At 37.7% G+C, this 144,179-nt stretch overlaps 6 protein-coding genes across 10 annotated transcripts in view; 2 read left to right on the top strand and 4 right to left on the bottom strand.

Annotated features, from left to right (window-relative positions):
• The window catches only part of grifin (galectin-related inter-fiber protein), a 4,854-nt gene extending 2,274 nt beyond the window's left edge, over positions 1 to 2,580 (top strand). The window contains exons 2-4 of the mRNA XM_067428979.1: positions 289 to 368; positions 2,090 to 2,252; positions 2,363 to 2,580. Coding sequence (XP_067285080.1) covers positions 289 to 368; positions 2,090 to 2,252; positions 2,363 to 2,527 — 408 coding nt within the window. The 3' untranslated portion in view covers positions 2,528 to 2,580. The remainder of the gene's footprint in view (positions 1 to 288; positions 369 to 2,089; positions 2,253 to 2,362) is intronic.
• A 3,367-nt stretch (positions 2,581 to 5,947) lies between these two features.
• On the top strand, positions 5,948 to 8,341 carry LOC137053868 (neuropeptide FF receptor 2). Its single transcript, XM_067428978.1, has 2 exons — positions 5,948 to 6,067; positions 6,824 to 8,341. Exon 2 carries the CDS (start codon positions 6,943 to 6,945, stop codon positions 8,230 to 8,232), a length of 1,290 nt encoding a protein of 429 aa, XP_067285079.1. The 5' UTR covers positions 5,948 to 6,067; positions 6,824 to 6,942; the 3' UTR covers positions 8,233 to 8,341.
• A 22,487-nt stretch (positions 8,342 to 30,828) lies between these two features.
• On the bottom strand, positions 30,829 to 38,629 carry chst12a (carbohydrate (chondroitin 4) sulfotransferase 12a). Of its 3 annotated transcripts, XM_067420165.1 has the most exons (3): positions 37,453 to 37,542; positions 36,043 to 36,089; positions 30,829 to 35,853 (listed from the first exon to the last, which is right to left on the bottom strand). In XM_067420165.1, exon 3 carries the CDS (start codon positions 35,797 to 35,799, stop codon positions 34,726 to 34,728), a length of 1,074 nt encoding a protein of 357 aa, XP_067276266.1. In that variant the 5' UTR covers positions 35,800 to 35,853; positions 36,043 to 36,089; positions 37,453 to 37,542; the 3' UTR covers positions 30,829 to 34,725. The 3 variants fall into 3 exon arrangements, with proteins under 3 accessions (XP_067276266.1, XP_067276256.1, XP_067276247.1); XM_067420155.1 differs by lacking the exon at positions 37,453 to 37,542 and adding an exon at positions 38,612 to 38,629 and having other exon boundaries at positions 30,829 to 36,089; XM_067420146.1 differs by having other exon boundaries at positions 30,829 to 36,089; positions 37,453 to 37,569.
• A 2,434-nt stretch (positions 38,630 to 41,063) lies between these two features.
• eif3ba (eukaryotic translation initiation factor 3, subunit Ba) lies at positions 41,064 to 54,449 on the bottom strand. Its single transcript, XM_067420136.1, has 19 exons — positions 54,212 to 54,449; positions 53,632 to 53,824; positions 53,352 to 53,471; positions 47,889 to 47,946; positions 46,905 to 47,033; positions 46,632 to 46,789; positions 45,330 to 45,461; positions 45,161 to 45,227; positions 45,032 to 45,078; positions 44,570 to 44,780; positions 44,412 to 44,484; positions 44,203 to 44,325; positions 44,032 to 44,110; positions 43,808 to 43,946; positions 42,941 to 43,066; positions 42,772 to 42,849; positions 42,583 to 42,691; positions 41,627 to 41,739; positions 41,064 to 41,545 (listed from the first exon to the last, which is right to left on the bottom strand). The coding sequence occupies exons 1-18, from the start codon at positions 54,312 to 54,314 to the stop codon at positions 41,639 to 41,641; spliced, it is 2,046 nt and encodes a 681-aa protein (XP_067276237.1). The 5' UTR covers positions 54,315 to 54,449; the 3' UTR covers positions 41,064 to 41,545; positions 41,627 to 41,638.
• A 3,092-nt stretch (positions 54,450 to 57,541) lies between these two features.
• gna12a (guanine nucleotide binding protein (G protein) alpha 12a) lies at positions 57,542 to 103,990 on the bottom strand. The gene is made up of 4 exons (XM_067420122.1): positions 102,748 to 103,990; positions 86,236 to 86,451; positions 60,961 to 61,011; positions 57,542 to 60,201 (listed from the first exon to the last, which is right to left on the bottom strand). Exons 1-4 carry the CDS (start codon positions 103,066 to 103,068, stop codon positions 59,632 to 59,634), a joined length of 1,158 nt encoding a protein of 385 aa, XP_067276223.1. The 5' UTR covers positions 103,069 to 103,990; the 3' UTR covers positions 57,542 to 59,631.
• Positions 103,991 to 134,165: 30,175 nt separating this feature from the next.
• The window catches only part of card11 (caspase recruitment domain family, member 11), a 34,814-nt gene continuing 24,800 nt past the window's right edge, over positions 134,166 to 144,179 (bottom strand). The window contains exons 9-24 of one of the 3 annotated variants that reach the window (XM_067420096.1): positions 144,086 to 144,179; positions 143,935 to 143,986; positions 143,679 to 143,785; positions 143,490 to 143,593; positions 143,248 to 143,300; positions 143,012 to 143,147; positions 142,654 to 142,852; positions 142,439 to 142,565; positions 141,866 to 142,106; positions 141,621 to 141,705; positions 139,879 to 139,974; positions 139,650 to 139,770; positions 139,051 to 139,233; positions 137,960 to 138,084; positions 136,047 to 136,162; positions 134,166 to 135,914 (exon numbers count right to left, since the gene is read on the bottom strand). The exon at positions 144,086 to 144,179 is cut by the window's right edge and continues 56 nt beyond it. In XM_067420096.1, coding sequence (XP_067276197.1) covers positions 135,710 to 135,914; positions 136,047 to 136,162; positions 137,960 to 138,084; positions 139,051 to 139,233; positions 139,650 to 139,770; positions 139,879 to 139,974; positions 141,621 to 141,705; positions 141,866 to 142,106; positions 142,439 to 142,565; positions 142,654 to 142,852; positions 143,012 to 143,147; positions 143,248 to 143,300; positions 143,490 to 143,593; positions 143,679 to 143,785; positions 143,935 to 143,986; positions 144,086 to 144,179 — 2,044 coding nt within the window. In that variant the 3' untranslated portion in view covers positions 134,166 to 135,709. Of the gene's footprint in view, positions 135,915 to 136,046; positions 136,163 to 137,959; positions 138,085 to 139,050; positions 139,234 to 139,649; positions 139,771 to 139,878; positions 139,975 to 141,620; positions 141,706 to 141,865; positions 142,107 to 142,438; positions 142,566 to 142,653; positions 143,148 to 143,247; positions 143,301 to 143,489; positions 143,594 to 143,678; positions 143,786 to 143,934; positions 143,987 to 144,085 lie in introns of all 3 variants that reach the window. The other 2 variants (XM_067420107.1, XM_067420085.1) reach the window with 2 other exon arrangements.

Below are 144,179 nucleotides of genomic sequence, written 5' to 3'. Positions count from 1 at the left end.
GTCTGGCATTTAAGGCTAGCTCATCAAGGTTTTACTAAGCAAACTAGAAACTTCCAGGCAGGTGTGTAGAGGCAAGTTACAGCTAAACTGTGCAGGACAGTGGGCCTCGGGAACAGGTTTGACTCCCCTGATCCACAGTCCTACAGTATCCTGGAATTATATCAACCACCCTGTTTTCTTATCAGTATCGTCATGAACATCCGCCTTTGAAAAACCCTAAATAGTTGAACCCCACTCTGTAGTATTCAGTGAAAGTGATGAGGCTTGTTATTTTCTGTTTCTAATAAGTTTGAGGCGTCCTGTCCAGGTGGACTATGTCCAGGATGGAGTGTTATCCTGAAAGGAGAGACTCCAGCAAAGGCCGACAAGTGAGTTGTTATTGACAAATGGAAAATGATTTGTCTTTAAAAAAAGGAAAATAAAAAACTTTCTTAAAAAAATACAGTGTTGGGCTCTTCAGAATGTACCATGAGATAAAGAAGAGATAGTCCATCACCCTATTCAAAACATCTGTTATGTGACAATGAAAATATCATAGTAATATTCTTTTTTGCTCTCTTTGAAACAGAATCATCCACTCAAAAAATGATTGTATGATGCTGTTCACTTTATTTAAGCAATTCATCTTGATTTTAACACCATTATATCAGGTTTCTAGTTCAAATGTAATAGCTTCATGTTATATTGACTTTACTCAAACTGTTACCCTTTGGCATAACTTGATGTTTTTATTTTCAAATATGTTTCAATCAAGTAACCCAAACAAACAGGACTTTCACTTCCCTAATCATGATCTGCCAAGTAAATGTATAAAATAAAGAGCTATTTTATGCATTTTTAACAAGATGAGAAAATGGAGAGACTTTTTAATGTTCTTTTATGTTGGTATTTAAAAGTGTGTGTTATGTTAGTGTTTTTGGAGGTTACCATTGTGGTGAAGTGTAGAGTATGTGCTTGGGCTGAAGACCTGCTAGTAACAATTAAAGTTCTTTTAATAATATAAAACAACTACTTTGGGCATGCCATGGATGTAACAAAACCATCTTCTGGCTAGCCAATACGTTTTGTGAAATGTTTTCGTGTTACATTTGTGAACTGAATTACTTGTTACTGTATTTATTTTACATTTATATTAGAATAATTGAACTTCATATATTTGGACAGAATTAAGAATGTTAACCTGATTCAACTAAATGGCAATGAATTAACCTTATGTAAAAAAATAAAAAATAAAAAAAACTTTAATTTACTGAAATAAACAATTTTAATTAAAGTCAACATAACCCAGTATACGTGGAACCTCTTGACATGTAAAGGTTAAGTAAATCCAATGTATCATTTTTTTGAGTGCCCAGAAGATCTCAAATAACTCATATTGGTGAATGACTCATTCATCATGGTGTATTTAAAGAATAACTAAATTCAGGGATAACTCTTTTGCCAGGTAAACCATTTCATAATTGAAGAGTAGTCATAACAACTATTACATTTTTTTGTAGACAAACATTTGTGTTTGCTTGAAAAAGCCGGAATGTTTGAAGGAGTTTTATCAGCTTTAACAGGCAACAGTGAAACAAAATCAACAAAACATTGAAAATCCTTTTTTGGATGCAAGTAAAAATACAATAAAATGATTCTGTGTGAAACTCTGCAAGAAAATATATAGTTAAACAAATATAAAGATGTAGTTAATTAAGCCTAATATCAGTTTTACATGTGAATCCTAACATTTGCACACATTTTAAAACTCTGAAAAGAAGGACAAGATGCTGGAACAAGATGGAGCATGCTGGTGCTAGAATATGTCAAAACAATCATATATAATTGGTCTTTAGAATGCCAGGCACAACAGTTTTATCGTGGGATCAATACATTTCTTTATATAGACAAACACAGGCTACAATGTAATCTGGGTCCAACGTGATTTTCTTCCATCATTCGGCGTTAAAATTCCCTTGTAGGACAGTTTTGGAGAAATTCTTAAACACAAGTGTCTTCTTAATACAATGATAGCCCTTCAAGCAGCTGTCTCAGGTTTGGCCAAAATGATTTGTTCAGTATAGCATATGGGTCTCTCTCTGTCCTCCAGGTTTGAGATCAATTTCCTGTGTGAACATGATGACAAAATAGCCTTCCATTTCAACCCCCGCTTCACTGAGTCAGATATAATCTGCAACTCATACATGGCCAACCACTGGGGGCAGGAGGAGAGGTGCAGCAACTTCCCCTTCGGACAAGAGGAGCCTTTTCAGGTGATAAAGCATCATTAGAAGATTTTTATTGATAAAGTGTCACAAGCAGCAGGACCTGTTTGATTATGAGTGAGTGATTTAATCAGCATCGACTCCCTGTCTCTCAACAGATTGAAATTTACTCCGACAATGATAACTTCCATGTTTACATTGACGAAATCAAGGTGATGCAGTATAAACACCATGTGGAAGAGCTGAAGACCATCACAAAAGTACAAGTGGTGAATGATGTCAGTATCTCCTCTTTAGAGATCACCAAAAAACACTTTTACTGAGGGTGGGCAGTAAAGCCAAGCAGACAATTCATTTAGAGTGAGCTTTTTCTTTGTTACCCGTTTTCTTTTCTTTTCTTTTTTTCTTTTCTTTTTTTTTTGTTGCATTTCTGTTTACACACCTTTCATTGCTCTTGGGTTCATCTGCCTAAAAAGGTGTGATTAATGGCATATGCCGTAGCTGTATACATATTCATATGAATCTGTGAATAAATGAGGTTAAAAGATTAATGAAAGATTGTTCTGGAGTGTTCTGGGTGACTTCCTGTTTTCATCAATCACAAAAAAGGATTCTTCAGATTTATCTGGGCCTCCTTATGAGAAAATGTCCTATTAAATCAATTCTAAAAATATGCTCACATCTCATTGAATAACAACACAAACATCAATAGTCATCAGTAGTCTTTTTTTCTTTGCACAGAAGCATTTACTTCAGAAGAGAAATATACAACGATACTACATTGCCTACATTACAATCACACTGACATAAAACTCTTCAACCAGTTTTCCACTAGAAAACAAACATATGAATCAAAATACATACTGTACTTTATACTGTACAGTTCAAAAATGATTTAATCAATGATAACAAAATGTGTTCCCACTTTTGGGCCGATAAAGTTGTGGTCAGAATTATTAGCCACCTTGGTAAATATAAACATAGAAGCCTGTAAAAATAAATCTGCTTGGTTAATACTTTTGATCTTCCATTCAAAAAATATTTTTTCTCCAAAACACATTGGTCATTATTATTATAATTACTACTATTATTATTAGTATTATTATTATTATTTATTTATTTATTTTTTCAAACTCCTTTTGCCAAGATAACAGCTTTGAGTCTTGTTCTATAATGTCTGATGAGTTTGGAGAAAACCTGACCAGAGATCATTCCAGAAGTGTATATTGTTGTTACAAAAGATTTCTATTTTTAAAACATTTGCTTCTTTTTTTATTTTTTTGCTTTTTATTCATCAAAGTATTATAAAAATATTACAGGTTATGAAAAAATATTAAGCAAGATTTATTAAGATTTTCCAACTCTGAAATTGAATCCTCATATTAGAATGATTTCTGAAGGATCATGATCACTGAAGACTGGAGGAATGATGCTGAAAATTCAGCTTTGCATCACCGAAATAAATGATCATTTAAAGTATAATAAATTGAAAACCAATTATTTTAAATTGTAATAGAATATCACAATATCAAATTCTTTCTGTATTTTTCATCAAATAAATGCAGGCTTGATGAGCAGAAGAAACTTCTTTCAAAAACAACACACACACACACACACACACACACACACACACACACACACACACACGTTGAAGTCTGTGTGTGGCTCAAGCATGATCAATTGTTGGATATTGTCACATATGAAGGCATATCAACACAATTAAAAGTGTGTCATAAGAGTTAGCAATAAACCGTTAAAAGATCATTAACTGGTATCACATTTATATATATATATATATATATATATATATATATATATATATATATATATATATATATATATATATATATATATGTATGTATGTATGTATGTATATATGTATATATTACTTCCCTTCCTTTGAAATCAGATAACTGTGATTTTGTGTTGCATTGCATCAATAGGAAGAGATTTATAGTAATTTCAATTAAGTTCTAAGTGCCCAACCAAAGGGTGAGAAAATAATGGTGAGAAATTTTAGGAAATCAACATCAATATATGAAGTCAGCTTATGTGACGCTTTCCCAAAGTATTTAGTTGTATTTTCAATAACATTGAAGATGACTGGAAAATGAGTGAATGCAACTAAGAAAGAACGATGACTGCAGAAGTGGAGGAAATGAGGGAAAAGTCTATTAAGAATTGCAAAATGTTACTCAAACCAGTCAAGTAATGTTTACTTGGGTTTTCTAAGTACCAAAGGCATAGCATGCAAATAGTTCAGATTACTAAATTGTTTTAAGTTTTTCTTTAGTAGATTCAGCTATTCATTTTTACAGTGTGCATGACATCAAAGATTGCTGAGAGTGCCAGTCTGTAGCCTGACAGCCACAGACTAAATATAGTATAAAGTGCTTTAAGTGCCTTACATCATAAGCGTATCCTATTATATAATGCTGTTTATAACATGAAAAGTCATTTAAAGCTTATAATAGGCTGTTTTAATGACAGGTGTGACAACTTTCCCCATACTTTGTGACAAAGTAAATGTCTATGTCTTGGCCTATAGCTAAGATTTTAGACTGTGTCTCTATTTTATTTTTATTTTTTTTATTTTATTTTTTTACTGAAGTGTGTTCAGTAGCTGTGATTGCACTGTGCTTGATGGCACAGCATTCTGTTACTTAAGAACTGTCATGGTTTGTTTTATGGGCATTTTTCCACTCATGCTCATTGAGTTTGAACCAGTGAATCACACACGTGCTGATCAATACCAATAATACCGTCGCTCTGGACAAGCTATACGCTATTGACTCAAGCTTTATTGATCAAATTGCTTGGTGTGCTTGTTTGTTTGTTTTAAGTACTTTTTGAGCTATAACATTATCATAATTTTTGTTGTTGGTGTTATTATTAATATTATTTATTTGAATTACACAAATGGTCGTGTGATCTTGTGACGGGTGTCTACAAAATCTCTTACTCGGGTTTCTGCTACAATAATGATGTTTCGTAAAAGTGGTATTTTTTGTACTTTTTATTAGCAAAGCTTTGGTGAGTGGAGCCAATGAAAAAAAATTTTTTTTTCAATTTCTAACACACTAAAATGACATGCACAGCACAATTATTTAAACTAAAAAAGAGCAAAACCTCTACTCAAGTCTCCTAAAGTCTAAACACATTTTTTAGCTTTTCACACATTTCAAAATGTGACATTTCATCACATCAATTCAAAATGGCACTTTTTAAATGCAAAGAACACGGTTCTCTGCATAAGACACAACAATCTGACATAAAGCCACATGTTTGCCATTTAAAAACACTGCCATTGAAAATTATACTACATGAGCTAATTGGCCAAAACATGTGCTGCCTGGCCAAACACCTCATTGGTTAATGGTTAACACTTCCATCAGGATGGAAGCACTATGAAAAGACCACAGGTCTCATTGAATTAATTTACTTGCCTCTTTTTTTTTTATATATATATATATATATATATATATATATATATATATATATATATATATATATATATATATATATATAGTGTGTGTGTGTGTGTGTGTGTGTGTGTGTGTGTGTGTGTGTGTGTGTGTGTGTGTGTGTGTGTGTGTGTGTGTGTGTGTGTGTGTGTGTGTGTGTGTGTGTGTGTGTGTGTGTGTGTGTGTGTGTGTTTACGCGCAGAGCGATGAGGTGAATGAGAAAAACTGCTCTCATCACATCAGGGACACGCATCGCCTCCGCCAGCAGAGAGTCGTGTGAGCCACATCCGCAGACACTCATTTCTTCCCATCAACAGGAGGTGAAGGAGAAGCGCATTGAACACAGTCCGTCCTCTGACTGCACATAACCCTCTCGCACCTGCTACTGCACACATATCGGTATGTACTCATTTCTCTAAGGACTTTTATCCCGCGTAAATTTGATGCAGTTTATATTTTAGAATAAATAATTGCTCTTATTGCACGACAGAAGCAAATCAGGAAAAAGTGACTAATGCGTAATGTGGAAAGTCGCTAGACAGTACTTAAAAACAACTGTAGGCTATTTACGCCACAGTGCGTATTACTTGCAATACATTATATTTAAGCTGCTTGTAAAGATTTACTGTTGCTCCAGATCCTTCATTCCCTAAAGTCTGCGTAATTCACCATTTCATTTTGAATAATTTTGAAGAAAAGAAAAATATGAAGCAATTTTAAAAGACAGACTGTTACTTATTATTACTAGCCTGTGTTGAGAGTTATATGTTTAATTATTTCCGAAGTACAATTAGACAATGCTTGTTTTCTCTAGTCTAGTGGTTTTGTTGGTATAGCAAATGCCGAGCTCACAACTGTCTGGAATGAGAATTATTTTGCAAGATTGTGTCCTGAAGGGACATCACACAATATCGCACGTTATTTATTCAGCTTAATCAGATTTATTGTAACGGCGACTTATTGTGATTTGAATAATTCACGATTTAATCTTGCAAGACAAAAGAGAATACTGAAAAGAAAAAGAAAATATAATATTAAAATGAAATGATATCTGTCATTGGTCGGACAGTAGATAAGTTTAGTAAATGCAATTGCTTGGATTTCTTGTTAGCTTGTAATTGAATTTTCATCCTAATGTGTGTGATGTTTCCATAGAGCGCGGTTGGCAGAAATGATGGATTTCATTACCTTACTCGTTTTGGCTGAAGATGCAGATGCCTTAAGCTTTAGTACTCGACATATCTCCTGAACCTTTAAGGGAAACAAAGGGAATTATGAATTTCACTGCAGGCTTGCTGAAAAAGGAGCCTCTGCTCTTAAACACCTTGCTGGCCTTAAATGCCTCTTTCCACGGTGCCGAGGACTTCATGAGCGATCATTTCCTCCATCAAAGTGGAGAGCTAGAGAGACTGTTGCTGCTGACGATCAAAGAGCCCACTACTATTGCTCTCACGGTGATGTATTCATTATCATTTGTGGTGGGATTCATTGGAAATCTTATGGCCATTCGAATGCTTACCTGTCAGAAGAGTAAGAGGATGCAGAGCATCAGTGCCACGCGGAGTTTACTCATCAACTTGGCAGTGTGTGATCTGATGGTGGTTTGCATCTGCATGCCCATCACCCTCGGACACACCATATACACTGCATGGGTGTACGGAGACCTTCTGTGCCGGGCCGTTCCCTTCATCCAGGCCGTGTCCGTGTCAGCCAGCGTCCTCAGCTTGACAGTCATCAGCGTCAACAGATACTACAGCGTTCACAGCCCGCTGAATTCCCTCTCATACTTCACCCAGAAGAAGATCTACATCACCATTGTGTGCGTGTGGGTCTTGTCCTCAGCTATATGTGCGCCTTTGCTCTTCATGATCAAGCTGGACAAGATCCACTTGATCGACATCGCCGTGCCAATCTGTAGAGAGCTGTGGCCGCAGGCTAGACTCAAGCAGGTCTACAACGTGCTCCTTTTCGTGGCTCTCTACTGCATCCCCGTGACCTTTAACCTCACCATCAGCTTCCTGACGGGCCGGAAGCTCTGGAGGGCTTCCCAACATTTCGCTGACTTCGATCCGCACAGCCAGGCCATACACGCCTCGCGTCTGAAGATGCGCAAGAAGATCGCCAAGGTGGTGGTCACTTTGGTCCTCCTGTTCGCCGGCTCCTGGCTCCCGCTTTACGTGGCAGACATCCTCATTGACCACGAGGTTCATCCCCCTCACTGGGTTCTGCAGACTCGCCCTTTCGCACAGTGGTTGGGCCTCACGAACTCCAGCCTCAATCCAATCTGCTATTGTTTCTTGGGCGATTTGTACCGTTCTGCTAGAGCCGTCAGGTCCAAGTATCATCAGAGGATGCTCTCTGTCATTAGATCCTCCAGCTCTTTTAAACTGTCCAGTTTGCTCTCTCTCAAAACGGAGAAATCTGTCCGGCGACAAGGTGCCGTGAGCCAGGTGTCAGTGGAGACTCTTTCTGATTGGTGTTCCAACAACAGCCAAATGGTGTCTCTCCAAAGCTTATCAGAGAAGATAATGTCTACAAGCAATCTTGAATTATCGAACTTGTAGTCAGGCCACACATTACCTGAAAGGACACAGGGCTAAAGGGATAGTTGATCTAAAAACTTATTTTGTGTTTCACAAGGGAAAATAAATTCATACACGTTTCGTAACAACATGAGGGTGAGTAAATAATGACAGAAATCTTTTTCTTTCTTTCTTTTTTTTGTGGGGGGGGGATAGGGGGGTTGGTGGACTAGCTCTTTAAGTATTGCTCATTTGCCTTGCTATACTGTCAAAAAGCATTTGATTCTGATAATTTTATGCAACATCAGCATAGTTTGTGTTCATAACAAACCATCCACAGTTAAGGCATCATCACATGCATGGTGATACATACAGTGTGACTTCCTGTAAATAAAGGGCACTGCTTTGTAGACATTACTGATTGTACATAAATGCTGAATTAAGGCCAATCATTTGCATACAAAATAATAATAATAACAATAAGCTATTCAGACAAAACGAACATTCACAAATTGCACATGCAGTTAAAGCATCCATTTTGTTTTACAGATGTGTTCCAAACTAATTTAACTCACATTTCGTTCAATTTTATTGGACATTATAGGGCTCTTATATGGCTTAAAATCATGATTTCTTGTCTGACTTACCGAATTACTGAATATTTTTTTCCATCATGTATCACTGTGTAATCAAAATATTACAATTTTATTTTCTTTCGGTAATATTTCATTTATTTTATTTATAAAAGCCCTAAACCGTAATTTTCCTTAGTCTACAAAATGTAATTGTTTAAAAATAACTTTTATAGGTATAAAGATTTGTCCATAAATCTTGCATCAATTATGTTACTGCACCCTATTTTTCTTTAAATTGATTTAATTATCTCCCAACTATGTACAATACAGTAAATGATGGCCCTTTCCCTCACTGATAAGTTTTGAAGCACTGAGGTATGTGTGCCCTTTCTGAGAAAATATTTCTAAAATAATTTCTTACGCCAAGAGTTATTTTGTAAAACGTCAAAATTGTTACCACAATATTAAAAGGAAAACAGAATGTATCACTGATCACACAGAGGTTGTTTAAAAGTCTTTTAATAATGATTACATTACTCTTAGCATTTATGCTAGCAAGTGGAGTTTTTGGCTAAAAAGTTTAAAATGGTCAATTGTGTTAGTGTCAAACTCTGTAACCAAGGTAACAATGTTGCCAGTATAAAACAGGGTTGACAATAACAGCGTTGACAAACAATACTATAAAGATATCTGGTTGGGGTTTTTTTGTGCTAAAAGTGAAGAAAAAAAATTGACGTAACGTGTTTGGCACGCACTTAATTATTAAAACTGAACATGTTTTCCATAAGATACAGGGAAGATTTTCTATTAGTGTACTTTTTGAAATGCAAAACATATCTCTAGTTCTAGAATCACTCATAAGCAATTAAAAGAAAGAAAGAAAATACACTAGGCAAGCATTCAATACAAAAATCATCAACGCTTATTAAAGTTTAGCTTCTTGAAAACAAGTATGCATTGCACTGCAAAGACTTTAAAGAGCTATGACTTCGTGAATCTCAAGACCAGAATATTTTTCTAAGTGACAGTGAATAGCAGAGAAAGCATCCAGACCAGGCAGTCATTCTTTGCAGCCTACTCTTTTATTTTTTTATGGTTTGAACCATGGCAAATATAAACATTTGGATTACTGTTTGAGTGACTTCCCTTCTTCTCTATGACAGACAGGTGTCAGAAATGGAAAGTTAAGCTAGCCTGACATTGTCATACTCAATTCTAGTCTGATTTTGGGGCGTGTGTCAAACGAACTAGGAAAGAAAATGCCTCTGCACTCAATTGGACAGAAATCAGAGCAACGGAGTAAGTGACATATGATGAGCGACACATAGTAGTTGGAAGTTGTTGATGTGAACTCTAATAGTAGTTAGAAAAAATAAAGTCAACACATAGTGAATTTTCCAGATTTTAATTACTTGCATTGTCTTTAGAACAATATAAACACAAATAATTTAATTGTTTAAAATATATATATAATATCATGTTTAAAATATTTTCTCATACAATGTAAATGTGTCTTTTAATATATACTATACCTGGCATATAGGCCTGTCATCGTATTGGGGTCCTTAAATTTGTTTTAAATGATGGTGGTGATACAAAACAAATGTGGTAATTGTACAGTGTATGAGTGTATTACACTGATTTCTCATACTTTCTCTTTAAACATACAACCGTGTACATTTGCATTAATTAAAATTTGTAATTTTAAGGGTGCATAAATAAAATGGTCAGAGAGAATGTATAGATCCTGAAAGCCTTGTGGAGATTCATAACAATTAGCTTGAATTAAATGTACTGTGCTTGATCGTGCATAATCGTTTGTATTTGCCTTTTTTTAATAGAAACCAACACGAGTAGAATCAGAGATGGTTCACTATAGTAAAGGTGCCCTCAGATCTTTTGATCTGAACTGATCCACACACCGAAGAAGAGAATATAATGAAGCCATAGCCTCTTCGTTTCTGTTATCATGAGACTTTTACAAAAGCAAAAGATGGACTAAACAGAATTCACAAAAGTCTGAATGACAGTAGGAACACTACAATAACAAGAGTTTACAGGAAGCCATATAGACACTTTATATCCCCATTCAAGTATTCATGAACCCTCGTCTCAGCAAGAGCTCCATCTTTGCCTTCCACAGTCATATGATCACAGACGCTAGGATCACCCTTCATATTCATGCTAAATCTGATCCAACTGTCACATCACTCAATATGCAGAATAGGGCTTGATTAGCCTATAATACGCACTACACAGTAATGCTATTTCACTTTAGTAAGAACGAGTGCCTACTGAGAGCAGATTTTGGAAGCTGATGAATAGTAATTCTGTTCAGGAGAGCTCAGTAGCACGTCTTTCACTGGAACAGGGTGTAAATTCATAGAAAGTACAAAGAGCACTTTTTGAATAAAATAAAAAAACATCCAGAATCAGTGAATATCTGGAAGATATCATACTCCTAGATGCGATGACATCTAATATACTTTTTGACACATTCTACATTTTTTATTTGCATTAAATATTCCAAATAAAATTGTTGCTTAAATTAATTTTGACAAATTAAGTGCCTTGTTATTTGATTACAAATTACACAACAAAAATGTTTGCACACCAATTCCAAATCTCCACTGAGATCCACATTCATGAACGTCATGAAGAAATGCCAAACATGGGGTAAGACATTTTTTCTCCTGATATGAGGACACAGTCTCATCTCAGCACTTTTCATGAATTTGTCATTTCATCTCAATATAAACATTGCAACAACAAAAAAAGACAGTGGGGAAGGTTTGGTCTGTAACCTGTAGTTGGTCTGATTGGTCATTTTGAATGTCTTGCAATAGGTTTTCAATCACATGGTTAAGGAAGAGATAAAAGAAGATTGTAAATGTTGCTCTCTCTCTCTCTCTCTCTCTCTCTCTCTCTCTCTCTCTCTCTCTCTCTCTCTCTCCCTCCCTCTCCATCCCTCAGTTAACATTCTATTCATGCTGGGTATAATCAATAGTATAAGTTTTTATCATCTCATACTATCTATCTATTTTGTAACTATTTAAAATGTAACATTAACCAGATTTTGTCATCCAATTATTTAATTTACAACTAGGTTTGATTTGGTATTGACTTTGAAGTGTTACCTATTGCAATACAATATAGTCAAAATGTACATTTTTAAATTTACAATTTAGCAAAATTTACAGTTTTCTACAATCTTGATGATAACATTTATTTAGTCACATTTTTACAAACACATGCACAAATAAAAATTATACATAAAAATTGATTATACTTTTTAACCTAAATTCCTCATCTTGCGCTGCTCTGGATTTTTAGAGTGATTACGTAATCATGCCGGAAAGGTCACGCTAGACGAAGGCAGAAGTAGGGGAGAGCAGGTCCAAACCTAAAGCTTTTGGACTTTCTCAGTTTGCATAAGTCCACTTGGGGCTTAGAGTAGCCTATTTATTTTCCCCGCATTTTCATCCAATTATGTGGTTTTGTTTCATTAATGTATACTATTTTCTTGATTCACCCCAAAATAATGGAAATTAAATGTGACTACATGCCCCATAGGTGGGGTATATTGTAACATTGTAACATGACCAAATTACATCTTAAAATGTTACCTGATATAATCAAAACAAAAAACAAAACAATCCAAGACAGACTAAAATATTTTGTCAATAAAATGCAATTATTCACTTTTTTAAAAATATAAAAAATATGCACACTTGATTTTGACAACAAACACATCGCTAAATACAGCTATAGGCCTACAGCATAGCTGAAAACAAAATAGTAATCAATAATAATTTCTGAACAATGACTCTCAGTCATTATTCACTTTTTTTCTCATGTTTTTTTCATAAAAGTATTGAATGCAATAGCGTAGTTCTAAAGGAAGCTCATTTGTAACTCCTTGCAACAACCTATGGTTACAATGCACCCCATCTGCAGATTTAAACCGCAGCTCATGTCTTCTGCTGGTTAAACTGTTAAATAACATACACGATAAATAATCATATCAGATTCTTATTTAAAAGTAACACAAAAATCAGAGATGGAAAATAAACTTAAGAAATTTAATTTGTTATGGGTAAATAAGTAAAATCTTTCAAAGATGTTTTGATTTTGGCACATTTTTCTCTAAATTATGTTGATATAGCAGTCCTAAGTTTCATCATCCTGGTATGCGTGGAACGTTTTAAATCATGCGTGTTACAACTAGCAAAATAAAAGTAAGACAACAATGCCGGATGATTTTTAAAGTTGGATATGGAGGTTTTTTTTTGTGGCGCTTGCTATTTGTCTTCGCATGTTCGCTTGGGGGTTCTGCTTGCGTCTAGCGCAGAGGTCTTCAACCCTGCTCCTGGGGACCCACTGTCCTGCAGAGTTTAGCTCAAACCCTAATCAAAGACAGGTGAAGCTAATCAAGTTAGTCAGGATCACTTGTTGAAAATACACAGGCAGTGTTGAAGCAGGTTAGAAAATAAACTTTGCAGGACAGTGGGTCCCCAGGAGCAGGATGGAGACTTCTAGTCTAGTGTAAACCTTTCCGACGTGTTTAAGCAATCTGTGGCACGCCACAGAGCAGTGCAAGATGAGCAATTCAGTTTAAAAAGTATATACACTTTCAATATTTTTTTGAAAATGGCAGATGTTTTCTTTTTAACTGAAGAAAGAAAGACAGGAACATCTTGGATGAGATGGGGGTGAGTAAAATATCAGGAAATTGTCATTTTGATGTAAACTATACTTTAATGAAATGCATTGACTACTGGAGATCAGGTTTGATCATCAAGTTCATAAAAATAAAAATAAACAATACTGAGACATTCAGAAACACCTCACTCAAATTGTTATGATGATAATATAATTTGTATATATAGGAAAGAATTAAAAATGAAAAAGAAACAAAATATATGTGGCAGATATTTCTTATGTGATCTATAATAATCACGACAGCTATGCTAAAAATATCAGATATTAGAAAAGTCTGTGCTGTTATTGTTGTGTAAGACTGCAATGGCCAATTACACGGCATATCTTCTAGTCTTCTGTGCTTTCCAACCTATAGCCTGTGTTGCGTTTGTTTTTCTCTTCAATTATGCAGTCAACTAATTCCCTTTACCCAATCTTGGCATGGCTCAAATAAAACGCAATCAGGCAGTTCAACTTCGTTCTCTGCACCTTTTATATCTAATAACATTTTGGGGTCACATCTGCTTCAAGTACAAATATATCTATTTATGTTCTTGAGGGTGCTTGTATTTGTTTAAATGAATTGTGTTGAAACAAGGTTCACATTTTGAAAGCATGCACACACACAAAAAATATATATAATAATAAAAAATAAAATAAAAACGTTTTTATAAGTTTGACTCTTATGTCAGTGTAATGAGAGTTAGTTGAAATGCAGTTGAAAAGTCACTTATAGCAGAATGTCTAAATTGGACCAATGTTAATGTGGATTCATCAAAATGTCATTGTTTTGAAGAAATAAAGTCAAGTTTGTAGATTGATGGGGAAACATAATACATTTTTCCCGGGTTTTTGGATGCAAAGACAGTTCAAAAGAACAGCATATATTTGAAATAGAAATCTTAAAGAAAGCTGGCTTTGGTAGTATCCTCAAATATCTTAAACCTCAAAAATACATTTATGAAATAGTTACTATTATTTTGATGCTTTCAGATGTAGTTCTGCAAATGGCGGAAGAGTTTCAAAACCATTATGTACTTTAAGTAAAAAACATCAAGTATTTACAAATGTATGGAACAAAGCCATGCCATGTCATCATTATGAGTATAAGGGAAAGACAGAAGAAGAGTGTCTCAAATGCTTCTATTCCTAACCCTTCTAATCACAGTGATCATCATTATCATGCAAACGACTGATCTGACCTTCAACAGTCAGTTTAATGAGAACAGTGATGAATTTTCTTCCTTCATAGTGTAAAAGTTACTTCAATTATTCATTTTAACCCTGGATTCACTTCCATTAACCCCAGCAATGTGAGTCAAAGAATGACTGAACAGATCATTTTAAACCTTTGGATATTATTAAGAAGTTGATTTGCCCGCCTCTTCAATATCTGAGCTGGGGATATCTATATCTATCCACCGGGGGAACTCTGAGCTGTTCCCAGGCCAGCCGGAAGACATAATCCCTCCACCGTGTCCTAGGTCTTCCCCGGGGCTTCCTCCCGTTGGGACTTGTCTGGAACACCTCCCTGGGAAGGCGTCTGAAATAGATGCCCGAGCCACCTCAGCTGGCTCCTCTCGATGTGGAGGAGCAACAGCTCTACTTTGAGCTCCTCCCAAGTGACCGAGCTTCTCACCCTATCTTTAAGGGAGCGCTTAGCTACCCTGCAGAGAAGGCTCATTTCAGCTGCCTGTATCTGAGATCTTGTCACAGTTCATGACCATAGGTGAGAGTAGGAACGTAGCTTGACCGGTAAATCAAGAGCTTTGCCTTACAGCTCAGCTCCTTCTTCAACACTGACAGAAGGATCGGTGCAGCATCTGCAGTAATGCGGGCGATGTACTGATCTGTAATCTCCCGTTCCATCCTTCCCTCACTCGTGAAAAAGACCCCAAAATACTTGAACTCCTCCACTTGAGGCAGAAACTCTACACCAACCTGAAGTGGGCAAGCTACCCTTTTCCGACTGAGAAACATGGCCTCGGACTTAGAGGTGCTGATTCTCATCCCAGCCGCTTTACACTTGGCTGCAAACAGTCCCAGTGCATGCTGAAGGCCCTGGTTTTAGGTTGCTAACATGACATCATCTGCGAAGAGTAGCGGCGAAATCGGTTAGTCCCCAAATCGGACACGCTCCGGCCCTTGGTTGCGTCTTGAAATTCTGTCCATAAAAATTATGAACAGAACCGGAGACAAAGAGCAGCCCTATCGGAGACCAACATGCACTGGGAACAAATTTGACTTACTGCTGGCAATGCAGACCAAGCTCTGATCTGGTCGAAATGGGACCGAACAGACCCCATACTCCCAGAGCACCCTCCACAGGGTGCCACTAGGAACACAGTCGAATGCCTTCTCCAAATACACAAAACACACGTGGACTGGTTGGGCAAACTCCCATGAACCCTCCAGCACCCTGAAAAGGATACAGCGCTAGTCCAGTGTTCCACGACTAGGATAAAAACCACATTGTTCCCCCGTGAATCCAAGGTTCCACTATTGGCCAGTACCCTGGCATAGAATTTCCCGGGGAGGCTGAGAAGTGGTTTTTTTTTTTTTTTTTTCTGTAGTTGGAACACACTCTCCGGTCCCCCTTCTTAAAAAGAGGGACCACCACCCCGGTCTGCCAGTCCATAGGTACTGTCCCCAACCGCCACGCAATGCTGCAGAAGCGTGTCAGCCAAGACAACCCCACAACATCCAGAGACTTAAGGTACTCAGGGCGAATCTCATCCACCCCCAGAGCCATGCCCCTGAGGAGCTGTTTAACTACCTCGATGACTTCAGCCCGGGTGATGGACAAGTCCCCCTCCGAGCCCTCAGCCACTGCTTCCTCAAAGGAAGACGTGACGGTGGGATTGAGGAGATCCTCAAAGTATTCCTTCCACCATCCAACAATATCCCCAGTTGAGGTCAACAGCTGCCCATCTCCACTGTTGACAGTATTGCTTCAAGGACCATTGCATCCCCCTCCTGAGGCGTCAAACGGTTTGTCACAATTTCTTCGAGGCTAACTGATAGTCTTTCTCCTTGGCCTCACCAAACTCCTCCCAGGCCCGAGTTTTTGCCTCCACAATTACCCGGGCTGCAGTCCGCTTGGCCTACAGACCCACAAGCCAGCCAGGCCTGATATGACTCCTTCTTCAGCTTGACAGCATTCCTTACTTCCGGTGTCCACCACCAGGTTCGGGGATTGCCGTCTCGACAAGCACCGGAGACCTTACGGCCACAGCTGTGAGTGGTCACGTCAACAATGGAGGTGGAGAACATGGTCCCTTTGGACTCAATATCTGCAGACTCCCTCGGGATCTGGTCGAAGCTCTGCCGGAGGTGGGAGTTGAAGATCTCTCTGACAGGGGTTCAGCCAAATTTTCCCAACAGACCCTCACAGTACGTTTGGGTCTGCCTAGTATGACCAGCTTCCTCCCCCGCCATCGGATCCAACACACCATCAGGTAGTGATCGGTTGACAGCTCCGCCCCTCTTTTCACCAAGAGAATGTCCAAGAGGCCAGATGAGACGACCACAAAGTCGATCATCGACCTTTGGCCTTGGGTGTCCTGGTGCCATGTGCACTGATGGACACCCTTATGCTTGAACATGGTGTTCGTTATGGACAAGCCATGGTTAGTACAGAAGTCCAATAACAGAACATCGCTTGGGTTCAGATAAGGGGGCCTGTTCCTCCCAATCATGCCCCTCCAGGTGTCTCTGTCACTGCCCATGTGGGCGTTGCAGTCCCCCAGTAGAATGATGGAGTCTCCAGTCTGAGCACTTTCCAGCACCCCTCCCAGAGAACCCAAGAGGGCCGGGTACTCTGCCCTGCCGTTCGGCCTGTAGGTACATACAACAGTGACAGACCTATCTCCGATTCAAAGGCGCAGGGAAGTGACCACTCTCGTTCACCGGGGTGAACTCCAACACATGGCAGCTGAGCTGGGGGGCTATAAGCAAACCCACTCCAGCCAGCCGCCTCGCACCATGGGCAACTCCAGAGCGGTAGAGAGTCCAACCTCTCTCTCTCACCTAAGTGTGGTTCCAGAGCCCAAGCTCAGACTCCTTCCCCGCCAGCAAAGTGATATTCCATGTCCCCAAAGCCAGTTTCCGTGTCAAGAGATCGGGTCTTCGGGGGCCTCGCCTTTGACTGTCACCTGATCCACTATGCACCGGCCCCTTATGATCCCTCCTGCAGGTGGTGAGCCCATGGGAGGGTTGCCCCACATCGCTCATTCAGGCTGAGCCCGGCCGGGCCCAATGGGGAAAGGCCCAGCCAACAGGCGCTCACATACGAGCCCCAAGCCTGGGCCTGGCTCCAGGGTGGGGCCCCGGCTGCGCCATGCCGGGCGACGTCTCAGTCACTGATGTTGAATTAAACGTAGTGGGCTTCTGAATTGCTCTTAGTCTGACCCATCACCAAGGACCTGTTTGCCTTGGAAGTCCCTACCAGGGGCATATAGTCCTGGACAGCATAGCTCCTAGGATAATTCAGGTACTCAAACCCCTCTGCCACGATAAGGAGGAAATTTGAGCTAAACAGACCAAAACCATTTTATTTCAAAATGTTGTGCTTGGTAAGATTTTTTTTTTTGTTGTTAACACTTTATTTCAATAGTACACGTTAGACATTCTATTAACTATAAGTACACTGTCTTCTTCTTCTTCTTCTTCTTTCGGCTTTTCCCTTCAGGGGTCGCCACAGCGAATCATCTGCCTCCATCTAGTCCTATCCTCTTTTCTCAGACCGACTACCTTAATGTCCTCCTTCACTACATCCATAAACCTCCTCTTTGGTCTTCCTCTTGAACTCCTGCCTGGCAGCTCTAACTTGAGCATCCTTTTACCAGTATATTCACTCTCCCTCCTCTGAACATGTCCAAACCATCTCAACCTGTTTTGCATCTGTGAATTGATGCAATTTAATTCACAGAAATTCAATTTGGCCAACTGAAAAATTAAGAGTTCGGTTGCAAAACGCGATAAACAGCATTTTTTGACATTTGGATTTTATTACTGGAAATCACTGTTTAGATGTACCTTAATCTGTGTGAATTGCTGCCATTAATAAGATTTAAAAAATTACATTTTAAGCCTACTACAAAATTATTTTTTTCACAAAACGCGATATCCGCCAGCCCAGTTTCTTTACAAAGTGCAATATAATGGTCAGGATGCTGCGCAAGTTCAGGATGTCACGCGAGGAGAGAGTCTCCGCCGGTGAAGTGCTCCGAGTTTGCTCAGTGGTTTAACGATTATAGCAAAACAAAAAACATATTTTTAAAAAGAAGATTTAATAGGCTAACTAAAAAACGTTCACCATTTAATTATTTATACTGTAGGCAAGCTGTCAGTCACGTAGGCTACATCACTGATCAACAGTTGTCTGTTAGTCAGAGAATCAAAGCTTCAGATTCAAGCTGGATTTCGATGACGGATTGGAGCCGGTCAGGAAGGCATCTAAAGAAAATCATCAAAGGGAGAAGACCAAACGGACAAGGCATTCAGGGGAGGGAAAACATCCAAAGATTAATTGTGGTCATTGTGCGACTGCGAGTAACTTTGGTCTGTGTCAACACACACACACACACACACACACAAAAACAGTGACTTTTCTTAATGGTATTACAGTAGAATATAGACTAAGCTGGATATATAGCCAAAAAAATGGTATGTTGTGTATGTTCTGGCCAAAAATAACTCGGATTCTTATTATTATTACTCAATCTTTGTATATACTATTCCATATATTTATGATGTATTGTTTTTTAACCAATTTAAGATGTTTGACAATGTTAAGATAAATATGTTGTATTTTGGCATGGTTTTTGACTTAAAATTAAATATAAAATATCCTGGATTTGAAGAATATTGTGTCCCTGGCATTCACTGAGCTCAAGTAATAGTTTAATGTACAAAAAATTGTGAATGAACTTGACTGTTGATGTCTTAAATAATAATGTCAAATAACCAACATTTCTCAAAATGGATATATCTCGTACTCAATAAATATCTCCACTCAAATATCTCAACTCAAACATACATTTATGAAATAGTTACTATTATTTTGAAGCTTTCAGATGTACTTCTGCAAATGGCGGAAGAGTTTCAAAACCATTATGTACTTTAAGTAAAAAACATCAAGTATTTACAAATGGAACAAAGCCATGCCATGTCATCATTATGAGTATAAGGGAAAGACAGAAGAAGATTGTCTCAAATGCTTCTATTCCTAACCCTTCTAATCACAGTGATCATCATTATCATGCAAACGACTGATCTGACCTTCAACAGTCAGTTCAATGAGAACAGTGATGAATTTTTTTCCTTCACAGTGTACAAGTTACTTTTATGACTCATTTTAACCCTGGTTTCACTTCCATTAACCCCAGCAATGTGAGTCAGTGAATAAATCAAGCATTCTGCATTAGTTCAGGCAGGCTACGTAGTCAAGCTCTACTCTCCGATGCCCGCCGATATCAGCTGCTGATCCAATTCCTATTCCCTCAATTTGCACCTCTCAAACAGCTCAGCTTATGTTCAGTCTGCCTGATTGGCTGCTTCTTCTGCATGCTGCTTGGCAATCCACCTCCTCCCCAGCTCCTCCTTAAATTGTGTTTAACACAATCAATGCCATTTTGTTGCAATTTATGCATGCTCTGTTCTCAATGGGAATTTACGCTGCCCTCCCCTAGAAGTATTTATTTTTTATTTAGTTATATCATTAGCTCAAGCGACATTCCTTATGCTAGCTTCACATAGATCGATTTGCTCTTTACAGTTGAATTCAGTTATATTGACTTCCTGAAATGCTCTTTGGGAAATTCCTGAAATGCTCTTCCTGAAATTCCTCTTGCTGTCTCTTTAATTAAAATATGCCAATAAAAAAGTTGACTAAAAGTTTATCTATGGTGTTTTTGACTTTAGTGGACCTGACTGAAATGTAGTCACATATCTAACTCCATCTGCAATCCCTTTAATACCATTAATTTATGATAGATACCTGTTTATGATCTCATCAGCAGTGGGTGAGTCCAGGATAATACTGTACACGCGTGCTGATCCACCCATAATAACTAGTTCCCTCAAAACCTTCTCAAGGTCATCTAAGCCTTAAGGTAAAGCCACGGCTTAGCCTAGCTCCAAATGAACAACGTAGGAGCCATTAGTTATGTTCTAAGTAAGCACTTTCAGGACATGATTTATGTCAATGGTTTAGTATCAGATTCATCAGTGACATCTGAGGTCATATACAGCTTTCTAATGGAAATGCTCAAGAAGTGGACCCTTTGCTTTGATCCATTGGATATGGTGCATCAGCGTATGCCCACAAATTCTCTCAAGATGTCAAAGGGAAAACCAGAGGGAATATAAATATAAGGATTTGATGCTGCAGGATATTAAGTAAAGATTGTGCTTTCAGTATATCAGGATACAGCCAGGTGACAGATTACTTCATCATCAGGATGCAGAGTTCCCCTGCATCTCCAGCCTAAATCACATCTAAAGTGATAAATCATAAGTATGTAGTTTAAGTGCTACTGTATCAGATTTTTAGATCTTTAGATAGGCCTAAGCTCTTTATGATAACAGATAAATTAACCTCTGTGCAGGGTTGTGTGTCACAACTGGACTATGTGCACAATCCATTTAGAGATGAGCCCTTTAGGTCTTGCCTTTCTATGGGTCAGTGACAAATGACAGTGTCAGTATTGGAAGGGGGGTAATAGTCTTTTAAAAGTCTATTTTAAAAAATGTGTCTGGAAAATAGAGATGCAATATTAATATTCGTGTTGGTATAAATTCATGCCATTTTCTAGAAAAGATTGAACTGAATGACTAAAAATATAATGAGCCGTAAATAGTAAAAAGTTAATATCATATTTTCCGTAAACTTTGAATGCATGCGAGTGTACACATTTCTTTTACAAATGTTTTAAAATGTATTTTGCAAGGTAAACATGTTTGTTTGTTTGTTTGTTTGTTTGTTTGTTTGTTTTATTTATATAAAAAATATATCTCAGGCTTAAAGCAGCACTTGGCTACTTTTGCTCTCGGGTCCCCCTACAGTTGGGAAAAAATAATGTCCTCAACTACTGTCGTAAGATCTGTCATCCTACAACAGGGGATGCCATCGCGCGTGCATTTGTTGATATGACAACCCTGATAGCCCTGAACTAGTGATGAGCGGGTCGTCTCATAACCTGCGGACCCCGTATGTCTATTTAATGGTCGCAGGTGCGGGCGGGTTGTAAAAATATATACAGTGGTGCGGGGCGGGCCAAATAACTTCATAAAAGCGTCCCCGCGGGTTGGTGCAGCACTAACAGTTCCCCTGAACACTGCAAGAGGAGTTCACATGCAGGTGTTCTTCTGGCGGCGCGTGTGAAATGTCTTCATCCCAGGTACAGTCAGTGGCATATGTTTCAGCATGTCATATGAATATAATTTCATGGGTTTTATTTTTTTCAAACGCCAAATAATCACGATGCTCACGTTTACAAGCCAGCGTCATTATAGTAGTCTATTGGTTACCGTTTTACAGAATCTATATGATACTTCAGTTCAATGTTTGAGTGGTAGCTCACCGTAACAAGCAGGACAGCATCGGTCGGGCACGCCTCCTTCAGCTCACGCTGACGAGCAAACCCTGGTCACATGTTGATCCTCGTCCTGCCTTTAATCACATCACTTTTTCATTTCCTCTTATTGCTTTCCTCCAACAAAACCTTTTCTTTCTTATTTGTCTGTGCTGCTTCGGACATGACTACATAATGCGACGAACAAAGTTGGGCTCGCACGTCCAAATTTAAGGAGGTGTGGGTGTTGGTGGAAGTGACGTATATGCCGTAAAGCAGTCGAATTTTGTAGTTCTTTATTTTCTCGGGTTACTACCCGAAACTCGAAGTTTAAAAGCACGATTAAAAACGATACAGACCCCATCAAGCTATGGCAGACGTGTCATTCAACCTATTGTAAGTCGATGTATCATCACAAGAGTCTTAAAAATATATTATGAAGGTTGAAAAGTTACCTAGTGCTGATTTAACAAATGTCAGAATACACAGTGCGTCAGTGCGTATGGTGCTGCTTAGCCGCATATGAGTCACGCTTACCCCTGTCCACCACCAAAAGTGCCAGGACTGGGCACGTGAGCATCAGAAATGGAGCAATAGCAGAAGGTGTCCTGGTCTGATGAATCATGTTTTCTTTTACGTGGATGGCTGGGTGCGTGTGCGTCACTTACCTAGGGAACACATGGCACCAGGATGCACTATGAAACGATGGCAAGCCAGCAGAGGCAGTGTGATGCTTTGGGCAATGTTCTGCAATGTGACCTTGGGTCCTGCCATCCATGTGGATGTTACTTTGACATGTATTACCTACCTAAGCCTTTTTGCAGACAATGTACAACCTTTCATGGAAAGTGGCTGGTGGCTTTGTCCTCTTTCAGCAGGATAATGCGACTTGCCACAAAGCAAAAATGGTTCAGAAATGGTTTGAGGAGCACAACAACCATGTGTGGTCCTGCTGTTTCGCAGCTTGCCTTGAAAATGAAAACAATCTTGCTGTTGTTGCTCTGTACACACACTAAACACTGTGAATTCTGTAATGTTTTTTTTTTAATGTATTTTAATGTATTTTTTTCATGGATGCTTAGAATGTATACATTTTTTATATAATAGAATTATATGGACTCCTTATATTTTGTTATTTGGTGTCCTTTTGGAATCTCCAATGATCCTTGAAGTTGGCAGAAAATACAGTTTTGTGAGAATCACCCTTCAATCTATTGAATTGTATTGTTTACTTTTTTAATATAGCAAATTATAACAAAATGAATGTGTTTAATTAAATAAATGGCATATGCTTATTTTACCAGTGTTATTAAAACATTTAAAAATATACAGATATAAAGAGATCAAGGCCAAAAACGAGTGCACGTCATTGACCCCCTTTGCTGTTGACACAATTTCAGCATTTTTTAGAAAGCTGATGTACTGCCAGGCAGGCCATAAGCCCAGCCTGTCATCTTTTTTAAAAACATGTTTACAGGACACTTATGTCCTGTGGAGACAGCAAGATGACAACAAGTCCATCCCTACAATGCTATCACCTCCTCTGCAGAGGGACAGATGCTTTGACTTTAGTGACATGGCAGATGTGTGATAGCTTGCTTTAACCCTCTGTCTACAGTCATATCGCCTCAGCTGTGATAGCGTTCCATCAAGAGGGGAGAGAGAGCGGATGAGTACTGCATCTAAACATCTGCAATCATCTCCCTGGGTTATTTCCCGGGGACACGTCAGCTGGACTTTCAAAAAACAAATTACTAAAAGCAAGGTCAACTAAGAGCACTATTCCAGGCACCTCGAAGTAAGGAACATCCACAGACATTGATGGAAATATACCTGCCTTATTCCTCAGAAATTAAATGTTTTCGAAATTGATGATAAAATTAGGGGCATATACTTTTTTACCTTGGACTCCACAAAACCACGGAAAAGACTTTGAGTAAAGCATTTAGCCAACCTTGTAATCAAATGATTTATTAGACCAGCATGTGATTCTTGTGTACAAAACCATATATGGTGGCCTTATAAATCATATGATTGCAAGGTTGGCTAAATGCTTTACTCACATTTTTTTCCACAGAAAGCATAAGTGAGCAGATAGAAGGTTGTATGGAAAGCTTGATGTCTGGGTAGTGGAAAACGGGGCACAACCTAACGCTTTTTGACTTTCTCAGTTTGTGTAAATCCACTTGGGGTTTAAAGTTTTTTTTTTTTTCTCACATTCATTTCACATGTCTAGTACAGTTATGTGGTTTTGTTTCATTAATACAGTGTATAGTTTTTTTTCTTGATTTACCCCAAAAGAATGGAAGTGAAATGTGACATTGGTGGGACATGTTGTAACATAAGGGGGCACATTGTAACATGACCAAATGGCAGCTTAAAATGTTACTGAATAAAAAATCCAAGACGAACTAAAATATTTTGTCAATAAAATACAATTATCACTTTTTTTTATTGGTGTTCTTTAATTATTAAAAATATATATTTATTTTTACAATAAACAACACAAAACTCAACGATAAAGCTCAAACTGCCAAATAATAATTTATCATTTCTAAACATTGACTCTCAGTTAAAGTTCACTCCTAAATAGAATTCCTAAAAATATTGAATATAATAGCATAGTTCAAACAGGGGCTTATTGTAATGCAGTGTTACAACCTATTGTTACAATGCACCCCATCTGCGCAACTGGGATTTAAACCACGGCTCTTGTCTTCTGCTGGTTAGATCAGCATTAAAGAACCATCTAAACTGTTAATAACAGATATAAGATTAAAATAATATCAGATTTGTCTCATTTTAAATCAACAAAAAAACAAAGATGAAAACATTTACTTTTGCTACCGTAAATATGTTCAGTGATATCTTCCAAAGAGTTTTAATTTTAGTGCATTTTTTTTTCTCTATACAGTGTTGACATGACAACTCGTAAATACACTAATTTTCGTCATCCTGGTATGTGTGGAAAAATTAAACCGTGTGTTACAGCTAACCCTGCGTTGTGCCCCGCGCTCCCCTTTACCTTTACCGCGGTTTATCTCAAATCTGACGATGCATCTGATGGTTTCTGTCAATAGATAGCCTCCACATAGTGGGAAATGCTGGAATATTGCTGTTAGTTGACCTTGTTGTTAGTGTAAAAAAAAAAAAAAATTTGAAAGTCCAGCTGACGTGTCCCCGGGAAATAACCCAGGGAGATGATTGCAGATGTTTAGATACAGATACTCATCCGCTCTCTCCCCTCTTTTGATGGAACGCTATCACAGCCGGGTGTTATAGCGCACAAGTGCAAATGAGACCTGAACAGCACACATTGCTATCTTTTTAAACTAAACTCATTTAAAGGGTTTAATTAATCCAAAATGAAATTTGTCATTAATGACTCGCCCTAATGTCATTCCACACTCCGTTCATCTTCAGAACACAGTTTAATATATTTTATATATAGTCTGAGAGCTTTTCTGTTCCTTCAATGAAAGTGAATGCACACTATACTTTGCCTTGCCGCTCATCATTCAACACTGTCCATGTCCAGAAAGGTAATAAAAACATCATCAAAGTAGTCCATATGTGACATAAGTTAGTTAGTTAGAATCTCTTGAAGTGTTGGAAATACATTTTGGTCCAAAAATGACAAAAACTACGACTTTATTCAGCATTGTCTTCTCTTCCAGGGTTTGTTTTCACTCTTCATGATTCATGATTCGGATCGCCAATGTCACGTGATTTCAGAAGTTTGACACGCGATCTTTAGTTTTTCCCAGTCATAGTTTTTGTTATTTTTGGACCAAAATGTATTTTCAATGCTTCAAAAGATTCTAATTAACCAACTCTTATGGGTGTGGAACGACATTAGAGTGAGTCATTAATGACATCAATTGAATTTTTGGGTAAACCAACCCTTAAAGCCTTGCAATTTAAACATTCACAAGCCAGAAGATGCAAATGAGAATTCTCTCGCGCGCTGTGAGAAGATTTGTGCGCTTATCCGAAGCGTGACCACATCTCAGACAGTGGCTGCGTTCGGAATTGCATACTTCCCTACTATATAGTATGGAAAAAGCAGTAGGCGAGCGAAAAGTATGTCCGAATCCTTAGTATTCATAAAAGAGTAGGCGAGAACTACCAGGTGTTTGGACTATTTCTCGCGAGATTCGGACGTACGTGTACTTAAGTTGCGTCTGAATATGCCTACTAACCTACTATATAGTAGGCGAAAACAGTACGTGAAAGGAGTAGTATGTTCGAAACCTCAATAATCATAAAATAGTAGGCGAGAAATCCCCGGATGGCCTACTGTGCTCCGCCCAGATTGTGAAGCACTCATCGTCGGATCCTTTTCTATCCCTGCCTTCCCATAAGGCCACAGGAAAGGATACGTCAGGAAAGGATACGTGGAGGAAAGTGATGCGGGTGTTTTCAAACTTGAGTATTACAAACTAAAATCACGATTCTGTGTTCAAATCACATTTGTTGAGCTTCTGTAGAGTAAACTTTTGAATTGTTGAAGGTGTAAAGTTGTCTAAATAGTTGTGATTGTGCTGTAAAAACACGTTTTATTGTGTATATAGCTAACAGGGGAGCTTCAGTACACATACGTCTCCAAAGTTGATTACATATACATCTTAAAGATAAAGATACTTACTAAATGTTTATTTAACATCGGACAGGAATTTTTGATAAGTATTGCAGATGAGCACATCACAACATAAAATAGACATCTGATACATCTGAATAGATCAGAATGGTGTGTGTGATATAATGCGGAGTTCACTGTTGTCAACTCGGCTTACTTTACATGAACCTGAGCAATGTAAATAAACAAATTTACATTAACTAAACATAAGTTATCAATTTAATTTGTCCATTAGTACTGTTGATAAACTGAGGAACATTAACACATCAGCAACTACATTTAAATGTAGTATTGAACATAATTCGCATAGGTAACGGTAATCTTGTCTGATGTTACAGGGACAGAAGAGCTCGTGTGTGTGGGGGGGGGGTGTATTTGGTGGAGAGCGGCTGATGAAGGAATGCTGTCATCAAAGACTTTGAGTCAGTACACTACAGAAATGAATAAAACATCTATTTAAATCTTAAGTTGTATTTTATTTCAAACAGAGTTATTTCAGCACTTCTGATTCTTCATTGCTTTGCATTTGCTGCAGAGCTTTTGTGGTGGAGCAGGGCCTGCAAGACACGGGTGTCATGTGTGGGGAAAACCTGAAACAAAAATATAAAGTAAGATCATTTAGTTACTTCTAATACAGAAATCAAATGACAATGTGCTGTTTAAATGAGTGCTTTTGTATTATGTTTGTGCATTTTTGTAGGATCTGAGATGTCAGCAGATGGGTGTGAGCACTGAGGATCCTGGAGTCTCCATCACTTCACCTGACCTAGTGCCTCATCTGGGCCAGATATTGCTGTGGTCTCTTCATTTTCAGTAAACCCAGAGCCAGTGGGACATCAAGAAAAAGAAAATTTCAAATTACTACTACATTAATAACCCAGTATAAATACAGATTCATCTTCCCAGTGCTGAAGTTCGCCTTTAAGTGAGCTTATACGGTTGAGAAAGACAAAGCATTTGTAGGCCTAAAGTCATTTTGGAGCAATGCATTGAAAGAGACAGCAGCTTAATATTACTTCTGTCTGTGTTTTTCATGTTAATCAAACGGCAAAAGGCAAGTAAATCATTTACTGTGTTTGACTGAATAGCTTTTGTAAGTTTAATAATGATTAATCTTTAATTTATACGGTTAAATATGCAATGTTATTTTACATTTGATTAATTTAGTTTTCACAGAAATTGAAGAAAATTAATAATGTTAGACATATAGCCTAACTTGAAAAAATGTTTCGCATAATTATTTGTATCTTTGCTCTATTGTATGTATGTTGCTTGTACGGACCTGTGAAACTTTGAAAAAAGTTTGAGTACCATGTGATGAGATTGGACAAAGGGTTTGACGGGAGGGATTTCTGCCTGAATGACTCTCAAATCTTGTGATTTAATCAAGAATGAGTTCCTTCTAGGGGTTGAATCTGTAACAGGCACACTTTTTTGAATGTTGTTCCCTTCTACGTGATGTTGATAGTCTGCAAGTTGTATTTATATGAACGTAAAACTGTGATACAAACCAAACCAAAATTGGGCTCATTTCTATTGCATACAAATATAATATGAATATATTATATTTGAATAATAACAAATATTTATACTTTTATCCTGATTTGAATTATTTATATTTATATACACATGTATGTATATGTGTATATGTGTGTGTATATATATATATATATATATATATATATATATATATATATATATATATATATATATATATATATATATATATATATATTTATATACACATGTATGTATGTGTATATGTGTGTGTATATATATATATATATATATATATATATATATATATATATATATATATATATATATATACAAATAAGTTGTATGTTTTTTTCCCTTGTTTAAAAGTAAGAACAAACATTGAAAAAATATTACTTTGTGATTCATGCATGAAAGGGTTAAACTTATAACCTTTTCAGCCGATCTAATTCGATAAGAGGGCAGTGCGCCGGTTGACACCACTGATTTCATTGTGAAGGAAAAACATGACTGAGCAGACTTTATATGCGCTCAGTCCACGCGACCTATTGGCAGACCATTTTCATTAGCATTTCTCATTAGAGTGGTGTTAAAAAGGATTACAGTGACATGCACAAACAGCACTGGACCATCACAAACTGTAGAACGTGTCTACATTCATTAAAGAAAAAAAGAAAATCCTTAGTTCAAAGACAAAAAGTTAGAGGCAGGAAATCAATTGGCAGTTCTGATTCAATTAGTAGCACAAAATACCTGAGTATCATTTTGAACAAATGAATGTCACTTTTCAAACCCCTTGGCAGACATCTCCTCTTCTGTTCAATCTGTGGGTCTGTTTGATAATGGTGAGTGAAATAGCTATAACCGGTCTTGGACTCAGGATAATTTTTGCCATTTCAAATCTCAAATCATTTAATTTCCTATTAATTTCAAATGTGCTTTTGTGCGTCTGTAGTGAATAATTAGTCATATTCCCCACAGGCCAAAGCTGCATAGACTCAGAAACTGCTCTAGAGGCTTATAATTAGTAGGGTAAATATATATTTTTAGATTATAAAATAGTGTGTTAACATTTTAATTCATCTTTTTGGAATAGCCTGCGGATGAAAATGATGAATGCTGCATATTGCATTAACCTTTTATTGCAAATATCTTTAGGGTCTATACAAAGATAAAGCTACCCATTTAGCTCTGCGTAAAAATCCTCTATTGTGTCTGCTGACAGTAACATTTATGTGCCATTCTTAATATAGTAAATCCTTACACTATACTGTTTCAAAACACGGCAAATATGGTGCTCATGCACCTTTATGATCCTGAGTGGATTTTTTTTTTTAGAGTGAAGACAGCTAGACTAACTAACATCAGCTGTATAATTCATAACATGTTCAAAAGTTAAGAGTGATGTTTATGCGCATACATAAAAAATGTATCACATTTGTGTTGGAATTAAAATCTGCCTTGTCTGAGTGTTTCTTGTAGCCATGAAGGATGATGTAAAGGAAATCACAGTCCATCTGTGTGGCCCTCATGATCACACTGTTCCACACTGATCTTTCTATGGTCAGAGGAAGACAGATTCCTGTCTGCTTCAGTGCATTGGTTATACCTACAGCACACAAAAGAACACAAATACCAAAGTGAGTCCTAACAGCTGTAACACTCCTGTAAAATAGCAGTAGCCTATTATCCAACAAGACACTAGCCAGTTTCCCGGAGGTAGTGGGCAATCTTAAAAAAAAAAAAAATCTGGACACTGTGTTGATCAAGAATAGTCCGTTAATTATTATTATTAATAATATTATATTAATAATATTATATCACTGGCACGTGCATAGAGCTAAATGATATATAAATAACCTCCCTCGAACTTGTATGCGAGCGTACATTTTGGGGTAATAATTACTCATAGTCACAGACTGTTTTATCAAATTAGGTGCTATAAATAAATACTGCTAAAGGATGGGTTTTATCTTGCTCTAGCCCGCAGATCCGGCAATCCATTCACGCTACCGGAGGTGCGATTATCTCTCCGCGAGCCATAAGATTGCTGTCGACCGAACATGCGTAGTGAACTTGTGTACTTCTGTGCCATCTAGTGGTTATGAAGCCTCAACTCGCCAATAGTCTGTAGTAGGAGCATATGTTGTGTATTTTTGTTAGGGATGCACTCATGCACAATATCTACAAGCCTACAGGATCTTTTTTTCCCTTATTATTTTTTTAATTATTTGTAGGCTGATACTGGATATTTAATTGCATATTTTATATTTAAATCAGGCTACCCTCTCCAGTCATCTAACACTCACATAAAGTTAATATTTAAACACACACATACACAAATGTAATCTCTAGCAAATATCAAAAGAAACGTTTCATACTGTACATTATAATGTGAAGGCTAAATTCGTTTGTAGCATTTAAAAGGATCATTTAATTTTGGACATTTTATCAAATGTATTCTGCTTATAATGTTTTGAATTTGAACATGTCATTTGTTGTAGAACAATTTGGGATACAACTGACAGTTTATCAATATACACACTTTAATCAGGCTGAACTTCAGCAGAGCTCTTTTACTGAATAAATGTAGTTATTTAAATGAACAGCACTTCTGTGAAACAAATAAAGGGCAGATGACAGCTTTACAGTGTTTGCACCATGCACTGATCTTTATTGATTTTTTTCTTTTTCTTTTGAAACTGAAGCTTTAAATAATATCATAAATAAAAGAAAAGCTATGTACATTGGCCAACAGGGAAAAAGCAAACCAAACCAAATGTAAAAAAAACATTTTAGGCTGACTACCTGATTTAATGTAACAAATGTTTCCCTTTTGCACTCAACATGATCTCCTGAAAAAATATTTCATGCAACTCAGAAATTCCTATGACCAAAACGTACATCAGATTCAAATAAAACCTATTTTTTCATTAATATTGGCATGAAAATCACTGAACATAACATTTTTTCTTTGTACAATGTGGCACCAACTGTATACAAAACACAGATCCTCATTTTAAAACAGAAATCAACAGCATAGGCAACCGCACACGTGCTTTAAAAACTTTTTTCCATTGTAACAGAACTTGTGATTTATGAAATAAGAGCATTTGGAACTCGTTTGACAAATCTCTACAGCACCGGCAGAATTGTGGCTAAAAATCGTTTCCATTTTTCCATGATGCAAAACATATTATAAGCACTACATTTTTTTTTTTAAAGTAGGAGCTTGATAGAAGCTTGTTAAGCAAGCCAGAGACTCGCATACAAAAATACCTTTTTTTATGTAAACTTTTCTCCAAAGGCACTGCTACCAAATGGGCCCAACAGTGCGGCGTTCCAGAACTGTGGCTTCCCCTGAAGGCTGGCTGGACTGGGGCGTCCCGTTCCCTTTGGCCCATCACTTCCATAACAATTCTGCTACACTTGTGCTCCACAGTTTTAAATCCTATTACTACTATAATATACAGTCTAATCCACTTTCTTCCATTCTCTCATCTGCCTTTAAGATTGGTTTTATACATGTGATCGGATGTGCAAAATGTGACACAAAAACATGACGTAAAGTATATTTCCTATACTTTCTTAGTAAAGAAAATATTTTAAAAATAATCATAATAAACCTTAAATGCTAATTTTGCACATGCCCACGTTCAAATAACGACGGAAGAATGTCACAAAATGACATTTGTGCTTCAACTCCCTAAAGCAATTATAAAAAATAAACAGAAATAAATACCCTGTGCCTTCAATTCTATTTCTAAACAATATGCAAACAAGGCCATTATTTTACCAGAGCAAGAAATGAATAGTTTGCTACAATATTCTTGAGTGATGCATATTTATGAAGGACTGCAAGGCACACATGCTGACATCTATAGCATGCGGCAGATCAGACACTGCTACACACTAACAGAAGAAAAGGATCAAAGGCGAGATTTCCTTGACAAGAACAGGCCGTAATCTGAATACTCCAGCCTCTGTTACAAAGACATATCTTCTGATGTCAGTTACTCCATTAACTTGCTTCACTGCAGAACACTGGCACGTTTGTACAATAAAAGTACTTTAAAAGGTTGCAACAACATGTGTGAAAAAAAGAAAAGAAAACATTGCCATGGAAGCAAAAAAACTGAGGTTTGGGTGTTAAAAAAAAGATTGAACAGGCAAATAAATGCACCAGCTTAAAAGAAAAAAACTGCTGTAAGAGCAGCAGACACCTTTATGATTTTAAAAAGTGTCAAATATTTGCTTGCATTTCAAAATGTTATCTAGCTTTTTTCCAAGGACAAAAGCGCCTTCACTTTTCACATTTAATTGTAAAAGGTTACAAAAATATTCTAAAATACTCTAATATGTGCACTTGCTAAAATGTACAGTATTTTTTTATTTCTTGTGATATTTTAGTTTGGTGGTTACTAATAACGGATACATCTACATACAACTAAAAACTGAGGGAAAATTGTCCCTTGTTGAAATTATAACAGCCATTTTGACCAACAAATATAAGAAAAATACTGATGAGGTGACAAGTTTGTTTTTAAAACACTGTTTGATATATTAACAAAGAAAATTGTGCAGCTTTCACTGAGTAGGTAACCATCTAACTGTCTCTCTCCAAATTGTCCATGAGGTCCATACAAATACAAACAGTAACACATTTAGGGGGTTACGAGGAAATGGACTGAGGAAATTTAACCTGTGTGCAAGGAACGAGTATTCACAACAGTACTACTTTCAATGCCCACAAGCTCCACAAAGACCTAAAGTCTTTTTCACATGACTCGCACCAACGTCCCCCCAATGCACTGAAGCGTATACATGGTGTAAAGCATGAAGCTACAGCGTTAGCTTTAAAAAATTAACAGCGTTAAACGTCATACATCACTGATCTTTTTGAAGTGCAGCCAGGGACATGCTTTCTTAATGTGTCAAGAAGTACGTCCTGATGTGAACTACAAGAACTCTCCTGAACATGAACAGACACAAACTCTTCACTAGTGACTAACATTAGCTTTGATGTCAAAGGCAGCAGAAAAAGAACAGAAAAAAAAAAAACGCACTGGTAAATCATCAAAAATAAACTACAATAAAAAGGTAATAAAACTAATATAAACTGGAAAAAAATAAATAAAAAAATGCAACAACACATTTATTTGTACGCACGTGTCATGTCGGCGAAAAATAAAGATACTGTGGCCAGGAAGTCATCATGAAGATATCATTTCCACAACTTAATTCATGGCCACAATTTAACAATTCATCCACTTGTTTTAATTCAATCATGGCAATGTTATACTAATTCGTTCCATTTTTTTAAAATGTATTTAACCTGTTAACTGTCACCTCCACTTTTTGAGCATAGGTATAAAAATGGTTGTAGTTTATGCACGCTTTTTAAAGGAGGACACAGAGCAGGTTACTGCAGACATGAAGGCACTTTGTTTTAAATTAAACTGTAAAAAAGTTATAGAAGTTTGTTTACAGTAAATCCAACATACTGAACTATATTAAGAAATATTTTGGGCTCTAAACGTGCAAGAAAATCAAAGCCATAATTCCTAACCAGATTTGAAGTTGATATCACAAAAACCGAGCCCGCTAAAAGGATTTGAATGACCATTTTCATTGTAATGCAATGCAATTCGAATGATACCTAATTTATGATTGATAAAATATAAGAAAAGGACAACAAAAATGTTCAAATGTCCTGTTAAAATATGTTCATTTTTTGCATTGAAATGGTCAAAAACCACTAAAACAATGCCACATATTTTGTTGACTTGATCTGCAATGTTAACCAGTAACACCGGCTGTCATTGCGTCACCTCTCAATGGTGTCATATCCCCCTACCCTTAACTGTTGGAAGAAACCATTAAAACAGTGCACTTCCTGAAAAATGTGGCAGTTGTAGCGCCAAAGCCAACGTTTTCTGATAGCACAGCAAGCCAGTTGTTTGTTTTGCGCATTTGTGACGGACAACAATGATTCCTTATCATTTTCAGAAGCTTCTGTTGCTAAAGATAACCCAATAAAGGGAAAACGTTTGTGGAGGTGAACACGACAACACCCATAATTCCATGCTCCATCACTGCGTCATCAAGCTATGTCTTGGTTATCGTTTTAAATAAGCGACCTCTAGCAGTGAAACTTTTAACGGGTTAAAACATTGCTAAGACTAGACTTAAACAAGGGAACAAATTAGTACAAAGTGGCCACAATTGAACTAAAATAAGCAAACTTATTTGCAAAACATGGGAACAAATTTTGAATCTATGGTCACAATATCTTGTTTTTGTTTCCAGCACAATGTGCATGGCTCTATACTTTTGAATCTAGAAAGATGCTTTTTAAAAGCAGATGGTCCAATTGCACTATCTACCTGCAGGACTAAACAAACATTGATCCTTTGGACGCGAGCCATGTGAAAGAGACTTTTAAACAGCATCATGTGAAAAAGCTGCGTAGCAGGAACTCCTATCACCGTACTTATTGTGCTGTTAAAATATTTTCAGCACCCCAGTAAAGTTGATGATGGACACATCATTCATGTAAGAGCTTCTCCGGTTTGGAATATCCAAAGAGTTTAAAGTCGGCTTCATAGAGCCTGTACAGCTCTTTTCTGGACTCCAGTGGTATGCTGGCGAACCAATCCTGCTCCCAACTGCTGACCGTTCGGTTCCGATGACTTTGCGGGAACTCGACGACATTGTCTACGCGGAGAATCCGCAACAAATGCTCAGCATCATCATCCAAGGTCTCCAGCTTCCCCACAAAATCATAATTTATCTGGCAGGGATGGCACAGACGGTAAATTTGTCTCCAGTGCTCGTTAAAATTCATCTCTTTCTCTGTGTTAGGATCCAGTAAATACTGAACGAAATTTGAGAAAGACGGGCGAATCCCAGCAGCAAAAGCATCCACGACTGACGCCGGGGGATCGGAGTAATTGCTGTATTTTTTCAGCATGACAATAGCAAATCTCTTGTAGAAGTCCTCATTCTCTTGTTCGAATTTGTTGCGATAGGCAGAGATCAGTCGCACAAAAGGATCCCTGACAAACAAAAACTTGGTGTATTTCTTAAGCTTGATTTTCATGAGGTGCCGTGAGAACTTTCCATAGCGCTTCCAGAACTTGTTGAAGGTGAAGTGCAGGCTACTGTTATGGATGAGCTCCTGAGGAACATCTAGAGGGTCTTGGTAGGGCACGCCATCCAATAACAAGCTTTCGCTCAACACGATCATGATGCGCTTCCAGTTTGTGCAGGCCACCTTGGGAACGTAACAGTAAATAATCCCATGCCTGTCGTCCACAATGAGGTGATCCAACTCTTTATTGGGTATGTCATCAAAAGTCCTGTTCTTTCCAGGGAACTCTAAAAAACTCCTGTTACTGCACACATCTTGGATCAGCTGTTTTCTACTCTCTTGCCTCTGTTTTTTCTCAGGATCAATTGGCGTCAAATGGATCTTCCACTCTCGTCTCGGGACAAATTTCTCATCTGACTTCTCAGAGGACTGATTGTGAGGGTCACCAGGTGGCGGTTCTCCTCTCACCTGTTCTGTGGGGTCTGCGGTTCCTTCTAAAAACTGGTTGACAAAAGCATCTATGTCCATTAAGAACGAGCTCTCTTTATCTTCTTCTATTTTCTTTTCAGGGTCACGGCGGCCCTGTGGAGAGAGACGGGATGGATGGGGCCCGGAGATGGTTGTGTGCAGATAAAAATTAGAGGCCCCCACATCATCCCAGTATATGATTATAAGGAGGATCATGAAGACGGCACCCACGATCATAAAAATGCGGAATAGTCTCGACTTTCCCATTTTGGTTGATTTTGACTGAGAAAGTGCCATTCTCACCTCAACTCCATTACATAATCGACAGCCCAGACCGCATGCATCATACTCTGAAGTAGAGGAAAACAAATCAGAAAAGGGAAGTCAAACTAGCATCCAAACTACTTGGTTTAGTGTTTTGCAACATTGTGATTATCATTATGCAATAAAAAAAGCAACATTTCATATTTCCTTTACATGACACAACATTTAAATTTCTTTCTGTTTGGTTGGTCGTGATTGAGTGTTGTGTGATTATCAGTCATTAAGCGCATGATGATGCCATTAACCATTTATATACAGTCGGCAAGTGTATGACGCATAGTGTTTAATAATCTGGTCAGATCTAAAAAATTGTGTAGTATAGTTCAGCCTTAACCAGTCCATAGAAAAAAGTAACTTTAACAAATAATTCATATTGTACTTTGCAGTGTTTGCCTCTTTTTTCTTATTGGATACTTTAAGATAAATCCTGTCAGGGATTATTTAAGCATATTAACCGACTGATTTTACAGTATCACTTACATAACGCCGAGGGTGTTGTATTTCAAACAGATTTATTTAGTAAATAATGTAATGTAACCCCCCCCCGTGCCACAGGGGTCTCATATCACTTTGAATCAGTTTACAGGCTACTAATAATACATTAAATATTAATATGATTATTATCTTCCTTGCGGGAAGTGCAGAGAACATTGTTATATAGGAAACATCAGTAAATAATGTATTGTTGGAACAAAACCGTTCATTTCCTCTGGAACATTTGGCGTGTGACAAACCAAGAGGCTGATAATAATGAACAGCTATTGGCTCGTTTCGTGAATGGCGTCATAGCACAACACAAAATGATGTCGGCTACAAACGAAATATGCGGGTATAGTAATAAACAAATGTTTACGAGCTGACTACACATGTGGATTTTTCGATGTAAGATAATTTTTTAGATTTAAATTCAGGTCAATTATTATTCGGCAAACTCAAAATACACTGAACATACATTTGCCATGCTCTCGTGTCCATTTCAAAGGCAAAGGCGACCCCTCACATTCTGCTGGACACAATGCAGCTCTTTGACACCATCTCTTACTGTGGGAGGAAGCTGCAAACATTCGAGCTTATCCGTGAAAACTCCTCGTTAGCCATTCATGCATCGATACTTTCTACTATGCAGCGGATTCCGGTTCAATTGAATAATAACGTGTCGATTGTTATTTCATTGGAAAAAAATATGAATTCAAATCTAGAGCAAGTGCAAAGACGTGCCTACACCACTTTTTCCATAGGAAGTCATGAAGCTACTCATGTCTGGGATTTTGTAGATCGGTTGTGATTCGAGCACACGGCATTAAAACAATACCATGTTTGGGATGATATGGTAGAAATTAACGTGTGACGTGTCTAAATGATAAACGGCTATAACGACAACGGTCTCACCTCATCGCTGCAATCTGAATTTCTCGGCAGGCAGACGGCGTCACCGTCAGCTGAGGAGGGATGTGCGCGCGGGGTGTTGACACAGCAGCGCTTCAGTGCTCCGCACAGATATCGCGAGATTTCTAAGTGAACGCAAGGTTCTGCTGAAACAGTTTTGCCAGCAGGCTCTTTCGCTTTCTATGCCTCAGTAACCAGCCTTCCCAAAACTTTACAAAAGCGTACCGTTCATAGAGGGAAAAGACCGAAAGCGTCAGAGAGTATTACCTACAAAAGTTCCGCCAAAATGCAACAGTTGCAAACGATTCCACAATAAAACTTTGGTGTCTTATTGCACCATAAAAAAGATGTTCTCTAAGTCCCCCCGTAAAAAACAATTTTATCTTTTAAAAGGATCTTCAAAATTACTTATTAGGTTTTCCTGTGAAACTTTTTTTTTGTGAATTTTTTTTCCACCGAAATGACCGAATTCAAACCACGACTCGCGACTTAGCGTTCCAAGCAAAGTCACAACCTGAGATTTATTTAAAAAAGACAAGTAAAATGTAAAATAAACTTTAAATGATAAAAGTAGATTCGAATAAAGAGACAGTTTGTTGGTTTGGTCTAATGCTGCATTCCAAGGCAGGTTTTGAACTAGTTAGGCTACAACTTCAAAACACCACAATTGTGGGAGAGTCAAGCTAGATGTAAACAAAGCATATGCTTTTGCTCATTTACAATATTTTTTTATCACCACAGGTGCTTCCTTGCTTATTTGAGGAAAACGGAGGAGAAAAAAATAGTGCATAACACTCTCGCTCACAGCAAGGAGTTTTCAACTGGCTAAAAAACGCTTTGCTGGACACGGCCTTAATTCTGCACAACAGCAAGTGGAAATACTGCTTAATTCTGCCTTTTTTTCTACACTAGACGATGTCTTGAACACTGGGTTTTAATGAGCCTGCCGCACTAGCAACTGGAAGTAAACGTCTACGGCTACGGCTTCTCCACCTGCAATTGATTGGAATGTTATTTTTGTACATGGCCCACCCTATAGGTGGATAAGCGCGGACTGGAAGTGCGTGCCCTTCAAATGTCAAGTCAAGAGAGTGAACATCACAGATCAAGAAAGGAATATTATTTCACCATTTGATATTCACCGGCCTGCCGACAGTCTTACGTTTTGGTAGCCCATCTGGAAAACACATAGCCTGGGACGTTGGGCTTTGCACTAGTCACGTGAAAATGCCTTCTGAAGCAAACACACTGCTTCACTCCTGTAGTGAACCACCTGACTGCTTTGACAGCCCAATCAGTGTTGACAGGTTTGAAACCTGCCGGCTGTATTTCTTATGTGCTTTTACACATGATACTGCCATGCTAAAAAATATATAAATAAATAAAACAAAAAACAAACACTTTTACTGAAATTCTATTGCATTTAATGGTTTTCATGGGAATTGTATTGGTTGTAATGGAAATTATTGTGGTCTCTGCGGGTCTCTTCTGATATGTGTTGGGTTCTATTGGTGGGGGCATCACATCCTAATGGAACATGTCCCACACACAAAGAAAAAAAAATCAGTAGTGGTTTAAATTGTAAAAGCTATTGTATGCCATATACATATATCATTTGGCCATCACTACATAATCAAAACAATCTATAACATTGCAATAGCCTACTATTACATATAAAAAAACATGTTTTACTCACATACGTGTGCTACACCACTCCTGGCGGATCCAATTTAGAAAGCACAGCACTGTTTTAATCTAAATATATCTGTAAATCTAGCATTGATCTGAGACTTGTTTACCAACGATTCTGCAATGAAGCAAACACATGTATAGCGTCTTCCCCACATCAGCTGAAACTTCATTAAAAATAAATTTCAACCACACATTCATAATATTTGAGCCGAAGTTCTTCTACAACCAGGAACAGTTCAATATCTTGCAATCTTTATCGGCATTTTTATTGCTGCCGGCTTGCATCCAAACAGCTCCACAAGTCGGTGGGTAGGGCCAGTGAATTAGACGTGCTTATTATTCGGTAGAGGCGGTGTTTCGCCACACAATGACGTCAAGGCGCACACACAATCTTTTTTTGGGCCTGATGTCTATCAAAGCTTTTCTTTGACTAACAAAGATGTTTTTAGCGCTGAAACTTACAGGATATTCTTATATTACCATGACCTTTTATAGATCAAAAGGTTTTTTTTTTAATTTATCACCCCTTTAATAGAACCATTAAAAAAGTAAAGTAATAACAATGGAGAGGAAAAACTAGGTTGAATGACAACCTGAATGCCAAATAATACTGAACTGATTATTTATTTTATATTAAAGGGTTAGTTCACCCACAAATGAAAAATATCATTATTTACCCTCACGTCGTTCAACCTTTGTTCATCTTTGGAACACAAATGAAATATTTTGTTGAAATCCGGTGGCTCAGAAAGGCCTCCATTGACACCAATGTAATTTCTTCTCTCAAGACCCATAAAAGGCACTAAAAACGTTAAAAAAATTCATTTTACTTTAGTAGCTCTACAATAATTTTATGAAGCGATTTCAAAACAGAGCTTCCTGAAACCTTGGAGCTTAATGATTCAGCATATATATATCGATTCACATTGACAAAGTCACGTGATTACAGCAGTTTGACACACGATCAAATCATTAATTCTGATTCATTCATTAACTGATTCATTAATCTCTGAGGCTTCAGGAAGCTGTTTTGAAATCGGCCATCTATTTATTAATCATTTAATCATTCTTTTTTTGTGTGTGTGTGTGTGTGTGTGTGTGGGGGGGGGGGGGGGGTGGCCACAAAAACTATTTTCGTCGCTTCATAAAATGATTGTAGAGCCACTGTAGTGAGATGGATTTTTAAACTTCTTTAGTGCGTTTATGGGTCTGGAGAGAGGAAATGACATTGGTGTCAATGGAGGCCTTTCTGAGCCATCAGATTTCAACAAAAATATATTCATTTGTGTTCTGAAGATGAACGGAGATCTTACGGGTGTCGAACGACATGAGGGTAAGTAATTAATGACCGAATTCTCATTTTTGGGTGAACTAACCCATTTCCCAAAACCCCAGATATTGTTACTGCACAAAAACATTGTTACCATCCAAAATACAAGCTCAGTTAAAAATGTAGAACAAGCAAGTTTCATCATGCGTTTTTACTTTAAAGGGTTACTTCAGTGATTAGCATATGGCTTTGTAGAAACCCTGGAGAATATTCGAATGATTGTGCTCCCAAGCTAAAGCAGCTGCTAAATCACATTATATTGAACAGACGCGTTCAGTTTTTAATTGTAGTGTGTGTTCTCTAACTGAACTGATTTTATGAAAATGAACGCGTTCGCGGTGGGAAAGTGAAAGGGATTCAGTAATCCAGTAGGTGGCTTTAGGAGTGGCCTCGTAGGGCAGCGGAACATTCTGGTAATTGTTCTCTTTCATCCCCATGAGACAAAAATACATTTTTTTGTCTTCTCATTCTAGAAAGCACCAAATTAAAAAATAATTTCACATTTCTACTACATTAATGACCCAGTTTAAATACAGCTTTATCTTCCCAGTGCTGAACTACTCTTAGTTCAACAGAGAAAAACATCAAAGACTTCAATTTCAGTTAAACTTTATTCCCATGTGCATTTAATATCAGGTAATCTGAATGGAGGAGGATACAGACCACTGTAGTGCCATTTTCGCACACTAGAGTACAAGTTTGCCTTGTGGAAAATCTCTTGGAAAATCTTTTTGAAAAACAAAAAGTTTTCCTTTGGTGAGATGACGTAAAAACTGTTTATGGCATTTTTTGCCATGGTGACACCCTTTTGATGCGGTAGATCAACCAAAGGCAAGAACAAGAACACGTTACGATCAGCAGATCCACCAAGAGCAAGCCTGGATGATGTTGGCAGGGCAGCTTCTCCCAGAGCTGGATGATTTTGTTAAAAAGCAGCGGCAACAGTGGCACCAAATTCTCCTTCTGCAGCGACCAGTATTAAAAGGCACTTGACTGATGACAACAAGGAATATTCGTATTGGGGGGGAGGGAACTCTCAATTTGCTAGTCCACTCCTTCACTAAAAAACGCAAACTGGAAATAAGAAAACAATATAATTATGACTGTGCCATGGTATTACAAAGGCCATATCGAATATCACTGCAGATAGAGTACCTGCTGTTGGAATTACAGATCTCCGATGGGAATAATTTCTTCATTGATGAAAAACTCAATGGTCTCTTCCTCCCAATCATCGATGTTGCTGTCTAGCTCATCAGTGTCCACACCTAAAAAAGATCAGAAAATCCAATGAAGACTAGTGTTTAACAAAAACTCAACCTCTAGGTAAGGCTGTCATAATAATTGCATCTCTGTTGACAATTAACTGTCACAGACTGAGCCTGGTTTCTCTCAAGGTTTTATTTGTTGTCCATTCTGTCAGTCACCTGACGTAATTTGAACTTCCACTAGCAATTTCCATCATATTTTTTGCACATTTTGGGATATTTCATAAATAAATTAAAAAAAAAAACACAAAAAAACAAACAATTATAAAATATATAGAATGCAGAGAATCATGCCAATTTATATTAATGCAGTAGTTATAATCCATTTATTTACCCTTTTTGAATTTCCTACTTAAACTGTCATAAACCTTAAATGCTTCAGAGCAAAGAAATGTGTTCTCTTTATAAAGACGACACTTGGATTAGTGCTGAAGTGAAATCGTACTGAAGTGAAATCAGCAGATTAATGCTGAAGTGAATATGTTTTAAAGTGAACTTGGAAAAAAAAAAAAACTATGTATTTATTATGAAAATAATACAAATTCAAAATGAAATGTATATTTTCCAAAACACATTTTACTCGGAGAAAATCAAAGCCATAAATCTAATCTAAAAAAAATCAAATTAGATTTTAGTAAGAATTTGTTTGTGCGCAGAACCCAAGACGCAACCCAAAAAAACTATCGGTATGGATTTTTGCATGGAAAATGATCAATCGATCGACCTCTACCAGCGAATGTTTGAATTTATTTATATGCAATACTAAAGGCTACTGCCCCGCCCAGCACATTGTTAGCCCTGGGTCGACGGTGGAAAATAGCTGTTCTCTGCATTAGTTTTTACCTCCTCTGAGTTCAAGGCGGAGAGGTCTCTGCTCCTGGTACATGTCACTGGCTCTCTCACGGTATTTGCGATACTCCTCCATCATGGCACGCCTCTTATCCACCAGTTCCTGTAAAGCACAAGGCACAAATTTGATACACATGTAAATACTTTAAACCCTAGAAGAAAAAACAAAAATCAATCTTATACCTTTGATGCTTTAGACTGACTGAGACGATCTTTCTGCTCAAAGATCTTGGAGTATTTCTTCAAGTCCTTCTTTATGAGCTGTGGGTTTCAAAAAGCGAGGTGGGATTAGAGTTCACTCTGAAGGGAGTTGACAGAGTAATGAGACTGACCCAGTATCTGACCCCCTCACCTTTATTTCCTCTTGAGTCAGGAGAGAGGGTGGACGGGGCCTCCACAGCAGCTGGCAGAAGCGCTCCTTGTTAGTCTTCTGCAGCAGACGGCCCTGGAATGTCCACAGCCAGAAGGCGTTGTCCACCTAAAGAAAAAACATTTTATGCAAAAAAACATTTCCAACCCAAACGCATCAGATGCTGATGTAGAACTTCCGACAAAGGTGTGAACACTATAGAATAGGGCTCTCACTTTTTATTCGATATTTGAATATGCGGTCGAACATGACATGAAATATCTGAGGTCGAACTATAAATAAACTATCCGGTTTTTAGTTTCCGGTAAGTGCCATGTAGTGCAATTGTTTTTACAGTCTATAGGTGCGTTTAATCGGTTTAAAAGTCCAATCCAAATAAAAATGCTCCACATAAACACCTCAATTGGACGTTGGTTGTAGAGGTTCGAAATTATTCGAATACATTGCTTGATATTTGATATTCGTTGGATACGATTTTTTCCAAAAATGACAGCCCTACTAGAACACATCAAATTTTAAAATAATCAATTTGTTGACAGATAAGCTGCATTAGTAGAGAACAGCAGTATGTTTGCCAACAAGGCTGAGAGGACATTAACATTATTAGCACCTATTAGAATGTGACAAAAACCAAAACAAGTGTTTAAATGTCATGACTTACAGTCCATTTACATTAGTCTAATTCAAATGTTTGTGGTTAGTCAAGTTCGTCTCATGCTCACCATGGCTGCATTTATTTGATCAAATAAAAGTGTACAATCATTTAAAAACTTTTTAAAAAAGTGTACAATAAATAATATTACAATAAGGTTTAATAAGGCTATTTGTATTTGAATCAGATAAAATTACCTTGTGACTCCACCAGGAGACAGATGTCACAACATATCGTCCAGTGGGGTCCCATTCCACATCTGAGGCCATGTAATGCTCTGCGATGTTCATCATGGTGCAGTCTGACGTATCCACAAAAGCAAGAGCTCCATTCATGCTACAGGACGAAGCGTGAAATTATACAAATGACCCACTCTATAAGTAAATACATACAAAAGCAACACATTGTTTTGAGTACAGACCTCCTCAACCCAGCCAAGACCAAAAACTGTCCCTGTGGACTCCAGAAGATGCTGTTAGCCTGTTGCTTGTCAAACATTTCTGAAACAATACATTTTTGGATTAATATTTAGTTCATGTACATATCTTAAAAACTATTTGTCAAGATAAATGCATTTAAAACATGGACTCACTTATTAAGTCAATTTTGCCATTGTTCTTCACATGGTAAAATGATACACTGATTCTGGGAGATTCACCATGTAGCACAGCAAACTTGCTGCCATTTGGTTCCCAAGCAAAAGCAATGATGCTCTCTGTAAGATAGGTAGATAAATCAGAGCCAAGACTAGGTAGAAAAGACGGTCAGAAACGAGAAACAGCTACATAATTCTCTCCTTACCTTTCATCTCCACCACATCCACAGGAACCTGCTTCTCTCTCATTCGGAAGATCTCAAAGTTGGTGACAACGCCCTGAAGTACAAAAAGATTTTAGAAAATCCATGAAAAGGAAACATTTTGGTTTAACCTGCTAGAACAAATTCAAGGCAGCTCATACCTGCGTTCCTTTGGGTGTTCTGTCCACCTTCACGCAGAGATAGTCTCCATTTTTCTGCCAGTGAAGTTTACAGTCCACAACATTAAATAGGTTGCGGACTCTGATCTCATTCCGTGAAGGAAGCTGCATGAGTGTGACCCTTGCTGGGATGTCCTTATCCTCAGGAACCCAGAATGCAATGATGTTATCACCAGGTGACCAGGAGAAATCCCTATGGATTACATTTTTCATTAAAATACATATATTTTTAAAACACACACAATCAATCAGATAAATAATAGTGTAATTAGTCATTTTTATTTTTTAAATAATTAAAACATTTAGGGATAGTGTTTTTTGTTGTTATTGTTATAAAATAACTGCAAACATGGTGAGCTTAGGAGAATCTTTTCAGAAGTTATTTTAACCCCAAACATTTTAACGGTAGAGTATTTATGTTTTCAAATGTTTTAAGTTACTCACTTAATTCCGTTTATCTTCAAACTTTTCTTGTCCAAAAGACCCATTGACTACAAAAGGAGAAAGGTTGATTTGTTAAACAAATAAACCTGATGATTTTCCAACCTTGCATCTCTGACACAAGATACTTACAGGAGTCTCATAGATGCTCAGTGTGTCCTGTGTCATCCGGGCAAAGAACTTCCCATCTGGACTCCACCTGAGCAGAACGAGTTTTAAAGTAAGTAATTACGTATTATCCCGTTCAACTACAGTCAAATTAGTAACATGCGCCATGAAAATCAACTCAAACCATACTTACTTGAAAATTGGCCAGTGGGCAGAGCTTTCACAGTGAAAGCCTCTTTTCTTCTGTCCTGTGAGAACATCCCAGATAATAATGGCCTGTGGGTCATCTTTAGTGTCCATTAGAGGGCTGAAAGTGACAACATATCTGCAAACAAAAATTACATTTTAAAAAAGTGTTTCTAATAGCATGACAAAGAAAATCTGATCTCACAATGTAATGCATAACTCATTGAAAAATAATGTCTTTAATAATAAATGAAGCAGTGATTGAATGATTCAACTGTAATTATTTGGATATCGCCATAAACTGAATCATTAACAAGTAGTTTGTTTCCAGGTGTTAGCTCCAAAAGATAATACTTTTCCATTCTTGTGAATTGAGTACACATGATGTATAATATGCATTCATTTAATCTCAAATTGTGTTTATTTTATATACAAGAACTAGGGGTGTAACAATATTCAAACCAAATCGAAAAATCGCGACACACCACCAAGGTTGGAACCGCGATACTCTCATGTCAAACCGAACGTGTCAAGCCCCCTGCTGCCCCAGCCCAGCTCTCACGTCACCTTATGCCACAAAAAAATATTTGTTCCGAAGATGAACGGAAGTCTTACAGTTGTGGAACAACATTAGTGTGAGTCATTAATGACATCAATTTCATTTTTGGGTGAACTAACCCTTTAATCACCCTGACGCGTGGTGACAATCTGATAGCATTTAGTTTAGCCCACATCTTCCCCTCCCCCTTATTGACAGAAATGAGGGATGTTTCAGCCAGGACTTTTTACTCTGCCGAGTCGAAGTACTCTCAGAAGTGCAATTCCTCCATACATTATAGTTCTCCTTTTTAATCCGCTTAGAAAAGCACCACGTATTAATTGATGTCACCATACTTGATCGTTCAACTATTCGTGTAACTGTATTTAAATAGGGAAAACATGGAGGTGTTTGGTCGCTTCTAACTTGATCTCTGTTTGGTACCATAGTGAATGAACTGGGCTTAGTGGGCTAAGCTAAATGCTATCAGAAAGTCACCGCGCATTAGAGCGATTAAGTGCACGCACTCAGATGAGAGATGTATGTAATAACTAGTCTTAGTTAAAGAAATATGAAAAAGTGGTGAATATCCCTTTAACAGTTCATGAAGTATTGAGTATCTGCCATGGTAACTGTTCTTTCCATAACCCCAAAATGTCACTATTTTCACTTTGTTATTTTGCTTATTTCTAAATTAGTGTGGTGGCTACTTTACTTTTGAATCATTACACCCTTAATAATAAACAATTTTTACAAGAGTATATGGCATACCTCTCACAGGGAGAGAAATCAATGAGCTGGACCCCCTGGTGACTGAACCTCTGGATCTGCTTAAACTTCTCACCACCCCACAAAGCAATGCCTCGCTGATGGAATGTGGCCAGGTAGGTGCCTTTCGGAGACCAGCGCACGTATGTCTCGGTCCAGCGCTACAAGAAAAGTGTAACAGAAAGATACTGTATACAGTATGCACAGCCACATGGTTATATTTTAAAGATGAATGGACTAACGCACCTAAAAAATAAATGAACTATTTCAACTTACTGCTCTCTCCTCCACTTCAATAGGCTCCTTGACATCATTGGCAAATATGCCTGTTCTTTCACCAGAGTCATAGATTACGCTGTACTGATCACGACAGTCAGAATCCTCCAACCAGTGACGCAGATTTCCCTGAGATCAAAACACCAAATGTTAAACAAAAAGCATATCAGATTTAAGCATGCATGATAGGCAGGGTTGGATTTTACATAATCAGAAAAGTTATTAAAGGGTTACTTCAGCGATTAGCATACGGCTTTGTATCAGTAGAAACCCTGGAGTATATTCAAATGATTGTGCTTTCCCCAATCATATCCCCCTGAGACAAGAGATTTATGCATTTAATTTCTGGAAAAAATCCTCCTATGACGCAAATGGACGATATTTGCATCATAGGAGGAATGTTTGGCCAAAGGCTAAAGACTACAGCCAGCAGAGGGCGCCATTTCCGCATGTTTTGAACCCACGCATGGGGGATGGAGATCACACTCAGAGCACAGCTCGCAGCTACAGGCACTCATTTAAACGGCGCTATGGTGAGCAATGCACGTCTTAACTTCTCAAAATAAATTCTATGAAAGTTAAGTTTGCAAAGGCATGAACTGAAACGTGCCAGACTGAACTCGCGTTGTGAATGTATGCCGCGAGTGTAGTCTGACTCCTGCAGTTAGTGCTCAGTGCTGTGGTACTCGCGCGACTCGATCATTATATTGAACAGACACGTTCAGTTTTTAATTGTAGTGTCTTCTCTAACTCAGACACAGTAATCCAGTATGTGGCTTTGGGAATGGCCTCACAGGGCAGCGAAGCATTCTGGGAATTGTAGTCTTTCTTCCCCATGAGACAAAAATACATTTGCTGTCTTTTCTCAGTCTAGAAGGCACCAAATTCAAAAATAATTTTACATTTCTACTACATTGATGACCCAGTTTAAATACAGATTCATCTTCCCAGCGCTGAAGTACGCCTTTAAGAATAACTACTCACAAAGTCTTTAAAGGGCTGCTTCTCGGGAGCCTCCCACTCATCACAGATTGACATGTACCTACAGAAAACAAGACATTTTAGATTAGAGCTTGACCGTCAAATACATCTCCAATGATAATATCCATCAATATTTTGCATTTGCTTATGTCAGAAGCAGTGCTTTTATTCAGGAATTTTAAATAAATATAAATTAAAATGTAGTAAAGGACGGTTCACACCAGGAATGTTATGTAAAAAACTATAATAACCATATTATCATCCACATGCGAAATCAAGGAGCGCACTTCCATGCACAGTCTTAATGCGTTTAGGCTTAATAAGATGACAATGCATGTGGTCATAAGAACCCTTTAGCCTCTTTTTGCTTTATAAAAATAACAGACATTGACAGCTAGATTTTTGCCCCATACCCTGATATCCACTGGCAAGTAAACACATTAACCTGCAATCTTTCAGCTTATTGAAGTGCACGTGAGATATGTGGCAGGAGAGTCCTTACAGTGGATTTATGCGGAGGAAATATATCGTAAACTCTGAGTCTGACTCTTTCTTGACCCAAAAATCCTACTCTTGTGTAGCCGAAGGAGAAGTGGTACAGTCAAGCTGCTGCATCTGTAACTGCATGAGAGGACAATAGTCCATTTGTTCCCGTTTACATGTTGCATAACTCTTTCATTTTATTAGGCTTTATTTAACATCACAAACCATTACATCTTGACAACAATGACAAGAAATACCATGATTTATTTAAAATAATCCTGTAAACAAGATTACAGGTTTGCATGTAACCCGGGACATCATGTTATTTTAATTAGGGTAGGGCCATCGCAGCAGAGATCACGATGTCGAGCCTGCATCACGATTTCCTCATTCCTCCTCCCCAAAAACAATTAAGTTATTCCCGATCACAATACAAATTACATTCAAAACAGTTAAATAAAAAATGTAAACACTAAAGATTTTTTTTGTGTGCAAAAAAGCAACAAACGAATTAAGCAACTAGATGATAAACCAATGATATTTAAATGGCAGTCCGCATCGGACAGAATGGTAACACCCCTTTTCTGTTCCCGAAGTGAGCAGAGCGTCAAAACAGCAGACAAATACATTGTTTGTGGTGATATCTCAGCACTATATATCTTATAGTAGACTTATTTAAAGCCAAGCACGCTTCATTCAAGCCTTTTCAGCTCTGTGCGTGTTCTCTTTTTCCAGACGCACACCACATTAACGGAGTTTAGTGTTAAATGCCACCCCTAGATGTCATCGATTCATCGCGTTGTTTCACTGTAGACATAATAGTTTGCACAACCCCACAAAAATTATGCTGTGTGGGGAGACAACCAATAAAACACAGACCTGCAACAAACGTATTACAGACACATGAATATTAAAATATGAGTTGAGGAGGGTACCTTAAAGGGTTACTTCAGCGATTAGCATATGGCTTTGTATCAGTAGAAACCCTGGAGAATATTCAAATTATTGTGCTTTCCCCCCTCATATCTCCCTGAGACGAGAGATTTATGCATTTTATTTCTGGAAAAATTCCTCCTATGATGCAAAATGACGATTTTTGCATCATAGGAGGAATGCTTGCCCAAAGGCTAAAGACTACAGCCAGCAGAGGGAGCCATTTCCGCATGTTTTGAATCTGCGCATGGGGGATGGGAGATTACACTCAGCTGGCAGGGAGAGCTCAGCTTGCAGACAGGATCATTTAAACAGAGCTGTGGTGAGCAATGTAAGTCTTTTAACTTCTCAAATTCATTTCTATGAAAGTTAAGCTTGCAAAGGCATGAACTGAAACGCGTGCCAGACTGAACTGGCGTTGTGAATGTATGCCGCGAATGTAGTCGCGATTACCTCAGCTCTCATCACTCGTGCAGTTAGTGCTCAGTGCTGTGATACTCGCGCGGTGACTCACTCATTATATTGAACAGACACGTTCAGTTTTTAATTGTAGTGTCTTCTCTAACTCAGACACAGTAATGAAGTTGGTGGTGTTGGGAATGGCCTCACAGGGCAGCGAAGCATTCTGGGAATTGTAGTCTTTCATCCCCATGGGACAAAAACACATTTTCTGTCTTTTCTCAGTCTAGAAGACACCAAATTCAAAAATAATTTCACATTTCTACTGCATTGATGACCCAGTTTAACTACAGATTCATCTTCCCAGCGCTGAAGTACCCCTTTAAGCATTTTAAAATCTAACCTATATATAACAACAAACTGCCAAAACGAGAGACAAACACAGAGGAACTTACAATAAGGAATATTTACAATACATTTAAGAACACTAGTCTCTGAACAAATGACACACATAAGTTTAACACAGAAATAATAAATCAGTTACTTTTTTGCTCAATAGTCTGTTTATTATCTTACATCATTGTATTTCGTGTAGCAGAATAATCTATGGTGTCATCGCTGCCGTGATCCGACGTACGGTTGTATGCGTGTCCTTTACATTTAATTTGAAGAAAACTTGATGAAATGTGCCCATGCACGCTGCTAGTTAGGGCTGGGCGATAAAACGATAACGATAATTATCACGATATAATTTTCCTCGATAAAACGATAACAACAGGTCGATAAATTCTCGATATAATGCTTACGCGCTATGCGTAATGCTGCGCATGCGTATTGCAGACCGGGCGTCTGGGTGCTGCACGTGGTGATGTTTACAGTCTGTAGCTGACAGGCTTGGAGGATCGGAGATAAGTGGAGCGATAAAAATGAGCAATAGTGAAGAAAATGCAGCGCTCACGACCAGCTCGGAGGACACAGATATCGCTGACAAGTTAGTTCGCTCAACTTCAGTGGTTTGGAGATATTTTAGCGATCCCATCCGACATAAAACAGAGCGACGTGCGTGGACTGCTTATCATAGGTTCACGTTCACCACACAGAATTTAATTATTAAATTATCGTGTTTCTTCAAAGTCCTTCCATATAACATTGAGCCCAACACAGCGGTGAATCTACATTAACTACATTCACACACCGGCTTATTACCTTGTTAGCTGTAGTGGGTGACTTATTTACAACAGGCTAACGTTATCAAACAACTATAATCACTAAAACATCGGACTTGTACATCGCTATCATAATTGTTTGTCTTTGGTGATGTATTAATGACTCCGCATCGCCTGTATCAAAAGAGAAATAATGTCATCTGGTGTTTAAAATTAATAAAATAGACTAGACAGCCCTTACTGGAGATCCACAAATACTGAACTTTTCTCTCTCCCGACCAGCCCACTGTCGGTGAGGTGTGTGTGTGTGTGTGTGTGTGTGTGTGTCGGTGAGATGCACGGTGGACCAATCCACTGTGAGGCAAGAGAAGGGGCCTCAAAATGTTTCTTAAAACGCTTTGTTTTGACCGTTTGCGGTTTTAGTGTTTTACTTACACAATTAAATATATATAATACAATATTGAGCGTTTTTGTTCTATTTCAGCTGCGAAAATCGTTCACAGCAGAACCGCAACGCGTCTCACAACAACGTGTGTAAATGAACGATTCATTGTTTGAATGAATCGTTTGAATGAACGACTCAATGACTCGCTCATTAAGACGGCCACCTGCTGCCACCTACTGGTGGTTTAATTTGATCTTTCCAACATACTTTCCAACATGTCTTATTTGTCTATTCTACAAATCTCAAAACATTATTTAATGCTGTTGTAATTTTTCAGTGTAAATTATTTAATTTGATTGGTAACAACAATATAGTGTTTTATTTTAATTTAATGTATTGATCAAAATTACAAATATAAAATGAAACATGAAGCTTAGCCTATATTTAAAAAGATTAAGGGAACATGCCCTTTATAAAAGGTGAAAATATCACAAATTTCAAATGATTCAATAAAAATAAAAACCACAAATATGCAGATTTAAATATGTCAAAGCTGATTGAACACTGGTGAGAATATTGCTTCAGAATAAATTATATTTACCACACACACACACACACACACACACACACACACACACACACACACACACACACACACTTTTCCAGACAAGTTAATTTTTTACTTGGACAAGCTTGAACGATTTACTTGTTCGAAGGACAAGCACATGAACATGCTTAATGTCAAGCCCTGTATAATGATATATTATTGATATATAGTGTTGAGTAAAAAAATGCTGACCACAGTTAAGATTTTAATAAATAAATCTACCTCAGTTTAAATAAATTGTTCACTTGTTTGGGAAGTGTTTGTCATGTTTTGACAATAAAGGATAGTTTAAAACCACAGCTAACTGTTTCACTCAGGAGCAAAAATATGCCTTTAAACTTTAACATTTTACATTTATCGTGATATTTATCAATATCGACTGATATGCTAAATTATATCGTGATAATTTTTTTGGCCCATATCGCCCAGCCCTACTGCTAGTTCATGTTTAGAGCACAAGAGAATATGAAATAGGTCCATAAAAAACACGTAAAGGGTTACTTCAGCGATTAGCATTAAGCTTTGTATCAGTAGAAACCAGGGACTAGTTGAATGATCGTGCTTTCCCCCTCTCATATCCCCCTGAGACGAGAGAATTATGTATTTTATTTGTTTGTTTTCAATCAGCGTTCGCAACTGCACAGTCCCGCTGCTGACGCGTTATCTGGTGCGCGCGAGCGCCGTTTATAGTCTGAGGGAGACTGCGCAGTCATGAATGCAAAAAAAAATAAAATAAAATAAGACAATGGTGATTAAAGTCGTACTTTTTGTTATTTTTTGTATACCAACATTTATTTTTGATGCTTGATTTTTGATAGAGATTCTAACTAACCCACAGATGTCACATATGGAAAAAGACCAGACAGAAAGCTCTCAGACTAAATAAAATATCTTAAAACTGTGTTCCGCAGATGAACGGAGGTCTTACGGGTGTGAAACAACATTAGGGTGAGTCATTAATGATCCTTTTTGGGTTATCAAATCAAATCAAGTGTCCTCTGTTGGAGTACAGTTGCCTACATGGTGCTGTCACAAAAAAAAAACTAGGGTCCTAGAAATGCAGTCCCGAAACTATGGCGGTCCTAAAAGTGCAGACTGCGGCATTGCAGGCAGATAACACCGCATGCGGCACTCTTAATGTAAACTCGCTGATTCTGTTTATTACAAGCACAAGCTGCAGTTTTGTTGACTACCACTTTAAATGCATGATGGATTCTGATTGGCTGTTAATGATTTATTGCTCAAACTGGAGGAAAAAAAATTTCCAACAATATTCTTCTTCTATGCCGTTATCCTTATAATTCTGGTTTCAACTCATTTAAACCAAATTCCAAAACTATATTTAGCATTATAGTTATCCTTGGTGTGAATGAGTCTTACTAGCTTGAAATTAAATCATTTGACAAATATCAGCCATCATATTTACTGGTTGAACTATTTTATATTGTTACAAATGCTGTTACAATAATGTTACAATAAGCATGACAACATACTTATCAAAGTCTGTGAACAGATTGACACGGAAAGTGTGCTGCTTGTCCAGCTTGTAGCCATCAGCGTTCTTGACTGCTTCAAGAGCGTGGCTTGGTGCAGAATACTCCAGGAAAATGTACCTGGGAAGGTGAAGCACATTAAATTAGCATAATAGGTTACAAAAGTATAGTATCCTTTAACATTAATAGACGTGTAATATCAGTATTAAAATTCGCCAAATTACAACGATGCATCCCTACTTCCCATATTATAACGTTACCCAGGCAATCAATAACGTACCCCTTAGTCTTTCCGTCTGCGTCTGGATAGAATTCATTGGTGATTTTACCAAACTTTGAGAATATCTTGTGAATTACGTTCCTGAGTTTCTCCAGGCGATCTGGTCCAACTTGAGGAACATTATCAACCACAATGACAGAGTCGATGCCGTCAGCCTCCTGAGGTTTATCCTTGAGAACATCCCCCAGAAGCTCTAAATACGGAGAAACCACACAATGAAGATCCGATCAACACCTTAACCATGCTATGGGTAAACAGATGTTACAGCACTACAGTGCACTTTCTGAATACAAGAGCAAACAGCTGCTGATTCAATGCTGTGACGCGCGCCCATTTCCCAAAAGCTGATGCTAAGGTGCTTTGTCCTGCTCGCGCACATGCAGAACGTTAACAATAACGCTTTAAAAGCAATTAAAAGCGCGTACTCTAAAACAGGGTAGTTGAGCAGCATCAACGGTTATTAAACAATGAATCCGAAGGGTGTTTGTGTTAGATTCAGGTTGACATGTTCAGTGTTAGGGGTTAGTGTGCGACTTTTATACTGTTAGCAGGCGGGCTACATAGGGTAGGCCTCTCTTACCCTGATCACTGATGTCATCCACGAAATCCTCCGGATCACTGAACGAAGGCTCTTCTCCGTCGTCATACTCCATTTCGTCCTCCATATTCTCCGTATCTCGCATTTAGAAGTCGATACCTGTCAGTCTGGGCAGGTGAAAAGTCGGTGGTAAATTTCACAGCAGTAATCCGGAGAATTTTCTCACTCGGCCATGTGCAAAGCAACCGGCGCCAACCACTGCGAGCGAGAGAAGGACCGTACCACGTGTGCGGAGAGAGGGTGAAGCCTCTTAGTGATCGTTTAGTATTCATGTACAACAAAAAAATATGATTTACGATTATATTTTAATTCAAAACATCAGCATATGTCGTTATAAGTTATACATGCAGTTAAAATTTGCTAAATATATATTTTACTACGAAATGTGACATACTTGACCCCTTTTAGGACAAACATGGTCTTTCCCTATGCGTATCACTCTGAACTTCCTGTTCATGTGACAAGTACCTCCTGTCTACGTACTTCACTACCATAGTATGCAAAATCCTAATAGGATATTCTCTTCAAAGAGATAAGCAAATGAAAATACCACGTGTGTCATAAAAGCATGCCACATTTCATAGTAAAATATACAAATTTTAACCACAGTGATAAATTATAAGGACATGGATGGATGGATGGATGGATGGATGGATGGTAGGCCTAAATGAGTGATATATATGGATGTATGGTACATATAATTTTTCCAGTGACCATAACATTTTAATTAAATGTTGAAAACTACTCAATATTTTTGTGGAAAGGAAACCTTGGTTCATTTTACTTTACACCTTGAAAGAAGTTCATTAGGCTTTATTTTAAATATAAATTTTAATATAAATAAATGTCTTCACTGTCACTTTTGATTTATTTAATGCATCCTTGCGAAATAAAAGTATTAATTTCTTTATAAATAAAATAATGATCAAATGAAAGGCAAACTATTATTTTCCGTGCAAAAACAATGAAAATGATGTTGGACAAAATGTTAAATCTTTAAAGAAAAAAAACTGAATTCCCTTGTTTATTTTTCCTCTTGCAATATTGAATATCATGTTACAAAGAGATTTATAGTGCAAGGTGGGGTCGTTTAAAAAAATAAACATTCTTTGAGCATAACCAATAGGGGGCGCTCTTGTTGCGAGGAGTTTGCTGTTCGCATTGGTTTCTTCAGTTGAGATATTCCCAAATCATGCAAGAGTCAGATGATTTGTTCTGTCTGGACAAACTCTGGCCATCTGCACAATGATTGGTGTCCTTCTAGAAAAGTTTTTGCAGTTGTGATTAGATTACTAACAGTAAAATTCCCGTAGGCACATCTTTTCCAGCCAATGTCAGAGCTGACATTTTCTCTCACTCCTTAATTCTGGGAAAAATCACCCTTGGATGTGTATTTGAAAGCCCAACACAGGCCTAGCAGGCAGATTAAAATAAAGGGCAGACTGAAATATTGTTAAATAGTCTGGCAATGACTGCTGGCCTTAATATCAGCATTCAATTTTGAAGTGCAATGAAAGGCAGCCTGGAGGAAATGTAAGTATAACACAAGTCATGAGTTTTACCTCACACAAATAAGCCATGGTCAGCCCAGAAAAGGCACTTTGTCTGCTTAGACATTATCTTCTTCCTTGAGCAGGGGATTTATCAATGTGTAAATGGGGAATATTTGTTTAGATGCATATTTTTATATGTGTCTTGACAAATAAAGACTAGCACTTAACTATTCAATTCAATTTTCTGTTTGTTTATTTAAAATAAAAAATAATAAAATAAAGTGTATGTGTACTGTACTATGTGTATTGCGCTCAATTAACTGAGACTTGTTACAGCATTTGCAGGCTGTTGCCCTTGTTTGTTTAGTTTCTTATATTGCTCCTATTGCTCTCAATTGTAAGTCGTTTTTGATAAAAGCGTCTGCTAAAGGATTAAGTGTAAAATGTAAATGTCTTACCATAGGACCTCTTTGTTCATAGTCAAACATTAGATCCCTCACAGGAAAGGAAAAGTTCTCAGCAACTCTTATATGACAATAAAGCCGAAAATAGCTGGTTACAAAGACGGGTGGCGTAAAAAAAAAAAAAAAGATGCATCTAAACTTAAAGTTAAAATGGTACTTACTGAGCACAGACCCCAGTTGGGGGTAACACTTCCTCTGGCACTTAACTCTTGCATAACCTGTTTATTTGTTTCTGTTTGAACTTGCTCCCAAAGCCATGTGCAGGAAATGCACACAGTTCGGTTTTTCATATGGGAAAACAGCAGATTTAAACTTAACACACAACTAGGACATGAAGAGAGCTAACAAAACAAATACCAATAAGATGCAGAGACAACAATAAATTACCCGAAATAATTGGCCTATTGGCCCATATAAGTGGTTCTCAAACAATGGGTTGTGACCTAAAAATAAGTTGTATTCTGATCATTAATAAGCATAAAAATGTAAATAATGAAATGCAACTTTCTATGACCCCGACATAAGATATTTTAAACAGGGTGTTGCTGACATCAAAAGTTGACTGTCCGATCAAACTATGGTATTTGGAGATAAATTCATCCGTCATGGTAATTTAAGAGCATTTTTTATTTATTTTTGTCTGATAAATTACTCTGGGGTTGCGATGGGTCATGTTTAATGTAAAATCTGGGTGGTGAAGCAAAAACATTTGAGAACTGCTGGCTATTCAATAACTCACAATATACACACTTTACTTTTACAGGGGGGAAATATTTTTAAAGAAAAAAACCCTTTAAAAATGCTATAGTACTATGTAAAGTACCTTTACATCGGTTAACAGTACCTTACCATATGTGATGAAAAACTGTAAATATTAAGACTGCAATTTTACTTTTTAATTAGAATTTTTTTAATAAAATAATTTTGCTAATACAGACTGAATTACCATATAATAATGTATAATAAAACATTAAAATAATATTCTCAGACATTATGTTCATTTCAGTAATGCTCACTATGTTTTTGTTTTTTTTTCTGTTAAAATGTTAATCACATTATTTTTGTTTCAGAGTGTTTGTGTGAGATGGCAAGTGTTGGCCATGTTTTGTGGAGAGGCCATGAACTCTATTGTACAGCCTGTGTTATCATGGTGGTGGCTATCAATACATTTAAGATTAAAAAAATTAAGATTGGTATACAGGCAGTAATATGCACTAATATACAGGCACTAATATGCCATCCTGTAATACCTGAAACATTGCAAATGTTTTTTTTTTCCATGAATACATAAATATAACAGGATATTTGTTACAGTGAATGCAATATGCTGTGAAGAACAAGCCAAAAAGCATAACTCAACAGTTGTATTGTATTTATACATTTCTTATATACAAAACACTCATAATGCAGTTAATCTGGAATTTCACACTTTTTACAATCACTGGATATGTTAAACATTATGAAAGTGGAAAAAAGTACAGTAAAACACTGAAAGGAGTGTTGAAGTAGACATCATATTAACAGTGACACTCATGAGATCCTAAGAGGGACAAAACAGAGCAGCAAATGTGATGTAAATACCCTAGTTAAATCATCTTCAGTAGATTGAAATCACAACTGGAAATAGTTTCTCTGATTATAATTTATATCAAATTAAGTACTCTCCATTATGCTTCTCTTGATTGCATTATATGTGTCTGTGTTCCTTTTCTGCTATTTATCTTTCAAACTCTCCCAATGGATTTATGGCCTTAAAAGAGGAAACAAGGATGAGAACAGCCTTGAATTAAAGAATCCATTCCGCTCCTTTATGTGCACAAGAGCCAGAGATCTTCCAGTAAATGAATGTGTTTTGCTCCCACCGGGAAGAACTGTCAGGGACAAAGGTTCAGGGTGTGTCCAATTTCTCAAATCAAATCCCTTCCTGCCAACTTTCAGTTAGCCAACATGGCACTGCAGTGATTACAAGGAAGGATAGGATTTAAATGCATTAAGGGCACAGAGAAACATTGTTAAATGCTTTTTAATAGAAAAGAGCCAACGTGACCACTGCAGTATAAACAGAATTCAAGAAAACGGCTTGATGCTCTTGTTAAAACTTGAAAACTATTTGATAACACATCTCAAGATCTCCCTTGACACAACACAAAACAATGGCAAAACAAAGCTCTTGACAAGTGGACACCTGCACTGAAATTGAAACCGCTCACCCTCCAACAAAACTTTGAGTCAGCGACTACCTCTGATGTCAGTAACAGATGTCTGGAAAACAGATAAAATTGTGCCGCCACCAACAACAAACTCTCCTCAGCATTAGCAGAGATCTTTGGGAAGTCACACGTCACACCCCGTCCATGGAGTAGTTAGAAAGAATAGATCGTCCAGGATAGCAACATGGGACTCGTGCAGGCACATAAGCTAAAGCTAAAAGCACACAGCTGTTCACAGCTGCCATTCAATAAGACCTGGAGAATAAAGCTCAGTCCCTGGCTGAAATCAGGGAAGAATCTTTACATCTGCAGTATAACCGAACAGCATCAGGTTGTCTCCCTCTGTAATCTCCTTGTAGATTCATGAACTACACAGGTTATATACATTTGGAGAGGCTTAACATCATATGAATACTCATAAAGTACATATGCTGTGCAATAATGACATCTAAAGAATACCATTAATGCATTATTCATCTTAAGTTAGTGGTGTTAGGCATAACCAGTGATTTGACCCTACTCTATATTTCAAAGCTTGTAGCTTACCGTGAAGAGACAAAAGAGCAGACACAGTTAACATGTACAAAAGCCACCATTCACTCTATGTACAAAAACCCTGCTTAGTTGTTAATGAGAATTTTGCATGTCATCTATAAACTCACAAGTATAGATAAAGCAAAATGTGATTTAAATGTTAGATTATATCAAAAATAAACCTGTCAAATGACATGATATGAACTACTTGTACCAAGCAGGATGTTCAGTGCAGGTTTGCTATTTATTTTTAGGATGTTATTTGGGAGATTAGCCAGTGTGAAGTTATTGTGCATTGTATGAGTTTATCCTTGAGAAAAGAGGCGGAATTACTCTAAAATGACTGACTACCAAACTTCATCATTTTCTTTGCATTGACAAACTGTAATTCCCACAAATGTTCTTGGTTTTTTCACCATCTAAGGTGTCTTCAAACTTCCTGTTTCACAGGAAGATATTAAAATGAGTGATGACAGATTCAGGACATTTTGTGGTATTAATGTCATGACTCATTATAAAGGTCTATATAATGGAGTACTTGATCACCTAACACGAGATGCAAAGTACATTTTGCACCATGTTTTTTTCCTGCCCAGTTAAGGTAAAAATGTTCAAATGAAGTCCAGATGGTTCTTCCTTCTGGGATAGGATGGAAAATAGCACTCAAACAATGACAAAAACAGATCAAACTACTGTAAATGTCACTGCAACATTATGTCCTTGAGGTTCTCCTGAAGAATTGTATCTTTGACGGCATGAAAGACAAAGCGAATGTTCTCAGTGTCAATGGCAGTGGTGAAGTGGTGGAAAAGTGGCTTGCTGCGATTGCGACGTTTGCGGTTGAAGCACTGGACGAGATAGGCCTGCACGTCCTCCAGTCGGTGAGGGTCTCCTCGGAAGTCGGAAAAGTGCTTGCAAATGCTGACTTTGCGTACCTTGTCCACCAGAAGGTCCATCTTGTTGAGGAAGAGGATTATGGACACATTGGAAAAGAGCTTGTTGTTGACTATGGTCTCAAAGATGTTCATGGACTCCACCAGGCGGTTAGTGCGACGGTCTTCCATCAGCACCTGGTCATACTCGCTGGAGGACACCATGAAGAGGATGGAGGTGATGCCGTCAAAGCATTGAAACCATTTCTGTCTTTGAGAGCGCTGTCCACCAACATCTACCATCTTAAAAGGGATCTTCTTAATGATAAAATCATGCTCCACAATTCCCTTGGTGGCCTTCCTCGCCAACAGGATGTCCTGTCGGCTTGGTAGATAGCTCTGTAAGAACAGGTTGAGCAAATATAAGTATATATATCACACACACACACACACACACACACACACACACACACACACACACACACACACACACACACACACACACACACACACACACACACACACACACACACACATACATACAATATTTTTTTTACAATTTGCTTGATCTAAATTTATTTGCAATATTTTTATTAAGAAGGATTATTATTTGCACAGGTCTATTAAATGTTCACATTCTAACAGTATCTTCTAACAGTATCTTCTTGTGCAACTTGAAAACTATACTTTATGCAAACCTAAACATTAGCAATGTTAGTGATAACCAGGCAATCTTTTGTCACCAATACACAATACTTAATGAAAACTGCCACACTGGAAGACAAAATGATCTTTGAAGCAGTTTTCAAAGGGCCCACATCCCAGCCAAACTATAACATGTATCTGTTTTGTATTTGGCCTTGGTTTCCATGCTCACACAAAAGACTTCCAGGCCTTTTTTATCACTCATCTGAGACACACTTTGTGTTCTTGGCAACCTTGGCCAATATCTCAAAGAGGCCATTTTACATTTTCAGTGTCTCAAGTCTTCAATGCCACCACCTCTGCTGGGAATCATTGCCATAAAAAACACTATTTTGGACTATCTTTCCAGATGACTATCTTTGTTTACATAACAGATATATCATTTTGAAAGCACTGCATGGTCATGTACAATTAAGAACTGGCACTATTAAATGCTGCGTTATCATGACTCACCAGTTGGCCAATCCGATCCAAGTTGTCCAGGAAATATTTCACTGATTCACTCTGTAAAAAAAGACCACAAAAATAATAGTGTTTTACTCTGTGCACAGAAAAAGAGCATTTTAGCTTATTCCCATTTATACAAATAAAACTAAATACAAACTAAATATTATAATAATAACATTAATTACATCAGTTCAGCAATGACTAATAAGGTCACTTTAATTAATTTAAGGATTCATACCTGGAGGTACCATTAAAAAATAGGGCAAGTAATATTTATTTTAAAATAATAATAAAAAAAAAAAATAAAAAAAAATAAAAAAAAAAATATATATATATATATTATATATATATATATATATATATATATATATATATATATATATATATATATATATATATATATATATAGTTAGAAATGATGCATTAAATGGACAAAAAGTGACAGTAAATACATCTACTTTTCTTTTAAATGAAATAGGAAACCCTGACAAAAATGATCTCATTAATGTATAGTGTGGCGTAAAGCAGGGCGGGACTGAGAGCAGTGGGAGTGGAGCAAGGCCAGTGGTGCGAATGTTAATGAGTGACACCTCCATGGAACACCGGTCCCGTGCCCAAGGATGAGATCCAGAAGGATAAAGGAAGAAATCACAACAAGGTCTGGGACATTTATGGTGATGCATTGCTATCTTTACAAGCAAAAGTCGGCCGCATACTTTGTTTTGTTGTCTGCTTATTTTGTGATTAAAATTTATGTTTATAGTTTGCTAATTTCCACCTCCTTCATCCCTGAACATGAACTGTTACATATATATTTCTGAAGAATCAGGTGACACTAAAGACGAGTGATGTTTGCTCAAAATTGAGCTTAGCCATCACAGGAATGAATTGCTGTGACAAGGTGAACGAGTGAGAGATGTGGGAGGAGCAAGCAAGACCGGTGCATGATTGATAATAAGGATCCCCTGCAAAGCACAGCGGTCACTCGTCATTCACTGGTGTCGCTCGTCCTTATATGCCTCCGAGCTCCCTCATGAGAGGACTCGGAATCCCTTACCGGTCTCACTTGCTCATCCAATGCCTCTTGCTCATCCACCTCACCACAATTACATTAAAAACAATTTTTAAATTAGAAAACAGTTATTTGAAATTGCAATTATACTTCACAATATTACTGTTTTTACTGTATTAAATAAAAGCAGACTTAGTGAGAATTAAATACTTTTTTCCCCAAAATATTTAAAGGATTACTTGAGCAATTAGCATATGGCTTTGTATCAGTAGAAACCCGGGAGTATATTTAAAGGGGTACTTCAGCGCTGGGAAGATGAATCTGTATTTAAACTGGGTCATTAATGTAGTAGAAATGTGAAATTATTTTTTAATTTGGTGCTTTCTAGACTGAGAAAAGACAGAAAATGTATTTTTTGTCTCATGGGGATGAAAGACTACAATTCCCAGAATGCTTCGCTGCCCTGTGAGGCCATTCACAAAGCCACCGCTATTGGATTACAGAGACTGAGTTCCTACAATTAAATACTGAACGTGTCTGTTCAATATAACGATCGAGTTGCCGCGTGAGTTTCACAGCAGACTCAGATTACATTTAACGTCATAAATGAGTTGATGAGTTCTCGTGATGAGAGCTGAGGTAATCGCGACCACATTCGCGGCATACATTCACAACGCGAGTTCAGTTGGGGGGGGGGGGGGTTCACACTCACAGCTGGGGATTCATGTAAATGGAGTGGTGGCGCAAAGTGAGAGTTTCAACTTCTCAAATGAATTCCTATAAAAGTTAAGCTTCTAAAGGCATGAACTGAAAACACGCCAGACTGAGCACGCACTGTGAATGTATGCTGCAGTCGCGCTTACCTCAGTTGTTATCACGAAGGCTCATTCAGCTCATTCATCACGATTAATGTAATCTGACTCCTGCTGCGTTTGTGCCATGACACACCCTCTCTCTCTCTCTCTCTCTCTCTCTCTCTCTCTAAATCACATTATATTGAACAGACACGTTCAGTTTTTAATTATAGTGTCTGTTCTCTAACTGAACTGATTTTATGAAAATGAACGCGATGAGCAATTGATACAGTGATCTTGTAATGATGGCTTTGGGAGTGGATTCGTAAGGCAGCGTAGCAAGTGCATTCTGGGAATTGTAGTCTTTTTCATCCTCATGAGACAAAAATAAATTTTCTTTCTTTTCTCAGTCTAAAAGGCACCAAATTCAAAATGTATTTCACATTTCTACTACATTAATGACCCAGTTTAAATACTCATCTTCCCAGCGCTGAAGTACCCCTTTAAAAACAAAATCTTACTGACCCCAAATAAGTGTAGATATTCTATTTCTACTTAAGCAGGACAATAAAAGTATATATAAAACACATTCTGAGTTCTTATTCTCACATAGTGCTTTTTGCAAAACTCTCGTTTAACATTTTATTAAAACAAATATGGCAACACAAGCCCAAAAGCTGTTCTAATTCAGGAATGGAAAGTCTAAAAGTAACAGGATGTTCCTATCTTTGTCTGAGAACTATTCGGGACACTCATACCACACAGCGCCGGTCAGCAGAACTTCAGTCAACTCTAAAACACAGCTAATGCCCATAATCTCCTGTTACTTCATAAAGTGCTGTAGGGAGTCAGATGAAAAATCATTCTCAAATGTTGGACCAACATTTGGTTGAGTGCACATTAACACATTTTACAGTCATGACTGCATTACATTAGGGTCGGTTTACATTTGAGAACGTTGGCTGTAATTAATGGATCCTATCGTTTCCAAATGAACAGGCACAGGAATGACTGCAGGCTTTTTATCTTGAAGTCAGCTCATACTTTCACTCCTATACTACAGGAGAATCAGGCCAGAGGTCAGAGCCCAATCCATAAATAAAGCTGACTAATGAGATGTCTAAAGCTCAGGGTGATCAGAGTAAGTACGGCATGTTCACACTGGTCTCTTCTTCCCAGAATCAATTATGTCTGCTCTTTTCATAAGCCACAATCTACTGATAACTGCATTTATTGCCCAATATCTGGAGACTTTTCCCAGCAAACACATGTTCTTTCTTAATGGAATGGACTCTCTAGAATGAAGAAATAGAGAGAGATGAACTAAATTGCTGTGTTGAGCATTATTTCCTGACAAAGTTGTTTTCACGCAGGCTTTTGGATTGCAGACACTGCGGCCTTGGCGTTTCAGTGAACATTGTCTGGAAAAGCAAATTGTGTCCTCTAGTTTGTGTGGGTCTCACAAAGGGCCCTAGCCTGGCCCATGTTCCCAACAGGAAACAGCTGTGTGTGAAAACAGGGGATTAGTAGAACAGCGCTGGCCCTCTATTACAGACTAAAGCCACACACACAGACACACACACACACACACACACACACACACACACACATTTTATGGGGACTTTTTCCATAGACATAATGATTATTATACTGTTACAAACTGTAAATTCTCTCCCCTAAAACAACCTATCACAGAAAACCTTCTGCATTTTTACTTTTTCGAAAAACATCACTTACAAACTCTCTCCTTAGAATATGCACACACAATAAAACATATAAATAAAATATTATAAAAACTTGTAATAATTATTTTAGATGGGCAATGTATAAAACACTTTTTATCATATATTTTTAATATTAATACAAATTTTTTTTAGTTGCATGACTTTTTAAATAAAAAGTCCAGAAGCAGCCCAAAATGAAAACTGAACAAAATATTTCTGTTAACTGAAATAATTGAAACAACATAATTAAAATAAACTGAAACTAAAATCTAGTCATGACTCACAGGATATTATAACATTTTAAACCTTTACAACCTATCTGAAAATTAACCAATAAAAGCAAGCAATAAAACAAGAATATATAAATATAAAATAAATACTGTGAAAAACTAGCCTGACGTGGTCATACTCAATTCTAGTCAGAATATGAGTCTGAAACTGCTCCATTGGGCTGTGATTATGGGGCGTGTTTCAACCGAACCAGGAAAGACATCAATTGGATAAACCTACAACCAATCAGAGCAACGAAGCGACGCATTACGTTAGTTGTCAAATGTCAACATGGTTCAACTGCACTGTGTTGCCAAGTCCGCGTTTTTTTCACGCAGGTTGTTTTCTATGTCCGCGGGTTGAAGCGACTGTTATGTGATATATAGACCCATGAGTGAGAATTTTAGCAGGCATCCTTGCCAAAATAACACACATTTTACCCCCCAAATGCCATTTTTCCCCCTGAGAACCCCCCGAGAAGCTATTGTTTAGGGCTAGTAGTTGTCGGTTTTTGTTGTAAAAACTTGGCAACCCTGTCCGCACGCGAGCTGAAATCAGGCTGGAATAAACGATCTTTGTCGGTTTTGTAAAAAAATTAAATAATTGAATGATACACAGAGTACTTACTCAACATGATCATCATTTCTGAGGGAAATTGTGAAGGTGATGCAGATACAAACAAGCTCTCAGTTCAGGATTCGAAAAAATATAATCCAAGCTTTGATGACGTGATGATTATGTTACTGTTGATCATCTGTCCGTCATCATCTAAAGCCCGCCCTGATGATTTTATTGGTCCGAACAGTTTCTGTTCGGGGATAATTAATCCTCTATGGAGCAAAGCCAGACCGAACTGCAGACCTAAAAAAATTGTGGGCGGGGCCAAGTTGGGATGGCACCCAGGCTAGTGAAAAACTAAAATGAATCTAAAAAACACTTGAAAATCAGTCAGAATGAAAACAAACAAAAAAAAGTTACTTTTCTATAATAACTGTAATATAATATTATCGACAAAACAAAGTACCATTATATAATAGTATAGAAATATTATGATAAATTCATCCCTATGTATAGTCAGAAGCTGATGCTAAAGCTAACCCTTCTCTGAGCTCTCTGATTGGTCTCTGTTCTGTACAATAGTATATTCTGCAGGTCATTGGCCAATAAATCTCGAGGTCTCCCTCCTCCCTCGATCTGAACTCGGCGCACACATGACGGCCTGTGGAGAGTGTGGGAAAGATCTGCGCTGAGACCTTGCAGGCCACAGCCACAACTTTAGCACAATGTAGAAAAGTGTGCCCATGGGTATTTGTGCAGTGAGTAAGGGGAAGCATGATTGAGCATGGCCATGTTCATAGGCTTTAACCCCTCCCTTTCCAGTCTTCTTCAAATAAACAGCAGCTCTGCAGAAATGAGATCAAATTAAAGGCATCCCTCATGACCCTCGACTTAAATACAGACGCTAATCGCCAAGAAACTAAGGAAAATGCCTTGAGAGAAAACAACTTTGGAACATGAAATAAAACTTGCCCTAATAAATATTTCCTTAGTCTCTGTTTCGATCGAATGGCATCTTGGGATAGAGCATATATGAGCACAAAGATGAGTGAGATAAATGCTTTCCTAGAGCTTCAGCTTGTACAGGGCTTCTTTTCACCTCACACTTTGTTATATCTGTCAGTAAAACCTTCCTCGGCAGTGAGTGGCGATCCTGTTAAAGTGATGTTTAACTGCCAGATCCAGCAGCTGCGCTTTGTTGGTGGATAACCGTTCCACAGTGACTGACAACAGACATATCACCAAATGTTTTCATTTTTCTCTCTGTAGGAAACGTATTGTGCCTAGAAAAGTGAAATGCAGCTGTATGTTCCTATTTTACCCCAAGAAACATAGAAAGGAAAGGCTGAAAGAAATAGTTTTAAAAAAAAAAACCATCCTCATGTCATTCTAAACCTGTAGGACTTTTTTTTTTTGAAGAAGAAATTTGGAAGAATGTCAAAAATGAATGGAATGAAATCTTTTTAAAGATTTTCAACAAATAATTTATTTAACAGATATAATAAGTTAAATTTTACTCTGTTCATCACACAAAGAAGAAAAAGTACATGATGAAAATGTCAAAAAAGGTTTTGTTATCATTAGTTAAAGGTGCAATATGTAGTATTTTTTCAGTAAAATATCCAAAAACCACTAGGCCAGTGTTATATATTTTGTTCAGTTGAGTTCTTGCAATATCTCAAATGTTTCCAACTATTTGTAAATTGTGAGAAAACTGCTATTTTAACTAATGAACCAGGACATCTTAGTCGTCTGTCAATTGCGTCATAGAGGATATGGTCCGGGCGACTGTGTCCTGTCAAAATAAAAGTCCCGCTGCTCGCAACCTGTGTGTTGCTGAACTCCAGCTGCCTTGCTCAGCTCCTCAACAATCGGTCCTGCTCTGCTTCACACTACAGTAACATTAATAATCACATTCATGAACATGATTTCTGCCTGAGTCCTAGCCCGATTCTTTTCCATCGGCTGTGAGGTGAAGACCACATGTCCGAGGATTCTGAGCTCAAACTTGGAGTCATCTAACTACGCCTTTATTTTGAATAGGCGCCCTCTAGCGGACGGAAAAGTTACATAGTGTAGCTTTAACTACATTAGTAAACATGCATTTATGAATATTAGTTACTTTCAGTTTTAACATTTACTAATGCATTATTAAAAACAAAAGTTATATCTTTTGTTCAAGTCAACTAACTTGCAATAGATAGTAGAGTCAGTTAGTGTTAGTAGAATAAGTTGATATGTAGATGCAAAGTAACTTATCGTCAGTAGGATGTATGTTGGGGAGCATCAAAATTAAGTGTCAGCTGATATTAAGCACAGTTTACTTATACTGGCAGTTGACGTATGGTAGTGTGTCTAAAGTGTAAAAAACTGTCTAAAGTGACTAGTGTATTGCTCATTGTTAGTTAATGTTAGTTCATGCATTAACCTCGCAGTAACGAATGAGACCTTATTGTAAAGTGTCACCAGATATCAAGGCCATAGCAAAACTTCTTGAATAATTTCTGTTCATTTCAGTGAGAATAGCAAGCCTCTTCTGTAGTGACGATGTCTGCCCTCCCCTCCGTAATAACAGACTATGTCAATAATCCTCACGCAAAACAAACAGAGTTTGATTTCCCGGTCCTTGGAGTGCGATTGCCTGTTTGGTTTGGATGCGAGAAGAGAACTCATATTAATCCCCCACATGGAGCTCCTTCACCTCCAGAACTTCACAGAACCTCGGGCCGCTCCCACACTGTTGATCTAGCTGTAACCGTACACCTTGCCTTTAATCTTTGCGGATAGATTCCTATTATGATTTTTCAGTTTGGACGAGACCAGAAGAAGGAAAATGGATGACTGTCAAGGAACTCTGAAAACAATTCGAAGACGTACATTATGCCAGAGGCATGTTAACAATAACAGGAGCTGAGTGCCTAGAAACAAAAGACTAGAGTTGTGTACCTTAACGCTGATTATATATGTACACTCCTGTTCAAAATTTAAGGGATAGTAAGAAATGAATGACTTTAGGGTTTAACAAGGATGCATTTAATTTATCAAAAGCATAAAAGCTCTTCTTTTGAACTTTCTTTTCATCAAAGAATACTGAAATAAAATGCCTCACAGTTAAAAAAAACAAAAAAACAAAGCAAAAATGTTTTCAACATTGATAATAATAATAATAAATAATAATAATAATAGATTTTATTTATAATGCACTTTTCATTCCGAAGAATCTCAAAGTGCAACAAGGGGGGGGGGGGGATAACAACAAAAAATGAATAACAAGTAAAAATATAGAATACTACAAACAATCAACCAACACAGAAAACAAACAGAAAACAGAGCTGATGGTGAACAGAAACAGAGCTGATGGTGAACAGAAAACAGCTGATGGTGGAAGTCTCTGTTAGCTCCGCAGCACACTGTGGTCCACTCCATGTTTCAGATTTCTCCCAGCGGCAGTGTCCCAATGACATCGCCGAGGCAGGACAGCTGAAGACCAGATGATGGGTCTTCATGACGATTCAAACGATGGGGATCGCCGCAGCACCATGCAGGAGGCAGAACATTTTTTCGGGCACTTCTGTGGACACACCGGGGTCGGCGCAGAAGTCCAAGCCGCTCCACGGCCGCAATGCAGGACGGAACAGCGGCGCAGCCGAGAAGCGGAACATCCCAACATCATGCCGGACGCCGATTACGATGGCCCAGATGACGCTAGCCCGGTGCAAACTTCAGCCACCATGCAGCTTAAGCCCAAGGGAGACCACCAGTGAGCAGTCGCGACGAGAAACATCAAAAGTCCTCCAAACCAGAACCAACCAACCGCAGCAATTCAAACGTAAACATTAGAAGCGGTGGAAAACGGCGAAACGAGGAACAACGTCCTCTCAGTGGCTGCCAGCAATCAGCAACAGCCCCAATTGTAGCTCTGACTGTTAGACTAGTCACAAACATAAGGAAATAAAATAAAATCTAAATCTAATAGTACATTAACATGATCATTTGTGGGTGGAGAAGCGGCGAACAGACGACGCCAGCGTCCTCTCCCCCACGTTGCCTAGCAACTCCAAAGTTACACTCAAATAATAATAAGAAATGATTTCTGATGGATCATGTGACACTGAAGACTGGAGTAATCAGCATTTGAAAATGTCAGTTATTTTAAATTGTAATAATATTTAACAATATTAGTTTTTACTTTTTGTTTTTATTAAATAAACGCACCCTTGGTGAGGATGAGTGACTTCTTTCTTTAAAAAATGTTTACCCTAATATATTTTGAAAGGTAGTGTATTTTAACCACAATAAAATTTGCATGATCAACAGCACTATAAAAAAAAAAAAAAGAAATATATTTATATATATATATATATATATATATATATATATATATATATATATATATATATATATATACACTGTAAAAAAAATTGTTGATTTTTGTTGGTTTAACTTAAAAAAGTAAGTAACCTGGTTGCCTTAAAATTTTGTGTTTATTGAACTTAAAAATTTGAGTTGATACAATGAAGGAAATTTGTTCAATAAATAGAAACTCAAAATATTTTGGTATCTGAACCACATAAAAAATGTGATAAATTATGAAAATAGCACTGTTTGGCATGTTTCACTGCATCATCAGAAATAAAACACACACAATAACCCAATATGCTTACAAAATCTTTTAATAATATTTTAATAAAGGTTGTCGAATCTCAAAAAATGTTCATTGTATTAACTCAAAGTTTTAATTTCAATGAACTCAAAATTTTAAGGCAACCAGGTAACTTTTTTTCTAAATAATTTTTTACAGTGTATATATATATATATATATATATATATATATATATATATATATATATATATATATGTTTTAGTTCAAATTAGCTTTAGGTGCACACACTGAATTAAGTGAATTGGAATTGATGAGTCTATCATGTCTATCCATAAATGTCTGAAAGAGATCCAGAGCTCTAATATATATCTTTATAGTAGTGACACATTGCTGCTCGATCAATACAGAAAATGGACAAAATGTCAAACACATGGGCAGACTACCTGAGAAATCTGTCCACAAGTTTCTGTCATCTCACATTAGTAGTAGTGGATGGTAGCTACTTCTGAAAAAGATGACAGAAATGTCACTTCCAAGCAGAAGATCTGCACACCCCATCAATCAAGACCATTGTTTTGTTTCAAATCAGTAATAGAAGAAAAGGAGGCAACTGTCCTTGACCAACAAGATAATGTGGTGTAAGCTAGCGCCACAACAAAAAAAACTACACACATGCATGCGCACCCTTCAAGTAGCAAGTCAAGAGAGTGAACAAAGCAGATCAATTAAGGAATGTTATTTCACTATTTAAGATTTACCAACCTGCTGACAGGCTTACATTTTGGTAGCCTGTAAGGAAAACACATAGCCCCGGGACGTTGGGCTTTGCGAGTCCTGACCCATACATGCCTGAGTCTGACCCCGAATTGCAATGAACCAACAAATAAAGTATTCTCCAGCCTGTGACAGTGTGTTAAGTATGTTTTGTTAGAAACTTACACATAATCAATACGATCCGTAACAATGCAATACTATCACATATAAAAAACATGTTTTACTCACATAAGTGTGTTGCACCATTCCTGGTGGATCCATTATAGAAGGCACAGTATTGTGTTTTAATCTCAATATGTCTGCAAATCCAGCTCAACCTGAGACTTGTTTACAAACGATTCCGCAGTGAAATGAAGCAAATACACAAATGTCTTCCCATGTGAGCTGGACCTTCATTAAAAATAAAGTTCAACCACACATTCCTAATATTAGGATCCAAAGGAAGCTTATGCAGCGACTGTGTTCTTCAACGGCATGTTTATTGCTGCTGGCTAGCGCGATCCAAACATCTCCGTGCGTCGGTGGGTGGGGCTACTGAATTAGACGTGCTTATTATTCTGTTTCATCACACGATGACCTCAAGTTGAGGCACATTCTGAGATCGATCATTTTCTGGGCCTGGTGTCTATAAAAGCTAACTAAGTCTAAGTTAAGTTTCCTAACAAGGAAGTTTTCAGTTCTGAAATCTACAGGATATTCTTATATTACAATGACCTTTTATATATCAAAAACTCAAGGGAAAGTTGATTTCTCAATTCATCACCCCTTCAAGGATGTATTCATATTAGGCACAGTTGCCTTGTAACGTGCCCTCACGCGACAGATACTCATATCACTGACAACATTAGTCAGGATATTGTCATTTAAAAGTTTTGTTGCAGCCCTCAACTGATGTTGATGTTGACATGTCGTGTTTTGGCCTGAATCTCCGTTCTCCACCTATCTACCAATCACAAAGTCAGTAGTGTTTGGGCATCCGGGTTGCCAGATCGGCTCTAGTTACCACAGCTGCAGCTACAAACGTTCCTGCTGGATCCTGCAGCCTATCTGGCAACCTCGAGTCAGGGGGCGGGGGAGAGGGGAAAGTGATTGCCGTTCCAGTTTTGGCCACAATCTTACATACACTTCCTTTAAATTAATTGAAACTGTTCAAGTAATAGATTATGTTTGTTGTCGTAATGACGACAGTAGCACATTCAAAATTAGTAGCTGTCCAAAGCTCCAGCGTGGTTAGTTATCCCACTTCATGTGTTCCACACCTGATCCCAAATGAACTATGCTCCGGCCCCCTCTTCAAAGTGGGCCTGGGACGCTTCAGTGAACCACGACTGGGCTTGGTATGGAGCAGTCACACTAGTCAAACAAACCAGACTTTGGGGGCCAAATACATTTAGTGTCAGTACACCCTAAAATATTACTATATAAATCACAGACATACAAAAACAGCAGTGATTTACTAACATTTGTTTACTATAATGCCACTACAGTTAAAATATATAAAATATATTTTAAAATATATGACTATAGGATTTTTATGATTATAAATTCTAGTAGATTCATTAAAAAATTACATTTTATGTAAAACAACCAATATTTAATCAAAAGGACACAATTATTGTACTGTGCTTCTCAGATAATGACTTTCAATTTACAACATTTATTTAACATTATAAATGATTATCATATGTATTGTAAAATGTAAGTTATCATCAGGAAGTGTCATCATTTCCTCAGGTCAATTTAAGTGGCCTTAGCAGCAGACACAGTCTGTCAAGTTGTCTGTAATGTGAGAATGTGTAAAAAGTGTGAGACTAAGAGCCAAGCCGCTGTGTTTGTTCCTCCCACGGCACTCTATGGCTCTGTGGGTACGTCCCACTTTTTTTCTCCTGTGTCTCACCTCAATCAGTTCAGCTCCTATCTTATCCATTCGCCTAATGGCAGCCCTTCAGGGAGACTGACCCTAGACAGGCCTGGAAACAAACCACTGGCGGTGGAATAAAAACAGTGTGGGAGATTTAAAAAAAAAAAATAGTCAAGAAAAACAGTGTGGGTGTGTGATGTTTTCAACAACAGCCAAACATCCAAGGACACGGCTACATGTAAAGTCAGTTTTTCCTCTTTCAGTATGGTGCTCCCCTTGAGTCTGTTTTCAATAAGAACAGCCCACTCGCCATCTGTTTCACAGGGGCTCAAAACTTAATATCTATTGCTAATCCTCACACTTTTCTCATGGACATGAAAATGGTATTAGATTGTGTCCTAAGCTTTATTGAACGTGCAGATAGGAGTAATATAAAACTGTTCAATGTCTCTGTGAGCCCATCATTCCCAGAGGACCTTTCAGAGAGCAATGGTAATCTTGGAATCTAAAGTTAGTGCACTTTGTATAACATATAAATGAACTGTATGTATAATGTACAGCACAGTTCAAATGTGTGGGGTTGGAGTGATTTTTCTAATGTTTGGCTGAATGTTCTCACTAAGGCTGCATTCAGTGTCACATGATCCTTCAGAAATCCTTCTAATATGATGATTGTCTATATATATATATATATATATATATATATATACACTGAAAACCACCTGCAGACAAATGCACAAACCTTGTGTTTCCATTATGAGGAGTGAAATAACCTTGATAGGCCACTTAAGTGTATAATCTCCAGCCTAGGAATGTCAAGGCAATGGAAGTGTTTGTCATGATCATATCAAATCTCAGCAATGCCTGTGGAGTACTTTGACTAAGTTGTACTATAATGGCCTAGATAGGGCAGACAGACAGATAGGACACTGGAGGAGCACGCTAAAATGAGCTTGCATTTATCGCTCCTGACAGTCTGTCTACAGATAGCACATGACAGATGACAGGGCAGTCGAAGAAATATGGCTGAATGCACTACTGACACCTCTCAGAGTCCATTATGCCTCCTGAGAAATGAGGGGTTATAGGGATGTTAGCGAGGACATGACGGCCAGAAAAGAGAGGGGATGTGGGAATGGAATCTGAGGACATTATGTTTAATGCTGTTTGAGATGTTGGATTGCAGGTCAAGGTCTATCAATTATATTTTTTTGACAAAACTTAACTGCTTGTTTCGCAGTATTTTTTATTTTTAACTCTTTGCAGTGCCAGCATTTTTTATTTATTTAAATGCTTAAAACTGGAACAAAAAGCTAAGAAAATTGCAGTTTTGTCAAAGACAATGGCTGTAGCCGAAACCTAAACCCTTCAGCAATATTCTTTACGTTAGCCACACTAATACAGTTCACTTGAAGGAGTGAATGAAAACAAGTGAGTGAATTCGGACAGCCGTTGAGCATACATTGGCTGTACACTCATTGTTGCGGTGCAATGTGGGATACAATAAGTGCACTCGATAACGTCCACTGGTTTTGGACACCACCACAAATGGCTTCAAAAAATGCCTTTTTTAAGGGTTTAGGCTTTCATATTCAGCGTATGTCTGGATTGGATTCAGAACCATGATTAAAACATAGAGACAGTAGATTGAGTCCATTATCACCCCCGAAGCTTCAAAGTCCTGTAACTCGTTCTGGGTCGACATTACATTCAGTAGCATTATGCAGTTTTGATTTATATGCTGTTTAATATTGACGATCACATTATTTTACATATGCATATCTGCTTTTATGTGACATTGCTTGTTTTTGCATTTTGTTAGGAATTAGAGTAGTAAAGTGTTCCGGTGATGATCTTTAGCGTGCAGCTCAAACAGCAATGCACAACTAATAATGACTATGATTGGGACTGTCATATTACATAGGATTAGAGCAATATTGTAATAAAAAATGTGATTTTTGTTTGTTCATTTGCCTGTTTTATCACATTGCTCCAGGAAGAGCGCATCCACAACATGAATCACATGTTCTGACTCGCAAGTAACTTAGTTTAAGTAAATTAGAATGAGAATTTTTACATTGTCCCAATGCAAAAGAAAAAGAATCCTTTATGCAAAATATAATAAATTACTTTTTCCTTTGATTTGAGGATAAAATATTACCCACACATTTCATTTGTAAAACATAAATCTGCAAGGAATTCTAAAAATATTCTGTTAGTCTCCAAAGAACAAAACTGAGATGCATCAAAGATTAGCATCAAAACCATTTCCTCCAAAAATACAGTATGTGTTTGGAAAAGTGTTACATAACAGATATCCAAATATAGTGAAATATACATGTCTATTTTCATCTCATTTCCGGATGCCCTAAACGAAGGAAGTATTATAATTGCTTTAAATCTATTTTTATAGATTAGCAATGTGAAACAATTCAGTAGATGAACATGAACAACTGAAGTTTGAAAGTAGTAATAATGTCATGAAGTCATTAAGTAGCAAAGCTATTTATCTAATGTCTACATCTGCCTCATTATGGGCTTTTTCTTGCTCTCTGTAAATAAATTAACAAAATACTGAGGAATTATTAAAATGTTTTCTGGAAGAGATCTCGGCAAATATCTCGGCCAAAACCCACAAAACATCTGGTCAGTATGCCTTCATCAATCTTGCCACTACCGATTAACTGCAGTAATTAACCGTAACCCTCTCTGAACCATGAATGACATTGTGTCTGGGTTTCCTCCATTTATTTCAAACTGGACCCTGCTATGAATGTCCCAGTACAGTGTCTATATCCCAGCTATGTGAATAAGTCTGGCTGTGTTCCGGGGTGGAGAGCGTTACCAGTTGACTGCCGGTCAACTGAACAACAATAAGGCATTATTTACCCTGGCCACAGCCAAAGGAGTGGTGGGACTCGGTGAGAAAAGTTCTCCCACAGCTCAGCACTAATAGTATAGCTTATTTCATACACTCTTATGAGGATTTGCTTTAATTACAGAGTGAGTAAAAACCAGGCAACTATTGAGTAAGCACACTCTGTTCCAGCGGCCACAAACGCTCAGCCGTAATCGCAGCCACATCCGCTGGAAGGAGAAGCCAGATTGATTCAACAAGAAGAAAGGATTGACAAAAGCGCAAAGTCTAGGGAGGTGCCGATACAAATTAAGATGTCGCAAGACAAAAATGGAAGATATCCACAATGAGATCTATATGAAACGTGCAACTTCACTGATACAAAATTATTTAAAAGAATAATACATAAAAATTGAATGGTCGTTCCAAACATATTTTTTGTATAATGCTGACAGTGAACTTTTTTATACTTACTATTAAGGCTTGTTCATGACAAGATGAATGTTCAGTGCAAAAAACAAATTTGCTGCGATACACATTTTACTTTGATTAAACATCTGTTAATGTCCATTCAGGAAGATCATTTTGCATGCCATCAATGCAATGGATTTTTTTTTTTTTTTTTTTATGGAGAGGTCTAATTTCTTTTCTATTGCACTGCAAATAAAACAGGCCAACCAGTAAGATTTGCGTTTTTGGTCACATGCCTAGAGCTGCATCTATTACATAAAAATACAATTTGATGGCACTAACAAATATTATTTTCCTGAGTGAAAGGCTTGAAAAGAAAGATGTTCAATCCATTTGTATTGCTTTCATTCTTAAGTAAGTATAAATATTGTTGCAAAGCAGTTTTAGAGAGAATATTATGGAAGCTTGTTTCCACCACAAAATAAAAAATTAAAAAGGTTGTGATTTTTTTATCTGACTTGTTTTCTTGCAATCGCGAGTTTACACCTTTCAATTCAAAATTCCATGGTATAAAGTCGCAACTGCCAGAAAAAGTTAGAATTGTACACAGTATATCTCGGGGGTATATCTTGCAATATATCTCGCAATTGTGAGTTCACAACACAATCCGGAGAATTCTGGATTCGGGCAAAAAATTCCAAGCCCGGAGCCCTCCCCCGGACAGCACGCCAAATACGCATAATCTTTACTCTATTTAATTTGATGTAAGCGTGAACTCGTGAAATGATGTTCGATGATACAATAACATTGAAACACAATTTCAGTTGATCTTGTTAAAAAAAATTCCATTGTATTTCCACTGAAATACAATACATACGATAATCATATTTAGTTTATACATTAGAGTTACGTATTAACTAAGTTTAATAGTGCAAAATATAAAAGTAACTAAGCCCCATTACATTGCAATTAAGCTAAGCTGTAACTTCCACACAACTGATGCAACTTGGTTTACAGGAGAGGTTTAGCATACTGTTATTTTCAAATAAGCAAATCAAGATTGAGAAGTCTATAAAATACTCTTTTAGTTATTCACAGAAGAAGAAAAAAATGTTTCAAAATGGGTTAGGAACAATACGTGAGAGAATTAATTTATTTGTCATTATGAGTGAACCATTCCTTTAACAAATCTGCAGATAAACAAATAATAGCTTTTTGTCATTGTGTTTGTGTTGTGCCGAGTGTGTTATTGGGGAGGTGGACTAGTCTCTGGAGATCTACGCTGCAGCTTCTCAGGAATGTGAGCTGTTCTGCTTATCTCCAGCTCTTATGAGGATGGCTTATGTTCTGCTATAAGCCATCGCTCCTACCCCGCTTAGTAAACAAATACACCCTTCCTCTGTATGGATTCACTTTATATATTTTGGATTGGCCCTCTAAGACCATCAAACAATTCAAATGCTCTCCACATTTACAGAGTGGAAACAGAAAAATAGAGCGAGGCAGGCCCAGGCCTGGTGAGACCTCCAGGAGGCATCATAAACTATTAAAGATCATCCTTAAAATTGTTGTTTCTGGGAAACTATACGCACAGCATGGTCGCTCGACCTGCTGCCAGGAATCTCATTAAAACATCTTGTACAGAAAAACTGGGGTAACAGGAAGCTTACCAGCACCCATCTTATTTTCAGCCGTGAGGAATTTAAGACACATCCCAGCAACATCAATCTCCCTGAGGAATGTTGAATGCCGCCCAGCTCTTGGGCAGCGGCGGGGGTATCTTTCTTGGGTCACGAACTGCAGTATTCTTATGTGGGGCGGGTGTGTGAAACATGAAAAATGTCTTCATTTTTGCTCTTTGTGTACATGAGAGTACAAGCTCACTAATTGAATGGTATATAACAATGTCTTGTGTGGTTATATGTGCTGAAGTTTGCAGGACAAGCCCCACTGATCTTTGGGATGGTTCTGTGTGTAAATGACACAGCCCCCCCTCTCTTGCACAAAGAGACATCATTATTCCTCCTGCAGATTCTTTCACTGGCAAAAGCCCAGCGAGCTTCCCTTCGTGGCTTTTCACAGATGAAATATGACTGAGCCTTCGCTTAAGGAACTAACATTTAAGAAACATAGATCTTGTCCTCTGACAAAGCTCTCATATATGTGCTTTAAAATGCATTGAAATCCATTTTTTAGATCCTGACCATCACGGGGCAAAAAATGATCAATCAAATGTCTACTTCATGCCCTGAGGGTGAAAATAAACAACAATAGACTATAAGAGATGATCATACCATGTCAAGGTTTTAAAAAAAAAGTAATGTGACGTACTGTATAATATAGGGCTGGGAATCTTTAGGCACCTCACGATTCAATCTGATTCCGATTCTGGGAGTCACGATCCACTTCCAAAACAATTATTTTATTTTTAATATGTAATCCGACTGCATTCCAAACAACAAATTATGCCTTCCTTAGAGCATTTATCTCCTTAGCGTGTTTTCTGCATTGCAGAAATCATAGGGCCCTCCACTCCACAAGCATTGTACAATATTTTTTCCATTTGAGAGAAACTCGGTTATCATAACTTATACACAGAAAAAGTTATTCGAGACAACCCGTCAAAATAAAATTCTAAATCGTATAGTTTGTTGTAATTTGCTTAAAGGGGGGGGGGGGGGTGAAATGCTGTTTCATGCATACTGAGCTTTTTACACTGTTAAACACTTGGATTCCCATCCTAAACATAGTCAAAGTCACACCGCTTTGCGCATATGTCATTCTTTAGCTCCGCCCACACTATACGCCTCCAGGCGCTCGGTTTTTTCCGGAAAGACTCGGTACAGCCCATATTTCTTTTACAAATATAATAAAACTAAGGAATTTTCGGAGATATGAAGGATGCAGTACTACTCTATAGGTACTCAAGATTGACATGAGATTCACTGAAAAAAATGACTTTGTGGTATTGTAAAATCTATTACATTAATTCATGTAATTTATACATTGTAAAATCAAGATTAAGTTGGAACTATATATCTTATGTAAAATTTACACAATTTATTAATGTAATAAATTAACTGAGAAGAAAGAGTAAATTTTACCATATATTTACAAATAGTATTTAATGTTTTATAGTCACAGCACATTCACCTAAAAATACTAAGTAAATTTTAATCTGAAAAGCAAAGTGTGTTTGAATCTGCCCGTCCGTTTTTGTTGTTGCTCAAAAAGATCCCGGTTCAGTGGCAGAGACGGTCGGTTTGGGATGTTGCTTTTACATGGCTGACTTATTCTCGGTAAGTTCTGACCTTTCTATTTTAGATTTGTTATAACGATGTACTTCGTTTTGATGGTTTGATTATTGCATAGACGTTACGGTTTAAAATTGACTAAAAGTGAGTTTTAATCACAATAATGGTAGCTAAAGCTAAAGCATTATCCACTTCTATAAAGTTGAGACTGGTGTTTAGTCAAAGATAGAGGGGATTAAATGTAGTTAGCCACGTTCTTGTAGAAAAAGTCACCCTGTCTGGTTAACTTCAAAATAATTTAATTTTAGCTGGCCGTGATTAAGTGCTGGCTGCCTGTGTGTGTGTCCTCTAGCTAATGTTAGCATTTTTTAAAAGTGTCTAAGTTGTTTTTATATCCACTGAAAATTTCACAGCAATTATTTTATCAAAGCATAAGTTAGTCTGCACTCTGCACTAAAGAAGGAAAGTTTGGATGGCAGGTGAACTCTGATACCAAATAAGCATTGATGTATAACGTTAGCAACAAGTGCATGAATGTCAGCAATTCTATTTTAGTGAGCTAACGACATGAAGGTCCGGTCACCTTTTTAATGAAAATAAAATGTAATGTTATAAATGTAATTCTATTTCTTAAATGGTATTGTGTTCTTTCTTTCTTACAAACTGTATGCAGGAGGACAGTCGCAGTGTTGCTGCTGAACATATCCTTAAGATGGTCGTCCATGGAGCTGATCGAGAGGATCCAGTCGATGAATGAGCATTAAGGAAAAGTGACCATTCTGTTTCAGCTGGACTATGCATGTGCTCGTCATTAAAGGGTTAAGTTAGTTCAGTTCAGTCAAAAATGAAATGTCTGTCATGAACTCCTCCCCCTAATGTCGTTCCACACCCGTAAGACCTCCGTTCATCTTAACACACAGTTTAAGATATTTTATATTTAGTCCGAGAGCGTATGCAAGTGTATGCACACTATACTGTCCATGTCCAGAAAGGGAATAAAAACATCATCACAGTAGTCCATATGAGACATCAGTGGGTTAATTAGAGTCTCTTGAAGCATCCAAAATACATTTGGGTCCAAAAATAACAAAAACTACAACTTTATTCAGCATTGGCTTCTCTTCACCGTTTGAATCTTTATTTGAGGATTGAACACAAACACGGAAGAGAAGACAATGCTGAATAAAGTCGTAGTTTTTGTTATTTTTGGACTCAAATGTGATAAATTTCATATTTGGCTGAACTAACCCTTTAATGTTAGTTATGCCACTGTTGGCTGCTGATGTTTAGTTGAACCATACATGGTTAATTCTACAGTTATTGTAAATTATAATGAATGTACCTTAACTACTTAATCAGTTGATGTGAACATTACTGATTTAATGGTTACATTTTGACATAATAAACTGTTCAACTTCATTGTATTTATGTGTGATTTAATTTGTGATAAATTTATTTGATGCAGAGAACATTATTACATTTATTTGGTTTAAAATAGCAACATTTACATAATAATAGTGAGTAATATAAATTAATTCAACTAAGTAATTCAAAATGTCAAATGGACAAACATTATAAAATCTACTTAATTACTTCATAAGAGTAAATCATACAGATTTATAAAATGTTCACAATAGTTATGCTCCTTTTAAAATAAAATTTACTTGATTACTTTTAATAAATACAACATGCTAAGTTAAATATAATTAAGTAACATTTACTTAATGTCTTTGCAAATGTTACATTTATAGTTAAGTACATTTTACTTGATATTGGCAAGTAAGTTGTACTTGATATCCCAGCAGTAAATTTTACTTAGAAAAACTGAGTGCAAATTGTTACAAAGATTTTATCAAGTAAATCTTACAAGTTGTTTTTATCAGTGTTGACTGAAACTGAGTGTTTCACCCCCCCTTTAACTGTAATGAAAATAGTGTGACATAAAGCAAAAAAAAAAAAAAGATTTCTTAATAGCTAAATTCTCTTTATGCAAAATAGAATGTCCTATTGTTCTTTTAATAATGAGAAAAAAATATGATTCAAAATACTAAGCATGCTCTTGTTGTAACTCTATTGCTTTATTTTCAGTTTTAAACCAGATAGCTTGATTTGGAATGAATTAAGCTTTCTTATAAATCATAAAAATATTTGAGCCGTTTTATGAAGATTACTCAACTTCACTACACTTTACGTGATATACAAGCGACCCACCCTTTTTTGTGCAAATGTGAAGATTATGGTGAGTTTGTCAGGAAGGAATTTATGATGGCTGTGACTCAACAGCTGTGAAGCTGCATTGCTCAGACAGATCTGCTGGTCTGGGCCATGAGATCTAGTGTGGTTTCTTGGTGGGGCAGCAGCATCAGCCTTCAACAAAGCAGCAATACAGACATCCTGTCCATGAACTCTCCGCAGCCTTCAAGCAAAGCAATGTTTGTGTCCAATCACAGTATGACCAGAGCAGCCTTCCCGCTAACGGCGAGTCTTGGGATTTTGGCAGCCTTACTTACAATGGATCCATTCCATTTACTTTTGGGGTTTTTGTATGTTAATGTGCTAGTCTCACACACATTAAAGACAGTTTTCCTTTCAATTTTCCTCATATAAATGCTAGTAGAAGGAAATTACATATAAGTACAAATCACATCACTCAACCATTAAACTCAAATCACACAAATTTACCAAGATCCATTCAGCCAACTCAACAAAACCCCTTAACATGTATTACATCCAATGGTCATAAGGAATTCTGACATTAATTTAGGGTTGCATTCTGACAAAAAGTCTTATGCTTGTTTCTCATAGTCAATGCCAATACTTTCCCCTTAAGAGATCCTCTAATAGACTACAACCGAGAGCTGAAGGGCCGCCCTTTCACCATTACAATCCTCCCAAGAGCCAAAGGAACAGAGTGGAGACTGGCGAGATCCAGGCCAAGTTCCTCACAAAGAGATGCATGAACTCCACAAATATGTCAGACCTGGTGACTCAAGACCAGACCAGACTCAAGTTCTCCAGCATGATTTCAGATGATCCAAAGAGCTTCTGGAACTTCCATTGAGGAAGTGTATGCTTCGCCATGAGATCGCTTATTCAAAACAAAGGTGTAGCTTGATGACACCTAGATTTTTATTATGCCGCAGGCGAGCGCTTCCACTTCTTCTTCTTATGTGTATGCGGGGCAACTGTTTTATCATATTAGTTACATTTGTGTGTGTTGAAAGTTATGTTGTAATGCTACTCTGTGCGTTCGCTCGGCAACTATTATGAGACACTTGATAAGACACTGCAGTAAGTCAGATTGATATTAGGCATGGTAAAACACGGTACTCGTGGTAAATCAAGAAAACGAGATTTATACAATAAGACTAACTGTGCTGAGCTATATAACAATCATTTGTTTTATTTCGATGAATGCATCCAAATAGCTGCTCACCTATCTAATAAAACCTAGACCACACACAATATGAAAATATACACAAAAATTGGCGTTACCATAGGTAAGATGTCATTGATAGGCGAAGCACGGACACAGTCTGTGTCCTGGTTAAAATTGCTTATTTCTCTGGATTTAAACATTCTTAGAAACATTTGGGATAATGAAAGACCATAAGTCAAGAAAATACACAATTGCTCTAGTGATTTTTTGGATATTTTTTGCCTTTAACATGACTGAAAGATTTACAAATTTACTGAGATATTTCTTCATTTCCTATTATAACATTTCTTTGGTATTAAATATTCAAAATCCAGAATCTTCATGGAATAATTTCGATTCTGAATCAATTAGATTTAATAAGGTCTCTGAATTTTGGACCCTGTTTGGAGATGATTTGTGAGATCTAGAGAGAGAGTTTCTGTTCTCAATAGCATGTCATCTACACAAGCACTCTGTAAATGTTCCATAGTAGGACTGGCAGAAAAGAGACTTTCTGTAAGGGGGGGGGGGGGGGGGGGGGGGGGGGGGGGGGCATTTTCACAGGCACACTTTTGTTTGGGGGGTAGAAACTACGACTTGTAGAACAGGGTTATTGCTGAGTTTCTGGTCAATAGGGAGCATGAGTTACTCAGTCGGACAGGCTGAGCCCTGTAAAATCCTCCCACTCATAGGATTCTGAATGAACTCACAAACAAACAGGCCTTCACAGCATATAGAGAACAAAAGAGACTGAGGGAGGAAGGGGCATCAAACCTTTGGCCTAGACTGTCAGTTCAGTATAACCCTTATAGGGTCAAAAGACTTGTGTCACAGATCGAAATGGAAAAACAGCTGGGTCAAACTGTACAGACGTCATGCATGTTTTATAAAGGCAATAATATACCAATAATGGCTTTAAAATGACAGAAGCGCCTAAAAAGGTTCAATGTTAACACATTCTTGGTTCTTCTCCCTAAATTTCCTCATCTGACTCTATTCATAATCATTATCACTTTGATGGACTGTGTTTCAATTTCTCTGTCATGGTGTATCAATTTATCTTTCATTAAACTGCTGTGTTGTTGGTTCTTAGCTTTTATTTTTATTTTGTTCTCACAATGGGAAAAAGACAATGCTTGAGATCATTATGCGATGAAGAAAAAAAAACAGTGCTCCTCTTTATCTGCTCCCATAAAACTTATAATATATCATTTTCTTTACTTCTAATCCATAATAGCATACTATAGTATCATTCTGGCCATCATCAGTTCCAAAATATAAAGACATCTTTCTCGCTTAAGAATTTATTATTCAAATCATTGCAGCATTTTGCTTATCTACTATAATTAAATCTTATAGGTTATATCAGCATTATATATGTCAACATTAAACTTGGTCAAAAAAAAAAAAATCATTAATTAAAGCAAAGCCTTATTCAAAATGTTGACAATTTTCTAATGTCGCAATTCAAGTTTGACAAAATCACTGTGACTAATTGGGAAGTATAGCAAATTTAAAATCAATTTGAGGATTATACTGAATATCTTAAAGGTGCAGTGTGTGAATTTTAGCGGAATCTAGCTGTGAGGTTGTAAATTTGTAATCACCCACCGCTTACCCCTCTCTTTCATAGCACAAATAGAAGCTACGGTGGCCAACACAGGACAAAAATGTTGTCAACGGAGAGAGCAGAGACTGATTATCACTCTGTAGAGAAGTTTGTCCATTTAAGGCTACTGTAGAAACATGACGGCGTGAAATGGTGATTTCACTGGAAACCTGCGGTGTACATACACTGTAAAAAATTATTTAGAAAAAAAGTTACCTGGTTGCCTTAAAATTTTGAGTTCATTGAAATAAAAATTTTGAGTTAATACAATGATTTTTTTTTTGAGATTTGACAACCTTTATTAAAAAAAAATATTATATATATTTGTAAGCATATTGGGTAATTGTGTTTTATTTCTGATGTTGCAGTGAAACATGCCAAATAATGCTATTTTCATGATTTATCAATTTTTTTATGTGGTTCAGATACAAAAATATTTTGAGTTTCTCTTTATTAAACACATTTCCTTCATTGTACCAACTCAAATTTTTAATTTCAATTTATTCAATTTTAATTTCAACAATTAATTTCAATTTTAATTTCATTTAAGGCAACCAGGTTACTTACTTTTTTTAAGTTAAACCAACAAAAACCAACAAAATGTTTTTACAGTGTACTGTAGATAGAAATGGCTCATTCTAAGGTAATAAAAAATATGTTTTATATATATTCTGGATCTGGTACATTATGTAAGGTCTTTATACACCACTGAAAATATAGTTATGTATATTGCATTTCTGTCAATAGAGCCTCTTAAATACTACACACTTCACCTTTAAACTTTTATCCCAAAAAAACCCCAAGTAAATAGTATTGAGCATGTCCTTAATAAGGACCATCTGGGTTTCATCACAGTAGCAAAGGCAGATGATGTAAACCCACTTTTAAAGAAGAAACAAGGGGTTTTGGTGGTGGAGCTCTCTCCACAGATGAGCTCATCACATCAGAACCAAAGACAAAACCTTATTTAGCAGATTACAGCCATCTGTTTTCTTTGCCTTTGAAATGATCATGATCACAGCAAAAGATCAAGAGGCACTTCATCAAAATAATCTGAGATGTTCAGACACTTTATGCTCCCAATTTCTGTGAAAAAGTCGATTATGTGAGCAGTGAGAAGTAAACCATCTCATTGTGCCCTTTCCTCGCAGGTTTCCCTATCCATCCTACATCCTGCACCACTGACCTAGATCATCAGGACTCTCAGCAAAGTTTAAAAATGTATAAAGATCCAGAAGTGCTGTGACAGAGACGCGCATGTGAGTGGCATCGCTCCAGTGCGCAGTCAGAGCGATTAAAGTTTGAGAGACTCCTGTGCACAGCTTCTGAACTCATTAAAGTCCTGTGGCAACATACATGCTGAGATGAGATACACATAAATAAGTCACGCTTCCTCTGCTTTTCTCCACTCAGCAGGTTTAATTAAGGTCTCCCTGTGTCTTGCTTTAATGGCTAGGCCAACGATTTCCATCTAAATTACACTAAAATATTACTGTATTTCCCGTAACCTCCAGACTATTAAATGGTTGAGACTGTGGTTTTGATTCCCAGAGAAGACAAATATTAGTAAAATGTATACCTTGAAAAGTCAGAAAGTATATTATTTAATAAAATATATTGTTTTATTATATGAATATACAACACTGTTTAAAAGTTTGGGGTTGGTTAGATTTTTTAATGTTTTGAAAAGGAATGTCTTATGACTTATTTGATTGAAAAAAGGGGTAAATATTACTGTAAAATAAAAATGTGGAAACCATGGTACAAAAAATGAAGGATGCTTTGATGAATAGAAAGTTCAAAAGAACAGCATTTATTTGAAAAGGAAATATTTTAATATTAAAAGTGACCAGCTTTACTGTAACTTTTTGAACAATTTAATGCATGCTTGCTTAATAAATGGTAAAGCTGAATGAATAGTATTTTTTTCTAAATAATTTTCTCCTAAATAATCTAGCTAAATAATATCTCTGTATGTCATAGGTTAGTCAGATTGAAGCTCCTCTATAGCAGACTACTCATGAACTATCACCACTTTCCCACTTTTGGCCAGTTTTATGAGAACACACTTCCTGTGAAGAGTATGAGTATCCAGATGGCACAGGTTGTCAGGAAATGTATTATGATTACACTCACCAGCTGAAACTCGCTCCGTCGCCCGTAGGCTTCCTGGATGCCACTGTCATTCCAGAGTGCCTGCAGGGCAGGGACGTATAGCTGAAAGGTGCAGGGTTCGACGGGCATGCCTGCTTTGTTCTCGAAAGACATCACAAACATGCCATGCTTCTTGTTCTCCGAGTTCTGCCAGGTAACGCCAAGTTTGTCTCGGGCATCCACCAGTACCCGCATCCCCTTTGAGGAAAAAAAGACAGAAGGAGAGAGAGATGAATGCCATGTTTGTATGCCAAGGATGCATAACAACAGCAGGGTGTGTTCTCTGAAGCTGAGCTTCCATAACAGTAAGCTGGATGTTGCAATTCTTCTGGATACAAAATAAAGATAGGAGCAATGTCCTTACGTTACCTACAGCAGCAGTCAGTTCTCACCACAGTTTTGAAAAATGCTATAAAGGTGGGCGTGGTTTAGCACAGGAGTGGAGGGGGACAACCAGGAGACTCACAGCGCATTAACGGCTTCTGATTCAGACAATTGCATTTCGCTCTCATTAAAAGCAACAAAGCTTCACACAAGTGCATGCTGCAAATGACCATTAAGTTACACGCAACACAATATACACATGGATTTGTCGCACAAATACATATCCTGTGACAGCTATAATTTAAAGGACAATTGAATGCACAGCCATTCGCAATTTGTTCTCTGCATCGAAAATATATAAGAACATGCTGTTGCATAACTTTGATAACTTTTGAGGCTTATTTTGTGGAGTTTTATATGCCGTTTGGTCTGTTAAATGGCCGCAAAGAGTGGTCACACTCACAGTGTGGATGTGTTGGATTAGTGTGAAGACTATTGAATGATCTATTGCAGAGAACATATGCAATGCAGACACTCATATAAAGCAAAAAATAATAATAATAATAATTTGATCCATTAATGCATCTCTCACTTACTGTATGTGATCTCACTGTTTGAAGCACCAGTCAGACGAAAATACCTATCCTATTCTCATAGGATAAAGACACACAGTCTCATGATTATGAGACACAGATGAGTCACCGCCGTACTATAGTACGAGAATACGTCACAGCCTATGACGATGACATGAAAACAAATTTAAACCGGGAAGTTAAAAATAGAGCAATTTCTTTTTTATTAACTAGTTTTCTCCCACATTCAAAACTAACAGATGGTAACGTTGTCTTCCAAGATGTTCAACACACATAATTCTGTTAAAATATCAGAAAATGTGGTTTAATTCTAGAGAAATAAGCAATTTTAACCAGGATATCAATGACGTCACCTATCAATGACATCATACCCACGTTGCCCCCGATTCTTCAGATTTTACTTTGTAGAAACCATGGAAACACCAAAGAAGCTTTAATATATTATGTGTTTTATTAGACAGGTGATCAGCTTATTTGGATACATTCAGCTACAGAAAACTATTGTTATATAGCTCCGCACAGTTAGTCTTATTGAATAAATCTCGTTTTCTTGATTTATTGCCGAGTGAACGCACAGAGTAGCATTACAACATAACTTTCAAGACACTCAAATAATGTATCTAATATGACCGGTATAAGCGGAAGTTGTCATCTGCGGCAAAATAAAAGCTTTATATAATAGTAAATTTTTGTGCTGATCATTTGTGTTGGTGTGGACAGACTGTAAACAAAATTGTCTGAGAGAGGGAAGAACATTTTGTAAAACTACAAGAAACCGTTTTGCCTATCATTATAAGTGTTATAAAATTATCTCATAATAAAATATAAATTAAATAAATAAAAATATCTAAAAAATATAAAATATAGGAAAGAACATGGTCCCTTTAAATACACACTACTGTAAGTTGATACAGTTGTAAATCTGAGGGGTGCTTGTACTGCATTTGGGAGAAGATTGCTGCCGCTCAGTCATGACATGTACTTCCAAAATACAAGATTTGTGCCTATGCCTGGAACACTCCACTCTGAAGCCAAAAATGAAAACATCTCCAAAAAGCCCTGTTAAGGACAGCAAATGCACTGAAACTAAACTTCCGCGATGAGCCTCCTCACTTCCAAGCATAACACTGAATACACAAAACCCTGAACTGAACCTCTGGCAGTAACCAGGAGGGTTGGGCTTTGTGAAAGAGCAGAAATATCATGAGACGCTTTGCAAATGTAACATAAGGCCATTGACTTTTCACAATAATGACTGCAGTACTAAAACCGAAGCAAAATCCTGCTTTGCAGCACATTTCACCCTCCTTTTGTTGTACTGGAATAACATCCTGATGTTCAGTGTCCCAGAAGGGGGTCCTAGGCCTCTCTCTTTGCAACATGGCAGCATATGAATCATCAACACTAACACTCAAATGTTCCCTGGGCAAATGTATGCTACAGTAATTAGAGCGGCCAGCCAGATTTTGCCTCCAAAATAGATAAAGGGTCCCTCAGGCACAGGTGCTTCATGGGACTTAACCCAGTGACCCGGACAAGACCGCTTAATGCCATTCCAGCATGACAGCTCACTGGGTTGAGCGTAAAGGCAACAGAGACTCTTAGTCTGTCTGCATGTATGAGCAATCTGTAAATCAACATGAGACACATGCATTGCAAAACTAGTAAAACAGCGGGGCAGCGGCAGGAAATGAATAAGGTACAGTCTCGTCTCCATCAAATCCATCAGATTTCCCCACCTCCCAAAAGATTTCCCAAACCATCAAACAGTTCACAAATGTAAACAGTTGTTCATACTTAAGGGCCTCCTTGCTGGCTGTGCTTAATGCTCTTAATAGTTTGCTTTGGTTCAGGGTTGTCAGGGTACTTTCCTAGGGGCCAAACTCACTCACACTTCTGCTCTTTATTTGTCTCCAAGAGGCAGCCCCTCAAACCCTCCCAACCATCTCTGACCTTTCACCCACTTCTGGCCAACACTATCTGGGAAGCGTAGACGTATCCTCCTGTTCTTCTGGGCTGGATCCGCTGACACAGTCAGGGAAAGAGGAGAGAAAGCGGAGTTGAGAGGTCATTTGCAGTGCTTCCAATCTCTTCCTGAGCCATGGCGAAGTTCCAAAAATATCTTTGAAAACCACCAAAACCTCACCTCGCTGTTAGTATGTCTCCTGGCGTTTCTTGAATGCCTCCTGAAAACAAGCCTTTAGCCCTTGTTTTGAATGGCATCTTCCGAAGTGACTTGTTTTTTTAAGTCTTCAGCAAAAAATCCAGACTTTTCCATGAGATTTTGAAGTCGAAACAGGACAATTCATGATATTCTCTTTGTTGTTTGTTGAAAAAGGAGGGGATTTCCTGAATGTTCAGTCAACAAAGAGCAAAAAAAGATATTCAGGGATATTGGTTTCTGCTGAGAGACACAGCTGACAGTGAATCCCTACCATCGGCCCTCATCTGACATGCATTAGACGGGCCCTGCTGCGTGTAAGGCGTAGTAATTACTCCAGTGGTGGTAATGGCAGTGCTATGATTTCGCAGCGTAAGCAGATGTGGGGAGCAATCCAGGCAGCCGCTCATGGGTTCCCCACCGCTGAGCAACCACAGCTAAATCAGCAACAACTCTTTAGCCATAAACAAGCCGCCTGTGAAGGAGCCTCCCAAGACTCCGGTCACAGAGGAACTCTCAGATTTATCACACAGGAAGATGGGCTTGATATATGCTTGCTCCCTGTGTCACCCTTCAGCTACTTCCTGTATCCTCCCCCACAAACATCTTGCAAACAGGACGCATGAATTTAAACCTTTCAGTGTGGCACAACTTACTGGTTATTTGCTCCCCTGTACACACTCCAATTGGGATGACAGAGCAAAAACACATTCTGGGCAGTTACTGAATACCGCAACTATCTTCTCAAGGATATAGTAAACAGAGGAAATGCTTCACTACCAGTGGTGTCCCATTGCACAAGAGCGCTTAATAATAAGGAAATTGACTCTTGGAGGGTTAGAGTGATGAGTGAGGGGCACGATGGGGCCAAACAGAGGTGAGATCTTATCATGTTCCGACACGTCATGTCAGTCTCAGGTCAGACTTTAAACCACTCTCCCAAAGAGTTAACAGTAATAAATAGATAGCTAGCTACTGATCTAGGAAGTAATAAATTCCCAGACATAAATTACACAACCTACTCAAAAGTGGGTTAACAACAACAAGGAAAGATTGACTGTGTTGTATCAAACAATTTATCATTGCAGGCGCAATGATACTTAGAACTTCACCTGAAAATAGTCCCCATGCACGCTCCGTGTCCAAGCAAGTTGTCACATTGGTTATGTTGACGGAAGTTAGCCTATTTTTAGCTGCTGCGTAATATCATTGAAAATCGCAACTTTTCATTTTATGTCGGTCTTAGTACACAATGTAAATACAAAAGGGAAAGGTTTTAAATAGCAAAAATATTGAAAATTTTGAATATTGAATTAGTGAGAAGCTAACTGTCTAATCAGAATCAATGATCTATGCTAAGCTATGCTAATAGTTCTACCGCCAGACCCAGAGATCGGCTGAATGGATTCGAAAACTGTCAATCTCAACTGTTGTAACTCAGGGGAGTTGGAAATGATGACTAACATGTCACGGACGGACGGACGGACGGACGGACGGACGGACGGACGGACGGACAGACAGATAGATAGATAGATAGATAGATAGATAGATAAATGGCTATCCACCTGTCAATCAAAGTGGCCACGCCCTTAATTTTGCAGAACTTTAAGGCTTTATATAATGTAAACGATTGATATTAAACAAAGTTTTCAAAAAAATTCACCCCTCTCACAGTTGTCATGAATGGCAAAATTAGCCGTATAGACAAAAACACAATTTGTACCAGGCTGTAAACATGTTTTTTTCTGTTGTAAAGTTACAAATTTTAACATGGGGCTCAATGAGATTTTGCTCCCTTCTGTAGACTGTCCCTAGTGGCCAGTCAATGAATTTCAGTTTAAGTCACTTCCGTATTGGCTTAAAGGGGGGGTGAAATGCTGTTTCATGCATACTGATCTTTTTACACTGTTAAAGACATGTAATCCCATACTAAACATGGACAAAGTTTCAAAAGTTAAGGTGGACGTTTGATGGGAGTATTTCTTTGTCAAAAATACTACTTCCGGTTAGTCATAAGTTTCGGCAAGTTTTTTTCGATCATGGGTCCACTTGACGTTAATAGGTCGGAATTTCCTTGTATGGGCCTTACGGACAATTCTACCGGAAGCGCGTGAGAGAGAGAGAGAGAGAGGGAGAGTGCGAAAGCAACAGGCTACGCCCATCAAAGCGCTGGCTCGTAGGCTGCGCTGCACAGGTGATGTGACTTCAAGAAATTAACAATGTCACCAAAAAAGTGCGTTTTTGGTTGCCAGACCAAGACAGTCCTGTACAGATTGCCAAAAAACCCCGCGTTAAGGCAACAGTGGATGGAATCTGCTTTTCCGGATCAGCAACTGAGTTGCGCAAATGTTTATGTCTGTTCACTTCATTTCGGTGCCGACTGTTTCATAAACAAGGCCCAGCTCGACGCCGGATTTTCCCGATCGCCTAATGCTGAAGGATGGAGCAGTCCCAACGATAAAGGTCCCAACGTTAGAACCGCAGGCTGTGAGTAAGACTGCTTCAAATGTCTGTGTTTTTGCCTATGCCCATCAAGTAGCCCAAACATGATCACGTAGGCTATAGTTAATTGATCAATGAAGCATGCAATGTGTAGTGTGTGTACATTTGTTTAGCTGGCCACTATATGTGTAACTTTATGTTTGTGTATTGTAAAAGCACTCCAAACAACAATACACAAAGAGTGGGGAAATATGTTGAACTAAATAAGCGCGCTTCTTCATTCAAATGCGCTACTATTCCGTGTCTTTCTATGTAAACACTAGCCTGCCGTGCAAAACCAGTCCGCTTACTACAATTGTCTACACAAACCACGCGTAAACACACACACACACACACACATAGACACAGACACGTTGTAACACTCGCGCTTGACATATTGTTCTAAAAACGTGACGTTAAAGTTAAAATCATGGAATAACGGTTTGATTGTAGTCTAGCAAGAAGTGCACTTCCCACATGTACACCTTCAAAGACAAAAAATACAACGATATAATTCAAGTATAAATATGTAAATAACACAAGCCGCTAAGCATATTATATAGTTAGTGTATAACTTGTACCACATAGAGACGTCCTGCTCTAGTCGTTTTTGCTGCTGCTCCTTTTCAACTGCAGCCTCTGGGTCTGATTCTGGATCATTGATGTATGGCTGTATCTGATTAAAAGCCATTTTTTTATTTTGAATAAATTTTTTTCCCGCTGTTAGGGATGACACAGCTTTACGACGCACTCAACACAATAACAGCGGCGCGTACTCGTCATTATTTAGCTCCGCCCACACGATACGCCCCCACCCGCTCGGCTTTTTTCGGAAAGACTCGGAACAGCGCATCTTTCTTATATAATTATAAAAAAAATAAAGACTTTTCGTAGATATGCAGGATGCAATGCTACTCTATAGGTACTCAAGATTGACATGACACTGACTGAAACTGAGTGTTTCACCCCCCCCCCCCCCCCCCCCCTTTAAAGAGAAACCACGGGAGGTTGCTGCTTGGTGTTAAACCTTTATTTATTTTTCCGATAATGTGCACTGCCAATATAGCCTGACGTGGTCATACTCAATTCTAGTCAGAATATGAGTCTGAAACTGCTCCATTGGGCTGTGATTATGGGGCGTGTTTCAACCGAACCAGGAAAGACATCAATTGGATAAACCTACAACCAATCTGAGCAACAAAGCGACGCATTGTGAAATGTCAACAGAACTCAACTGCACTGTGTTGCCAGATCCATTTTTTTTTCCGCGGGTTGTTTTCTATGTCCGCGGGTTGAAGCGACTATTATGTGATATATAGAGCCATAAGTGCGAATTTTAGCAGGCAACCTTGCCAAAATAACACACATTTTACCCCCCAAACACGATTTATTTTCTGGAGAAACCCCCGAGAAGCTATTGTTTAGGGCTAGTAGTTGGCGGATTTTGTTATAAAAACTTGGCAACCTTGTCTGCACGTGCTCTGGAATAAACGATCTTTGCCGGTGTTGTAAAAAAATAAAAGACTTTATTGATACACAGAGTACTTACCCAACATGATCATCATTTCAGAGAGAAATAGTGAAGGTGAATGCATATACAAACAAGCTCTCCGTTTAGGATTTGAACAAATATAATCCAAGCCCCTTTGATGACGTGCATGATTACGTTACTGTTGATCATCTGTCCGTCATCATCTAAAGCCCGCCCTGATGATTTCAATGGTCCATGGTCAATTAATCCTCTATGGAGCGAGGCCAGACCGAACTACAAACTGCCTGACCTAAAAATGTTGTGGGTGGGGCTAAGTTCGGCTGGCATCCAGGCTACTGCCAATATGCCCAGTGACGATGATATAGGATTTATTTCAAATTTGATTTTAACTTGCAATTCTGTCTCTAAAAATAATCATTGGTTGTAAAAAAAAAAAAAAAAAAAAAAAAAAAAAAAACATTTTACATACTTTCCAGATAACCTCTACAGGCAAATGGTGCTTTAATACCCATTAAGGCATTAATGGAAGGATCTGGAAGTGTAGCAATCTCCTTCTGTCTCTGGACTTTTGCCACTGTAAAGTCACTGAAATGAAGATAACGTTATCTATAACCAATAATTTGATCAGCACGTAGGCTGAGATTCACTCACGCGACTGTTAACCTCTCTAATTGCGTTTTCATGTTTATTTCCACCCCTGAAAAAGCTTGAACACGCAATGTCTGGACTGGGGTTGCTCCAAATTGGTATCAGTGAAACCAACACTGTCATCATCCTAAAGCCTTAGGATGGGATGGGCTGAACAACAGGGTGATGACAAACGGTCAGAGGGGGGATGATGGCACGGCTAAATCGCCATTGTTTGCGCCATTTACTGTCTGCACTGAAGAGAGGCATTTCCTCTGGCTCTGTGGACTGTGCTTGTGCGATACAAAAGTGCCCACAGAGACCACCATTGTGGAGCTATTCCAATCTGACCTTGACTTCATCGCTGACAAACATGGTCTCGGCATCCAGTTCACACATCGTTTAGCCTGTAAAATAACGCATTATTACACGCTTTAGACCTAAACTAAAGACACACTAATTCTAATGTAGAACATTTATTTTATTCTTGTATTTTTCCTTTAAAAAAAAAAAAAGAGCCTGCATGAATTGTTCACAAAACCTCAGAATTAAAAACAATTACTCAACATTAGAAACTCCCCCCCAAAAATTAAGCTTTCAGTGTAATGTAATTTTAAAACATGTACTTTTAGCAAATATACATCATCAAAGTACACACTGTAGGGAAAACTGCTAAAATTGCACAAGTGCACATTAAAAAAAACTAGGGATTTTGTTGCAGTAACCTTGATTCTAGAAAGCAGTTCAAAGATGTTACTGAATATGAAGCACTTTTTAGGCTAACTGAAACAACCTGTGATCTTACAAAAGCCTAGAGGATGTTAAAATCTGTCAACTGCAACTATTCTGCGCCTGCGTGTAAAGAAGATGACTGTCGACTGACTAAGCAGATATAGTTGTCTATAGTCATCATTTAAAAAGGGAAATCGAAAGTAAGACTGCAGGTATTCAAACCATAAACAAAGCAGCGCTTGATTACCGCTTTGAATATCAGTCACGCTGATCACGTTCTTTATTCCACTCCGCTCATGTTATTATGAAAATACTTGTGCAGTGTTCAGGTAAGATCTGTCTGCTCCATTTTTACTTGCTCACTTTCAATACTTTTGGTCTTATTCTCGTGCACTGACTCGTTCCATTGGCTGAACAACCAATCAGAGTTCTCTCTCTCATCGACGACCTGACGCCAAGTCTACATGCTGAATTGGTAACAAAAAAAACAATGGCGTCTGACTAAAGCCAACGTTGTGGAACAAGACAAAACATCCCAACGATGTCTTACGGCCAACCGTCGACTTGGTGTGTCCCTGGATTAAGGCGCGTTTACACGAAAGACAGTAACTAATTATAAAATATTACTAATTATTCTAATTTTATGCAAATAGAAGAGTCAACACTACAACTATAGGTTAATGACAAAGTAATGATATTGTTGGAATCACTAATGGAATGACCTTTTTCCAGCTGATGATTGATATATGGTAAATGGACTGCATTTATATAGTGCTTTTAACAGGCCATCCAAAGCGCTTTACATCTTGCCTCACATTCACCCATTCATACACAGATGGCGGTGTCAGCCATGTAAGGCGCCATCCAGCTCATAGGGAGCAGCTGGGGTTAGGTGTCTTGCTCATGGACACTTCCGACACTTGGTCAGGTGGAACCGGGGATGGAACTACCAACCTTTTGGTTTGTGGACAACCTACATGAACCACTGAGCCACTGCCGCCCCGATATAAACCTTGACTGCCACCTGAATTGAGAAAGTTAATGCATTTGAAGTGTCATAACTCTGGCAAGTTAAGCCTATAATATTGTTACTGCCTGCTGGTGTGAATGGTGTAAATGTTAGTGTAAATATGCCCTTGCTACTTTTTTCTTCCTAGACACTGATAATATAACCCTTTAAAAAATTTTGACATCTACAGTTAATGAAACCGTGTTTGGTGGCTGGTGACAAGAAGCCACAAGAAACACAACTCTAGGAAAATTCTTCATGCCTATTTGCTCTTTTCACTTGACTGGCAGGGCAGTGAGTGGACCATGTAATCAGTGCCAACACATACACTTAAGGCTATTTAGTGCGGCTAGTCATAAAACTCACTTCAAGTTCTCGCATACAAATAGATGCCCCAAAACACAGACCTCAACGTTTGCCTCTATAGCTAATGAAAGAGATCGGAGCTACTAGTTAGTTTGTGGTGAAGGGGTCTTATTGAAAATAAACTGAGATGACATCATCTGCACAAAGAAAGCTCAGTTCTACTGCTTTGCTCCCCAGGTCCTCTGTGGGGTTAGATAGAAGACAATCTGATCGCAATCAGTCCCAGTCGAACAAAGTGAATCTTTTAGCTCTGCCTCAGTTCTGTCCCTGTACGACATTGTCTCCTGGAATCACTCATCCTGAAAACTATGGACAAAAGCTTAGAACATTTCACTGGCTTTGGGAAGGATGCATGATGTGAGGCCTCAGTTTGTATGTTTTTTACGAGGAGGCTTATTCGTACGAATTCACGAGTTTACACGTACATGAAATCAAAATAGTAATCTATATGTATTTGGTGTGCTGTCCTGGGGAGGGTTCCAAGCTCGGAATTTGGCTGAACCCAGAGTACTCCCTTTCCTTGACTGGGAATAGGGATGCGCAGTATACCGGTACTGGAAAAATACCGGTACTGGAAAAATACCGGTACTGGAAAAATACCGGTATATATTTTATTTCAAACGGTACGATTTCGGTATATGCTGCTGTTCCGATGTAAGACTTCTTAAGAGATCGACAGGTGAATGCATCATTCAAACCATCTAATTTAGACATTTATTTTCTTTTAACACTGATCAACGCACATACATAATAAGATCGAATATCAAAAAATCTCCAGCGTTCGTTTCAACCAATGACATTTAGATCTTATAATATTTGGACACGTACCATTGCACTGTTTACATTCGCGTTAGACACAACCGACTGTGTTTATGTGAATACTCACTAAAGATGGACATTTTTACATAATTTTGTGTATTTGACTGTTTAAGGAAACTTAATTTGGAATGTGCGAGCTCTAAGTTAGAGACTTGTGTGCGTTGTTGGGATTCGAGCTCCTATACCATATAACAGTCATTACAAAATGCTATAAAATCGCTTGAATGTTCAAATTTGATTTCTTTAGCGAGCAGATTTCTTTAGTGTAGGTGCGATGTCTTTTGAAGCCAGAAGCAATTTGCTCATTTTGAGAGATTTTTGCTGAAATTATTTCTCACAAGAAAGTTTTCAAATGACTTATTTGATGTGATAAGCTTTGCTCATTAATTTACTAATAAACATTTGTGGTAATTTCCCACTTTATAAACTCAAAACTTGCATAATTGTACTCATTCTCGTGCAATATACCCTCGCCAACATCGGACCTTGTGGTATCGATTTAATATCGGTACTTCGGTATTAGATTTGTAGTACCATACTGAAGCCAAAATTGTGGTATCTAGCCATCACCAACTGGGATAAAGACCAGCCAAGAGTGAGGTGATGCGGTAGTGGAGGGATGTTGTGAAACTTGTCGCGGGAGTGCGGTAAAGAGGTGAGAGACAGCTATATATGCCAGCTTCCGCTTGCACTGACTGGTTTGTTTACCTAAATGTGCTTCTTTCCTCTTTGTTAATTAAACTTAATTCTGTATGAGCTCACCCCTACAAATTTGTATGATTTTTGCTAAAACGTACGTATTTAACGAGTTGCCCAATTTACCTAACCTCAAGCCCCACCCCTAAACCTACCCATCACTGCGGTTTAGACCTAAAAATATGTACAAATTGGTCATGGGATAGCGTTGGTTTGGCTAAGTGTTTGGTGGACAAGAATCATGGAGATGGAACATATCGACCTGAGAAACAGCCTTTTCCATATAAAGCAAAACTCTTTCACTGAGCCAAACCTCTGATCTGGCAGCACTGCTTTTGACCAAACTGTGGGTAAGATAACAAGACCAAGCATAGAAATATTTATCATTTCATTTTCCCACTTAATAAATGGTCGCCATTTGTTTGCTAGAATACAGACATATTTGTGTTCAGTTGAGCAGAAAAGCCCTTTGTATTAAGGTTGGTTTGAAAAACTTTATAGCATTTTTTAAAAGCTAAACTTTAATCACTCCAAATAAATGTGGTGTAACCATCACTTAAAACAGCATTTTTCATAGTACATTGTTGAATACATGCTAGTGTACATATTTTAATGATATTCTATTTATTTGTGTGGACAATGTTTGCTTTACTGCAGGAAACATGCAGGTTTGGACAAGTAAAATGTGGCCATGGTAATCTTAGAATAACTTAATTGGACTCATATACTCTGAAACATAATTTGTAAGATATTTTTATGCAATAAAACAGTATATTATGATTAGTTCAATGATTAATATAGTTGTGGTTGCATTTAATAAAATAATTTACAAACCTTTTCAAGGTAATATGTGCTTTGTTTTTTTATAAATTCATAATATATATTTATTCATAATATATAATTTATATATTTATAATTAATTTGACTTAGTGCCTTGACCCACAGTCATGGAGGTCTGCAGGGGTCCTCCTCACTATGCTATCATTTCCTGTTTCCTGCATTTTTCTGCCTGTTGTATGAACAGTATTTTTAATGTATGTTTAATGCATTGTCTGACTCAGTCAATTGTTTAGCACACAGATGTATTGAACAGCATGAAAAGAGTGTTAGATCTCAGCTATCTCTATTGTAAAGTGGAGAGCATGTCTTGTGCTATCAACAGCTAATCTCAAAGGTTTCATTATGATCACATCAGATGCATCACATCAGTAAACTTCCCAAACCTAATGTGAAACCAAGTAAGAGATTGATAGAGGAAGACACAAGAACATAAAGTACACGCATTACAGAAGTCTTCTCTATCAGGTCATATTGAGACATCCAAAAGACACGTGAGCTCAGAAAGCACATGAGCTGATCACAATGATAAGTCAGACACAGTCTCTCCGTTCATAAGAGAGCGAGGGATGAACCTAGACAAAACAAAGTGACTCAATGTCCTGCTTAATTGTAAGGACAGCTAAACTCAGTCTTGTGGTAATTATGAGAGAACATTTGCCAGCCTGTAAATGTTGAGATGCTGATTTGTGATAAAAATTATTATTTTTTATATCAGAAAGGCCAAACATTGTTCCTCATGTCCCTCTCCAACTCCAACTCCAACAAGCCCCAGTCCCATGTCATCTCACACACACATTCTGGGACGCATTTTCACTCTTTTTCAGTTAACTCTGAGCTGTGAGTCAAGTCGCTGTTATTAAACAGGCATCTTAAATAGACAAGTTTATAGGGAAATTACCCAAGAATAATCCCCGTAGATTTTGCTTTGCGGTAGAGCAGACGCCTAAAACAACCGTCACATGACTAACTACAAAATGAATTAGATACATAATACATTTTCACATGACCTGGTGTCTAATTAAGCTGACCTGGACATCAAGATTTAATCTGATATAGGCCTATATGAAGAAAGAATTAGTTTTATAACAACTCATGTTTGACAGTGTAAAACGGATCATGTACATGTGATGGGAGTTCATGTGAGCACTTTCTGATGACTGAAGCACAGGCGATGAGGAAGTATTAATTATGCTGAATGCATTTATTTATTTGTTAAGAGCATGTTTACATATTGTGAAAGAGAGCCTGTCTCAGCAGGAAACAGGCGTGATTGGCCGGGAAACTTGCCCTAGTGACCCTATAATAACTAAATAATTTGGCAACATAATTCTAAGACAATTTAAATTTTGAAGATATAGAACAGTATTACTTTATTAAGATTAAATGCAGTATTTGCATTTAATACAATCTATATATTACTAACTCCAATCATTAATAATCTGTTATGTTTAGGGCTGTGCAATATATCAAAATTATCTAAATATCGCAAATGTACATATCGCAATATGCATATCGCAACGTCACACAATATCTGAATGATTTTAATAGGTTACGTCAACATTGTGAAAAGTGTACAGGGGCACGACTGTTACTTTATGACTCCGTGCAGTCTTGCGCTTTCTGCTATCTGACATACACAGCGGAACGTGCGCACATCCATGCATTATGTCTTAAAGTGACAGGCGGCCCAATAAAGTAAACCTGCCGCTGTCTGTCAAACAACAGAAGAACAAGAGAAAAACCACTGTCTTCTTGGCTGAATAACCTTTGTAGTAGGGGTGGGCGATATCTCGATATTTAAAATATATTGAGATATTTTTTCAACTCGATATGGATTTGGACATATCGTATTGATATATTGTTTATATTTAATTCTGATTCCGCCACTTTGCTTGTTTGCCTTCTCTGTGCTGTGCGCGCCCCCCGCCTCGTTGCCCTTTGTTCCCCCTCCCCTCGTGTGTTGTCTCATTGAACACGGCGGCGTCCGCAACCAGGTGAGGATTAGTTATCATGTTGACAAGCGTGTGCGTTGTTCAACACTCAGTTTAGAGACCATGTTTTCCTTCTAACACAACTGCTTGCTAAAATTCATAAAGAAATATTAATGTTCATCATAGTTCAAATTGCAAGTTTCACCCACAGTCAGGATATTGACACTATTGGTGCAAGACGCGGTTGCAATCATGTCAGTTTATGATTTGTGTCTAACTGATCGCATGGTTTTCGGTTAAAATGTCAAAATGATCGCATATCATTTGAAAACATTTTAAAAGTACAACAATATCATTACTATTATTATTTTGTCAGCTTTATCACAGGATTATGATGAATAGGTCTATTCATGTTTAAACCAAGAGGGAAAAACGCGACATCCCGGGTGTCCTGAGACACAGTGCTCTTCTGTAAGTTGTACTGTGGCCTATCATAATAGCTTCTGACATTCATATTTCGTTCTGTAACTGGAAAAGAAGTGAAAATAGGCTCATGTGTAGCCTACATGATCCACATGATGAGACGCTCAGTCATGCTTTAGTAAAGAGCGTGACATCTACTGTTTGAATTTTGATACAAATTTAACAGGAAGTGGTGCTATGACACAATCAGTTTATTTATATCTCAGTCATGCTCCCATCTTTCTGCAGAATGCTTACTGTTTACTTTAAGTGTGAAAAAGGGAGTCTTTGATTCATCTTTTGAAAGCATGAAATAAATGAAAAGAAGGCAATATGTATTATTTATTTTCTTTTACAGTTAAATTATTATTATTTATGTAATCAGGGAGTTTTTTTTTTTTAAATGTCGCAAAAGCACTTTTGTTCCTTCATGAAATGACTACCTCTTTGCACTTCAATAAAAAAAATTAAAAAATTGTGGTATTTGGCATATTTGTTTTTGCTGTAGTTTTTAGGGGGTTATTTTTCCTGTAAAGATATCGAGATATATATCGTATATTGAAATATAGCAAAATATATTGAGATATATTTTTTGCTCCATATCGCCCAGCCTTTCTTTGTAGCTTTATTATGTATCAGTGTATATTTAATTCATATGAAGCCTACTTTCTTTTCTTTCTTTTTTTATAACAAAGATTAATAAATAATAATAAAAAATCGTCCACCCCTAGTTTAGAAGACTTTTATTACCTGCATGTTCTTGATGTTAAGGTTTTGGTTGATATAACTATATATTGCCAAGTCAAGCAGAGTTTTTGGTTTTAAATATGTGCGATATATGGAGGAGACGCTGCTACTTATACCCATAACACCTGAGAAATGAGCTTTTGTGAAGATCTGTGTATGCCACTGGGCCATGATTTTGTACATGTGTATAACTGCACCTATAATGTTTATGTCTGTCTTTCATGTTGCTGCTGTCTTTCATGTTAATCAAAAAAAAAAAAAAGAAAGAAAATCAATTAACTAACTAACTTTAATTGTAAGCTATCTAGTATTACATTATTATATATTTTTTTCATTTAATTACTATATTTTAATTTCTGTTTCTTACCTGAATATAGCCTAATGTTATGCTGCATTCCAGGCAACCCATGTACATTTCCAAATACATTTAAAATGAAAAAAGCTATAAAAGCTTATCTTGCCTTATGCACCATTTTTTCCTCCTCCGTTTCCATCAAACAAGAAAGTAGTAAGCGCATTTGGCGATAGAAATGATTGTAAATAAGCCCTTGTCCACCATGCTTTGTTTACATCTAAACTTCCACAATTCCTTGTGACTTTGCCTGGAAACTCTACAAAGTCGTGAGTCGTGGTTTGAAGTTGTAGCCTAAATTATGAGCTCAAAAACCTGCCTGGAATGCAGCATTAGACCAACCCAACAAACTGTTTCTTTATTCAAATCTACTTATTTGTGCTTATATCCTTTGAAGTTTATTTTAAATTTTACTTGTCTTTAAAAAAAATTGCACACAAAAATTATCATCATGATGATAATTTTTGTGTGCAATTTTTTTGTTGTTGTTGTTGTTGCTGCAGCAACAACAACATGGTGGATATCAATATTTTAAAAGTAGCTTATCACACCAAAGTTAGAAATGTAAGCATCTTGACCTATGATTATATAATTTATCAAATATATTTATATCTGTAACATTTAATCAACCAATCAAATGTAGGCTATCTATCTATCTATAACTTGAACAATGCATCTTCAAGATCTAACAGTTAGTCGCTTTTAAAGCTAATTCAAGCTGTATGAGTATAAAAGAACAATATAATTATTAATCAAATGTTGTTTATGATTTAAAAAGGCAGCAAATTCCAAAAAGTATTGACAAAAAGCAAGCAATTATGACGTCAGAAACAACGCAAACTGTCTTTTATGAGACCATTACCTTTATGACATTCTCAAAGATCGTGTCCCTGAAGTCGAGTAGCGCTTTCTGGTCAAACTCTTTTCCGTGGATGATCCTCATCTGTTTGAGGAATGTGGATTTGCCGCTTTCTCCGGCGCCTAGCAGCAGGATCTTCACCAGACGCCGTACCGAGCGCCTCTCGCGCGCAAGCATGGCATCTATCTCGCGACTGCGCCGCTTCGCCTCGCGCTCCTGGTTCACATCGCGCTCGCGGGCTCGTTCTTTCCCGTTACTCCTGTCATCGTGAGCGGCCTCAGCGGGCAGCAGACACCGGCTCAGGGTGCGTACCACGCCAGCCATCCTTTCCAACTTCGACACGGTTAGTTACCACCTGATGTATTCATTAAAGTGCAAGGAAACTTGACTTTATGTTTAGTAGTACAAAAATCTACATGAAATCGCCGGCAAATAAATCTGCGAATATTCAGCGGTTAAAACAAACAATACATGGAAGAAGATGAAACACAATAAGCATTTTCCTCCATTATAAAGATATTTGTGAAGTAAAGCAGTTCACACTGAAGAAAAACAACCACTGCTGTCCGTTGTAACTATGAAAAAAGGCAGCTGACTAAACAAATCCGATGTTCGTGGTAATGGAAAGGCATCAAACGGTAAATGTTGTCAGGAAATGTTATTTAGCTGAAAACACGTATTCCTTCGTATAGCCTACTGGTATCGGCGTAAGTCCCAAACGTTCATTCTGGAGGAGCGCGAGTGACTTTCTGATGTTTCCTCTCAGTTCTGGGAAGTTTCTTTGCAGGACTAATGAATGATGTCCCTCCTGCTATTGAACGCATGGCCTGTAGGGGGCGCCAGCGAAATGGGCGTTTGTATAGACATGAGGGGGATTCCAGTGTCAGAAATGTCATACAGTGGCCCCTTGCTGTTTGTCATGCACTACAACCGTCTGTGTGGCAGTGCCTACTAAAACTCAACACTTGACAAAAGGCATACAAAAGGTATTACTGGCTAAAACAATTTGTATGATACACTTTGTACAAAGCAACATGGATCAGTGACAAACAATGATGTCTGAGATGTAAAGAGAAATCTTCATTTGGTGTTTTTTTTCTACATGTTGGGTCTATGATGTTCAATGGTTTAACATTTAAGGTAAAAGAATGCTTTCCTCACACCTGATACACATGTACACACTTCAATAATAATATACAGCCTAGTAATTATACACACACATACATTAAAGCAAATATCTGCCAATCACATGGCAGCAATGCATTTAGGCAAAGACATGTTCAAGACGATCTGCTGAAGTTCAAACTGAGCATCAGAATGGGGAATAAAGATGATTTAAGTGACTTTGAACGTGGTTGTTGGTCTCAGACGGGCTTGTCTTGCTGATCTACTGGGATTTTCACAAACAACCATCTTTAGGGTTTACAGAGAATGGTTGAAAAGGAGAAAATATCCAGTGAGGGGCAGTTCTGTTGAAATGCCTTATTGATGAGTGCAGAGGAGAATGGCCAGGGCTGTTTCCCAAAGCACTGAAAGTCTAATGGTGAACCAGCACAGACTGGTTTGCAGTAACTAAAAGCACTTGTTACCACTGAGCTCAGAAGAGCGTTTCTGAATGCTCTGAACATGATGAGTCTTAAAGCAGAAGAACACACCGGTCAGCTGAGAGCAGAAAACTGATGCTACAATAATCATGGCCTTACCAAAATTGGACAATAGAAGATTGGAAAGGTTGCCTTGTCTGATGAGTCTCCCTTTTTGCTACAACATTTGGATGGTAGGGTCAGAATTTGTTCTAAACAACATGAAAGCAGGGATTCATCCTGCCTTGTATCGATGGTTAAGGCGGCTTGTGGTGTAATGGTGTGGAGGATATTTTCTTGGCACACTTTGGGCCCCTTAGCACCAATTGAGCATTGTTTAAATACCACAGCCTTCCTGAGCACTGTTGCATGTCCAACCCTTTATGATCACAGTGTAACTTCTGATGACTACTTCCAGCCTCAGAAGATGGCCTCCACAGTCACCAGATCTCAATCTAATAGAGCACCTTTGGGATGAGCTGGACTGGGACATTTGTATCATGGATGTGCAGACGAAAAATCTGCAGCAACTGCATGATGCTATCATGTCAATATAGATCACCACCTTGTTGAATCTATATGCCACAAAGAAAAACTGGTCTGGTGAACCCTATATTATGGGGACAAAATGTCCCCACAAAGATGGCAAAATCTAGCCTAGAAATCTAGACGCACCATAGCGGCAGCAAATCTAATTTGCAGCAAGTCTCGTCAAGCAACTCTTAATTCACTTCTGAGCTGTAAACGCCAAACTCTGGTCACGCCAATCACATCGTGTATAGAGTCGGTAGGCGGGGCTTTTAAAAAAAAAAAAAAAAAACTTTTCTGTGATGGGTCAGTTTAGGGGTAGGCTTAGTGTGGGAATAGATTAAACAGTTTGTACAGTATAAAACCATTACGTATGGAAAGTCCCCATAAAAGATAAAAACCCAACCCAACAGATCAGTGCTGCAGTTAAATAAATCACATTCTACCTGAGCTGTGAACTTGCGGTCTGTATTAAATGTAATGCAATAAAAAGACAATCTGCTGTGAAATGATGTGAAGAAGAAAAAAGTTCTGCCAATGTTTTCCAAATCATTAACAAATTACTTTTACGATCTGGTTCCTTTTAAAGGCTCAAAGCATATGGCGTGACAGATGAATGGATTGTTTAAAGTCCTCATTAAATCTAAATGTACCCTCTTTACTTTGTTAGTACACATTACAGGTCTTAGGGTGAACATCGTGCAAGTTGATACAAAGAAAAAAATAGTTTGTTGCTGAAGTAACTTCTGGTTACGGCATTCCTTCTCAGATGATGGCAGTTTAATGGCTTAGGTTTGAAAATGCTCAAGATGAAGAGGAGGAGTGCTGAAGTACAACCCCGCCCTCTATTCAATATTCCATTTCACTTGGAAATACGTCACAGCGCTGAAGACAACTCAGTTGCTACTTCCGGTTCAGTGGGACTTTAATAAATGGTTCAAAAAGATGTGATTTAGATTTGAATGAATCTGAAACACTGCCCTGTATATTTACAAGTATGCGTCTCAAATGGAAGGCTGCATCCTACGAAGGATGCATATCTTGGATGCCACGTCATCAAAAGTCACTGAAGGATCCTTGGAAGACATCCTAGCCAGGTTAAAACCAGACCATTCTCAGTAGTAACTGAGTTATGCGCTGTGTTCCAGTTCATTTTTATTATGCCCTTCACTTGCTAACTTCCCTTCGTCTCGTTTACTTAGATGTGCGTCATTGCTTACGTGCATGAGTGTCCGCTACTGGCGGAACCTTCGCAATGGACTGAACTGAAGCGCCCTAAGCCCTTGATCACTTGGAAACCACTATGGAGTGTATTTATTATTTATTTTTTTCCTTTACGAAATGGTTTAATGTAACATTCTATGTGTGTGTGTGTGTGTGTGTGTGTGTGTGTGTGTGTGTGTGTGTGTGTGTGTGTGTGTGTGTGTGTGTGTGTGTGTGTGTGTGTGTGTGTGTGTGTGTGTTTGTATTTGGGTTGATTTAAAAGTTTTTAAAAAAGATTAGAAATATCATGAAGTTGGTGGGGTAAATTAAACGTGATATGCGGCGACAATCACAGTCGCGTTGCATTGTGGTATATGAAGTAGACTCGCTCCCTCGGTCAAAATTGAGGGAGCAAGGGTCTCTATCCATATAAACTTCTCTTGTCCACTTCACAAATTGGAACGCACTTCAAAATGGCGGTGGGGATTCTCCCGATGGGAAGTGCTTAGGGAAGTTCACAAGTGGGTGTCTAATAGTGGAGTGGAATGGATAGTGGAGTCTAATAGTGGAGTGGAATCAGACAGCAATTCTCTGATTGGGATTTCAAGTAAGGTTTTAATATGGCTTCTGAAGACTTTTGCCATTGTTGTATGATAATAGTTGGTGTCCACCGCCACTCCATCTGCATTTTTGCACAATTTGGAAAACCTAATAGCATCTCAGACCGACTGAAACATCTCGGATTGACTTGTTGAACAGAAAACATTGAGCTCTGATCGTATTTGCCCCCCATGTAAGGCATTTGTGTTGCGATTAGAACGCGATTTGCAGTATTTGGAAAATAAAATAATATTGAGGAGTATTTGGAAAATTGTGTCTCACAAACTTTATTCAAATTCAGTCATTTCAGTGTTAGAATATTTTCAGACTTGAGCATAGTTACGCTAGTTATTTAGTTGCAAGTAATTACATTGTTTACATGATTACCAGATCTACTCTGAGGAAATGAGCACAGAAAGGCCAGATCCACAGAGCTGCTGTGTTGTGTTATCACATGATCACACTCCCTATCCTCCTCATCAAAGTAGCCAGTGTAATCCACATTTGGTAGCTGGGTGTTGTTCTTTGCTCGGGTTTTAACAAAAATAAAATGTTTTAATAGCTTAAAACAGACACGATAACTGATTCGCACTTGTGGATATTCCACAGCAGCATTCTGCTTCACCATCACTGCGCTGCTGTTGTCATAGTGTAAAGGCCGCCCCAACGTTTCTGATTGGTGTCGTGATTTGAACGGATTGGAAATGGGTTTGAATGGGCTCTTTGCCAGACTACTTGAAGAGCAAATCTAAATTTGCCGGAAGCTGTCTGGGTTTTCCCAGGCTAAAGAGTAAAGACATCCTTCATTTTGCGTCTTTTATTCAGCCTGTTTTAAAGGATGCATCGGATGTATCCTTTGTGGCCTTAAATCACCTAAAATCCTTTGCACATATTTAAATTCAAGTAATTAAAAAGTAAAAATAAAAGTATTGTTCCAAAATTAAGTTTTAAAGGGTTAGTTCACCAAAAAAATGAAAATTCTGTCATTAATTACTTACCCTCATGTCGTTCAGTATCATGTTTCAGTGCATATGCGGTGTGTATTTTTTAATAGCCTATTGTATGTTTCTAATATAAAATGTTTGTGATTTTAGGCTATAACCTATGTTTAAATGTTTTGCCACTTGTGTGAGTAATTCTGACAAGCCATGTTCAGTAACAACTTTTGGATTTTAAATAAAAAATAATGACTAAATGCTGTGTTTGTGGTATGCAACATCGGATCAGTTGCAGACTGCAAACGCAGCACATGTGGAAGCACAACAGGGTCCGCAACATGCACCGCATATGCACTGCAGACGGAGTATGTGTGAAACGGGCGTAAGACCTTTGTTCATCTTCGGAACACAAATGAAGATATTTTTGTTGAAATCTGATGGCTCAGAAAGGCCTCCATTGGCCACAATGTAATTTCCTCTCTCAAGACCCATAAAAGGCACTAAAGACGTCGTTACAAAGCCCATCTCACTACAGTGGTTCTACAATAATTTTACGAAGCAAAGAGAATATTTTGTCCCAAAAAAAAAAAAAAAAACGAAATAACTTATAGAGCAAATGCTTATTTCAAAACACTGCTTCGTAAAGCTTCGAACCCAAAGTCTTGTATCAGTGTATCTGGAAAATAATTTTCTCCATCATCCGTTTCCGCTTGCCAGATTTAAAGCTTTCAGGCGGCCTGCAAGGCGTTGACATTTTGGGACCAAGTCTGCGCAGTAGAGATTTCGGGGCCGGAGTTGCGCAGTAGAGACCAGGAAGTAGAGCAGGAAGTACAGGCGCGATATCAAAAGCCCGCCCACACTATCACAGATGCAGAACAATTAATTATGTTGGTGTGAAATAAACAGTTATGGAAATGTAGAAATTAAAGCTAAAGCTCCAATCTGCTCCTAAAAAGTCTGTTAGTGCTTCAGTGACAAGTTCTCTCAGAGCAGACGTCGATCTCAGCTGTCAATCATGATGTCACACCCCCTGTTTTTATAGCATCAAATAACTAACTATACTGGGACCGGTCACCGGGGGGCGGTTGAGGCGTGAAAGCTTCAGTATCTGAGAGGGATACTGCAGGCTTGGTGGGATCACACTCACAGCACTCGGCTCGGGCAGCTGCGGGGATTCATGTAAACGGAGCTATACTGAGCAAAGTGAGAGTTTCAACTTTTCAAATGAATTCCTATGAAAGCTTCAATAGGCATGAACTGAAAATGCACCAGACTGAACGCACGCTGTGAATGTATGCCTCTGCCCTGGTTACCTCAGCTCTTGTGATGAATGTAATCTGACTCCTGCTGCGTTTGTGCCATGACACTCGCTTGGCGCAATCACATTATATTTAACAGACATGTTCAGTTTTTAATTGTAGTGTCTATTCTCTAACTCAGGGGTCCCCAATCTCTTGTCTGGAGGGCCGCTGTCCTGCAGAGTTTAGCTCCAACCCCAATCAAATACACCTGAAACAGCTAATCAATGCCTTATAGCTGATTTAGGAGTGTTTGATTGGGGTTGGAGCTAAACTCTGCAGGACAGCGGTCCTCCAGGACCGAGATTGGGGACCCTGCTCTAACTGAACTGATTTTATGAAAATGAACAATTGATGGCAATTGATTCAGTGATCCAGTAACGTTGGCTTTGGAAGTGCATTCTGGGATTTGTTGTCTCTCATCTTCATGAAACAAAAATACTTTGTCTTTCTTTTCTCAGTCTAAAAGGCACCAAATTCAAAAATAATTGTACTATATTAATGACCCAGTTTAAATACAAAGATTAATGCTAAATCACTGAAGTAACCTTTAAGCTCAGAGGCTTTACGAAGTGTGAAACAAGCCATCGCTATTATAAGTTGTTTTTTAGTTGTTGAGTTTTTGCGCACAAAAGCTATTCTCATCGCTTCATAAAACTATTGTAGAACCACTGTAGTGAGATGGGCTTTGTATCAACATCTTTAGTGCGTTTATGGGTCTTGAGAGAGGAAATTACATTGTGGCCAATGGAGGCCTTTCTGAGCCATCGGATTTCAACACAAATATCTTCATTTGTGTTCCGAAAAGGTCTTACGGGAGTCGAACGACATTAGAGTAAATAATTATTGACAGAATTTTCATTTTTGGGTGAACTAACCCTTTAATAGTGTCTTCGTGCCGCGAACGTGGGGGCGGGAATATGTGTGACGTAGCCATGCACGCTTACTAGACCGTTTCATTCTAGCGTATAATTGCTCGGGAGGACACTATCCTACAAGCCTCAGAAGGACTGGGATGGGAAGGATGCAGTCTCAGTAGGATGCAGCCTTCCATTTGAGAAACACCCAAAAGCCTATATAGCTACAGAAATGAATCGAAATCAAGTTGAATCCTAAAACAAATCAAGAGCAATCAGAATCGAGTCAGGAAACCTCTATGGATATAGGATACAGTCCTTTTCACATGACAACAAAATGGCTTTGTGATAGACAAACGTTTATCAAATATTAATATTTTCAAACAAAATTGATTCACTGCTTATTATAGTAAATAATACGAAAAATGTTAGGCTATGCAAAACTATATATTTTTTCTTTTGCCAAGAATTTGAGCCTTTTTTTAACAATCTCTTTATACAAAAGCTATATTCAAGGTATTTTTCTTACATAGCGTTAAAATGATGTCCAATCTCATAAGTCATATTCGTAGGCTAATAAAATCCTCTGTTAATATTTGAGCGGGTCACCTCAAGTGCGCTGCAATGTTGATATGACGAATAGCTTTATACCACTTTATCTCTGTAACACCTTTATTTAAGAAACTTATTTAAGTGTGTGTGTGTGTGTGTGTGTGTGTGTGTGTGTGTGTACTTGTCTACCTATCTAACAGGGGACCTTGGCGTCGTTACACACTCACCAACAGGGGACCTCTGAGCCAAGAGGGGACATTTTTCAAGTCCCCTGTTGGTCATGCATTAAATCATGTGAAAATGAAGTAAAAAACTAAAGAAATGCTCTGGTGATTTTTTAAATGTTTGACCAAGTAAGGACCTACAGGTGTGTGTGTTTAAATCATGTTAAAATCAAGAAACAACACTCTGGTGAATTTTTAAAAATTTTGACCAAGAGGGGACCTAAGAGTGTGTGAGTGTTTAAGGCCATGCTCAGCAGCTCCCCTGTAGGCTGGAGCAGGAACTGTAATAGCCCTTAAACACACGTCGTTCACACACACACACACTCCTCTATTGTTTGAATGGCCTGCTGTCCTCTGACTCTAGAGCTGCTGTTTAACAGGCTGCTTACTAAAGGAACAAACATTATATAGATTATATCTCTTTACTAAATACCCTGACTAGTTTCAAACTTTGCATTACTTTAAAATTAAATACTACAGGATCCAAGAAAAAACGATTAAAAAATCTAAACAACCAGGATGTAATTAGGAATACATCTGCTATCAAAATGTGTGTGTCCTCAGTTTCTACAAATAAATATAGTAAATACCATCCATCATGGCCGTGGAGAGACCGTAAAACTTTACTAAATTATTAAGGGATCTCATTCAATGCTTTTGTAAACATTTTTTGTTTCTGTGTATATATATAAATAACATTTTAATGACAGTGGCCTATAATTATTGAAAAATAATGCATTATTTTATTTATATAAAAAAAAAAGGTACGGTAAATGGGACAAACTTTGCATCTAAAGTTCTTTTAAACAAGTGTTAACATAGACATTATTAAAAACATTTTATTTTAGCCAAGTATTTGTAAAAATAATGTGTGACTTTTGGCCCATAAAAAAGGCCCATCTTACCACCTTATACATTTATGAGCTTTTTAAACTAACCACTTTTGATTTATTTATGTTTAACAAAATGATGCAGGTCCCCTGTTAGATAGTAAATCACGACGCCTGTGTGTTTGCTGTGACATTTCTTATCATCATAAACACACTGCAAAGATTTAGAGTTTTTACAGCAATACCTGAGTTTAAAGGGTTAAATCAAGCAGAAATAGCTCTCTAATGTATTAATTGCAGGTCATTATTGAATAGTGATTACGTTACACACACACTGACTCAGGTCCCCTGTTAGATAGTAAATCACGACGCCTGTGTGTTTGCTGTGACATTTATAATCACAAACACACTGCAAAGATTTAGAGTTTTTACAGCAATACCTGAGTTTAAAGGGTTAAATCAAGCAGAAATAGCTCTCTAATGTATTAATTGCCAGTCATTATTGAATAGTGATTACGTTACACACACACTGACTCAGGTCCCCTGTTAGATAGTAAATCACGACGCCTGTGTGTTTGCTGTGACATTTCTTATCATCATAAACACACTGCAAAGATTTAGAGTTTTTACAGCAATACCTGAGTTTAAAGGGTTAAATCAAGCAGAAAAAGCTCTCTAATGTATTAATTGCAGGTCATTATTGAATAGTGATTACGTTACACACACACACTGACTCAGGTCCCCTGTTAGATAGTAAATCACGACGCCTGTGTGTTTGCTGTGTCATTTCTTAACATCACAAACACACTGTAAACATTTAGAGTTTTTACAGCAATACCTGAGTTTAAAGGGTTAAATCAAGCAGAAATAGCTCTCTAATGTATTAAATGCAGGTCATTATTGAATAGTGATTACGTTACACACACACTGACTCAGGTCCCCTGTTAGATAGTAAATAACGACGCCTGTGTGTTTGCTGTGACATTTCTTATCATCACAAACACACTGTAAAGGTTTAGAGTTTTTACAGCAATACCTGAGTTTAAAGGGTTAAATCAAGCAGAGATAGCTCTCTAATGTATTAATTGCAGGTGATTATTGAATAGTGATTACGTTACACACACACACTGACTCAGGTCCCCTGTTAGATAGTAAATCACGACGCCTGTGTGTTTGCTGTGACATTTCTTATAATCACAAACACACTGCAAAGATTTAGAGTTTTAACAGCAATAACTGAGTTTAAAGGGTTAAATCAAGCAGAAATAGCTCTCTAATGTATTAATTGCAGGTCATAATTGAATAGTGATTATGTTACACACACACTGACTCAGGTCCCCTGTTAGATAGTAAATCACGACGCCTGTGTGTTTGCTGTGACATTTCTTATCATCATAAACACACTGTAAAGATTTAGAGTTTTTACAGCATTACCTGAGTTTAATGGGTTAAATCAAGCAGAAATAGCTCTCTAATGTATTAATTGCAGGTCATAATTGAATAGTGATTATGTTACACACACACTGACTCAGGTCCCCTGTTAGATAGTAAATCACGACGCCTGTGTGTTTGCTGTGACATTTCTTATCATCACAAACACACTGCAAAGATTTAGAGTTTTAACAGCAATAACTGAGTTTAAAGGGTTAAATCAAGCAGAAATAGCTCTCTAATGTATTAATCGCAGGTCATTATTGAATAGTGATTACGTTACACACACACTGACTCAGGTCCCCTGTTAGATAGTAAATCACGACGCCTGTGTGTTTGCTGTGACATTTCTTATCATCATAAACACACTGCAAAGATTTAGAGTTTTTACAGCAATACCTGAGTTTAAAGGGTTAAATCAAGCAGAGATAGCTCTCTAATGTATTAATTGCAGGTAATTATTGAATAGTGATTACGTTACACACACACTGACTCAGGTCCCCTGTTAGATAGTAAATCACGACGCCTGTGTGTTTGCTGTGACATTTCTTATCATCATAAACACACTGCAAAGATTTAGAGTTTTTACAGCAATACCTGAGTTTAAAGGGTTAAATCAAGCAGAAATAGCTCTCTAATGTATTAATTGCAGGTCATTATTGAATAGTGATTACGTTACACACACACACTGACTCAGGTCCCCTGTTAGATAGTAAATCACGACGCCTGTGTGTTTGCTGTGACATTTCTTATCATCACAAACACACTGCAAAGATTTAGAGTTTTTACAGCAATACCTGAGTTTAAAGGGTTAAATCAAGCAGAAAAAGCTCTCTAATGTATTAATTGCAGGTCATTATTGAATAGTGATTACACACTGACTCAGGTCCCCTGTTAGATAGTAAATCACGACGCCTGTGTGTTTGCTGTGACATTTCTTGTTGCCATAAACACACTGCAAAGATTTAGAGGTTTTACAGCAATACCTGAGTTTAAAGGGTTAAATCAAGCAGAAATAGCTCTCTAATGTATTAATTGCAGGTGATTATTGAATAGTGATTACGTTACACACACACACTGACTCAGGTCCCCTGTTAGATAGTAAATCACGACGCCTGTGTGTTTGCTGTGACATTTCTTATCATCATAAACACACTGCAAAGATTTAGAGGTTTTACAGCAATACCTGAGTTTAAAGGGTTAAATCAAGCAGAAATAGCTCTCTAATGTATTAATTGCAGGTCATTATTGAATAGTGATTACGTTACACACACACACTGACTCAGGTCCCCTGTTAGATAGTAAATCACGACGCCTGTGTGTTTGCTGTGACATTTCTTATCATCACAAACACACTGCAAAGATTTAGAGTTTTTACAGCAATACCCGAGTTTAAAGGGTTAAATCAAGCAGAAATAGCTCTCTAATGTATTAATAGATAGTTAGATGTTAGATAGTAAATCACGACGCCTGTGTGTTTCTCTCCTCAACCCCCACAACCCCCCACTCACAATTTACATTTCAATAAGGGAAGACTTGAAAAACCAGTTTGTGAACCACAGGCCAATAGAGCTCAAACTACCAATGTGGCAGAACCCTTCTCAAATAAACTAGAGAAGATGCTGGGATTTGCCCTGCCAAATTAAACTAAATTACAGTTTTTACAATCGCTAGGCCACATTTCTCAATACTTTGGTCATTTTCAAAACTTGTTCTCCAAACCAACTTTCTGCTCCACATCAGTTATTTTACATTCAAAATCCACAAAAACTAACAAAACACTTAATTCATGTCTCAAATCAAGTGCCAATGATCCACCGTTTAGCTTGCACAGACTGAAGTTGTGATCACTGTGTGAAGAGTTTTGAAAAAGTGACCAACATTTGTTTGACAAATTTGAGAGTGCCAGAGACTTTAACTAAGGAGAATATTCTGACCACAATGTGTGATGTTTTTGAGATCTTTTATGAAACTTTTTAGAGGTGATAAAAGTGAGAGTTCCAGAGTATCTAGCTGAAGAAAAAAGTCTGAGCACAGCATGCGATACTGTTGAGATCCCTTCTGAAACTTTAGAGGAGACACATATGAGCAATCCAGTCTCTCTAGCCAAGGAGACAAATCAGAGCATAGTATGTGATGTTGTTGAGATCTCTTATGAAACTTTAGTGGAGATAAACATGAGAGAATGTCATTTTTTGTCTCAGGATAAACATGTGAGAAGCAGGAGACTTAGCCTTATGTCTCAATTTGATGTTCACTTGATGTCATTTCTGTCTAGGAGAAAGATGTGAGTTGAGAAGGAGATCTCAGGTTTGATTTTCCTTTCCTCTAGGTTGGCCTTTGGTTCACAAACTGGGTTTTTAGGGCCCTATAAAATCCGTTTTATTTTTTCCCAAATTCCGTTTTTTCCGTTTAAATTTTTGCAAATTCCGTTTTTTCCGTTTTAATTTTTGCAGATTCCTTTTTTTCCGTTAAAATGTTTGGTAATTCAGTTTTTTTACCCTTTACTGTAATTTTGGTGAAAAAAGAGTTTGCTTTTAATGTTAATATAATACAACATAAAACAAAAAATAGGAATGACCTTAAATTTATCGAGGTAACAAACATCACATTTACTTTTTAGGACAAATATGATATTTGACATAACACTGCACTTCAAATACTTCAAATATTAATGGTTATTAGCTTTAAACTTTCCGGTAAAATAAATTATAATAGTTTATATAAGTTAAAATGAAAGTGCTCCATTAGCTTTTTCTTTCAAGTATTTTTTTTTTAAAAAGAACTAAAAAAAAAATCATATAATCATCTTTTACAGTACTCTTAAGTACTCTTAAGTTAAACATTTAAATTTGAAAATTAACATAAAAAAAACACATTTCACCATGAAATCATGTAGTGAATTGTTCTGTGTGTTTAACAATCACCATAATGATATCCAGAGCTGTGAAAAATAAAAATACACGAAAACACAACACTGCCTGAAGTTTTTTCCCCCAACTTCAAAGGCCCCTTTAAATGATTAAAACTAGATGCTTAATTTTAACTTTAAGGTTACTTATCATGTAAACTACCCATAGGCTACAGCATGTTAAATGCATGTTTGGAACAGAGGGGAAAACGGTCGCATCTGCAGCAGATATGCATTGCTGCCTAATGTGCCCATTATAAATCAAAGCACGAGATGACAGGGGTCGAGCAGAACACCGGAAAATCTGACAGAATGGACAATATTTGTCTGTCTGTGCAATACACGAGCGCGGCTCCCGCTCTCCATACGCAAAGCTTCTGCGCCGCCTGCGCGTGCAGTGTGAAACCGCCGTTAGCGTCGAGTTTCTTAACTTTTTCGCTGCCGAAAGCAGAGCCGTGGAGACCAACTTCGCCATACTTTCATTGTTTTGAAGGGCGAGCTGAAATGACGGGAGGGGTTGTGTCGCGAAGATTTGCTTCCCCCGGTCTGCACTTTCCTCAGACATACGTTCTCCACCCACACGACACAGAATTTCATTACAAATATGTAAAACTCCGGGGAAATCTGCGTTAACACCAGATTCCGCGTTTATATGCAGATTCCGCCTTAATATGCCAATTCCGCGATTCCGTCCGCGATTCCGTGATCGCGGAAATTATAGGGCCCTAGGTTTTCAAGTCTTCCCTTATTTATTAATATTAAAATGTAAATTGTTTGGGGGGTTGTGTGGATCTACTGTGTTTGTGGGCCCAGTTTACAGCAGTTAGTTCACCTACAAATGAAAATTAGCCCATGATTTACTCACCCTCAAGTCATCCCAAGTGTATATGACATTCTTTTTTCAAATGAATAAAATCTGAGTTATTTAAATTTATATTAAAAAAGTCCTGGCTCTTCCCAGCTTTAAAATGCCAGTGCCTTGTCGGTCCATAAAAGTGCATCTAACCATCATATAACTGATCCACACAGTAACTGATCCATAGACTAAAATACTAGCTTTCGGTTTTCTGTGCCACACGAATCACATTGTGCTTAAAGGACAACTCCGGTGAGAAATGACCCTAGGGGTAATTAACAGATGGTTATCGAGTAGATCGTTCTCTGGGATGCGGTTTCATGAAAATCGAATTTAAAGAGTTTTATCTCTAAACACAGATTAGCTTATAATGTTTGTCTATGGGACATGGAATAAGTGAAATTAAATCGCTAGTTAATACCACTAATAAGGCTCAACATATCCTCACACACGGCAGCATAATGAGGGTCCCTACATGCAAACCGAAGCATTGAGAACTTGTTAGAGTACAAACGGTTTAATAAGAAGATACTTTATAAAGACAGTACATTACACGTTTACAGACTGCAGCCATCTTGGAAAACAGTCTCGACTAGTCGAGCCACGAACGTTGTGCTAAGTGAGCTGATCGATAGGAATTAAGTTTGTGAAATCTAATTACATGGACTTTTTTTTCTTTTTTTTCTCTACTGCGTTCAGTGCTTTCTTCCGGAAACAATGGCCCATATGAGATTCCAAGTCACAGTTCATCACTTAGCACAGCGTTCGTCGCTCAAATCTGTTTTTAGAGATAAAACTCTTTACACTTGATTTCCATGAAAACGCATCCCAGAGAACGATCTACTCTGTAACCATCTGTTAATTACCCCGAGGGTCATTTCTCACCGGAGTTGTCCTTTAAAGAGTAACCCTTCTTCACCCATGAATCCTTGACGTATGTGCACTGACAAACACTGAAGAGAGAAGATAGAGCTAAACAAAACTTAGCGTCAGGGGTTACTCTTTTCATAATAACACTAAAACACAATTTCTTTCAATAAAAATAGTTTGTTTAGTCTATAAAGTTTAAAATATGGACATTGTTCTTACACAAACGTGCCACTTTGCTTCAGAAGGCTCTTCATTACTCACGTGCTATATGGGTGAACACCTAAAGCACACGCCCCAAAAGCTGTATCTCTGACAGTCCACGAATGCTAAACTAAAATGCTAAAATTAATACAAAATTATTTTTAAAAAAATAGGAAGTATCCCAGTAAACATAGTTGCTTATGTCATAGTAGGTTCAGTTAAGTGAACATACACTTTGAGAAAAAGTAACTTTAAAATTATTAACTTATTATATATATATATATTTTTTTTTTTTACAGTGAGGACAATACAGTGTTATATTACAACTACTGACAGACCGTCCTGAAAAGCACTGTTTATTTCATGTGGATCATATCTTTTGTATTTATTTGTGCTTTCACTTGTAATGTGTTTGGGCTAGTGGTTTTAGATGTGTTCTTGAAATTGGAATAGAGAATAGTGTGTGTTGAGTTTGCTGCTCAACCCCCCACCAGTAATTTACATTTCAATGCATGAAGACTCTCACAGGTGAGACTCAGAACCTCACTACTGTTACCTGTGTCCTAGACCAAATGCACTGCCAAAAATAAATTGAAATTTCATGATGAAATGAAATTACAATCGCTAGGACATATTTCCCAATATTTAGGAGAACTGAGTGAGGAGTTTATAAATTTGCTAACCAACTTTCAGCTTCACAGCAGTTAATTTTACTTTTACAAATCAACTCATTCTTCCAGAGCACTGGCAGCACAGGTTTACATCCAACACTAACATCAGGAACATTATACAATTAAAATGTCTTTACAAAACTAGAATGACACTCTCTGCTGCTTATAATTCACTGCATGCTTACATTACAGTACAACATTATTCCTAAGTTTCCTCTTTTGAATGGATGGTAATGGTCTAACGCTTCTGTTGGTGTTCAGTTTCATCAAAGTTGCTTTGATAGTGTTTGATTTTTTTAGCAGGGTAAATTGCATTACAGTATTACGGTATACATGTTGTAAATTGCTGTCTCATTCAGTTTTGTATTATGTTATTGTTTTGTCCATAAGTTTAACACTTTTGAAAACAGCATGTAAGGATGTGCAAATTGGCCTGTAGAACAAAGATTTGATTGTGTTTGTGTCAAAGTGAGAAAAGATTTCAGGTAAATTGAAAGATGTTGCCATTGAATGCATTTTTTGCTAAAGCAATGTTGATCCACAGTTAAGCTGTGATATAAAATGTTCTTTTACAAAACATTTCTCAATAATAAACACACTTTTTCAACTTTTTCAACTCTTCACACTGTGATCACAACTTAAGTCTGTGCAAGCTAAACTGTGGATCATTGGCACTTGATTTGAGACATGAATTAAGTGTTTTGTTGGTTTTTGTGGATTTTGAATGTAAAATAACTGATGTGGAGCAGAAAGTTGGTTTGGAGAACTGTGTGAAGGATTTTGAAAATGACCAAAGTATTGAGAAATGTGGCCTAATGATTGTAAAAAATGTAATTTAGTTTAATTTGGCAGGGCAAATCCCAGCATCTTCTCTAGTTTATTTGAGAAGGGTTCTGCCACATTGGTAGTTTGAGCTCTATTGGCCTGTGGTTCACAAACTGGTTTTTCAAGTCTCCTTTATTGAAATGTAAATTGTGAGTGGGGGGTTGTGGGGGTTGAGGAGAGAAACACACAGGCGTCGTGATTTACTATCTAACATCTAACTATCTATTAATACATTAGAGAGCTATTTCTGCTTGATTTAACCCTTTAAACTCAGTTATTGCTGTAAAAACTCTAAATCTTTACAGTGTGTTTGTGATGATAAGAAATGTCACAGCAAACACACAGGCGTCGTGATTTACTATCTAACAGGGGACCTGAGTCAGTGTGTGTGTAACGTAATCACTATTCAATAATGACCTGCATTTAATACATTAGAGAGCTATTTCTGCTTGATTTAACCCTTTAAACTCAGGTATTGCTGTAAAAACTCTAAATCTTTGCAGTGTGTTTGTGATTATAAGAAATGTCACAGCAAACACACAGGCGTCGTGATTTACTATCTAACAGGGGACCTGAGTCAGTGTGTGTGTAACATATTCACTATTCAATAATGACCTGCAATTAATACATTAGAGAGCTATTTCTGCTTGATTTAACCCTTTAAACTCAGGTATTGCTGTAAAAACTCTAAATCTTTGCAGTGTGTTTATGATGATAAGAAATGTCACAGCAAACACACAGGCGTCGTGATTTACTATCTAACAGGGGACCTGAGTCAGTGTGTGTGTAACGTAGTCACTATTCAATAATGACCTGCAATTAATACATTAGAGAGCTATTTCTGCTTGATTTAACCCTTTAAACTCAGGTATTGCTGTAAAAACTCTAAATCTTTGCAGTGTGTTTGTGATGATAAGAAATAACACAGCAAACACACAGGCGTCGTGATTTACTATCTAACAGGGGACCTGAGTCAGTGTGTGTGTAACGTAGTCACTATTCAATAATGACCTGCAATTAATACATTAGAGAGCTATTTCTGCTTGATTTAACCCTTTAAACTCAGGTATTGCTGTAAAAACTCTAAATCTTTGCAGTGTGTTTGTGATGATAAGAAATAACACAGCAAACACACAGGCGTCGTGATTTACTATCTAACAGGGGACCTGAGTCAGTGTGTGTGTGTAACATAATCACTATTCAATAATGGCCTGCAATTAATACATTAGAGAGCTATTTCTGCTTGATTTAACCCTTTAAACTCAGGTATTGCTGTAAAAAATCTAAATCTTTGCAGTGTGTTTGTGATGATAAGAAATGTCACAGCAAACACACAGGCGTCGTGATTTACTATCTAACAGGGGACCTGAGTCAGTGTGTGTGTAACGTAATCACTATTCAATAATGACCTGCATTTAATACATTAGAGAGCTATTTCTGCTTGATTTAACCCTTTAAACTCAGGTATTGCTGTAAAAACTCTAAATCTTTACAGTGTGTTTGTGATGATAAGAAATGTCACAGCAAACACACAGGCGTCGTGATTTACTATATAAAAGGGGACCTGAGTCAGTGTGTGTGTAACATAATCACTATTCAATAATGACCTGCATTTAATACATTAGAGAGCTATTTCTGCTTGATTTAACCCTTTAAACTCAGGTATTGCTGTAAAAACTCTAAATCTTTACAGTGTGTTTGTGATGATAAGAAATGTCACAGCAAACACACAGGCGTCGTGATTTACTATATAAAAGGGGACCTGAGTCAGTGTGTGTGTAACATAATCACTATTCAATAATGACATGCATTTAATACATTAGAGAGCTATTTCTGCTTGATTTAACCCTTTAAACTCAGGTATTGCTGTAAAAACTCTAAATCTTTGCAGTGTGTTTGTGATGATAAGAAATGTCACAGCAAACACACAGGCGTCGTGATTTACTATCTAACAGGGGACCTGAGTCAGTGTGTGTGTAATGTAATCACTATTCAATAATGACCTGCATTTAATACATTACAGAGCTATTTCTGCTTGATTTAACCCTTTAAACTCAGGTATTGCTGTAAAAACTCTAAATCTTTGCAGTGTGTTTGTGATGATAAGAAATGTCACAGCAAACACACAGGCGTCGTGATTTACTATCTAACAGGGGACCTGAGTCAGTGTGTGTGTAATGTAATCACTATTCAATAATGACCTGCAATTAATACATTAGAGAGCTATTTCTGCTTGATTTAACCCTTTAAACTCAGGTATTGCTGTAAAAACTCTAAATCTTTGCAGTGTGTTTGTGATGATAAGAAATGACACAGCAAACACACAGGCGTCGTGATTTACTATCTAACAGGGGACCTGAGTCAGTGTGTGTGTGCAACATAATCACTATTCAATAATGACCTGCAATTAATACATTAGAGAGCTATTTCTGCTTGATTTAACCCTTTAAGCTCAGGTATTGCTGTAAAAACTCTAAATCTTTGCAGTGTGTTTGTGATGATAAGAAATGTCACAGCAAACACACAGGCGTCGTGATTTACTATCTAACAGGGGACCTGAGTCAGTGTGTGTGTAATGTAATCACTATTCAATAATGACCTGCATTTAATACATTACAGAGCTATTTCTGCTTGATTTAACCCTTTAAACTCAGGTATTGCTGTAAAAACTCTAAATCTTTACAGTGTGTTTGTGATGATAAGAAATGTCACAGCAAACACACAGGCGTCGTGATTTACTATCTAACAGGGGATCTAGTCAGTGTGTGTGTAACGTAGTCACTATTCAATAATTACCTGCAATTAATACATTAGAGAGCTATTTCTGCTTGATTTAACCCTTTAAACTCAGGTATTGCTGTAAAAACTCTAAATCTTTGCAGTGTGTTTATGATGATAAGAAATGACACAGCAAACACACAGGCGTCGTGATTTACTATCTAACAGGGGACCTGAGTCAGTGTGTGTGTAACATAATCACTATTCAATAATGACCTGCATTTAATACATTAGAGAGCTATTTCTGCTTGATTTAACCCTTTAAACTCAGGTATTGCTGTAAAAACTCTAAATCTTTGCAGTGTGTTTATGATGATAAGAAATGTCACAGCAAACACACAGGCGTCGTGATTTACTATCTAACAGGGGACCTGAGTCAGTGTGTGTGTAACGTAATCACTATTCAATAATGACCTGCGATTAATACATTAGAGAGCTATTTCTGCTTGATTTAACCCTTTAAACTCAGTTATTGCTGTTAAAACTCTAAATCTTTGCAGTGTGTTTGTGATGATAAGAAATGTCACAGCAAACACACAGGCGTCGTGATTTACTATCTAACAGGGGACCTGAGTCAGTGTGTGTGTAACGTAATCACTATTCAATAATGACCTGCGATTAATACATTAGAGAGCTATTTCTGCTTGATTTAACCCTTTAAACTCAGTTATTGCTGTTAAAACTCTAAATCTTTGCAGTGTGTTTGTGATGATAAGAAATGTCACAGCAAACACACAGGCGTCGTGATTTACTATCTAACAGGGGACCTGAGTCAGTGTGTGTGTAACGTAATCACTATTCAATAATGACCTGTAATATTCAATAATGTAAATACATTGGTGTACCTGACAATAATCTTAAATGAGAGATGTGGACTGATCATATACTGTAATTATGAAGACACAACAGAGAATGAATTTCTTAAAGAAATGACTTTTCTGTAATGTATTAGGTATTATGTCTAAGGTATATTGTGTTTGTGTGTGTGTGTGTGTGTGTGCCTATTGTGATACCAGATGCCTGAGTAAACAAGTTAACTTATTTTAATGTGTTGACTAAAATACTAAAACACAAGAAGACTTGTGGACTAACTAAGTGTAGTGTGTTACTTGATGTTACATCTTGTAACTTTATTGCGACTGTGTAATAAATATATTTAAAAATAAGCTTCAAAATAAATTAAAGTATTAAAGTATATTTTAGGTTACAAATAAATACTTCTCAGTACATTCAAAAGAACACAGTTATTATAAAAAGACATATTATTACTTGACACATTATATAGTCTGTACGAAGCTTAACTGCATTTATGTTATTTATTTGTAAAGACATGTAATGGTGGAGATGGCATCTATGCCAAATGCATATATATATATAAAATGAAGACAGACTTGACTGCCAGCTCACTTCACATTCACACACAGCTCCACTGCAGACTAATGGAGGTCCCCTGTTGGATAGGTAGACATCGGTCACACACAAACACACACAGCTCCATTAGAGTCTATGGAGGTCCCCTGTTGGATAGGTAGACATCGTTCAGGTCCCCTCTTGGCATATTTTTAAAAAAATAAAAAAATGCTTATTTGAAATTATATTATGAATAAGGACCTTAAAAGAAAATTTTGTATGTGATTTTTGTTTCTTCAAAATGACTAGAAACACAGGTCCCCTCTTGGATAGTGTAGAGTGATAGTCCCCTCTTGGTAATATAGACGTGTATGTGTGTGTGTGTGTGTGTGTGTGTGTGTGTGTGTGTGTGTGTGTGTGTGTGTGTGTGTGTGTGTGTGTGTGTCTGTGTCTGTGTGTCTGTGTGTGTGACCTGGTAATCCCTACGTTATGGGGACAAAATGTCCCCACAAAGATGGCAATATCCGAAATCCTTGTCCTTGTGGGGACATTTTTAGGTCCCCATGAGGAAAACATCTTATAACTCACACAGAAGGAGTTTTTTTGAGAAAGTAAAAATGCAGAATGTTTCCTGTGATGGGTAGGTTTAGGAGCAGGGGCAGTGTAGGGGGATAGGATGTCCAGTTTGTACAGTATGAAATCCATTACGCCTATGGAAAGTCCCCATTAAACATGAAAACACGACGTGTGTGTGTGTGTGTGTGTGTGTGTGTGTGTGTGTGTGTGTGTGTGTGTATACACAGTCTAAGTGTCTTATTGGGCCTGGATTTATTTTCTAATCTGCTGGAACGTTGAAAATGATGGACCTTAACCCCATTGAGCAAATTTGGGACAAGTTGGAAAATAAACTGGACAGATCTATTGTACATTCAAAGGAAAGCCTTTGGCTTCAGTTGCAGAAGGCATGGGATAACATTAGTGATGAAGTTCTCAGAGGAAATATATTGACACTGTGCCAGAGAGATGTGCTGCTGTGATTGCTGCAAAAGGTGGATACCAAATATTAAAGTTAAAGTGGATAAAAGCAGTACGACTCACTTCATCTGATATTTGATGTGCTCAGAGCAACCATCTGCATGTTTCATGCACATTATGAAATTAAATCATGTTTCAGAGGCAAACAAAGGTCAATATTTTCAGATCTGTCAGGTGTTCATTGGATTTTGCATGGGTTGTTAGGAATGGAGAGAAAAGGCTCTTCATGTGGTCTCTTGCTTGTTATAAAACATACGGTTTAGCAGAGGGCAGTGTTAACCTGCAGAGGGCAGTGTTAACCTGCACTTACATTCATACATTTTAGTCATATAAATCGTTGTTTTTTGTTGTTGTTTTTTGTAAAATGAGCTCTGTTATATGTAGCTCTGGGTCAAGCTAAAAAAAAATCAAGTCACCTCTATTTATATAGTACTTTGCAGTGATGATAGGAAAATGATGCATTTCATCCGCAGAAACCACATTGAGCTCATTTATCAAAACATCTTTTGTCAAAATGGAAATCAGTGATCATTAGTATGGCTTTGTGATTCTGTCTGATAAGACACTCTCTCATGTGATTACACATAGCCTATACTGTCAACAATATAATATAATATAATATAATATTTAAAAATTTGCCCATTGTAGCATCACAGCCACATGTTCCTATTAAAACCACAGGTGCAGAAAAGTAGCGCTGGCTAATTTAGTGCCACTGACCACCTACGTATGAAAAACAAGACATTAGCATATAAATAGTGACAATTTTTGTGCTCCTCCAAGTAGATTATTCAATGCCATTCACAGCGCTGGAAAAAAAAAACACTCTGATTACCGTGGTCCTGATGCAGAGTTCCTAAACCTATTTGTTGAGTTGATGTGCACAAGGAAAACATTTAATGGAAAAGCTTTCAAGTTGATTTTCAAGCAGGAGGTTAATTGGACTGGGGTTTTTTTGTTGGAAAAATGAAATCAACATGCACACGGCTGAAGAGGCTTTCAGAAAGCAACACGGCCATGATTACACATCTTGATAAGCAAATCAGAAAGCAGCACTTGCATCCAAGTATCCATTCATCTCATTGGGTTAAATTACACTTTATAGCATTCCTGGAGAGTGTTGAGGCGAGCGAACGCTAAAATAACCATCACCGCCATCCATGTTTCACACCATCCTTTCAAGAGACAGCAGCAATAGAGCTCCAAGTGCTAAAACTTTGGATAATAGTTCATTCATAAGATACAGCAATAGGTTGATTTAATTTATACCATGGAACATTAGCCTTAAATGTACATTTCATTTCTCTTTTTCTTTTTTTTCTTTTGGTGTATAAAGTTATTGTCTTATGGTAAGTCTTTTGCATATTCTGTTGAATGAGAGAGCCTGTTGTATGTCAGCAAAAAGAAACCATTCATTCATGTATGCATTTTACATAAGAAAAATAACGCCATATTTTTCATAAATACATCGTAACGCCTTTTAAATGAGTTAATAAGCAGACATTTACACAAGTCTCACTAAAGTTAAATGTAGTTTTTTTCTCACCCTCATGTTGTTTTCTCTTGTCCCCAGAACAAGAGAGTTCTCATGTCCCCAGCTGTTCTCTCATGCAAGTTCATAGTAATAATAAGCAAAAGTCCTTTTTTTTTTGGCTCTGTTCACTAAGAACTGTTGTTATAGGACAAAAGCTTTTAAAGATGTCATGAACTGTTTTTTTTCTTTTTTTAAACTGTTGTTTGAGGTCAACTAATGACATTTGTGTGTTTCTACATTCGAAAACAACAACAACTAATAATTAATAGGCTTTTTTCTACACTGGTTTTGAGGCTTCTGAACACTTCTGAACACTGTCTTCTGAACGCCTTGTTTTGATGGGCGTGCTGCAATGGAGATTTGGAGGTAAACGCCCACTAGGATTGGAGAAGATTTGCATTTTTAATGAGCTTTAGCTCCGCTGTCTATGCCCCTGTCAGTTCACATGAGGGAGAGATTATTTTAAAAGCGGCAACTGCAAAGATTCTCTCGACCACAGGGCTTCGCAATGATTATTTATCATCCACCCGCGATTGATTGGACTATTATTTCTGTATTACACGGCCCGCATGCACACACACAAAATAATTTCTGCCTACGGGCGTATGTTTTGGTAGCCCATCTGGAAAACACACAGCCCCCAGACTACTATTACTATATTAAAAAACATTTACTTACATAAGTTTGTTGCGCCATTCCTGTCGGATCCAATATAGAAGGTACAACATTGCAAATCCAGCACTTGAGACTTACAAACGATTCCGCAGTGAAATGAAGCGAACACACAGATACGGTCTTCCCCACATGAGCTGGAACCATTAGGCTGGGACGTTCATGAACGATTCGTTCATTTTGAACAAATCTTTATTATGACTCGGGACTACCGAGTTGTCAAGAGAGTGAAGAGAGTGATTCGTTCATTTTGTGTTGACCGCGCATGCGCATTACGCAACATATGGGCTCTGAATCAGCTCTGAATCTCCGAATGATTAGTTTTTACGAGTCTCTCGGGTTTGAGTCTTTCGTTCTTCCTGTTAGTCCCATAGAGTATATGCTGTCAGTAACCTAAACAGAAAAGATTAGTTCTTTTGAGTCTTGGGTTTGAGTCTTTCTTCCTGTTAGTCCCATGCTGTGTGTATGTGTGTTATATATATATATATATATATATATATATATATATATATATATATATATATATATATATATATATATATATATATATATATATATATATATACACACACACACACACACACAGTTGATTCAAAATTAGTCTAATTGAATTTGTAATGTTAGACTTGAATAGTCAATATATTTCCCATATTTGTATATGTCTGATATTAACTGAGAATAATATAAAAAATAAAATAAATAACTACGTGCTTTTTACTAAAAAGGTTGTGAACTAGTGTTCAATACGGTGACAAGTCACGTGACAAAAAACGAACGACTCAAACCCGAGACTCGATCAAAAGAACTAATCTTTTCTGTTTCCGTTATTGACAGCATAGACTCTATGGGACTAACAGGAAGAACGAAAGACTCAAACCCAAAAGACTCGTGAGAACTAATCATTTTTGTTTCCGGACCTGTGTCACGCACGGTCCGGGCGGCCCAGCCCCCAGATCTGATCAGAGTCAGACACAGACGAGTCGACAGCTAACGTCTCGAGGAGCTCGAAGACACGAGAGGCAGAGAACATACGTGATAAATATGAAGTTGCAAGAGAAAGAATGTTTTGGATCAGGAGGTGAGGTGAACTAACAGAGTTAGATTGCAATAGCCTGACCCAACAACTAATCAATTAATTAAACATTTCAGTTTCTTATAATTTGGCTTTGGTTGCAGTACCCTATAGTTTATTTTTATGTAGTTTTAAAATGTAATCAACATTTTCATAAGTACTAGATGTGTTGGGCTATTTAACATGTCATTTGGTGAAATGAACGGAATGACTCGAAATGACTAAAAAAGATTCGTTCATTTTACTGAACGAGACTCAAAGATCCGAGTAAGTAAAATGATCCGAACTTCCCACTACTAAACTTCATTAAAAATAAATGAAGTATCACACAGTCATAATATTATGATCCTAAGGAAGCTTATGCAGCGACTGTATTCTTCCACAATATCCTGCTATCTTCTTCCACATGTTTAATTTCTGCTGGCTACTAGTGATCAGCTCCATGAGTCGGTGGGCGGGGCTACTGAATTACATGTTCTGTAGAGGCGTGTTTCGTTGCGCGATGACGTAAGGATGAAGCTCATGATCGTTTTCTGGGCCTGGTGTCTATAAAAGCTTTTCTTTGACTAAAAAGGACATTTTCAGCTATGAAACTTACAGGGTAATCTTATATTATCATGACATTTTATACATGAAAAGCTTATGGGAAAGTTGATTTCTCAGTTCATCACCCCTTTAAAAAACAAATTACCGAATGTAATTTTTTTTTTGAGTAAACTAAACCTTTAACCTTGTTTTCTAAAGGTTATTCAAGACTTTTTTTTTAAAAACATGTAGAACAAAGCAACATAGGGAGGATAAAATAATGTTTTCAGGCACAAACGCTTGGAAAATACATTTAGCAAGGGAATCGGAAAGTAAAGTCAGAAAATAGATTCAAGGCTTTGTCCAGCCTAATTAAATGAGATAAGAATATACTAAACCCAGCCAGCATGCGGTCTCTGAGGGCCGTAGAGGAAAATGTGGAATTAAATAATTAAAACAGCAAATAATTAAATGTATGCCACTCTTTGATTCCAACATATTGTCTCTCATACATGGACAAGTGTATGTGTCATTAATGAAGGTCCGTACTTGATGGCCACAATGTTTAGACTGAGGAAGGTTTGCTGAGGAGAGAGAAAAAACAAGCCCAATGGTGTTTATCGGGGAAAGAAATAATAGCTAGCAAACAACAATAGCGATCAACATATTTTTCATAAGCAGATAACATATAATAAACAAACTTTTAAGTGATAATATTAACATGAAAGAGCAGGATGAACATTAAAATCAGCATGAAACAGAAGTTGCTATACTCATTTCTTCCCCTTTTAAAGTCTTTTTTTAGCCTATCAGTGGTGGAATGTAACGAAGTACAAATACTTCGTTACTTAAGTACATTTTTCACGTATCTGTACTTTACTTAAGTAGAATAAATAGTGCATACTTTTTACTTTTACTTCGTTACATTTTGCAGCAATTATTATACTTTCTACTCCACTACTTTTCTACAATGTTTCGTTACATTTTCGTTACATTTTCTGATCAGTTTCAGGGCTCGAGATTAAGGCTTGCCTGGATAATAATATATAATGTAAGCCTATGTGATAGGCTAATGAATTGACGGTTGCGCTGTTGAGGCTCGCGCAGCCTCTCGAGGAGAAATGGAAAGAAATCAGCCCTGCTCACACAAAGAAACTCAGTAACATACTGCATTAAAAATTCAAAATGTTTATTTTTTATATTTAATAACAGTTAAAAAAACATCACATGACATGACCAACGAGTATAGTTTTTCAGTGTTAATTATTTAATTTGATTGGTAACAACCCAATTGTATCTTATTCTAATTTAATTTACTATTTAAATTTAAGAATATAAAGGGAAAGCTGAAGCAAAGCCTATATTTAATAAGATTAGGGGAAAATGTCCTTTATAAAAGGTAAAAATATAATAAATTAAAATGCCACCGCTCATACTGTTTTCTTCTTTTTAATAATTAGAATTAGACATTAAGAGAATACATTTTTATGCAAGTACTTTTACTTTTAATACTTAAAGTACATTTAAAATCAGGTACTTTTTACTTTTTACTTAAGTAGGGTTGTCGTTGTAGTACTTCTACTTTTACTAAAGTAAATATATTTCTGGTTACTTGTACTTTTACTTTTAATACTTAAAGTACATTTAAAATCAGGTACTTTTTACTTTTTACTTAAGTAGGGTTGTCGTTGTAGTACTTCTACTTTTACTAAAGTAAATATATTTCTGGTTACTTGTACTTTTACTTTTAATACTTAAAGTACATTTAAAATCAGGTACTTTTTACTTTTTACTTAAGTAGGGTTGTCGTTGTAGTACTTCTACTTTTACTAAAGTAAATATATTTCTGGTTACTTGTACTTTTACTTAAGTACTGAGATTCAGTACTTCCTCCACCACTGTAGCCTATAGCCTGCATATTCCCTGTTGACTTGAACAAAAACTGGACTTTGTCTATGGTTGTGGTTTGCTATTGCTGTGACTGTTTGCCCCGTCCCGCAGTAAACATGTCATCAGAGATGAGCTGCAAGAGGGAGAAGTTATTTTGATCAAATATTTAAAAAAGAGACACAGAAGAATTGTCCCACTTTGATTTTATGGCAGGGAAGTAACCACCATAGGAATTGAGGGGGACAAGCCCCCCCCCAAATAATTGAATATTGACCAAATCAAAGAAGGCGAGGCTTACACCATGTCCTACCGTGGAGATCCACTTTTGCGACACGACTGAAGCGCGATGTTGTGACGCTTCCCCTTATTTGTGCATGATGGGCATTCCTCAAGTTTACCGCTATGGGCGTGCTTTTGAGCCAGCAGGGAATGAAAAACAAACGACCCACGAGAGACTTCCCCCAGTCTCCATGTGCTCTACTTCTATTGGATAGTCGCGTTGCGTTCAACGGGATCATTTGCATAAAAATGGGAATCAGTCAAGCTGCAGATCCACTTGTCCGTGCAACACTTCTGTCGTGCCACGCTCCACTTTATTCCTATGGGTGACGTCAAGGGACTTTAACGCCCCCGCATAGCATTCTGGGAAGGCAGCGCTGCAATTGAACCGATTTGAATACAGAAATGACGGAAAGCGTCACAACATCATGCTTCAGCCGTGTCGCAAAAGTGGATCTCCACGGTCAGATTTTTTGATGCGCAGCATTTTTTCGTGCTGCCTTCCTGGTGTCATGGCAAATCCTGTCCCCCTGTGAAATCGTGTGCGCTTAGGACCCAATGTGGTAGCTGTTTTAAATGCCTGATCAAAAGCTGTTAGGGTAAGTCTAACTGTGGTGTATAAACTAAGCTAATATGCTATGCTGTATGTTAAGCTAGAACGTACGCAAACTAAAAAAGATATTAAGATATGCTTGATTTCATAACTTATAGCTTCAGTTATATACTACTAGTATATGAAACATGATTTGCAAGACATTAAAGACTATTTTAACACAATTTAAATGGCAAAAATCAAAACATGAATTTGTAAGAATTGTAATCAGGCTCTACCCATGAAAAGTTTTTTCAGCCAATTGAATAGCTCTCTAAGCGCGATTTTCACAGGGGGACAGGATTTGTCATGACACCGGAATGCTATGCGGGCACATTAAAGTCGCTTGACGTCACCCATAGGAATAAAGTGGAGTGTGGCGCAAAGTGTTGCACGGACAAGTGGATCTCCACCTCTGCAACTAAGTGTGTACTCTTTTTGTGAAGAAAAAGTACATCGTACTTTGAGTATGTAGCAGAAACATATGCAAGCTTTGGGACATTCTACTTCGTCATCTATAACGGACTCTGACGCTTAGTTACGTGCATCCCGTCACTGTTTAAACTGCTTTGTCAATCATCACACAGTTCAAATCCTCCACATTCAGTTTAATTTCCTACCGGAGAGAAATTTAGCCGCTCGTTGATCTGCCTTTTGCAGTTTAAATATAATGATGCTTTTAAAAGTTAATGGCCAAGTGTGTCATAACAAAAGTTCACAATGCTGCAGCAGGTGAAATATAATGTGTTAGACTAATACTAATCTTTTAGTCAGGTTAAATACTGATAGTTGGTCACTCAAACCCCTTTATCTAAACCTATTTATTTAGCCATCGGACTCGCACATCTATCATGTTTGTAGTTTTTAACGCTTTTTTCCGCGTTTGTAGCTCTAATCGAATCCTCGTCCAACTCGCAATGGGTTGTGGGCAATATCAGCCGTTATAGAGTGCGCATCGATCCGCACTTCGACTTCGGACTGGAAATAGTAAACCATCCGGGTATCTTTGGAATACTCTTGTCAACATACTACGATTTGGGACATACTAATTTTATTTTCGATTACTATTTAGTATGGATAGTATGCGAATTGGGACACAGGGTAATTAACATGGAAAAGACACCTTTTATCGCGTGTGGCGGTGTCGCTTGCAGTTAGGACATGGTGTTAGAAACGGTTTCTATTTTTGTGCGACGTCGCGGCTGGAACAACAACACAAAACATGGCAATGTTAATCTCAGGTAGTGTGTTATGTGCTTTATTTAATGTTAAAAGTGTCTAATGTTACTTTGAATACCATTTAGCGCTCCCAGCTTTGTCATATTAAAAGCAGCAAAGGATAATTCACCTCAGATCTTGAAATTGTATATTTTTATAACACAATGATTGTTTTAGCCTAGTAACTCATGTATTTTTTATTAGTTTAAATGGTGTAATATTTGTGAATTTGATTATGTACTTATTAATTTCCTTGCAAGTGCTGTCAAGATTAATCTCTGGTTAAATTATGACAAGTTGCTTGTCACTTTGCGTTTAGTTAGGACACAGTGTTAATGTTCACTGAAGGTGAGTGTAAATTCCAACACTATAGAATTCACACATTTTAGTTTTTGTAGTGAAAGAGTGCGTGCGTGGTAAGCAGCTAAAGATTTAATATTCGACAACATCGTTTTACCATGGATTATTTTCACGAACCATGGTACAGTAATGCAAATGATGCAAATGTCATGGAGGCCAGCTAGCGAGTAAACCTCACTCCACTGATCTCTGGCGACTGTTGCAGCCTTTAACCTCCTTGTTAGAGCGCCTGACTTTCATGTTGCCGGACATGAGTTTGAGTTCTGCTTAGAGCAGGCGGTTACACAAACTACGCAAGTTTTGTAATGTACTGTCTAAACTGTTTGCATGAAGCATTATAAGTTATATAATTTCAGTCAGTGTATAAATTGTATGTATGTTATCATATACACACGTTACAGCGGTGTGGGTGGGTAGCTGACAGATTTGGGTTTATTGTGGGTTTATTAGAATTTAGGTTTCTGAGAAACTGAAGAAAAAGTGTTGCAACCGTCCCCACTCTATAGGGCTACCTCTTTTACATAATTTCTTCATTCCCTTTAAATCCCCCCCAAAAAAAACTTTGAAAAGCTTTCCTCTCCTAATCAAAGCAATGATCTTGAAAATGTGTTTTTGTTAACTACTGTAGGGCACAACCCTTCTCCGCACATTCAAAAACATATTTAACTGTGCGGAAAATATATTTATCTGTGCTTTGGTGAGCAGCTAGAAAAGGAGCGAAACGCCTTGTGCTTCTCAGAACAAAGGATGAGTGGGATCTGATGGCTTATAAGGTTGTGGGTGAAATGGGGAGATAGATGGCCTAGACACAAGGGTTCTGATGTCTGTGGCAGACGCACTCCTTCATAGAGTCTATTATGACATTTCAGCTCCGGTGCTCCTCGCAGATTTGACTGATGGAAGCAGGGAGGGACCACTGCAGTCAACAGACTGGCAAGCCATCTGCCACAGCGAACTGACACGCACGAGACACACACAACATTTCCTGTAGCGATCTTTGGTGTAAGAAAGACACAAAGAAAAACCGCTGGAGTATGGCAATGAATAGTCAAAGTCGCATAGCCTGGATTTTCATGTTGTGGGTTTTGAATGTGTTAAGATAAAGGGTAGAAATAAGTTTGTGCGTAATCTCTAAAGTAAGCGGACCAACAAAAAGCAGGTTTGTGCAGAAACCAACATTGTTTGCTCAAGACTTTCAAAACATAGGCTAATGTGTTTGCATTGATGGGCAAATTATATTTGTATATCTCTACGCTCCCTTGGTCTTTTACATGTGCGTTAATCCTAACAAACCTAAATAATAACCTTGTGCATTTAAAAGGAGGCAAATACAGTGTTTTATTCAGAAAAACACATGTCCATTAAAGTAACAATCCTGTCCTGTTAAATCAGATTTCTCCTTGTTTTAGCGAGCAGCAACAGATCCAAGAGCCTCTGCAATGTTGTTTACAATCACAGTGGAAAGTTGGTTTACCGTCAGAGTTGTTGTCTGCAAGTGACGCTACTCTGAGAGGAACCCCCACCAACACCACATAAAGCAGCAAGATGTCTGCTTGTCAGGGCCCAACTGAAATTTCCACTGCGCTACTCGTGACACACTCTCTCCAGGATTTATCCTCTTTTCAAGCCCTTTTACTGTTTTTCAGTTCTCATTTCAACAGCAAAAAACGAGTCAGTTTCTTTTTGAAGCACATGTGCGTGAAGATCTAGCGAGTTTGAACCCAGAAAAGAGAAATGCTGCTTTTTGAAACCCTTTTATTACATAAAACAGGCTGTGCATTGGTTTCAGATGAGAAGTACATTCCTGTGTCCGTTTATAAAACAATATGTACAAACAGAATTAAAATCAGGGCTTGGAGTAGGATATTACAAACAAAAAAAGTATACATAATTGATAAAATTGATACCACTCAAAACAAAGATATGCACCCCTGGATAAGTAACAAATACAAACATTAACTAAAACCAACCTGTCTTCTTGATAATAGACATTGCTGGCATCAATCAATGTCATTATATTATATATAATTATGTACACATCTGTATGCTGTATGTTTAAAATCACAGGGGTCAGTTGACATCAATCATTCCAATATTTTTCTTTCATAATTTGGTTATTTTAAGGTGTCCTTGTTACACTGTAATTCTACATTTAAGTACTACTTACCATAGATTTAGGGTTAGGTCTGGTTTAGTTGCATTTGATTATGCATAATTTACTGTTATTACTATAGTAAGTACATGTAACATTTATAACAATGACACTGTAAAAATAGAGTGTTACTCGTAATTATTTTATAATTATTACACATTCAATTTTAATGACTTGAATGACAAAAAACACCTAAAATATACATTTTATATATTCACATTCCTAAAAAACACCTAAAATATACATTTTATATATTCACATTCCTAAAATGTACATTCAAAATTCTACTATTTGTAAGCTATCCATAAATCAAGGAATGTCTAAATGGCAAGCAGTAAATCGTCTGTAAAGATGGTACGTGGATAAGAATATAAAGATAAGGTTTACAACTAAAATAGCTCTCACTGTGATAACATCTAGAAAACATGAGAGCCCACTTTTGGACGTCACTGACGGCTTAAACAGACTCCAAAATAATGCCAACATAAAAGCAGCAAATTACAGTTAAGGGCTCAAAACGTAAATATACATATAATGCCAGTCAACTACAGTATGCTTAAAACCTTGGCAAGTATTTAGGTAGCAGCTGAAATGGGCACAAAGACGTGTGTTATCTGTATAAAGTACAAATTAGAAAACAGATTACACAATGGCTGTACATTAAAATAAATATAGAAGTGACAAATGACCTATATTAATTTATGTAATGTGCCTATAAAGATTAAAAGTACATACTGTATTTTGCAACAATAATTGCCTCCGATTCAATTTACAGCTATACACAAATCAGCCAGAATAAAACTGAAGTAATATGCAGTGGGCAGCACTATATTAAGTATTACAGGTGGATGATGGGAAGGGTAATGTTCCCATGCTTCACTTCAGGAGAATAATACATAAGAAGCTCAGGATGAGAACATTTCCACTGCGTTCTATGTGAACCTTAGGTGTTAGTCGTCGTTTGTGTGTGTGTCTGTGTGTGTTTGTGTGCTTTTGACAGCAGAGAGAGTATCACACCTCACCAAGCTGTGGCGTTTGACAGAGTCACTTCCTGTTCACAAGCCTCTGCTGCATGCACGCATTCCCCCAGAGCTGCAAACAGACTGAGTTTTGGTGCTTCCGTCATCAGGCTACAGAAGGTCCTGCTCCACCCAGACCGTCTTCTTCTGCTCCTCAAAAATCTTGTCCTTGATGATCTTGACGAGATCCTCAACCCCACCCCATGAGTCAGGCTCCACGCCCACGTACAAGCACGGCAGCATCTCCAGCTCCTTCTCCTTTGAGCGACACATCTTCAAGAACTCCTCCTCAGAGTCCACCCTTAGAGGGAGCTTTCTGCTCGAAGAAAACATCACAAACAATTACTAAATGCTATAAAGGAGCATTTGCCCATGACTTATTAATAATCAATATGCATTCAAGAGTGCAATGAGTCTGCGAGTCTGAAGACCTTTAAAGACAGCTTGCCTTAATTTTTTGATGTTCCTTTCACAGATTTTGATGAAGATCACAATGGGGTAGATCTCTCTCCTCAGCAGTTCTTTCACACAGCTCAGATCAGCTTCCAGAAGACAGTGCTTATTCTAAGAAGCAAAAGACAGTTTTTTTAAATACACTTACATTTTGTTCTATGTATGTTAACAATTAAAAGCACTGTCAAAGATCAATATAAACTATCTATTCTAAATGTCAATTTATAATTTAAACCAGAAAAGAATTGAGAACTGAAAAGAGAACTGAAAACTCATCCAGTGAGGTGTCAATTCTCCCTTTTGGCCTGTTTTTGGCACACCTCTCGAACAAGATTTGCAGTGGAAAATTAGACTCATCTCCTGACACATTAGTGAGTGAAAAACAATAGGCTTCCTCTCATCTAACCACCTGATAAAACCCCAACAAGCAGATTGCATCTGCAGCCTTCAGGAGCTGTCTGTCTCCTACATACTACTGCTGATTCCCCTCTCCGTCACAATAAAGCACGATGAGACTTGTGCATGTTTGAGCTTCTGTGATTACTATATGTGATGTTCTCTATGTATGCGTGTTGGTAACTGTACATGATTACATGTAAAAGCCTAAATTAAATCTGTTTATCATAAAAAGCGATCCTATCTCTTCACAAGACTTGGATTATGGTGCTCGATTTCTATAGATTTGTTTTATGATGACTTTTTTTTTTATCTTTGAAATGTTGTTACCTGGACGGAAACCTTTCAGATTTCATAAAAATATCTTAATTTGTGTTTCTTATGGGTTTGGAATGGCAAACTTTTCAAAATGACTAGAGTGAAACATTACTTAATCCAGGCATTATTTAAACGGATAGTTCGCCCCCAAAAATGAAAATCAGACCATGATTTACTCACCCGTATATGTCTTCTTTCAGATGAATAAAATCAGAATTATAAAAAAAAATGTCCTGGCTCTTCAAAGCTTTATAATGGCATTGAATGGAGGATGAGATTTTGAACCCTGAAAAAAGTGCATCCATCCATCATGAAAGTAATCCACACAACTCCAGGGGGTTAATAATGGCCTTCTAAAGTGAAGCAATGTGTTTGTGTAAGAAAAATATATTTTCATTGTGTAAGAAAAATATATTTAAAACTTTAAGAACTACCATAACTAGATCTGGACAGACGGCTGTACAGATCGATTTGTGGCGAGAGAGTAACCCTTAAACAGATGCATGAAGTGCAGAAGATAGAGCAAATCAAAACACCTGATTTTTTTAAAAGAGAAATGTCAGGATTTAGATATAGGAAAAGAGGGGCTTGAGTTTGTCACGAGAGGCATCAAAGCTTGCGCTACTCCTAAATTGCATCAGGGGTTACTCTTTTAGCATAAGTCGACTTGTGTAAGCCATCCGCCAGAAGTTATTTATTTTAGTCTATAATGGTTTAAATATGGATATGTACTTACAGAAACTCATTGTTTCACTTCAGAAGGCCTTTATTAACCCCCTGCAGTTATGTGTGGATTACTTTTAGTTCCATTCACTGCCATATGAAGCTTGGAAGAGCAATGCTATTTTTTTATATAACTTATTGTATTTGTCTGAAAGAAGATAGTCCTATACACTTATGATGGCTCGAGGGTGAGTAAATCATAGGATAATTGTTATTTTTTGGGTGAACTATCCCATTAAGAAATTGAGCCAGGGCTAGGTTTGTGTAAAAATCCCATTAGTGTCTTTAGGAAAGGGTTAAGCTCTCAACCAAGAGGTTTGGGAAACTTCTAAGAGCTACTGTTTGGCAAAACAGCAAACGCATACATATCTGAAAGCTTCTTGAGTAAGCAGAAGATATGATGGCACATAAAAGCAAAAACATCATTTAGCTATTATTAAATTCTTCTGAAAAGAACATTTATTACTGTACCTTGAAGGCAACTGTTTCGATATTTTCTGGGGTGATGCATTCATATGTGCCTCCCTGCTTTTCTTTGGAATAAATGATGGGCTCGATCTTCTGTCTCATGAGGAATTCATCTTTTGTCACAATGTCTGTAAGGAAGATGAATTAATAGTTCTTTTAAGGAGGCATGTCAAGGAAAACATTGCTTGTAGTTATGACAATCGTAAGGTTTTTAAACAACATGAACAAACCATGAACAGCTGTATTTTTTTTATTAACAACGTTAACAAAGATGAACAAGTACAGTAACTGCTCATGGCTAGTTCTTGTTAGTTAATGCATTAACTAATGTTAACAAATTAAACCTTATTGTAAATTGTTATTTTGGTACTTTTGAAGAAGCAACATTTCAATTAATCTCTGCTGTGGATGTGTAGTCAAAGATACAATTAAGCTTCATATTCCAATTAAACAAAAATGAATCAAAAACTCATCCAGGCTGATTGGTAAAGCCTTTTCGACAAATTCATTTAAAGACCAGGTAATAAGATGACTTTCATTCAGGGATCTGACTATGGCACCTAGTTTCTCTCTTCGAATTCAGATTTGCATAATCTCTGAAGCTGAAACTATTTATTTTACCATGGTGCTGCAGAGTTAATTTTTGGGCTGTTGTTTTTGTTTTGTTTGGGGTTTTTTTAACCAATATTCACAATTTTTCAGTTTTTAGATATCGGTTAAACAATAAATGGTGTCATCTGATGATGAGTTTTAAAAAATAGCAACTAAAAATGCCATTACATAAGGTTCCTGATAAGGTTTCTAACTGAAACGGTTGGATTTATCTGGTATATATACTGAGGTTTATTACATACAATCAAAAGCTTGTGCTAAACATGGGATGAGTGGGTTGTTGCATATGACATAATAGCTGAAGTCATGGAACAAATAAAAATAAGGATCCATTTATCAAGCTAAATATATATGTTACTCCTAGTTAATAATGGCAGCCACTGTTTCTACTTACGGAGCAATATCATCATCATCACCTCCACCACCACCACCACAGTGTGCTGCTATAATTAGAAAGATGAATCTTTTCCAGCTATTTTTACCTGGTTTGCAGATATTGAACTCCATAGCCCCTCCAAGATTAAGGAATTTCTGGACGATGGTCTTGGCTAGGATGTTGGGGGTGAAAAGGATGGGTCTTTTGCGCTGGCATTGGTGTGGGGTCACTAGACTGTAAGGGATCAGATTCAGGCTCTTGTTTAAGTCACTCTCTGGGTCAGATGTGTCTGAAAGAAGGGAAAGAATTCATGGGTCAGCTTTGAAAGCAGTATACAGCTAAATATCAAATGTAAATCAGCATAAACACTAGAAATGGACACGAGTGGCACTGTGAATAAGCACTTGGTTCCCATCCCTTTCGACCAATGAATTTCAGGCATTGGCAAAGAGTGGATTTTTAAAATATTTCAAACATTCATTGCTCAAAAAGGGCCATTTCTAGCCGATAAAACATCTTAGAGCATAATATTACTGTTTCCATTTGCATTTCCATTCATTTTTCAGTCCAGAAATCAAGCTTTAAAAATGTCCTAATGTTTTCTGGCTTCATTTTCAAAACAGAACAATACCTGTCTGTATGCCATCCACTGCAATGATTCCTCTGAAAAAAAAAGAAGTAAAAGACAAAGATGGGCAGTCTTACCCTCGGGCCTCAGGGTTTCAAAACCTGGTCTGGAAACTGATGATGGATTTCCTCCATTGACAATGCGGACACGCTCGCTGCTGTTCATCCTCTTGTACTTGTTATCCACCCTGCTGACAAACTGACACCACGGATCTCTTTCAATCTTAGCAAGACTCCAGTCTTTTCCTATCTGCAGATAAGACCTCAGCACTATGGCAGTGTGAGCAAACTCAAAAGGACCTGTTACCTGTAATAACTGGAAGATGAAGACACTGGCTCTGGACAGACGTGGACTAGACTTGGGGTCTAGAGAAGGTGTGGGTTCCTCAGGTTGTAGAGTGTTCTGTGAGCACAAACGGAAGAGAGAGAAATCATTCGAAGGGAAGACATGGAAAGTGAAAGTGAGCTTAAAAAAATGTCTCATTCCAAAACCATTGTGGGTATGACATCACGGCTATCAATAATGTGACATATGACCATTCAGACAATGTACAGAGCAACACTGATCAACAGTATTGAACTACTGTAATATTTAGTTTAGCTAATGTGGTGAATTTTTTTAATTAATCTTAATTAACTAGCATCTAACAAATTTTCTTTTTCTGAGAGCAGAACAAACTGTACCATGTGTGTGTGTGTTGAAACTGGGAAGCTGTTGAAATTTGAGAAGCTGGCTAATCAAATTCTATGATTTTTTGACGATTTTGATATCTAAATTTGCTCTGCTGGTAACAGACGGGGGGGGGGGGGGGGGCTTGTTTTTGCACAAATTGAACCAATCATATTGCAGTAAAATATGGAAAGATGATCATGAGTAATTATTCTTACTACTATAATGGCTATCCTATAAAAACTGATGTATTATTCTTTTTGGGTGGGATTCGAGAGGTTTGAGAACTCTCCTGGCTTATTAAAGCATTTAGAAGGCATTTGCTGAAGACTGTCTAATTCATTGATAACAGATTAGTAAGACAGTAGAGACCTTATTCCCAAGTGTTAGTGTTCAAACAGGGATGAGATATCGTTCGACTCAGTGTGGGGATCTTAGGTGGGGTTCGAAGCGGTCTGGTAATTAGAATTCTTCTTCATGCAGTCAGAGTAGCTACACTTAGGCGTCAACCAACGCGGTCATAGGTGAAGCCACCCGAGTATAATTTTGCTGGTGTCAGGGACACTCGGTATAATTTAAGTCAGGTGCGTAGGGGAAAATCTACGACACCACTCATAACAGAGGGGCAGTTATTCTGAAGATCAAATTATGAATTTTTTGATCCAAGAAGCATTGACTGACAGTATAAATTGATTTTTATAGGCCCGTTTACACCAAAGACAAAAACAAGTTTTAATAATTGTTCCGATTCTGTGAGAATAGCACACTCCACACACCACAGCTATATCGTTACTTACTACAAATAAGAACAATCTCGCTGAAATCATATTCCAGCTCAGAATCCATCGACTTCAAAGAGTTTAGAAGATGACAAAACTGCAGTGTGTGCTTATAATAAACAGAACTTTATCGTGCAATGTTGTGGATGCCAATATTGTTTTTGTTATAGTCATCTAGCTTAGACTGGGTCAACCCAGCCTGATCTGCCGGTGATTTGTATTCGCCTGGCAACTCAGTCTAGAAACCTGTACATTTATTTCTACTGTTTCTGTTACACATTTACAGGAACCAATCACAGACTGGCTCATCCAGCTAGCACGCTATTGGCAGGTTTAACACGATGACAGATAGAGAAAGGATGGGTTGTTCCCCGTTGATCACGCCTCTTGTGGTCTGATTGGTTGAAGGGCACGCAAATTCATACAGGTTTGGAATGACATGAAGGTTAGGGTTAGAACTATCCCTTTAAAATGATAAAAAAGTGTTCAATATAGTCCCTTTAATTGGAATTCAAGTTGTGTCCCTTCAATTCTGAATCATATACAAATTAAAAAATCCAAAAGTGGGCACATTTCGCCAACAATCAAGAAGGAACTGACCCGGAGCCCTTTCAGAGTTTCAACTTCCTCTCGACCTCCTCGACACATCAGCTTCTGAATCTTCACCAAGAGGAGCTGCTGGGCTCTGGGGAGGAGGTGACAGCTAAGTTCGCTTAACAGCTTCTCATCACAATCATCAGATACAAAAATGCACACCCCCACACACTCACCCAGACATTAGATCAATGTTCACACTCGATTTCAAACTGACACTATAATGGTCACTCCTTGTTCACTGTCCATACCTGGAGTAGCTGGGTATGGTGCCTCTCTCCAGGTCTTTGTCGGTGTAAGAGTCCACGCGGGCGCACAACCACTCGCATTTGCCTTGGTGCATAGTGTCTAGAACATGGAGAACCTCGTCACAACGTACGTTCAGTGAGCAGCTGTCCGAATGGCTGGAGATGTTCAGATTCAGACGTATGTAGAAGGAGTCTCCGGACACCACTGTGCCATCTTCAATATCCTTCAGCAGCCGCCTGTAGCCTGGAAACAAGAAAGTGGGGTCAAAACAGGACATTTTGTGGTCTAATAAATAACACCTGAGACCAGGAGCCATTGAGGTGCGGATAATTTAATGTAACCCAACACCACACTGAATAAGATGGTGTATGTGAAGGACTCAGTAGACCAACTCAGTTACACCAAACAGAGGAGCAGCTTATTTGATTCCGACAGTACCGTGGGCTAAAAGACCAAAGCCCTGTCTTTTCTTTAAAGTCTGCATATGTTATTAGGCTCTTCCCAGGGTGACTCTCTAACCTCCGCTATCCACACTAAAATCTTGAAACTCTTACCCTTTATGAGTCTGGACTCACCATCATAGTTTGATTTGTAATGAAGATGCACCTGCCCGGTGCATCTCTGCAGGGTCCAGTGAGCCTCCTCCTTGGTACAGGTGTCCAAAGTTACACTCTGGGATTCTCCACGGACACTGCCCTCCAGCTAGGGGAAAAACGAAACCTCTACTACTATAGTTTTTTATTTTGCTTAGCTGGTTGGTTGTAAAACACATGGAGGAGATTACTCTTACCATTAAAAGATGGTGTCCGACTTTAACTCCGGCCTGTTCTGCACCAGAGACAGGCTGGACAGAGGACACGAAGATGCCACTATCATTTCCACCAATCAGAGTGATTTCTGACAGTAGGTTTTCTCCAGAGAGAACAAGACTCTGCACCGGCCGCACCGAGTTTCGTTGAGGGCCTGAGGTCAATGAAGGACGAAACGGTCTGGGGAAAAAATGGACACATGCACAGATCAAAGAGAAGTTATGATATCGATCCTGAATGTATTGTAAAGTGAGGTCGAAATGAGATGACAGAGACAGATAAAGATTTTTCACTGCAGTGTTCAAAGAATGATTATAAATATCACTGTTAACAAAAAACCTCTCCAAAGAGAATTTCCTGAAGATATTATTGACTTGCTCCAAATCATAAGTGTCCATTGTCTCAGATTGGTGGGAAGACGAAGATGAATGAATGGATGAAGGCCCGTAGGAGGACATGTCTAGGTCATGGTCATCTACAGCAAAATAAAGAAACATTTTTACAAAGATGATTCACTTAAAGTGTATGATTCAGACAATGAGTGGGAGGAATAAATGATGTATGCATGTTCCTACCCATATCGGCATTGTCTCCACTGTCAGTATCAGCAGTGTCTGAACAGGGAATACTGAAACAGATAGAGCACAGTCAAGTTAACTCTATTATGTCAACAACAATTCACTATGACTTTACTACTGTTACTGTGTTAGCTATGGTATTTTTGTGGAAATGCATTTTAAAGAAGAAGTGACAATACAGCCACAGCTAATTTTAAAGCTGTACGGCTACACTAGTGCTATGTGTGTGTTACACTTACAACTTGTTTTCATAGTTTGGGTTCTCCTTTATCCTCCTGACAATGGATTGAGGGCCCGGAGGCTCTGGCGCAGTGGACAAGATACTGTCATTACGGGGACGCAGCTAAAAAATATTCAAAAATAAATAAAAAAGGAGCACTTACACAAAAGTTGCCTTCAAATTAAAGCTACTTGAAAATGAGTCATACATTTTTATAGAAGATTTCTGCATGAGAAATGACTGCGCCGGTACTGGTAAGACCTGTGTTTTCAGTGGCTGCAGGTTCTAACAGATCTCCATTGGTGACAGGCGGGACTATGTAATAAGAAATAAAATTAAAAGAAACCAAGCTCACAGGACATTTTTATTGCAAACATTTGGTGAGCAGAGCATTAACATGCTTTAACCACATATTAACTGCAAGTTTGCATAGCACCACCAGTGCTCTTTAACATACAGTTTACCTGGGAATTGAGGACTTTTGGGCCCAGCTGCTGGAGATTTTGGTCTGTTAATCTAATAAAGGAGAATGACAGGTGTTGAGATGCAGAAATAACAGCTTATACCTAAATAATAATTATAACAAAGAAATTTAATGAGAAACTTTCCACTCACTCTGCCCTTGAGGTTACATCTGCGTTGGAGCTTAAACTCTTGATCATCAACAGTGTCTTCTCCAGAGTCCTCTGAAGGACCTCCTGTATTTGCA

The sequence above is a fragment of the Pseudorasbora parva genome, chromosome 2 (genome assembly GCF_024679245.1).
Source record: "Pseudorasbora parva isolate DD20220531a chromosome 2, ASM2467924v1, whole genome shotgun sequence".
NCBI classification, from domain to species: Eukaryota; Metazoa; Chordata; class Actinopteri; order Cypriniformes; family Gobionidae; genus Pseudorasbora; species Pseudorasbora parva.
The sequence above is the reverse complement of the archived record's forward strand: the minus strand, read 5'-3'. Positions and strand labels throughout refer to the sequence as shown.

Bases quoted from the DNA above. Each gene is read 5' to 3' on its own strand.
- LOC137053868 (XM_067428978.1), top strand. From the start codon at position 6,943: ATGAATTTCACTGCAGGCTTGCTGAAAAAGGAGCCTCTGCTCTTAAAC.
- chst12a (XM_067420155.1), bottom strand. From the start codon at position 36,036: ATGGCACTTTCTCAGTCAAAATCAACCAAAATGGGAAAGTCGAGACTA.
- eif3ba (XM_067420136.1), bottom strand. From the start codon at position 54,314: ATGCGAGATACGGAGAATATGGAGGACGAAATGGAGTATGACGACGGA. The intron at 45,228-45,329 runs GTAAGTATGGTT...CGTTCTGCTCAG, and splicing joins GCCCACTGGCCAATTTTCAA to GTGGAGTCCAGATGGGAAGT. The intron at 44,781-45,031 runs GTGAGTAACTTA...TGTAATCCATAG, and splicing joins TTGAAGATAAACGGAATTAA to GGATTTCTCCTGGTCACCTG.
- gna12a (XM_067420122.1), bottom strand. From the start codon at position 103,068: ATGGCTGGCGTGGTACGCACCCTGAGCCGGTGTCTGCTGCCCGCTGAG. The intron at 86,452-102,747 runs GTAATGGTCTCA...TTTTCCTCAAAG, and splicing joins TCTTTGAGAATGTCATAAAG to GGGATGCGGGTACTGGTGGA. The intron at 61,012-86,235 runs GTGAGTGTAATC...CTTTTTTTACAG, and splicing joins GACGGAGCGAGTTTCAGCTG to AGTGAATCAGTGAAATATTT.